This window comes from Melospiza melodia, chromosome 1 (assembly GCF_035770615.1).
Source record: "Melospiza melodia melodia isolate bMelMel2 chromosome 1, bMelMel2.pri, whole genome shotgun sequence".
Classification (NCBI taxonomy): Eukaryota; Metazoa; Chordata; class Aves; order Passeriformes; family Passerellidae; genus Melospiza; species Melospiza melodia.
The window spans coordinates 148,477,297-148,614,678 of NC_086194.1; the positions used below are offsets into that span (position 1 = coordinate 148,477,297).

General features: G+C 39.6%; 3 protein-coding genes across 3 annotated transcripts; 2 read left to right on the forward strand and 1 right to left on the reverse strand.

Annotated features, from left to right (window-relative positions):
- Positions 1-9,808: 9,808 nt before the first annotated feature.
- On the forward strand, positions 9,809-59,579 carry LRP12 (LDL receptor related protein 12). The gene is made up of 7 exons (XM_063171062.1): positions 9,809-9,950; positions 38,635-38,691; positions 45,500-45,635; positions 47,077-47,279; positions 51,985-53,086; positions 53,905-54,037; positions 56,365-59,579. Exons 1-7 carry the CDS (start codon positions 9,872-9,874, stop codon positions 57,217-57,219), a joined length of 2,565 nt encoding a protein of 854 aa, XP_063027132.1. The 5' UTR covers positions 9,809-9,871; the 3' UTR covers positions 57,220-59,579.
- A 7,388-nt stretch (positions 59,580-66,967) lies between these two features.
- On the forward strand, positions 66,968-97,979 carry DPYS (dihydropyrimidinase). Its single transcript, XM_063171077.1, has 10 exons — positions 66,968-67,381; positions 70,569-70,727; positions 72,850-73,029; positions 73,851-74,040; positions 80,688-80,844; positions 81,818-81,959; positions 83,788-83,930; positions 94,007-94,214; positions 95,716-95,821; positions 97,634-97,979. Exons 1-9 carry the CDS (start codon positions 67,112-67,114, stop codon positions 95,788-95,790), a joined length of 1,524 nt encoding a protein of 507 aa, XP_063027147.1. The 5' UTR covers positions 66,968-67,111; the 3' UTR covers positions 95,791-95,821; positions 97,634-97,979.
- Positions 97,980-107,458: 9,479 nt separating this feature from the next.
- Positions 107,459-121,456, reverse strand: DCSTAMP (dendrocyte expressed seven transmembrane protein). The gene is made up of 4 exons (XM_063178215.1): positions 121,362-121,456; positions 113,401-114,463; positions 110,020-110,340; positions 107,459-109,305 (listed from the first exon to the last, which is right to left on the reverse strand). Exons 2-4 carry the CDS (start codon positions 114,424-114,426, stop codon positions 109,234-109,236), a joined length of 1,419 nt encoding a protein of 472 aa, XP_063034285.1. The 5' UTR covers positions 114,427-114,463; positions 121,362-121,456; the 3' UTR covers positions 107,459-109,233.
- Between the last annotated feature and the right edge of the window lie 15,926 nt (positions 121,457-137,382).

Below are 137,382 nucleotides of genomic sequence, written 5' to 3' on the forward strand. Positions count from 1 at the left end.
CCAGAATGTTGCCTGCAAACAGCCCAACAGCAGCTGAATGGGAGGTTGTCTTCATAGGTTTCTTGATGCCTCAGATTGCTGGAAAGAAGTTTTAAAATTCTGTCCCTCTTTTAATCAGATTTTAATCTCCTCCTACAGGAAGAAATTGCCAGGATTTGTTCTTGCACTTCATGTCCACATTCAGGCTAGGAAGTTGAAGTCTTCCAAGGAAGCAACCAAGGGAGTTTTATTTTCTCCTTGGTGTCAACAGAAGCTTCTCTAGAAAGCTTTATCTGTTCAGGGCATGTAGAGATTAACAGCATGGCCAGAGTGCATACTGTCTCTGGACACACAGATTAAGTGTGAGGAAATACTGGCTTCCTCTCAATTTTTATCCTTTCAGCTCTAGATCTGTGATGAATAAGGAGGGCAAGGAGGGCACACAGGGGAGTCAAATGAGAGATGGGTGCAGCAGTGTCAGCTAGATGGCTTTTTGTGACACAGGCCAGTCATCAGACACAAGTGACAAAGGGTTTAGTGCTGACAGAGCCTGTGTCTTTACCCTTTGGACCTGGACAGTCATGAATAAACAAGTAACTGTGAAAAATAACAAAATGCCTTTCGGAATTTTAAGAGCCTCACATGCTAGTTCTCATGAAAACTATCCCTACTGCCAGTATTTCCAGGAGTCCCAGATATCCTCTCCAATGCAATTATGAAGGCTCAGTAGTAAACTATTCTGCACATTTGGAGCTAAAGGACAATGTAATAAATGACTGCAGTAAACTACATTGATATTGCCTCTGAATCCAACACTACCAGTGTTGAAAATCTGCCCTTCAGCCTCTCACTGTCCTCTTGTCTGCTTACATCCTCCTTGATACTGCAATACCAGTGTGAGTCCAAGGTAGATTAAGAGCAGCTGTTCTGTAGCAAACAAACAAAAGCCTTTGTCTATTAGCCCCTATCACTTTTTTCCAGTGGGGAAAAAAAGCCAGATGTCTGTTTGCAGAAAAGTGAAACTTCATCAAATGCTTGAATTTTTCACAAACAGAAAATCTGAAGCTTGATCCAAGAGTGATTTGAGGCAAATCTGGTATTAGTGGAGTTTCATTCACTTTGAGGAACAATGCTAATTCCTGCAGTTCATGATACAGCCTCTAACTCAAAAGTCTCTGAATATTGCCATGAAAATATTTCAGTGTTATTGTAGAAACCTAACAGGAATATATTTTAAAAAATCACGTCAATAGATGAGCAGCATAACATAGCAGGACTAAAGCTTAAAAGGGAAAAATGGAGTGCCAAATGGCCTGGCACAGTGAAGAACTAAAATGTGAAACAACTGAGTCTAGTCCTAAATGTATTTTTGGTATGTTGAAATGCTTCTCCAAATCATTCTAATTGTAACCCACTGATATCTGTAGCTACCAGGAAACAGAATATTAGGACATCCCTTCTGCTGTGAATCTCCCACTGTCACTCATGGGAGATGCATTGAAAGGAGCAAATGGGATTCAGACACTCGGGCTTTAATTTACTCCTGTAGCTCTAATGACTAGAAGTAAAATGTACAGTTGATATGTTCTCTGAAGAATAGGTGACAGAATGTGAATGTGATAATCTTGATCTTCCTTTCACATTTTCTTGTATATTAGTTAAAAGATGGGGAAATGTTAAGACAAAAATGTAATACATCTTTCTTCACCCTACCACAAGGTCTAATTAGAAGACTGAATTATTACATTGAGGACATTTTATTTTAATTTATATTACTTGAATATACTAAGGTACGTCTTCAGGGTCTTGAAATGCACTTGCTCTGTCTTATGAGTATTTTAATACGGGTTTGCTTTTATAAATAAGGAAAAGTTTGTGTATGGAGTTTCAAATAAAGATGGTTTTGTCAGAGTGAATTAGAATGGTCTATAAAATACCTTTGTAAATGGAAACAAACTACAAAATTAAATTTTCCTTGAGTTCTAATTTACATGCATATTTTGTACATACTTCAGAACTAAAAAGTTTGTATTCACCTTGGGGACATCCAATGCTTTTTAAATCCCTGGCACTCCTAACATAGTAGCACATGGTGTATGTTTTAGCTCTACTGAATCACCAAGTTTTATGGGTCAAGTCATAGGCAAAGTTTTATTGAGAACCTTATAATTTTTTAATAGCCATGTAATTTGGGGCAAGGGAAGGTGAGAACTAGAATGACTCCTAGGACTTTTTGAAGTAGGTACTACTAAGATTAAAGTACCTAAGCAAGAATGGAAGGTGGAACAGTGTATTTTAACGTAATACATATACACACACACACTCAGAGAGGTGTGTATGTGTCTGCTATAAATTTGGACTTTTGACAGAATAACTGTCATGCTCATTTGTTTAGGCAGAAAAGTGTGGTACTCCTTGCAATGCTTTTGCTCAAGCCAGTAGCTGATAGTTGCTCCATCTGTATTTAACAGATGACAGCTTCTCTTCAGAGAAGCTCTTAGAAGACCCTCTCACCTAACCCTGGGTGTCCTGTTGCTTATCTTAAGGTCTTACTACAGTTAGATTATCTGACTCAAAGTTCTCATGAATGTAAGAGATACCATTGCTTTTTGGATTTAAGACTGTAGTTCCTCTCACCAAATCCAGTTCAGTCATGCCTTAAGACCCAAATTTTGATTTTGAAGGATAGTTTCCACTGGTTGGAACAATGGAAAGGATGAGTAAGACTGAAGCAATGTAATCCCATTCTAAATATCTGGCTCCTCTAGGTGTTCCTCACTTTGAAGTTTGCAGTTATCCTACAGAGTGCTCATCACCACCTCTACATGTTTAGACCCTGTGGTTTTCTCCAAATCACAAATCACATCAATAAAAGGGCATTAGATGTGGCTAAGTCAAACAAAATTTGGTAAGAATTTTAAAACAGCATAATTTCAACTGCCATCATGTAAGAAAAACAAACCACTTCATTCTTGGTCCTGGACAATTGTAGACATCAGTTCTGGCATCTTCTAAGGAAGGAGACTGGATTAAGTTCCTGAATCATCATAGAATTGGGTTATTGGGTTGGGTTGGAAGGGACCTGAAAGATCATCAAGTTCCAAGGCCCCTTCCATGAGAAAGGACACCTTCCACCAGGTTGCTAAAAGCTCCATCCAATCGGGCCTTAAACATTTCCAGAGATGGGACAACTTCTCTGGGCAAATGGTTCCAGTGCCTCAGCATCCGCACAGTAAAGCATTTCCTCCTAATACCTAATACCTAATCTAAACCAACCCTCTTTCAGTTCAGATAAACTCTCCCTTGTCCTATCAATACCCACCTATGTAAAAAGGCCTCCCTCTTTTTTATAAGCCTCCTTTAGCTGCTGAAAGGTTGCTCAAGAGTTTCCTTGGATCCTTCTCTTTTCCAGGCTGAACATTCTTAGTTCTGTCAGCCTGTCTTCATAGGAGAGGTTCTCCAGTGCTTGGATCATTTTCATGGTCATGCTCTGGGCTCACTCGAAGAGCTTCACAGCTCTCTTGTGCTGAGGACTCCTATCTCTGGGATCCTTCCATCAGACTCAAAGTCTTCCACTTGGAGGTTATGGGTGCTCAGTAGAAACAGATGATCTGGAACCATGACCAAATACTAGCTGCACTCAACTCAAAAAGATTAAAAAATCTGTTTGGGCAAAATATGAACATATTACACTTACTGCCTTTTCTTTCAGGTCCATCAACATGCAGAACATGACTACCACTATAAAACTACAATTTATTGTGCTTCTTCAAACTTTAATAAATTCAGTAACTTTAAACTGCTGTACTTCAGAAGTAGTTCACTACTTCAGACTTTGTGCTGTTTCTGCTGTAATGACCAGTGGAGACATAATGAGCGTGTGCAGGCCAGATAAAGGTTCTAATTTAACCTAATTAAAAATCAAGAATATTACCAGTGTCAGTATGGAGCTTGAAAAGATAATTGCTTCAAAAATTGTATGTAAGAAAAAATAAATTTAATTTAGAAAATGAAAAAATCCACAAAAAAAACAACTTGTGAGCTTTTTAATAGTTCTTTTCACACTAACTAATTAGCCTCTTAGGTTTAGAAAACTGCTCATGAAATGTTCTGTTAGTATTGAAGAGAATTTTTTATTTTCTATGCAATCATGAAGTCTTTTGCTTTAGCTTTTTTTTTCTTTCTTTCTTTTTTTTTTTTTTTCTTTTTTGCATATTCAGGATTTTTTGCCTTTTTCTTCCCTTTGGTCTTTGGGCTTATTCTAAAATTAAAATAACAGTGTAGTTCTTAATTTTATCCATGAATCAGCAGAACAGTTGAACTCTTTCTGTGACTGCATAATTGTTAAAAGATATTCGACATCTTTATACAAATATCTTCAGCTATAAATACATTGTTTTTACTAGACTTTAAACTCAGGCCTTTGTAATGGGTTTATGTTTTATTCAGTAATGTGTAAAAATCAATCAGAGATTTCAGTGATAGAAGTTTCTCCAGGTATCAACAAGCAGATCTGGTTCCTTAATCCTGAGAAGATAAATTCAAAATATGAGAATGGCTGTGAAGAGCAGCCTAAGGTCTCTAACAACTGGAGTGAAAGACTAAATCTTCTTCTGGGATGCAATGTAACCATAGACTCTGATTATCTCCTATCTTCTGATACTGTTCAACCACTTGAGATAACCACTGCTGTTGGTCTAACGCACTGGAAATTTTGTAGTAAAACAATGCTAATATAATGGTTCTTAAAGCACTTCTGGGGCTGTTATTCAGGAAGCAGGCAGAAGAATGAAGATATCACCACCCTTGTTGATCTTTGCCTGTCATTTAGGTCCACATTGTCACAGTAAGACTTAAGCTGCTTTACTTAACTGTAAGGAATGCACTAAAGCAGTTTTAATACCAGTGGTGTTACCACGTTGTACTTATCTAAGCAATAGGTTATGTGGTGTAATTGCAGGCTGAATTAGGTCACACTTTGTCACATGGCTTATTCCAAATTGATGTTACCTCTGTTTGATTGTCCTTTCAGGAGCAGCAATGTACTTCAATAAATGAATAAGTTTGGGCAACATTTCCAGAACTGTTTAAAACTACAAAATTAGGCAATTGCAATTCATGCAGCATATGACAGAAGTTCTATAACTGTCAGAGAAACTACAGAATTTATAACCACAACTCATGATTCATTCTGCAGAGTTAGATAAACAAAAACCAGTAGTAAAAATATTTAAAGTATAATATCTGATACATGTAAGAGAGACAGTCCAGATTTGGATGATGGGCAAAGAAAACTCAACTACTGTTGTGTTAGGGAGATGAAGTACTTTTAACTGAAGTAAAAATTTTGTAGATAGTTCTTAAAACTTGTTTGTACAAAAATCCCTTTCTCCTGAGGGAGATGCAGCTACTTTGTTTAGCTTCTAGGCAAAGAGCTTACAAACTGTCTACAAATAGGTCCTCAGTCCAGAAAGCATGGAAAAGGAGCAGTGTCCTACTCCAAGTGCTCTGCAGTGGTTTGAAGAAACAAACGTGAATCCCAGAAGGAGCTAGTGGAGTATAAGTGCTTAAACTAATGTGCCCTACAGAATTAGTTTGGGTGGGTGCAAGCTACAAGGATGCAGCCACACTGTCACTGTCTCCAGGCACACTTCATTTGCTGTTAGCTGCACTATATTTGGACTACTTGCACTGCTAAATGTACAGCATGTCCTGTGTCTGTAGAGTCCTTAGCAAAATGGGACCCTGCTCTTGACTGACCTCTAGACTGCACAAGTGATACTAATAATAAATACCAGGGAAATAAATGATGACTTAACACATTTGATATATTTCCCCCAGTATGAAAGAGCAATATGAATATGTACACCAGCACACTGTAAGCAGATTCTGAAGTATGCTATATATTTTTAGCACAATGGCCTTGCTCCAGACATTTCTGACAACATCACTACTGTCTTTCATCATTTTGCAGTGGAGTTATGTAGGGTACTCTAGATTTGAGGTAGCTGTGGTCTAGTGTTAAAATTAAAGTTGTATAAAAATATAGTTTAGTAGCACCCTTTAGACAACTGCTTTGCAAACAATCATTTGTTAGAAAAAATAAATGACTGAATAGATGGCACAAATAACTTTTGTCCCAATGTTCATATGTTGTGCTGCAAAATAAACAAGTCTAGAGGAGAAATTCAGTTCCTCTGCTGCCTATTTTCTATGCTTTACTGTTTATAAATAATTGGTTTTATAAAAACTAATAAGAATATTTAGAATTCCATTGCTGTCCCTCTTATGATAAACTTCTGCAAAAAACCAGAAGTAAATTCAAGTAAATTCAGATGTGATACAGGGCTCACCAAAAATTTAAATACTGGTACTGATTACAGCAATATTTCTTTTGGCTTCATGTAAAGGGAAGTTATGGGACAGAAAATAATGAGATTGCTAAAAGAAGAACACTATTACTTTATTTAGCTGAGATCTAGTCAACATCTTAAATTTTCCTCATTCTCAGTGTGTATTAAAATGTTGCTGAGAGGTTCCAACCAGGAGTTGGCATTAGGGAAACACTGTAAGATCTTCTCCAATTTTACACACAGTCAGAGCAGGAATAGAGAGAAAGGAATTAAATGTGGAGTAGTTTTACAATGGGCCATAACAATGCTGTTACATCTGTGGGTGGCATTTGCTAACACCATAATCTGAACTGGGAGAATTGATGAGGAAAAGGAAAAAAGAGCAAGGATGGCAAAAAGGAAGTGCATTTAGCAGGAAGTAAAATGAAACTGAAGTGACTATACCTAACCGATCAGTAAAAACATAATAATGTTGCAAAGAAAAGTACAGGAGGAAAAAAAATCATATGCTGATATTGTCAGTGCCTGATAATTCTTGCTGAAGCTGCCTCAGTAACTTCATGTGCCAACCTAAAGCATCAGACAGAAGAATAACTGCCTGTAACAGCAATCTTGATTTGGTTCAAGGTGAAGCATGTGTGCTTTCTTTTATCTTCACCTGCCTTCAAATACAAAAGAAAGATGCTGTCAACATCTGTGCCAGCATTAAAAATTATTCCTAGTAATAAACTTCTATTAGTCATCTTCAGATAACAGTACAGAGAAAAATCCAAACAAAAATGCAGCCATGATTAGAATTTCATGTACATAAAGTTATGACTGTGATTTACAACATACTTTTCAGGCACAGGAGTAATGATATTCTCCCAAAACATCAAAGAGATTAAGAAAGCTCTCAGCAGAGACCAAAAAGAGTAGCAAAAAAATGCCAAAAATTAATAAGACTTTTTATTTGGCTAGGAAAGAAGTTTGTAGATGTGGTGGACCTTCTAAGGGCGTTGTGTGAGTAGATGTTGGTGACATCCTGAGTGTTTTATCAGGACTACTAACATATTTTCTTCCCTGGACTTGGAAGATACAGCTCATCTCATATGCAGGCAAACTGCTCCTGCAGTTCTGTTGGTTTTTTTCTTTAGATGATCATTTTGGTATCTCACCAATAATTTGCCAAGCTCATTTAGTACTGTACTGAGGCAAGGCTATTTTGCATATTAGTCTTCACTCTGCATCTTTAAGAAGGATGTTGGAATTAAGCCCCTGATGCCAGGGGTAGATGCTCTGCTCTCCGTCATGAATGATCGACCTGGGTACATGGTAAAGCGCAGCCACTTGTTTGTGGAGTAGGCTGAAAGAAGTTTTGCCAACAGAGATATTTGAGTTGTTTGGAATTGCATTTATTCTTAAAAGATAATTAGTGTTGTCTTCTTTTTTATGCAACTAAAATCTATGGAAAGAGAATCATATCACACCCCTGTTTCAGCTGTAATTACTGTGGAAGGGTTAGAAGTCCCTGCATGTTCATAGGTTTTGTGTGGTGTCTGTTCATAAAAGCAGTAATGCCTCTCTCAGAAGCTATAGACCAGACCTCCTGAGCATCCCTTCAGTGCACCCTTGTTAATAATTAAAAATAAATAAGAAATGGGATAGAGGGCATGAAATAAAGACTACCTGAGGTTTCACTGAAGTAGTTAGCCAGACTTGTGCGTAAAAAGAAACCTAAAAGATTGTTGACCAAGCCACTGTGAATGCTTTACATATTTTTATAAAACTATAGGCTGTGTATTCTTCTTCCATGAAATGCTAATTTTGTGTGCAAATTCACGGCTTTGGAGAGATGAACACTCATACGTTCAAACAGTGAGTAAAGGCCAATGTACTGAAGACCGATCCATTAAGAACTGTTAAATGCAATGATGCCACCTCAGGGTGTTTCTGGACCACAACTTCCCAGACTTGGAAAGAATTCATGCTTGGCTGGTTTCCCTTCCTTCTTTCATGACAATTATTGATGCTGAATTTTCATCCCAATGCTCACCCTTGAACAAACATCTCCTCCTTTTCAAATGAGACATCCCCCAACATATTTCTCTTCCTTCCCAAATAGATGGGGATTTGGAAACAAATGCAGGAGAAATCACAGAACAATAAATGAAGGAAAGTGACATCAAGTTGTGACAGAAAAAGTTACTGTGTACTAGGAAACATTTCTTCACAGAAAGGCTTGTCAGGCACTGTAACAGGCAAGTAATTGACTCTCCATTCCTGGAGATATTTAAAGGATTTGTAGATGTGGCATGTGGGCACGTGGTTTAGTAGTGGACTTGGCAATGCTATATTTACAGTTGAACTCAATGATTTTAAGGGTGTTTTCCAACCAAAATGATTTCATGATTCTATAAAAAATTGCGATGAATGAGAAGAATAGCATAGAGTGCTCTCCATAGCAATGACCACTTGTGGAGCAAGAACTCCGGTCTGACTCAACACGTCTGCTTTCAAGGTGTAGTTGTAAAGCCTTACCAAAGTAAGTTTTGCTTTCCTCAGGAATGGCAATACTTTGTTATTCCAAAAATATGGTTCTAGTGGAACAGGGTCAATAAACACTTCTCATGGTCTGCAACAGGCATGGCAAAATTAAAGCAAAAAATCAAAATTGCGCTGTGAATCCCACTTGCTTTTGACAACAGGTAACTATGCAGCAGGAAAACAGGAACTGTAATCGAACAGGAAGTGTCACAAGGAATTCATATGGGGTCCATAATTTTGCATGTACAGTTGTGCTTTTTGTGCTCCCACGGTAATTTTTCGGTCTCACTGTTGAAATGCAGATTTGGAGGTCAGAAGCACAGCAGCCGCCAGCTGCCAGAGTACCCCTGTGCTTTACAGACTGCGCTTGGATTCAGGCAGTTTTAGCCAGGGCGGAGAGCCAGGGCACTCAAACACGCACTGGGGTGTCCCGTGTGGGCCGGGGATCGGGGCTGCTCAGCCGCCGGCACATTCACCCTCCCTCCTCCGGATGCGGCCCCAACCCCCGCGGCTGGCGGCGGCTGCCTCGCTGGGACGGGGCGGGCCAAAACTCGGCGGCGGCTGTCCCGACGGGGTGGGAGGGGAGGGAGGAGGTGCCGAAGGAGGAGCCGGAGGAGCGGGCAGGGCGGCGCTAAGCCGAGCGCCGCTGCTCGGGCCCGCCCCGGCCGTCTGGGGGCGAGGCTCCGCCCCGCTCGCCCGCCCGGCCCGCGGCTGCCGCGAGCGGCTCCATGCGCTCGTGCCGGCAGTGCGCAGCCGCGGCGGAGCCCAGCCGGGAGGAGGAAGCGGCGCGCGGGGAGGGAGGCCGAGGCCGGCGGCGGTGGCGGCTCATGGCTCGGCGGACGGGCGGGCGGCCGAGGCGTGCGGGCCGCTAGCGCTCCCCGAGGCGGCGGCTCCGGCGGGCGAGGGGGCGAGGCGCCGCCGGCCCCTCCTGCGGCGGCGGCAGCTCCGGCTCCGTGTCGGGGGCGCGGCGGTGGCAGCTCCGGCTCCGCGCCGCCTCCCCGCGGGCGGGTGTTATGGCCCCTTGGGGGAGCGCGGAGGGCTCCCCGGCTTGGAGGTCAGCGCAACTCCTGCTCCTCGTCGTCTCCTGCTGCGGTAGGTACCGGGCAGTGACGCCGCCCGTCCGCCGCCGGCTCGCGGGCCGGGAGGCGGCCGCGGGGGAGGGGGAACAAAGCGGCCTTTCTCCCGGCCGGCCGCGGCGGGGTCCCTGGAGCCGCTCAGGACCGCCGGCACGGCCGGCTGCTGTCCCCGTACTTCCCTTCTCTGCCCCCAGCCCCGTCTCCTCCTTCGAACTCGACTGCTCCAAAATACGCTCCGGGGGTTTTTGTTTGTTTCGTTTGGGGGTTTTTGTGTGTTGTTAATTTATTTAATTATTTATTATTTGTGGGGATGGACGGAAATCTCCTCTGGGAAGTCCTTTAAACTGCGGCCGGGATTCTGGGATTTGGCCCAGCTGCCCTGGGCTTGCTCTCCCGCAGATGTGCGGTGCCGGGAACTCCGGAGTTGGCGCGGGGCCGCACAAACAAGCCAGCCCCAAATCCTCTGAGTCACGAGTAATCGCCGCCTGTGGATAATAGGGATGGATGCTTGGGAGATGTTCCACGTCCGGCCGGGGCGGACGAGGCCTGGTGTCGGGGGCAGGGCGGCCCCTCCGGGCCGCGGAGTCGGGGGCTGGCACTGGTGATGAGTTTGTGACACATCAGCACAGGCCTGCAAGACCTTCCAGGGACCTTTGCTTCTGCTCAGCCTATCCGCAGTTCATACCCGGAGAGGATTTCATTCCTGGATATAAACCCATCTTTAAAGCAGAACTGCTAATGAAAAATATTTGTGTAAATGTACTGAGGTTGGTTTTTACAGTGTAAAGGTGGCCCAGTAACACATGACGGATCAAAAACACAGATGCTTGACAAAGAGAGTCGTCTCATGTTTTCTCAGGGAGTTATGTTTGTTTTATGAAGTGGAGCATAGGTTGCGTCCATGGGCCTCCAGCAGGAGAAGCAGCCTTTGGCACAGAGCTGGGCATGTGCCTTGCCCTGAGGAGGACAGCAGCAAGGGCCCTGCTTCAGCAGTTCCTGAAGTAGATGCCTTTGCCCTAAACAAACGATTGAACATCAGAAATTGGAATCTCTTTCACTGTTAAAAAAGCAAGCTTGTATTTGGAACATCAAGATATTTCAGATTTGCCTTTGCAAAGTGTTATGTCCAGGACATGCCTGTGCTGTAACAATCAGTCCAAACTCTAAAAATGTAGATGTACTACATAATCTTGTAGGATTGTTTCCCTTTTCATATTTACATGAGCAGAAGAGTAAGGAAGGTTTCTTCAGACAGAGCTACAGCTATGCCAGTACCTGTAACCAAATAGATAAACTGGTAAAGTTTAATTTTTGAGTGGGTATATTTGCATGAACAAAGTGGGGTACTGACTAGTCTTAAATGCATATTAAGTAAAGCAAAAGAATTTCATGTCAAAAGGTAAATTACAAACACAACTGAAAGGGAGTTAGCTAATGGTGGAGCAGGAAGTGGTAGCAAAAATCTCAAGTTTCGATATATTAAGCTGTTCTTCTGTTTGCAGAGTTAATGTACTTAAAAAATTAATTCCTGTGAAAAGATTTTTTAACAAACTCAGTGTTCTGGTTTTATTATATTCATCACAGAATTGAAATTAAAAGTCAAAATTATAAGTGTGATATTCCTCATCAGCCTGACCTAAGTAAAAAGTTTCAAACTGTGATACTGTAACTTAGGTGTTACTGTCAGCGTTTCCCTTACAAAAACTTAAATCACAAGCATAATCTTTTGTTAGAGAAAAACCAACCAAATTAAATTTTTTTCTGGATAACGCTATTCACAGACCTTTAATCAAAACTTTTGAAAGTTCAGCCAAGAAGGCTTCATAAGTTTCTTCTGCCTTGCTAAGAAACACATCACCATCCATTAGTGCCACTGCCAGGAAGGAGAAGGTGCTTCTGATTTTGATCAGCATACTGTGTCACTTCATCCTCATGAGGAATTAGTTTCTCTTAACAGGTTTTGTTTAAAATGTCCTAAATTCTTCACTGCTCAAAGGAAAGGAGCTTTAACGTCCCTAGGCTATAGTATCTGAAACAAAAACAAGCATTTATTGTGTAGCTTTCTCTAGCTTTCAGTTTGATTTCAGCCATTTATTTATTTTGAGAGAAAAAAGTGAGACTGGGAGCTATGTCCTGTTAAAGCATTTTGACTTCCTGTACAACTGCTTTTTGCTCTTCCAAACTGATTTTAGTATTGACATGAATTTGATCAAGACTGCTGTCAGCATAGCTCTGGACTGTAATGTTGATGCTGGGCAGAGCCTTGCAGGTATCATTATGTTAAGGCTTTGAATGCAGTAGGCAGTACCCAAGGTAAATTCATGCCTGGGAAAGCAATGGTGCATCACTTCAGTTGCCTTCCATTATGTAGTTGCACAGCTAAAATGTCTAGAATTTTCTGCTAATTAAAATACTAAATTCACCAAGGTTGTTATGTGGGCATTGAGCTCTCCAGAGAATGTTTCTGTTTCCCTGTAGTTGGTGAATTTTTCAAACCTTCTTTCTGATGATGACTGTAATTATAAAAATTTGAGAAGGAGGAATACTGATGAGTGAAATATTGGAATAGCACTGACTAACAAGAATTACAGCTTGGTAGGGCATTGGGCAACAGTATTTTTTTTGGTTTATATTTCCAGCCTTCCTGTTGGCCTTGAGAGTTTTATATCCAAGAAGTAATTGATTTTATGTGTCTCTATATAATCCTGGCCTAGCTTTTACTGGGACAAATATTAAGGCATTTCTGCTTATCTCAAAGGCTATAACAGTTATCTGAGTTTAAAATAGAACCATATGTTGTGCAAGTAATTATTTTAGGGGAAAAAATACTGCTTTAGAAACCAGTCCTGTTCTTGAGGGAAGTATTTTTCAAACCAAAGTTCCATGATTGATCAGCTGTAAATTAAGTAAATCTTGGAATCATAGAATCGTGTAGGTTAGAATAGACCTTCAAGATCATAGAATCCAACTGCAAATCCAGCACTGCCAAGTCCATCACTAAACCACGTCCCTGAATGACACATCTACATGTGTTTGAAGTACCTCCAGGCATGCTCATCTTATTTCTTGTTTTTGCTGTAACACGAGCTTCAGTTAGAGAATTGAATTTGTAATGTTACCACTTTGTTTGATTTTTATTTAATTCTTGACAGGATGGTGGTTCATATCTGATTGTACTGTGATGGGGCACTTTCAGGACCAGTTTGTGAGGGATTGGTGTTCAGAGCAGAGGCTGAGTTATGAAAACTCTCTTAGCTGGTATAGTGCAGAAGTTAGGACATGCCTTCCTTTGGAATTGAGTCTGGAAACATGGATATTTGGCTTCTTCAGCTTTCTGGAAATTCAAACTTTATATAGTCTTGACTATATTTGTCACCCAGATATATTAATTTGAATTTCTGTCACGCTGAGCAGAAGACTACGGGCAATTTCTATAAAGTTTTGTACAGTTGGTAGCAGTCAGTGCAGCGGTACAATAGATGAATGTCCCTGCTTCTGACTTCCAGGTGTAAATGTTAATCAAAAAAATATTTACAGTAGTAGGACAGGGACACTAAAAGAGTTCCAAGGTAGAAATGGCATCAGAGAAGGTCAGTCTTAATTATCCTTATCTCTAGGTTGGTCTTTGGTTTGGTGGGTTCCTTTGGAAGCACTAATGACTGAACATTAGTAGAGATCATAAAGGAATTATTCCCCAAAATTGTGATTGAAACAATGTTTTATGTTAGACTACTAAGACTACAGTGTTACTGATATTATTTTACTCTGTTAAAGAAAAACACCTATATCAGCTTTAAAACATTTAATTTTGGATTAGAACCATTCCAGGTTTCTGTACTACAGATGTTGCTGAAAGGGATAACTATACTGTGTATATAACTCATACTTCATTTGGTTCTTAGGGAAGACCAAATTCTTCTTAGGAAGAAGTAGAATTGTCATAAAAGTTCACTTGTCAGGACCCAAACTTTACTTGCGTGTCAGTTTGCTAATGATGGTGTGAATGAGGAAGAATAAATAGGTTTTTGGGTTCATTCACCTTGTTTGAAATAACAGCCTGAATCATGTAAGCAATTAAAGTCTGCCAGCCAGTTTATTCAATTTTCTAAAGAAGTTGAACTCTAAAGCCAGAACAGACTGTCCTAAAGGAATCACTTGACTTAATAAATTATTATATCTTAAACTCTTGACTTTCAGTCTTTAGTGAAATTTTGTGATATACTGAACAGATATTTTGCTAAGCTGTAAATCTTATTATTGGCAAAACCACTGCATTTAATTTATTAGAACAGTTTTGTAGTCTTTTAAGAGAACATGTCCTAATTTTAACACTGTAGAAATTTATGTTGTCTAATAAGTTAATCATATGTCAACTTGTTCAAGTATGTACACATTCAACTGACTGTTCAGAGCCAATATTGCATCTATAGTCAAAATGTCTGTGAGGTCATGTGGATAATATTTAAAGCAACTTTCATTCAAGGGGAGAAAAAAACCCCATATCCTAAACAACTTCATAGCAAAAAGTTTGAAAATTGAATATAAGGTAGTCGGTGTAATTGTTATTATGCAGTAAATGAGAATACTGTCAGCCAGAGAAAGAGCAGAGGTGTACTTGTAACCAGAATCATGACAGAAGCCATCTGACTCCATTCCTGTCATCAGAGCAGAGCATGTAATGAGGATGGCTTTTTCATCTGTTCTGTCACTGCTAGGAGAGGAAGAGCTCTACTGCATTGGTGTTGGAAGGACCCTACAGGTGAACTTATTTGATTCATTTACTTCAGTCACTGCTGTTTTAATACCAAATAGATGTAAATTGTATCAGTATTATTTTCAACTAAGCACTAAATATTTATTGTTTTGTACTTGGTCTGGCTAAAACTTAAAATCATTGTTGTGATTTGTTAGCAGATCTCAAATTTTTAAAATTTGTGCCTTTGGTATATTAGGTACATTCCTTCACACAAAATATACCTTTGACCAAATTCCTCAAGTTTCCCAAGGTGTAGACATTATTTCCATACTGACTAAGTGTTATTCACTAATTTCCTTACAGGTTTTTGAAAAATTCATGGGTACTGTTTGTACTGTGTAAATAGTGTGGTTTTGTTAACTTAGATGTCTCTGCATTTTCTAGTTTTAGTGTTCCATTTATACTGTCCCAGATAGTTAATGATTATGTTAAAATACTGGAACAGCTGAGATATCTAGCTAGGCAGTAATTGAGAGAGTGTGATTTGTTGACACCCTGGGATGTTTTTAGCTTGTATGCATTTCAGAATTACTAGCTGTGGTGTTTTTGCAGTGCCAGTTATTACTTGAGGTGTTTATTGGTTGGCAAAATTGAGCCTCCATAGTTTACACGGTTTTAAGAAAACACTGAGTACCAGTGCATTGGGTACTAAAAAATTTGGTTGTAGATTTGAGTTCCTGTGTTTATCCCCTCAGTAGAAATAAATGCTCAGACCGGTTTATAGCAGGCTGTATGATACCATACTCTGAAGTATTGCGAAGTATTTGTGTTGTTCTGTGTTACTTTTTTGTTCCCTATGCTTGATTTTTTGATGCAGTTGTTACTTCACTGATGATTCATTATGCAGAGCTTTACAATTGCTTTGAAATATACACTATTGATTCTTGTGAGTATCTAAGTTAAAACTACTGAATTCAGCATAATTGGCAGATCAGTGCAAACGCTTCAAAAACGCCCTAATCTAAGTTGTGGTTTGGACTTGTTTCTCTGAACAGCTGCTTTAAATTAGGACATACTGTTAACTTTTGATACCTTGTCATCATGGTAGTGGTGTCTTCTTATCAAGGCTAGCATATTTAATAGCTATGTACTAGAATTTTTTTCCCTGCTATTCTATTTGACACTGAATTTTAGGTTATGAGGGAATTTCTGTATATCTTTCTCAGCTATTTAGTGAGGAGCAACTTTTTGTAACTAGTCAGGAAGTTAGCAAGCAAAATTAGAGCCTCCCCAAAATTAAGAAAGCTTACAAGTAGAGCATGTTTCAAAGGGGGGAAGGGAGTCACACAAACCAGTTTGGTTTAGTACCTTGAATCAAGGTGGTCTCTCACTTAAGCATCTTGTGAGTTTTGGTACTTACAGGACTTTCCCAGGTACATTTATTTGGTCACGGAATTTTTTGTTGTGCAAGAAAGCTCAATGTGGTTACACTCAGTAAATCATAAATTCCGCAAAGCAATGAAAGTGAACTAGTGAACTGTCCTGGACACTGTTTCTCTGTGAGGGGAAAGTACATTTGAACTATATACATTGAAACTGCATGTTTCACCCATGTGATCGTGTGTGATTCATGACTACCCTTTGCTTAACCTTGCAGGTGTTTCCTCTGCGAAGTGGAAGCCCCTGGGACTGGCTGTGGGTAACCAGAGCAGACATGCAAAGTCAGTTGTAGCCATATAACAGTAGAGTGATCCTCTAACAAGCAGTGTGAGTGCACTTTGGCACGTAGTAAAAGTGTCTGTAATGAAGTTCCTTGTATTTAAAAGTTTACAAAAAAATTAGTCTGCTAGAGAGTCCTGTATCTTGGTTTTATTACTCCAGCTTTGTATGCATGTATTGGGAGATAGAGATAAGTCCCTCTGTAAGTACAGGATTGTGAGAATAGTTACTTTGTGGAAAAAATAATATTTTCTTCTAATTTATATCTAGTGTTACTAGAAATAATTTTGTTCTAGTCAATAGTGTATCTTGAAAATTTAATGATCCTACTCATTTAAGGAGCTGCTTCTTTAGAAAGAACTTTTCAATAACTGAAGGCAAGCAGTGTACCACAGAAAAATGAAATCTTGTTTGATGTGCCTTGTAGTGAGAAGGCACACACATTCATATGCTCTGACTTCTAGATTTTAGCTGTATATGAATTTTAATAAGACTTTGCTTAATATCTTTTTTCCTATACTTCACAAAGTGTATTATCATTCAGTGAATTAGTATTCTCTGGTAGGGTGTTTTCCTTCTAGAAAATTGTATGGAATAGCTCAAATAAAAGCTTCCATTAGGGATATTGTAGTAACTAGAGCTGAGATAATGAATACATCACATGCAGTAAACAAATCCATATATATGTGCTTCTCTTATCACATAGATATAAGTGGAGAATTTAACCTTCCCTTTCTTTATTTCCTGCACATAGAGTTCAACAGAGTAATTTTCAAACAGAGATTCATTTTAGAGTCCTAATTAAGGTGGGTTTTTTGTTTGTAATATTGTTGTATTTACTTATAGTAAATACAACAATATTACAAACAAAAAAAGCACCTTCATTTTACCAAAGAATTGCATTTTTCCATTTGCTGTCTTCTAGAGAAGTGCTTAGGAAGAGTGCAGAGGGATTTAACTCAAAATGTGTGTTTAAACAACTTTGAAATATTTGTAGCTGGACTTGAGAGAATACATATTTCATTTTTTCCAATTTTTAGTCTTTTAAAGGTATGGAGGAAGAACATATGTCCTTTCCATGATCTAAACATCAGTTAAAGTTACCTGAGAGAGATGTCTACTCCTAAGTCAGGAAGATGAATGACATCAGACACATGACTCTTGATCACAGCAACTTGCAGCTGGAAGCACTGACGGGGATGGATTTGGGTGATTGTATAATTAGCAGAAATAGCTTCCTTGTCAGGGCGCCTCCCATTTGTCATGTTTCCTATCTAAAGGTACTGAACAACCAGTCAGTTCCATGGCTAAAGTTCAGCTGGTGTCTGTGGTTGGAGAGATTCATGATGACAGAAGAGCTGGCATGGCAAGGGAGGGAAAGATTGGGATATCTTGTTAAGGCACATTCACAGCTAAAGGTGGCAGAAATGTTTTTCAGAGTGGAATAGGAGGCCAAGATGTCTACAAGAACAGCTGTTTTGTAAGAGGTTGGGCAAATAGAGGGATGGAAAGGAACCATTCTTTTATTTTGAGGGTATTATGGTGCCTGAGTGAGCATCTAATCAGTCTAAAAGGTTACTCTTATGGGCAAGGAAAGAAAAGGTTTTGAATGCAGAAAGAGCTTGGAAATTGCTTGAGATCTTGATCTCTGGCTGTCCAAGTATTCTCAGGCAGAGGGGTATTACAGGAACATTAGATTCCTGCATTTGACCTGTACTTTAGCAAATAAGTGAATAAACAACTAGTAGAGATCTTTGAACATTTTGTAATTCAGCAAATGGTTTTTTGTCAATATTTTTAAGCTTCCATTTTTGTGATCCCTTTTCTGGCTGATACTGGCATTTGGCATTTCTGCACTCCAGCAGCTTTACTGGAGGATGTGCCTGGGAGCTGCATATTTATAGAGTCCAGCTACTAATAACCTACCTCCCTGTTGTTGCTCATCCAGCTAATGCTGTTTCCAGTGCCTGTTGCCTAGGTGTCGTGTAGTTTGTCTCACTTCAATTCCAGATTTTAAATTATCTGTTGTGTCTGTCATCTATGCATACAGTAACAAAGCCTCAGTGGATTCACAGTTCTCATGCACATGACAATCCAATATACCACAGTTGAGAGATAATGTTACTAACCTCTTTTTAGGTCCTCAATACTAGCTTTCCAGTTTTCCTCCTCTGTTGTGGAGATGTGGGATAGTACAGAGGCCGTTTGCCTTTACACTGTAGATGAGTAAGGCCTGAGGGAAAGAACTATACCTTTGTTGTCTTGCCATACTGAGGAGCAGAGTCCACTTTCCCCACTGTCAGTTGGAATTGCAAAGCTTGTGTGTAGAGCTGTAGTGGGCTGATTCTGACTGAATACCAGGCACCCACAAAAGCCACTCTTTAGCTCCCTTCTTCAACTGGACAGGGTAGAGAATGTATAACAAAGGGCTGATGGGTTGAGATAAGGTCCTTAAGAGAGCTCACTCACCAAATATGGTCATAGACCAAACAGACTCGAGTTAGAGATATTAACTGCATTTAACAAAATTAGAGCAGGAAAATGAGAAGTAAAAACAGACCTTAAAACACCATCCCCCACCCTTCCCTCTTATTAGCTCTACCTTGTCTCAACCAGTGGCACAGGGAGGCAGGGAATAGGGCTTAGGTCAGTTCATCCCAGTTCATGCCTGCTGCTGCTCAGGGAGAGGAGTCCTCCTGCTGCCTCAGGGTAGGGCTCCTTGCACGAGAGACAGTTCTCCATGAACTTCTCCACTGCTGCATCATGGGCCATTCTTCATTGGGGTGCAGTCCTTAAAGAGCTGCCTACTCCAGCCTGGATTCCCCACAGGGTCACAAGTCCTAGCAAGAAACCTTCTCCAGTGTGAGCTTCTCTCTTCATGGCGTTGCAGATCCCTGGCAGGAGCCTGCTCCAGCATGGGCCTCCCATGGTGTCACAGACTCCTCTGAACATCCACCTGCTGCAGTGTGGGTCTCCTCCACCAGTGCAGGTGGATCTCTGCATCCCTGTGCTCCTCCATGGGCTGCAGGGGCACAGCTGCCTCACCACGGGCTGGCTGCACCGTGATCTGCTGAGGAATCTCCCGGCTCTCCTGGACACAGTGGAAGCTTCCAGCAGATCTTGTGGAAAGCCAACTGCTGTAACCACCCCCCTGCTACCAAAACCTGGCCATGTAAACCCAATATAGGTGCTTTCAAGGTTCATGAAGAGTTTTCCTGGAATAAGCTATCCTAATCGTGCAGATTAGTAGGAGCAGCAGTGCACACAATGATGACATCCTTGAAGTCAAATCTGCCCAGAGAGTAAAGTCAAAGTCATTGCTGGGGAGTTGAGAGACATCCCTCACTCCTAGCGAACAGAAAGTTTTATTGGTGCTTGATAGTGACTTTTTTTGAATTAATATCTTGAAATATTCAGCTGTACATCAGTCTTAAAATGTTAAGTAACAGCATGGGAGCCAGGAATATGTATGTGAAAATTAATTAAATAGGTCTGTGTTTGACTTCCTTTCACTAGTTTTCTGAAACCATCTGTATTTTGAAGCTTTGCAGAGGAGGTCTATCTGAAGTCTGAGATAGCAGTTTAAAGTGTTGGTCATGAAGGAATTCGGCATAAAATATAAAAGCTTTCAGAAATGATTGATGATTAAAATAAAGCTAAGTTTAAGTTTTTAATCTGAAGTCTTACTGACCATACTGCACATTCGAGAGCCAATAAAGTGCTTTAAGTATCTAATTTGAAATAAACATGCAGTTTCTCAGGCATGTGTGTTGCTCAGCTAAAATGATCACATCAAACAATTTTTTTGAGGGAGATGAGTTACTGTGGTTGCAAGGAGGTCTGAACTAGCTTTAAACTTGTTTGAATGTGGTGTATAAATTACTGAACATAAGGATCATGGCGTTAGATTCTTACTAAGCAACTCCTTTATGCCTGTACAGAAATACATTGTACTTTGATGTATTTTTGAAGGGTCCTGATGATACTTAAATTTATTTAGACAGGTAATCAGAGTTTGATTTGCACTTTAGAGTTCCATTGTCCTGGGAGTGCTTTTCTCCCAGATCTGGAAATCTGCTCTTAAACAGGAATGATATGTACTTAAATTAGCAATATACTTCATTATATAAAGGCAGATAAATAGGAATTTGAACATGTAGGCATTATGTCTGACATTGATCTTGTACTTGTCACCATACTGTGTCACATTTTTTGCTATTTTAAAATACAGTGCCTCCCTTTAAAAAGGCTGTAGGAGCAAGTGCTGAATTTTGTTATCAGGTTGGCTTTTAATAGAGTGAAATGTATGTAAAACGAAAGTATTTTTTTACCCTTTATTTTACAGCTGAATTAATGCATTGAAACCTCCTCTCCCAGCTACATTTCCTAAAAAGGAAAGCCATAGCTGTTGGAACCTTAGAACTGTTCAGATGCAGAATAAAGCATCACCTGTTGTGGCATTCAAAAAACCCAAAGCATTTGTGACACCTGTACAGTGGTGAGGACAAAGGCCAACAGAAATGCCATCAGTGTGGCTGCCTTTAGGCACAGTAAGCCTAACCAGTTACCTTCTGGGGACTGAACCAGCTCAAGTACTTTGAATGAATACACAAATGTCTTGAGAAATCACATTGTCTTGGTGCCCTAACACTGATAATGGCAGATTCCATCTGAAAGTTACCATGTAATGTCAGTGCTGAGCCTCTGAGTACTTCTGTAGATGATCCAGAAAGAAAAGGGGATAAATAGTCAAGTCGATAACAATCAGAGTGAAGTATGAACAGTGTAAGAATTTGCAAGTATGCTGTCTTCACAACATCTGCTTTATCACAAATAAGCCTTACTCTTCAGTTTTGTAATCTCTATCAACTTGAAATTTCTCCCTAATTTTAGAAAGTTGTATATGTATCTACCATCAATAACAGATAAAGAATGAAAAACTCTGATACAATGAACTATTCCATGTTTTCTTTATACTTGTTTCCCAGAACTGAACCTCTTCTTGAGATACCCTTTTTGTTTCTCAAAGAGCCAACACACAGCAAAGCCAATGCCCTTAAACTGTGATTTACTATTGTTATTCATTAGACAAAGTTACCAGTAAGGAATTGTAAGGGATGTAATCTGCTTTCATCAATGCAAAAGTGTAACAATGCTTTTCATGTGCATTGAAAAGACTCTACATCCAAAAGAATACAACTGCCTGTCAAGTTTGGTAAATGGTATTAACATAAGAAAGTAATGTATTTTTCACTTAGCTCTTTTTCCAAAGCATTCTTCATCTCTTTCTACAAAAAAACACTCTTTTTTTTTTCTTTTTTTTTTTAGTCTTACACAGGTTGAATGAGTGTCCCAACAAATGGCTGTTGTTTCTTTCCCTAGCTGGCTGTTAACTTCTCATGTGATCTCTCTTTATAAAGGAGTATGTATGTACCTAGTGGTGACTTGCTGGTACTGAGCTTTCTTCTCAAAAACAGGCTTACTCCAAAAGCATGCTATAAACTTCACTTACATGTGAATTTACTGTGCTCCAAGATGTGACACAGTTGGTAGCAAACCTTCAGTAAATATTTTTGTTTTGATATATTCTTTGCATAATCTTCTAAAAGCCCTTTACTATCTAAATAAAGTTTAATAATTAAGATAGACTAATACTGACAGTATTCCTGTAAAGTATGTTGAGCAAGGTAGAAACTGAAGCACAGAAAATAAGTAGCTATTTCGTGGTTGTGCGTGCATAGAGTTTATTACTCCACATTTCTGATCCTGTACTGATTCTGTGCGAGTGAACCAGGGAATCTTGATTTGGTGTAATTTAAGGCAGAGTCGGTGTGGGAAAAGACAGGCTTATTAAAGGAATGCGAGGCAACGGGAGCATGACTTAATGATCTGAACTCCTCTGGAGAGAAGTCTCAATTCTCAGTGTAGGAAGATTAGTCTGGCCCTTAGACAGAAGATAGAGAATGAAGAGTTGTCCTAAATTATTTAAATGCCAACAGCATCCTTCTGGGAAATACCCAGTTGCTGAGTTTTGTTATGGAAGTGGAAATAGGTTACTTTCAGAGCAGTGCTGTTCTACTTTATTTAAAACTCCAGCTCTTATCCTTGTCTGGTTTTACAGTTGTTACTAACAACTGATTTCCTCTCATCTGCTTTAGAAACACAGTCTATTGTATAGTTCAGCTGTGTTTAAGTGAGTGGATGCAGAGTGCTTTAAGAGTTCTAGTGATTATCTGCTGCTGCCGCTTAAAGAGCTCCTTCAGACCACATACATTTTCTTGGAAGCGGAGGTAGAACTTTCTTTATCATGGATTAGTGTATTCTTTGTGGAATCTGTTACACTTAGTAACAAATCAACAATGAATCCCTATATGTTGTAATGCATATAGAAATGTTTTGCCAAACGTAGAAATAGTCCAAAGTGTTTGGAAGTTGTGGGGAGTGTGCAGATATGCACAGCTGAATGATCCACAGGAAGTGAAGCTTGAATTGATAGTTAAATTGTTGGGTAACAGTGAATATTCTCAAATTAAACAACTGAAGTGTCTCTTGGAGGATGAGGTGAACTGGATGGACAAAGGAGCAAGCAGTTATTACGTAACTTGACATTCAGTCGTCTGGTGTTTATCAGAATTCTGCTTGTCAGGGTTATCCACAGAGAGAGTTAATTTTTTTTAACATTATCCCATATATTTTAATAAGTTCTTTTTAGGAAGCTGGATTGCAGAAAGAAATAGTTGTTTTAAAGTACCCTTAGGAAGTTAATGACTTGTGTAAACAAGTAGTGAGAATGTTTTTTGATCAAGAAAAGCATAGATCTGAACAGCTTGTGTCAAAGAGGTGAGGTGTACTCGGTGTAGGGATAGCATACTGGAAGGTAATTATAAATATGAATGTAAGGGTATGTGGTGATAAGCATTTTGGAAATACCTGTTAGATGGCATTCTCTTCTCCAAGGTGTTCATTCCTCTTACTATGTTTAAACCTCACTTCCTATTTGTGCCTTTGTCGTTGGAAGCCTGCCCTAGAGCAAATGTGTGCGTGTTTGTTTGTGTGTGTGTGTGTGTGTGTGTTTGTTTGTTATTCCTGGCTGCCTGCTTCCCCCCCCACCCTTCCCCCCTAAAAGGAACTGATGGTTTGGTATGGTTTTTCAGAACACTGCAGAATGGTGCTCTTTGGTTTTCCCAGTGCTCGTCCCCAGTAGGCAAGTTTCTTTGAACCTCCTTTCCTAGTTCTGCTGGTGGGATAGGCATGTGGGTGAGCCTGAGAACAGGAGTATTAGAAATGGGCAGCCTCATGCTGGCCTTGTTGAAGCTGAGGGAGATGATATGGTTCCAAGTATGGCTGTGTTTCAGTGAAAGGAGGAAGCTTATTTCTTTATCATCCATCTCCATAGGCTTTTCCATGAAAAAGGGAGAGTGGGCCAATTCACACCTCTGTAAACCCATTTCAGCTATCTGACTCCTGAAAACCTCTTTGCTCTTTTGAATTGCAGTGAAATTGCCTCTAAAACATGATGGTTCAGTGTGCAATGTACCACCATATTTGAGTTAATTTGGCTCTGAGATAAACATGTAACATGAATTTTATAGATGTTTCCAATTCTTTGCAAAGCACTTTGATAGAAATTATGGTTCTGCTGCCCAGGACTACATGGATGTAGTTGACAGACAGATGGGAATATCTGTGCATATTTAAGAAGGAAATCTGGATGTAGTTCAAATTTCATGTTACAGAAAAGAATGAAAGATTCTTGAAGGCTTAGAGCTGCTGTAATATAATAAAATTTGAGGGTTTGTGGCCAATAAAATGTGAGACTTTCTCTTACCAACTACTGAGAGTAGGCACAGAAAGTGCCTTTAGGGTCATACAAACAAGCCTTCATTTGTAAGCGGTGGCATCTGTGAGTAATTGTGATCCTTAAGTTTCTATGACAAATACTTGCTATGTAAAAAGCCAAAACCAGGATCCATATAACAAATTACTTGTGTGTCTACTTTAACACAGTTAGAGATTTTCAGGGGTAATTTGTGAGTCTCAGGAATGTAGTTTGATAGTGGAAAATTACATACTTAAGTGTTTTGAAACAGTCTTTGTTGTGTTCTCTTCAACCAATGTTAGGTATACTATGGCTGTCTTGAGCGGTACTCTACTGAACTGCAGTAGAGTACAGCTCAAACTGTCTATCTAGTCAGATGCTTATCTAGCTCTACAGAAAGGATTTTATTTTTCTTTATTTCGCAGTTGTGGAGTCGTACTATGCAACACTGATGTTTGTAGTGACTAATAATAGAAGATTATATTTATCTTTTCTAACTACTGGGAACCCCCATGGCAAGAGGCTGCGGTACCCTACAGTCCTGTGCAATAAGAGAAACAGTATTCTGGCAGTCAGAAGTGCACTTGTTTCTAGTGCATGTAAAGGTGGTAACGTTAACTGTGCTTATCTTAGAATTACTGTATTAGAAGTGTTTTCACGTACTCTGTCTTGTCTCTGTTACTACCTCCAGGACAATCAATGTAATTCAGGATTTCCAAACGTTTCATGAAAGGGACAAGCCTTTCGCTTTGGTGCTCAGAATTTTGTACTTTTTTCTCAGTGACTTGGAAGAGAGCGGGAAGGTGAAGCGCAATGAGGGGATGGTTGTTAGTACAGGATAGCTGTGTGTCAGTTCTGTTTCACTTGGTTTTACTCTGCTGTTGTTCTGTATTTCTTTAGTCCCAATAGCTTTATCACTTATGAACATTACTCAAGGCTAGTCATTCTTTCCTTTGTGCTTCCCATCACCTGGGTAGTTCTGTCCATGGGAAACACAAAGTCATCATATGTGCTTCCTGTAAAGCACAGTGATTTGATTATGTTTTGGAACATGGTGGGCTGAGATTTCCAGTTTTTACAGAGCAATGAGGGCTGTGGAGCAAGAGTTGTTTTTCTTGTTTGTGCAGTTCCTGACACAATAAAGCTATAATAATGAGAAAAGCTTATTTGTACTGTTACAGGAAAAATAGCCATGCAGTGATATGTTACTGTATCATGAGCCAAGTAAAGAAGACTCCAAATTTATCACAAATTTATTTTGAAAATTTATTTCTAAGATACTCCGTGGTGTTTGAAATAAAACAAGTGTACTCATGCTCATGTGTGGGGTACAGCACCAGCATTATTCTTGCAGGACAAGAATCACAGGATTTATAGCAAATAGCATGGAAGGGAAGGAGGAAGAAAGGAAAAGATCTTTTCAAAGAGAGGGAGAGAATTTGGGTCTTAGTGATATGCATCTATTTGTCTATTGATTTAAAATTTTTTTGAATACATATAGACAGTTTCTAGACTTAAAAGATTATCCATGAGGCTCTCAGGACTTTCCTATTTGGAATCAATGACTTGAATTAATGCAGTAGCTGTAGTGGAGTTTTCTCAAACAAGAATATAGATCTTGCATAAAACACTGGAGACAAAATAATTTTTACTAAATCATAAATTTTATTGGCCATTTCCCTTATCATGTTTGCTTTGATGGATCAAATCTATTTGAACAAAAGAATCTAAAAATATCAATGGTGCCCTGCACAGAATACTTTCATGGGTGCTGAGTGTATCCATTTAAGTATGTGCACACATGTTAATGTTAGGAGTATGCTTTAGTAATTTCAAGATCTGATTCTTATTTAAAGAAGCTACTAATCTGGGTAAAATCACGTCTTGCAGGCCATCTATCTTCTATTAATGTCTTGTCTTCTTTTACTCGTTGCGATTCACAGTAGGTTTTGAGGAATGCAGTATGTTATGACCATCAAGTTGTAGCAAGTTCATCTCTAATTCTTCCTGAGTCCTGAGGATATTTAATAAGCAGCACTGTTTAGACAACTCTAGAAAGTTAATGTAGCTAATTAATAACCTTTCCTATCGTAGCAATTGAAATTTCCCAGCGGACATTGTTAGAGCAAGAACAGTGTCAATTCAATGGCGTTTCCGTAGCGAGAACAGAAGCTCCTGTGGTTACCTTTAACTCAGTGACATCTCCACTTCTGTCTGCTGTAACCAGAGTAGATCAAATAGCTTGTAATAAATAATGAAATTAATTTTGCACAAGGTTGTTTGCATGCGATTGACAAAAAGTATTGTTTCACACATGTTGAAGTGACAGGGAAAAAAGGTGCATTGCCTTAGATACAGTGCACCCCCTTTCCCCCTTTGGTTGTGCTTTTTCACACGGGGTGCACAATGGGTGCAGAGTTACACTGTGCAATGTTACTTCTACATTTTAATTAGTTCAGTGAAGCATTAACAAGGGACCAAGAGTATGTCTTGTGTTACTGGAAGGTAGCTGGGCAGACAGCGTGACACTTGGTTTAAGTTCCGTTTCAGTGTCAATAGGTGTGTGGGGTCTAAAAACTCCAGGTATCACACTATGCATAAACAAGTCTGCACAAGTCTTAGCAAGGTCTGTAATTTCAGTGAACTTTTTCATACATTAAAGGAAACGAGTTTTTTTAAGAACTTTACAGTGCTTTTTAATTCTATCAGTAAGAAAACAAAACACATTAAAAAGTATAAAAAGTTGTCAAAATCAAAGTTCTATTTCTAGTAATAATAGGAAGAAGGAAAGAAAACAGTTTTATCTTTCAAATGAGGATATTTTTCATAGATGCAATAAACATGCAGTGTTTTTTATGATTTTTATATTTGATATATGTGCAAAATGTGCTGTAAATATACTGTTGCTTCATTGCCCTTCCTAGTAAACTGCTTGCTTTCAAGTCACTTATGTCACTACATTCATCTGGGATGTGTTGCAGTTAATTCTAACTTATTGTTACTGTCATAAAGGTGGAGTTAAAGCTCAGAACTATACTACCGATTCCAATATTCCCTGGTTTGCTCAGGCCAATGTTCCAAAAAGAATATAGCAGATCTGGAAATTACGGTTTGATTTCTCAATCCCCTATTTTTGCCTCTATCAGAACTATGAAATTTTCTCCTTGATCTCTGGATTGTGATATCTTCGACTTTCTGCTGAATAAAGGCTTGAAATAAATTGATGTTGTAACTTTATTTTATTAATCCAGTTAGCATTCTGGATATTGAAACCATTATTCTCTAGAAGTATCTTAGGCCTTTTTTTTTTTTTTGGCACATGACATGTAGGCTCACTAGTAAATGTGCAGCAGTAGAGCAGTGTTTTCCTCCTTTTCAAAAACCCTTGTGATTCTCCCCCACCCTCCAATATCAAGTACTCCTACACTATTTCAGTCTTTTTTGGAAAAAAAAAATCAGTTGTAAATCTGAGTCATGCTGTAGTCTGGAACCAGAAGCTTGGATGTTTTGTGGGTTCCTGGTAGAGATTCATGGAGTAATAGGAGATTATATTTTCAACCTTATAAGTTTTTGATGGTTGCAGTTATTATTTATGAATAATGATTTAATTTCTTCTGTTAGCATTTTTTCAGGATGGCACAGGCCCAAATTGTGAGAGGAAAAGAGGATAACCAGCAGTATTTTATTTCAAGAATATAGGACCTGATGAAGTCCTGCTGTTAGCATCTAACTTGGGACAGAGTAGTGAAATCTTCTTTTTGTTTGTATATGGTTAAGGGGTTTTGATTTTAATTTTATAAAATACAATGCACCACCTTTACATAGCTTGTGTGCTAGCATTTGTTCCTGTACTTACGAAGAGTCAAGATGAGAAATAATTTAGCATGATGTAAAAACAAAACCAATTTTTTTCACTACAGCCGTAATTTAAAGAAACCAGTAGGGAAAAGTACGAAGCATGTGAAAAGTATGAATCAAATTTGCATTGCTCTTCTTTCTACTGTATAAGCACTGTGCAGCCCACACATCAAAATTTTCCCCTAGTCTGGCACTTCTCAAATGTGACGTAGTTTAAATTCTGAAATGGGGTTTTAGAAAAGGATAGCTATAGCCATTGAACACGTACAAGTGGGCTAAGCAGTTCTTTCATAACTGTGTTTTAATACTTTCAATAGCTGTTTAAAATAGCTAGAAACTTGGGGTTTTTCTATTTTTTTAAGTAATATAGCAGTGGAAGTTTCCAAATAGGAGGGCGAAGTGTTAGATTCAAATTAGTGATAGGGTCTAATCAGTTAAGAATAGGCTTCTAACCCTCATAATGGACATAGCTCATTTAAGGATGGGTAGGCAGTATGGTCTCTCTTGCTTCCCCTGCTAGTTTGGATCTATCCCTTCTCCTCTGATTTCCTCACTTTTTTCATTGAGATTTAGTTGTAATTTAGGTGACTGAATTCACCGTTTGAATTGTTTGATTTTGGTTTAGTAATCTGTTTTTTTTTCTACTCTGTCTGATGCAAAGTTAGATTACCACCTGAGAACACGTACAACCTTCAGGCAGTGGTCAGTCAGGTAACCTCCCTTATACCTGGCAGGGCAGAAGTAGGGTAGGGTGTGACATGAATAGAACTACTTATGTACTTTAAATCAGGAATCTTGTTGAAGCTGAGCCAGTGTCTCTGCTAGATTTTCAATTTCCACTGCTTGCTGCCAAGTATATTAGAGCTGCCTATAAATAGTTTGTGGAATTTTTGACTGAGAATAAAAAATAATGTCAGGTTCTTTTCTGTCCCTGCCTTTTAAAACAACAACTGAGCAGCTTTAACTATTTTGTTTTGTTTTTTTTTTTTTTTTTGTTCTGAAACTTTCACACAAAAATCCCTCAGTCAAATCAGTTTAGCTGCTACTTTAAAAGTATGTATTTTAATGGTAGCAGACTCAAAATACAAAGAAGAGTGGAAAGTGACTTAGACACAAAAATGTGAATCATTTGTAGACTGCAGTGTCTTCCAAACGTTTGCTTGATGTTTCCTGATGGTGCTTTGGGCTCTGTTTTGAGACTCAAGCATCATCTGGATGGCAGCATGTATGTGAAATTTGTATTATGCTAACATCACAGATGATAGGGAATTTTATACAATTTCTTATGTGTGTTGCAATGGCATTCACAACTGGTGTAATATTGGTGAATAATGTGTGCAGTGCCTAGTGAATCCAGAATGAGAACTTGTGTAGCTTACACTGAATGGCTGTAGAGGCTGAGCTTATTCCTGAAATTGAGGTGGAGCCTCCCTGCAGCTGTGGTGAGTAGAGGACATGCTTGGGGTTTGTCTTGGTGCATCCCACAGCCTGGCAAGAGGGGATTTGAGGAGCAAAACAAGTTATGCTGAAGACACAAGTTTGTGCTGTATATGTTTCTAAAGGGTTTTTCTTGGACTAGGTCTAGTGTGGCCCAGAAACCTCAGTATCCATTACAAATAGGAGCATATTCTCTAAAAGAAATCCAGTTTACTGATTCCAGGGCCCCAGTGTAATGTGCATGAAAGAACAGGAAGTGGAGCAGATCAGGACATTCAGAAACATGTCCCTTACCTGAAACAAAATACTAATGTAGACAAATCCCACGTTCATGCCATAAAACTATCAGAAATAAAGAACGTATTATGTTTTGGTAGAGAAGCTGATAGATTTGTAATTTGTAAATTCAAAGCATTTACTGATGTACAAACTTAGATTTTTAGAGTATGGATTGTAATAGTCAATTTTTGAAGAAAGAATGCAGACTTTTTTTAGATTTGGAGGTAATTACAATGCTAAAAAACATGAAAGTAGGAGGACATTTGTCTTTGTAGATTTTTAGTTCAGTGTTACAGATTATGAAATATCATCATAGAATGGCCTGTGCTATTAAAGGACCATCTATTTCACCTGCTGTAGGCAGGGACTTTCTGCTAGACCAGGTTGCTTTAGGCCCCATCCAACATGACCCTGAACACTTCCAGGGATGGGGCATTTTTATGGGGAGAATACATCTCTGTTCTTCACCAGCCTCACAACAAAGAATTTCCTCCTGGTATCCAAACTAAGCCTGCTCTCTTTTGGTGTAGTCATTCCCCTTGTCCTGTCACTGCAGGCCCTCTCCAGCTCTCCTATAGGCCAACTTTAGGCACTGAAGTAACCACAGCTTTCACTCAGCCTTTCCTCACAGGAGAGGTGCTCCAGCCCTCTGATCACCTTTGTGGCCCTATTTATGGCAATAAAAGTAGATGTGATGTTCATTCAAGTGCTGATTAACTTTGAGCTTAGGCTTTTTAGAGCAAATGTGGATTTGGAAGTTTCATGACTGTTTTATTCACCAAAAAATAAATTTAAGACCTGTTTTTCAAAAGTGTCATGCAACTACATGTTGTACAAAAAGTTCCTCGGAGAAAAGGAAAGGACAAGGTGAGAGAGTGATTAATAGAAGACAGTGTTAGACAAGTTTTGAATGTACAGTGCAAACTTTCAGCAGCACCATTCCTATTATTTTATACCCAAGAATAATTGTCTAAGCATGAAATGGTGGATACTGGTTGTTGCAAAAGGAAAAAAAAAAAAGTCTAAAACCTGCATAAAATTATTCCATTGCAGAATTGATCCTTTAGTTTTTGTCTTAGTTTACTGAATAAAGTTGCATCACAGATGGTCTAAAATGAAAATGGTGCCACGTAAAATAATAGCATTGAGTATTGTAAGAAAATTCTGTGCTTTATCTGCTTTTACACTGAAATTGTATGTGCTTATTTCTGGATTGTGTATTGTTAAACATTTAAATAAGCACTGTTTCAGTATCGTTTCATCTGTTTGTCATTTTTATTCTTAATTAGAGAAATTACCTATGTCACTGTAGTGTATGCATATACAACACTTTCTCATTTTTCTGAACATTGGCTTTCACTCTTAGAAATTTTAGATATATTAACTGTATCCTCTTTGTGGCAAGTGTTCTTCTGTTACTGGAACCTGCAATAAAGGTTGTCACTGTTGCTCTGCATGCCTTCAGTAGAAAATCCTGACTGATGCCTATATGGCAGTGTTTCTGTGTATTGCATATGTAATTTTATATTAAAATAAATGGTTGTTTAATCCATCTCTCACATAAAGGATACTTGGCATCTTGCTCCACATTTGAAATTGATTTACAAATCATCACCTGAAATTCCGATAGCTCCAGTACTTAACCCTAAGGAAATAAGGGAAAAAAAAGTAAACCTAACTAGTTAATGCCAAACGGTTGATTTAAAAACAAATAATATAAAATTTATCAGTAACTCTTCTAGAGATTCTTCAGCTACACTGGAGATTATTGATCAGTTAATTCCTGAAAGTACTATCCTTTCAGTATCATCCCTTCTCATGATACTTTTTAAATTGCTTTCTGTCATCAGTTGCATGTTGCCCTTTGTCAAGGAAATAAGCAGCAGCTGGATGTAGGACAAAAACTAATGGTCAAAGTGCAATACACAATGTAAAAAGTCAGTGAAGACAGGAAAATATGAGATTACTGTGATTTGTGAATCTTATTCCAAGTAGTTCATCCAAATACATATTGGTGCACAAGCTAATTTTATTTCATGCATATATCTAATGGAAGGGATGTAGTGATTGCAAACTAAACTGTCAGAAGGCAGAAAATAGTAAAATGGTGGTATCTGTAAAAGCTCGGACTGGTATTGTAGAAATTTGGGAATGATACTGCTAATTTGCATTTTTACTGGATCTGGAGATATTACAAATAGTAGCCTGACTTCAGTGGACTGTTATGTTCTGAACTGTGCTCCACCTTAGTTTGAAGCATTCCTGGTAGCAATAACTCCGTGTTTCACAGACTGTTCTGGGGGGGGTAAGTTTCAAACTGTTAGACTGATCTTTTTTTTTTTTTTTTCCCTTTTGCTCCACTGTTTTCTTCACTTTCAGTTCCTTCACTCATGTAAATTGAAGTGCACGTGTGCTCTTCCTGTCTTCTCAGGAAGAGAAAATTTGAATTTCTGTAGTTTGATTTAGCAGTGGTTGGAGAACACATGGTGCACAGATAGAAAAGAAACTACAGGAGAAACTTAATTTTATAGACTCTGAGTTATAAATGAGGGAAAAACACATCTAGTCCTTTTTGCATGCTCATGTCCATCTGAGATTACAGAAAGTATTTCTTTCATTTGGTACTTTCAGTATACTGAATACTGATCCTTCTGCAGTACAGGAGAGCTTGGCAGCAGTATGGACATATACCTATGCACGTGTAGCTTTTGGCTGTGGATACAGCTTTAAATTCCTTCAGCTGATGCATTTTATTCTAAATGCACATTAATTTAACAAATATAAGGAAAGTGTTCAAGAGATGAGGTTGTAAATGATGGGTCAGAAGACTGAGAAGGCTCCTAACTGGTTTTTTTTTGGTTCATTAAATGCAGGTGGCCCACGAGTAAGTAATTCAGTAAAGTATTTTGGGTTACATACTGAACTAAGACTTTTATCATAGAATGGTTTGTGTTGGAAGGAACCTTTGTAGATCATGTAGTTTATCTGAAGAGTAGTAGTACTTGTTTTTCTGTTGGTCTTCCACATGCCCTGCTCTGAGCTGTAACATCATAACCATGGATTAACCTTAGGCGTGGTAGGCAGGCAGTGGCCTTTGCCACTTCTCTCCCGCAGGCTTGGCAGAGGAGCCTGACTGAGGCTCAGCAGGACACATGGCATCTTCAGTGAAAGCTTGTTTCTGTTTCTGCTCAGCTGTGCTTAGGTGTTTGCAGGAAATGGGCCACTGGCTGGGACTGTCATAAAATGTGCTATCAAAACGGGTCATTCCAAGAAGGCATCGTAGATTTTCCAGCTTCAGTATCTGTAGATGAAGAAGGTTATTTTTATTTTTTGTACTCAGTAGTCAAAGTACCATTGCTAAGTGGTTTTTTAGGGAGGTGATATGGGAGGCAGCACCAGTTTGTTCTTGAAAGCATATAGTGACCTTATTTTGGTCAATAAGAAGCATAACTTAGTGAAGAATAATGCAGGGTAACTTCAGGACAAGGGACAGTTTTGTAAGGTACAGGGTGAGAAGAAATTTTGGGGTAGGATGAAGAAAGGATGTTTGGTCGTGAAATACATTGTCTAAAGTAAGGCAAGTTGAACACACATGATAAAGGGTGTTTAGAAACACATAATATACAGGAACTGTTGTTGATCTCTTGCCCTTGATAATTGTGATTCAAGAAAAATGTCCTGTCCAGGCTGCTTATGTAGCATTCATTAAGAGGTACCACTGTACCTTTTAACTCAAGGTAGTTTAGAAAAAGCTCTCTCTTCATAGCTGTTCAGTTACAGCACTTCTTCAATTTGTACAGCTCTATTTATAGGGGGTTGTAATTTGGCTGTTGAGGATAATGGCACAGGCTTAATCTTGATACAGAAGAATTTAGCTTCAACAGAGATAGGTGTATGTGATTTTTCTTGGTGAACAGTAACTACTTAGTGTAACAGCAGAAATAAAGGTGATTTAAATAGCCTTTGCTACTATGATTTTTTTTTCTTTTAATTTTTTCATTTCAACAATCAATTTTTCTGTAAAACGCCATCTGGATTTAATTCAGTCTCAAGATACATGATGTTATTTCAAACTGAAGTTACAGAGTTTGATTTTACAATCACAGTGGACAAAGTTACATGTACCAGATCTTTGTGTGTGCTTTTGCACTATTTATCATTTCAGTGTATTATATTAGTATTACTAATTTTAGCCAATCTGAAATCAAAACTGCTTCATTTAAGAGTCATTATTTACTGTCTCAAATACATCAGCATTTAGGTAAACTTGTTCTTTTTTCAAATCCTTCAAGTTCACCTATATATATGTATTTATATATCTGGAGAGCAGAAGGTTGCCTTGTTTAATCTGAATATTTTGACTAAGGAATACTTAACTATAGGAGGGTGGAGGTTAGTGGGGGTCTGTTTGGTTATGCTTTTTGTAAATGCATGAATTTGGATACAAATCAAAGGAGTAGCTCATATCAGGAGTGTTGGCTTAGTTTTATGTTCTGAAGAAATATCTACATAATCCTTTGAGTCTGATACTCATCCCATTTTGAGAGAGCTGTGCTGCATAGGCTGTGGGGAAAGATGGATGCAGGGGTGTAACACCCTAAAATGAAGGCTGCTGCGTTGTGGTTAACCTCCAGAGTGAGGCTCAGCATCACTGCTACTGTTTGGGTTTCAAATATACAGAACTTGGCAGGTGATTTTTCCAAACATGTCATGTTTTTCTAGTGTGAAAGCATTCTTTTCCTTTGCTCTTTAGTTGAAGTATTTGCGGCTGCCACATTTTCTTTGCTGCCAGCCCACTCCCCAGGCCTGTATTTAATCTCCTACCTGTGATGAAATTCAGAAGTAGTTAATGAGTCAAATACCTTCCAAGCCTATGGGTTATCTTCTGCATAGTTCTGTTCACCTCTCCAGATTACATGTAGGAGTCTTGGACCAGGATATTGGGAACTGATGTTTTGACAGTGCCAGGATTTTCTGGGTGGGGTATGAGGTGTTTGCCATAGTTTCATCTGGATTTGTAGGGGAGAAATTCCCCAACTGCTAGAAAACCTGAAGGCAGACCTAGTGTAATCTTACTTGCTTCTGTGGTCAGTCAACTGTGAGACATGAATCAAAAGGAATTAATTCAAGTGTCTGTGAAACTACTTGTCTGTCTCTGCCTGCTCCTTAGATGAGGTGACATTGCAGCCCAGAGGATTTGAGTGGAACAGAAAAAAGTGGTGGAGGTCAAAAGGTCTGGCTTTGTGCTGTGAAAGTAAAATAAAATTTTATGGATACATCTGTTAGAATGGGTGAACAACTTTGAACATAACCATTCTTCCTTTGAACATTTGGGAGATTTTTAAATTTGTTGAAGACAGAAAGGCACCTCAAATGTTGGAGGTTGTTCCATGCTGTAAAACATTCTATCAAGAGTCCAACTCATTTAGTGACAAGTTGGGTGTGGTTTTTTGTATTGCAGTTAAGCAGTCTTCAGAGATATTACCATGAATGGTGGCAACAAACTCATGGGCACCTCAGTAGAAAGCCATTAAAAGCACTTTCCATATTTTTGCTTAACCTATAGGCTACCAGTAGTTTAAAATTTCATATTCTGTTTATGAATTTATTTTGTTTTGTTTAGGAAAAGTATATTAAATGCTTGATTTTATCTTGATCCTTATCCACTTGAATGGTTTTAATTTACGTGCAGTTGCTGACCATATCTTAAGCTGCAGGGCTAAAGTTGACATATATTTCTGTTTTGTATTTGTACTGTGTTTATAAAAGGATGTGAAGAAAGTGGGTATAGTCCTGGTTACACAAGTGATGGAAGATGTTGATTTTAAAGAAAACAATCCTAGTTTTTCACAGGCAGCACAGAAGGCAGGATCTTTTTGGTGTGTAGCTTCCAGTGCTGTGCTGTCAAGACTCCTATAACTGATATGGACCAATCTAGTGCTGAGTTTTGTTAGGTAACAACTGCTTCAGTTTAAAACTTGAGGTTGAAATGGGCATAAATAGCAAATATTTCTTTAGGACATAAAGAAATATAAAAACTTACTGGTGACCTAAGAAATTTTATTTTATATTTTCATATTCTGCTGTGTTAAGTAGATTAACAGGAATTTCAAGGATAATTATGTTCCCATGTCTTAATGGAAGTTACTGATCGGTTACCTGATATATTGGTCTTCTAGAAGCCTAACTGTAAAAGGAACCATGTGATTATTTGTTGAGATCATACAAGGATCACCGCCTAAAAATTTCATGAAGTTGTCAGCAGTTAGTAACATTTAAATGGCATATGAACACACTGTTTCAATGATAGTTTTCAATAAAAGAGGAAGTAATAATCTGAGAGATTCCTCATCTTTAATGTAATGAAAATTTAGTGGTAGTTTATTTTTTTAAAAAGACCAAAGACTTTATTTTGATACTGTAGTACTTGGATCTGAGTTTAAGCTTTTCATCATCACACATTAGTGCCACTTCTGACTAATCATTGAAGTTAGTTTGACAATAAATATGACAACTTTTTATCTCAAGAGATTAATTGTTTGATTATAAAGCATATTTAGATGGAAAATATTCAAGTGTTCTCTCTAGGTATTCAAGATTAAATTCTTCCTTTGAACATTTGGGAGATTTAAGTTTTCTTAACCCATTAATTCTGAGTCAACACACAGGATTTCGATGCAAGTTCCCATTTTAGTATGCTTCTCATTATTACTGATTTATAGTTTTTGTCAGTCTTTGATACATATATACTTTGTCTTGTTTTCCATCACGTCAGTATTATGTCAGTCTTTTCATGTTTCATTGTATTTTTATCAGAACTGATTTCATTAGTATTCTGGGGTTTTTGTTTTACTGGTCTTTGCGTACAGGCAGCTTGTCAGGAATTCATATTCTGGGAGCATCAATGATGTGCTCAAATACTGACTGTCTTCAATGTAATTACTTCTGGGTTATTAATATTTCTAGATGTTTGTGAGTTCCTTCTTTTTTTGTCATGATGCTCATTTTCAGTGTTCAATAACAACTGCAGATATAACTGCATGTGCTAATGCCCCTTTTTAAAAGTAAAAAGGTGAATAATCCCTGGTGTACTTGAAAGATAAAATGTCAGCGAGTTATTTTTAGGCGAGACAAGAGGTTCTGAAATGTGTTAATGTTTTCTTTATGCTGATGGAAATAATGGAAAACAAAACAATCAGAAATATGCTTCTGTGGAATTAGTTCCAAGTAAAATCATTTTCCAGCAAAGATGTTTATTTTGTAAATTGAGAGCTAAGTGTTACTGTACACACAAAATTGGAGTGGCAACATCCTTTGGCATGTCAGTGATATGCAAAGCAGAGAAATTATTTGGAGAACAGTTTTTTAAAACTTAGATGTATATTTTACTTTGAAAATAGTTTATTGAAAAATAGTTGCTCACCAACACAGTATTTGAAATAGCATTTGTTTTAAAAATACTTCAGTGTTTTGAACATTGAGGAGAATTGTTGCAGTGTGGATTTTTTTTTAATAACTGAGGCAAAGCAATTTGGTATGTAAATATATGCAGTGAAATTAGTACTTTGAAAATGGAGTGGGAAACATGCCACTTTGAAGAACCAAGGAATTTAGTTTTTAAAAATAAAAAAATTAACTTACTATCGTTCTACAAATTATGATCATCAGGTTTCTAACTGTATTGTGTCTCTAAGAAGCTAAAAATTACGGCTGTCTGTATTTGGTGTCAACCCTGGGAGCAATTTCTTAAACATCCCATGTATAATCACTGGGGAGCACTGGGGTATACTCTTTCTTGGTCTGCTTGTAACAGTCTTTAAATTGGTATAAAAGGAATTTGTGTTTTCTTCATATATTTAAGGTTCTTGTTCCCAGACATAGTACCCTGGCATTGCAGTGCTGGTAGAACAACTGATATCACATACATGAAAATCTGTGTGACATGGCAAATCTTAAGGACTACAAAACTTTGAAGGATTAAGAGTTGTGGGTTTTTTGCTTAAGTGAAGTATTTTACATTTCAGATTCACTGCCTGTGTTCAAAGGAACTTATGTATCCAAGTAGCTGTCTCCTCCTGATATTTCTGAAAGATTTTACTAAAAATTTGTTGTAAAGGTTAAAAGAAAAGATAATGAATAAAGGAGGGGAGAAATGCACACAAATACAATTTGATGTGTCGCATCCTGTACCAGGACTGCCACCTGCCAGCAAATATGTTGACTTTACCAGGCTTTTTTTGCTTTGGAGAGTACAAAGTAGTATGGTGTTAGGAGGGATACCCTTTTTTGGGCTCTTACTCTTGATGACCATATTGGTCTTGTTCTTCTTTGCAAGTCTACTTTGTTTTAATGAACATTGCGGGGGAGTTACTCTCAAAGCTAGCTGGTGTCCTGCTGTATCTGAACTGTCTTTCTGGGCAAAGGGTGTAGGCTGCAATTTTTCTGAAATAGATGGGTATAGTCCCCTGGATGTCTTATTTGCATAGCATTTACTAGCAAATCTTGCTCTAGAAGGAGATGAGGAAGATGCATGGAAAGAGACCTTTCGTGAAAATATAATAGCACTTGATGCAAAATACAAAGTGTACCATGTGACATGCATAAGGTTTCTCAAAAATGACAGTATCAGTCTCTGCTTTTTCCTTAACTTTCTAGTACATCTAATTGTTCCTAGTAAACTAACAATGCTTGGGTGGGGGTATTTTTTATTGTATGGTAACTTTCTCTCTAGTTTTTCTCTTTAATTTGTGATAAAACTTATGTTGGACCTTTCATGTTTAATATTAATTAAAAGAACTTCAGGTTTGTTCATTCTGTTCTGTAAAAAGGTATCTGAAGAATTTTTACAAATTTTATCTTGGAAATTAGCTTATTCATTATGTTTAATTTTAGGAAATGGTGCTCTTGCAGAACATTCTGAAAATGTGCATATTTCAGAAATGTCAACGGGTAAGTCATTTTTTGTAATGTTTAAATTTCATGCATGACTTAAATAGTAAATATTGAAAGCCACCTGGTATCTTATGAAGAGATATTTGGCTATAAAAATTATTACTGCCTTTTGCAGCATGTAATAAGGAATGAAGCAACTGGAACATGGAAAAATTCTCATAAGATAAAACTGATACCTGCATGCTCATGAACAGATTATGCCTTTCTAAGTGGACTGCTTAATTATTTTTCCATACAAACATTGAACTAAGAGAAAAGTTGGTTTAAGTTGAATTGATATTTTCTTTCCACAGTGAAGTTTTTGTGAAATGAAATTTACTGAAATGTAATTTTGGACACTGCTACTATCAAATAACGTAAATCCAAGAGTTATGCATTTCACCTGATTAGATTTAACTGAAATGACTGTACACTTGGCTGCACAGTTTCTTTAATACAAGAAAAAAATTTAGAACTCATGAAACTGAGAAACTGATGAGATGCTGGGAGCGGAGGGGGTATAAAAGCAGCTCAAAGGTTTCTATGTTCCCTTCCAATAAGTGAGTTTTAGGCCTTTTCTGGGCAGCAGCCGCAGCCACGTCTGGTGTGTGTTAGTGATGGGACTGTGTGGTCATTGAGGCATTGGCGTGCACTCTTTGTTCTTCAGATGCTGTGCAGTGTCAGCAGCTGCTGGGCGTGGTTTATCATACAGATACCCAGAATATGTGCAAACAGGGAGATAAAGGCTCCTCAGCAGGTAGCAGAATACAAGCCTGATTCTTTCCCCAGGAAAGCTGCCTCTAATCCCTAGAATTCAAACTGATTTTCATACCTCCTTCTCCTAAAATAAGAGTCAAAATGCAAAGTTGTCCTTTTTGAGAACAACTTGTACATCTCACTGTAGTTATCCTTGCAGTGTTGCTTTAAACATTACGTTGCTACTTCTGCTTCTATGGTTGAGTTTTTGGATAAATTTATGGTCAGTGGGTGGTCTCTGTTGCACCTACTGCTTTCTGTTTGCCTTTTATTGTTCAGCACTCAAGGACTGTTAAAAGTCTGTTTATAGAAGATCTTTCTTACCCATTCTTGAGCTGCATCATGAAGAATGCTGTTGCCTTTTAGTAGTACTGGTTAACCAGGGATCATATGTACTTCATTTATGGCACACTGTAAATAATAAATGCCTACATAGCTAACTTGCCCCTCTTTGAGCAATTATTGCTGGAATTGGAATGGATGAGAGACGCTAAGTCAACTTAAAATCTCGCTATGCAGCGTTCAGAGTATGTTTTAACAACCCCTCACACCTTTGTTGACTGCAGTGGTTGTGTCAAAAGTCACAATACAGGCAGAAAAGCATCTGCTGGGCAAGAGGTGAATGGAATTTTTGACTCTGCTTCCAGTACTTTGGCCAGCATGCTTGAATAGGCAGTGCCAAGAAGAGCAGAACACAGCGTACTTTGTACGCAAGATAACAGCAGCTGGTAGATAGAACTTTAACTACTGAGAAGAAAGATCCATTTAGAAATAAATAATAATAATAACAACAACCAAAAAACCCAAAACAAAACACCAAAAAAACCCCAAACCAAAACAAAAAAGGTATCTGTGATATTCTTGTGTTTTTAAATACCTTTCCAGATGGGAAAAGTACTGTACTCATAAGTTTGTTTCTTAATACAAAGTGCAACTTCTTCACTGGGGAGTTTTGAGGTAATGGGGAAGGGGTGATCTGTTGAGAGCAACCTCAAGAAAGCATATAGACTGACCCAGTAGCATTTTCCTTACTGCTCTTTGTATGTACATCTTAAATTTTAAGTTCATAGCCCAAGTATAAAAGATGGTGATGAATAAAATTAATTTTTTAGTTCCTTTTAAATAAATTGGGTCTCCCAAATGTATTTTCTAACTTGCAGGTTATATGTTTCAGTAAGCATACCTGGACAACTTTATATTTAGCAGAACAATTTTAAGTTGAGTTTCTGTAAAATAGAACAAAAGACATCTGGCTTTTAATCTTTCTAAATCCAGCTTTCATCTGGTGTTGAAACCAAGCAAGCGATTGTCTTGGACAGTTGTACAAAGACTGGATTTAAAATGAAACTTTTGTCTTGATGGTAGATTTCCTGTCATGCTGCTGCTGTAAGACTATATGACCTACCTTACTAAATTACATTTTAATAGCACAGACCTTTGTGGCCTTCAGTATTTATGCTTCTGCTGGATATTACATTGCCAAGTTACAGGTACCTCTCTATATATGAGCATGCTTTTTCTGCCAGCAGCAATTAGTGGAATGTTGTCTCTTTGCATATAAGTGATCACTACAGAGCTCAGAAATATTTTCATGTCTGTCTTTGAGGTATGTTGAGCCATAATTGTCATGATTGCAAAACCAAGTCCCCATCTCCCCAACCCCTCACTCTACATTTTAAAGAGCTGCAGCACTGTCATATATAAATAAAATGATTTCTTTTTACTGCAAATGTCTCTGTATTGCAGAGCAAAGGGCATTTTAAATTAAAGCCTTTTGGCTTGACCTGGAGGCAAAGATTCCCATGCCTTCTTCCCCTGTAGTGCTTCACATAAGACTTTCAGTGGCTCCTGAGAGTTACAATGCAATAATTATCCTCTCTGTTCACGGTTTAGACTTTATCACAACATTATTCTCTTTTTACTCTAAGCTGTTTTAAACACCTTCAGATCATTTATCCAGCTGCATTCATGTCCTTACCATGTCCAATATAATGCATACCTTATCATCCTGTGGTTCACATTGAAAGCTAATTCTTTTATCTTTTCAACTAATCTCCTGGCATTACTGTGAAGATAAATCCCTAATCTCCCTCTCCCTGCTTTTCTGAAGTGACTTTTTTCCTTGACATGTTGTTCACTCTTAGTACAGGTACTTTACTTCTCAAGATCTTGCTACAGAATTTTTGCATAGGTTTCTTAATTATTTTCTTATAACTTGCTAGTTGAATTTGGTACAGTAAACTTTTAATTGGCTCTCTTCTGTTTACCAGTCAACATCCTGTAGTTTACAATAATGTTCTGTAATCTGGGATGGTAAAAAAATTTCAGGAAGAGGGAAATTAGAAGAATTGTTTTGTCTGTTTTTTAAAAGTCTGCAGGAAAATCCATATACACTGGAAAATTACGTGCAAGCTCTTTTCATCATTATTTTACACTGTAATATGTGAAACATCCTCAGTCCTAATTGCAGTATTGCAATTTACTGAAAAGTTATATCAGAGTAACAAGCAGAATTGCAAATAGATTTTTTAATAGAATAAAGGTTATCAAAGCAAAGAGTTTGAAACAGGTAGGAGATGAATGAACAGAATTGTGCCAAAGAATACTAGGGCATTGAAGGGAATGTAAGCAGACACAACACTCACGTAGAAATGGTTGTGCAGGAGGAATTTGTTCTTCCCTCCAGATATTACAGCCACCAGCATGAGATTTGAAAACATCTTGGGCTTGCATCACTGGGTGTCTTTGCTTCTTTGTGATGCAACCTTCTCAATTTCTTTTGTGCTTCTGCCTTGATTGCAGACTCATTTCCATTTATCCTGACTTGTCTAATTTTCATTCTGCTGTTCTCTTATATATTTTTAATACTTTAAATAAATTATTCTAAACCTAATCAGTTTACCTGTAGTTTTAAGTTGTCCTAGACACAACTAACCTGTATGACAAATGCTTGTAGGGCTGCTAGCAATTGAGATTAAAAGTCCAAGTTTTCCTCAGCTTAAAGTAAGGATGTTTGCCTCTATTGATGCATTTCTGTTTTACTGCCAGTTGGAATTTTTTTAATCCCATATCCTTCAGGATGTTGCTTGCATTCTGCATGTTTACAAATACATGAATAAAACGTATTTTACACTCTAGTCTACTATGGTGTAGGAGAAACATCCTTGTTAGGCAGAGAGTCAGGAACTGATTTTAAAGGCTTGCTATTATATTTACGAAATATATTCCCTTTAAAGCTGTTCTATTTCAAAAGGTTATCCTTGATTTAAAAAATTTATCTGAGAAATCATTCTCTCTCAAAAAGACTACACTTCTGAAGTGCAGTTTCTGCAGTTATCTTGACCTTTATACACTTTTTAAGCAAACAGATTTCTGTTGTCTCTGGAGTAATAAGTAAGAGATTTTTAATGCATGAATATATATCAAGTATGCAAATGTGTTTAGCTTGTCTAGCCAACTTGAAATTAAGAAAGCTGTAATTCGCTTTTCAAGTCCCTTCCCTTTTTTTGACTCCCCACTTTGTCACATGAATACTTTCTTCAGTGTTTTCTCCTCTACAGCACTTGTACAGTTTTGTTCACCCTGTGTTACTGTGCCTGTGGTCATTCTTGCTTCCTTGTGCCCTCCATAGTCTGCTTCTCTCTCCCCATGTTGGGTGCTGTTGCAAATGATCGTGTTTTGCTCTCAGCTCAGTAGTGTGAGCTTTACTGGAAACAGAGAAAAAGACATCTTAATAAAAGCATGTAGAAATTACAGGGATAAGGTTGTTTCTGCAAAGGATAAAAAAATCCTGAGTTTGAGTAAAACTAGAAGCTTTCATGTGCTCTGGAAATACTACCTTGGTTATACAGGATTTCCATGTGAAATTTCTTCCATTCACACTTGTGTAGAAATACTGTTTGTAGTGCTGTAGGGTTTAGCATGTAAATATTTTTGGAGGTGAACTCTGTAAAACTGAATAAGCTCATGTTGAATGGATTTTTTTAAATGTATTTTAGTGCAAAGTTTCCTTTGTCAGGTAAACGTAATAGCTTTTTTAGAAGTTCTCAGTTACAAAATTTTGTCCGTCAAGTTTGAAAATATCTGATAGCATGAGTATGTTGTAGTGTAAACTTTACTTCTAGGCAACTTCTTTGAAGTTGGGGACTATTTCAGTAGTAACCAAGTAGTATATGGATTTGTTGCCAGCATTTGCAAACTTCGTATAAAATGTCTTACGCATTCTTTTTTGCATGTTTTTGTTCTGTATTTTTTTGGTTTTGTTAAAACTGCTATTTTACTTTTAACAACTGAATAACCAGCTTTTCTTTCAAGTCCTTACATTTATTACCTGAAAAAATGTTAAGTATCAAAAGATCCTTACACAGGAACTGTGTTCCAAATTATCATGGTGTTAGAGCACCACCTATAGGGTTTGCTCAAAAATTAAAAAGAAAGAATGATGGCATATTCAAATTAAATAATATCTTTCTGTATTTTGTGACTTTCATCCCAAGATATTAGGGTAGCTCCTGTGTCCTACAGTTGAAGTATGTTAATACTTAACTGTGAAGCATGACTAAAGCTCTAAAAACATGTGAAAGCATGTGAAAAAATATTTAAAGCATTTTTCTCTTACAGATATACAGGAAAATAGAAAATTTCCTGAGTTTTTGCTGTGGTATTTAAATTAATTTAGAAAATTCAGACATAACTCAGCATTTTTGTCTTTTAGTCCTTCTAAAATATATTTTAAAGTGTATTTGTTATTCCATATAGAAATACTTTAAATATAATTTAATATTATAACTTACTATAATTTCAGGTCCCTATAGTACTGCAAAATTATTTTAAAAGCTTGATTCTGTATACAAATAAAAAAAGTAACCTGTCCACAAATTACATTATTGCAACTTTTCCACTGTTATAAATGCAGTTCATTCTTCATCATATTTGTTTATTCATCACTTCTGATTGAATATTTTAATCAGATAGGAATTCTAAAAGGTTTTGATGATCAGACAATAATGGAAGTGCTTCCTTATTGGTAATAGTTCTTATGTTCAAACTGCTGTGTGTAACTTACTGGGCTACCAGTAACTTTGACAGCTTGGCAGATTTTGGACTATCAGTGATAAAATTGAAAAAACACAGAGGGTAGTTATTTTTAATGTGTTTTCTCTCCATTGAGACTTCCTCATAATTTGAAGCTCTGCAGTGAGAGTATTCCAGCCTTTCTATTTATGTGAAGGTTGTGTATATGCTCTATGACAGGTGTTGGATATGAGGCTGTTAAGAGGGGGGCAAAACAGGAAAAAAAAATCCACAAAGTGTAAGTATGTACTTGAAATAAAATGAGAAGAATTAAGAACACTCCAGCTGTGGAAGGAGCAGCAGCTGAGTTAAGGCCAGTGCAGGAAGCTACACCTATAATAAAGTAAGAGTACAAATGACTGAGCTATTTCAGTTGCATATAATTAGACATATAAATGTAAGCTTTCTAGTCCATTATCAGAAATGTAGTTGTGCAGGTCTCTCTGCTACAGTAAGTGCTCTTTTCCTTTCAAGCATTTCGAATCGTGTATGGAGATCATTTCCATGCCAAGAGCTGGAAGGGGGAAGATATTTAATTGATGGTCAAACACTGGGTCTGCCTAAGAGAGGAAATCCCAGCTGCTTGATTATTTAGCTTTAATTTGTTTTTCACCTTCTAATACACTTGTCAGTAAAAGGTGTTAATGCATGGTTAAATTGAACTGAATCTTTATAAAGACTAAAAATAAATTTACAAATAAAAAAATCTTTAACCTAATAAAGTTATAAAAGTCCACATAGAATAATCTTTTTTAATCTGTAATGGTAATTGACATAAGTGCAAACTGCTGCACTGGCAGCATTGGAAAACATCTTTTGGCCGACGTGTTCCATTACACACTCCTTTAGAAGCTGTGGGTCTTTTAACTGGTATGTCATTTAACTCACTCTGTTCTCCCTGATTAGGTGATGATTGGTTGGACGGGGTTTTTTGTCCTACTGGCTTTTTAAAAAAAAGAGTTAATCAAGATGCTTTCAATATATATGTCTTTTTTAGCTTGCGGAGATATTCCAGAACAAATTCGATCACCAAGCGGGACAATCACAAGTCCAGGGTGGCCCTCTGAGTATCCTGCCCGAATTAACTGTAGCTGGTACATCCATGCCAACCCAGGGGAGATCATTACTATAAGGTAACAGTGCTTCCATTGTGGGTGGAAGAAGTACTAACCAGACATTTTTAGCTGCCACTTGTACACATACCAGTTTTGTCTTCCTTCCTGTAAGTGAAGGATTTCAGTTCTGTTGGGGTTTTGCCTTTCCTTTTATCTGATTTGCCTGCACACAGTCATGTAGCATTTGTTTTTAGCTGGACAATCACTGACTAGAAAAAATTTTGGTGTGCTCATTTAATTGCATTTTTTCTGTGTGTCTGAAACATAGGAATTTTTCATTAAAAAGTATGTAAGTAAATGTGACTAAATGCTGTAATGCTTCACTGCTCTGAGGTTTCTTGATGTGTTTAAAAATGTTAGAGGCAATTAGCAAGTCAATAGATAGCAGCTTAGGAAAGAAAGGCTGAGTTTTAATGCAGGGAGTTCCTCACAGTTTCACATATCTTGTAACTTTTCTAGAGTAGTAATGTAAAAAACTTGTGGATTCAAGTTCTCATCAGTTCATTTCTGACTACTGATTTCTTTTAGCATCAACATACAAATTAGTAGTGCTTCATAGACTTGATTATGAAACTGCATTACCTGCATATTTTTTTCAGTTTCCAGTTCAGACTTGCTGACCTAAGAAACTGCTCTTCATTATGAAGTATTTACTTTGACATCAGTTACTTGTTTAAATTCTGCCTCTTAATTTAAACAGTTTTTCTACTAAATATTTGACTGGCATAAATGCAATGTAAAGTAGGTAAAACTGTTCAGCTACTAGAATGCTTTCTAAACTTTTCATACTGTTTATTTTTAATAAAACTCTTTTTTTCTTTCATGTTGTTTTCTTCCACTCATACATCCCACATTTCAGTTCTGATAGTGCTCTGTTGTCTGTACAGACCTGTTTTGCAGTCTCCTCCTCACACATCATTACCATGGCAGCTTGTCTTGACCGAGTGCTGCCATACCATGGCAGTCCATGACATAATGCTGGGATAGCCAAGTAGTGCAGCTGGGAGAAAGGCTAATCTGAAAACATAAATTTGAACAATTTAGATGTATTTATAATGTCAAATCATGGTACTGCCATAAGTGTAGCATTAACTAAAATTCTGGTGAAAATTGAGTTAAAATCACTTAGTAGTGTATGGAAGTCATTACATGGGACACATAAGGACAATTTCATTATCAGAATTTTAGATTAAGAGAGTGTGTTTTTGTAGCAAAATTGCATTTCTTTAAGTGGTGGGTGCAATATTTCGTTAGACAGAATAGATCCTTGCTGGCCTCATAATATAAAAGTATCAGCACAAGGTTAAACTCTATCTCTACATGGGTGGAGAGAAGCTACTGTTTTTATTTCAAAAGAAGAAGTATTTATTTCAAAAAGAACTTCAAGCTAATTTTCATTTAGCATCTTGTTTCTGTTATATTCAGTTCAGTAGCAATTTTGACCTTTTCTCTTTTTCAGCTTTCAAGATTTTGATGTTCAGGGATCTCGACGATGCAGCTCAGATTGGTTAACAATTGGAAGCTACAAGAACGTTGAAGGCTATAGAGCATGTGGCTCTTCCATTCCCTCACCATACATCTCTTCACAGGATCATGTTTGGATAAGGTTTCATTCAGATGATAGCATCTCCAGAAAAGGCTTCAGATTAGCCTACTTTGCTGGTATGTTTCAAATGATACCTTGTATAATTTTATAGTTTCACTTTTTCTTTCCTGTTCCAAGAATTACTTTCTCCATTACTTCCTCCAGAATTAACAGAATGCAGTACTGACTGTGGGTCTTTCCTGTAGTCACCTCAAGGTCTATTGAAATCAGAGAAAATACAGATTAGGTAATGTATTTTGATCCCATGCACAATGTGAATATTCAAAATAGGAGTAACAATAAGCACATTGAATAATATTTGGGAAGAAAAGGTTAGCCAGTAGTAGTAGTAGTAGGCACCTGGAAGTTCTTTAAACATACTAAGATTTGAAATATTTTCACCAGACAAAAAATTATTTTATTGAAGTAGTTGGGTAAACTTCTGAGTATCATAAATACAGTGAGAGAGGAAATAAATGGCAGGATTTTTTTGTTTTGACATTTCTCACAGAATTTTTATCATTCTCCCATCTCCAGAAGGCATACTATCTTTTAAAAAATAAATCTAAAAAAACTCCTCCCCATTGATAGATTCCAACCAAGTGCAGACATGGTTCTGTACATGCAAAATTTTTATTGTGTAATTACAGGATGTGATAAGAACTAGTTATCAGTAGTAATAGTTTGAGACTGTTTTGTGAGCCATTCTTGTTCTATTAAAGATTGCCAAGAGAGAGGAGGAAGCCAGTCATGGATCAAGACTAGTTCCGAACTTTTCCTGGCTTTAAGAGATACTACAGTTTTATGTAATAGCATGGCTATGGTGTTCTACATCATGATAATCCCAAATACTGGATTAGATTGCTCTTGGTTTTCACAATGATTTCATGTTACCTTACTCCCTCCAAGTGTGCCTATATCCGCTCACTGGCCTGCTCCAGATTTCTGTGCACACCGACTTCTGACTCCTCCATAAAACAATTCATACTTGTAAACATATCCAGCGGTACCCACCATCAAAACTGTTTCAGCAACATTCAGTAAATCTACCCCTGATCTCCTCTAGTCTAAGCTCCTGGTTTTTACTCTCCACTCTTCTTACCTTGTAGCTTCTTCCACTGTGTCAGTCTCTCACAAACAAGTTTCCAAGCAAGCTTATCCCTCTCTATCACCTGTTCTCAAGTCTACAAAACAGCTCCTGCTGTGGTTCAGCTCCTTGCGCTTTAGCAGGTCTTGGGGCAGTAATGCAGCCTTGCATTTGATGCTGGCCCAGCTTTCAGGGCAGTGTTCTACCTGGGTTTTGTGCACTGTCTCACCAAAAACATGTCAGGGAGCAGGGAAGAAGCCACTGGCCAGTCAGACATCCTGTGCCACTGTTTCTGCCAGTGGCCCAGGGGAACACTGCTACCTATGTCAGGCATCAGCTTCTGCCCTTTTCACCTCCCTCTTGAAGCAGGTGCAGAGGAAAGGCAGCATTCCTTCCTGAGGGGTTTTGAGAAGGAAAGATACCTTGGATAAAAGTGTGGAATGGGTAGGGGAGGTAAGCCATGGGCTTTGTAGAATTTTTCCTCTTCCTCTTTCCAAATCTTTTCCTCTCTTTTTCTCTGATCTTGAGACAATTTCATTATGTAACCCCTCTTGGAAGAAGCTCTAACATTTTCAGTAACAAGCAGTTTTTTTCTATTAATTGATTTCTTTTATTTTGTAGACTAAAGTACTTAAGACTTTAATCCTATGTTTATAAATGTCTTTTTCTAAATAAATAAGTTTTATTTTGGGGACATTTGTTAATTTTTTTAGCAAACAAGCCTTGCTGAAGCTTTGGCTTGAGTTTGCTCCCTATGTTTGATACAATACTTAGGAAGTATTTCACAATTGAGGTGTAAGTATAGTGTCTCAGTGATCAGAGTGGTCTTTTGATGTTTTAAACTAACCTGTACATGGGTGAAGAGTTGACAGTTGCTTTAATAATCATCTGGTCATTTCTGCTTTTGAGTGTCAAAAAAGGCTCCTGAAATGCTAGTGCATTTGCTGTGCATTCAACTGTGCCATTATGTGTGGTTTTTTCTCATCAGCATCATGCAGTAGTGCTCAGATTAATACCTCAATAGATTATTTAATTCAGTATTTTTTAAGGCTACTCTCAAAGTTGGCAAGTAATCGTAGAAAAAGGGGGGAAAAAGTAATACATCAGTTACTTGGATGCAAGTTAGGCCTATCTGTGCTGGAATGATCAAAACACTACAGATTCCAAGTACAAAAGTGATCATAAGGGAGCCCCATGTTTAAAATCTGATGTGGAAGACAGGTTTTGTGAATTGTTTGAATTAATTCTTGTTTAAAGAAAATAATAGGTAAATATTCATATTTAAAACAAATCAGTAATAGGAAAGAAAAAAAACTTTGAAGGTAGGAAGGGTACTGGACTAGAAAGTAAATTTTGGACCACTTTTATTTGTCTTTCTGCCCTCTGTCTTCCTCCAATTACTTATTTATCAGCCTTTTAAATTATGGGAGTTGAAATGAGACAGTTTCCTAATGGTGATGTAGAGTGGAAAATAAAGTTAGTAAAAGTACAGAGGTTAACAGAGGCCACTGTAAATGCAGGGAAGAATTGTGTTAGTCCTTTGGCTACAACTGTATATGGATGCTGCTAATCATCTTGTGCTATCCTGAAGTCTTTTGTGGTACAGCTCCCACAGTTAGTCTTATTTAGTACGTCTCTTATCTTTTTAAAACTCTAATTTTTGATTCATAGGTAAATTTTCTTCATGTAATGATTGCAGGATTGGTGATTAAAAATGCTAAACCAAGATCAAGTATCCCTGCTCTTTTCTGGGATGTTCAAAAGCTTGTTGAAGGAAGAGCTTGGGTTGAAATTGTATCTGTTTTGTTACTGCAATATTCCCATCCCAATATTTATAACTCTGTGTTACAGCTTTCTTCTCAACCTCTTCCAGGTTCTGCAATGCATAAGGACTGAGCTAGATTATAATCAGTACTTGAAGGTTGAACATGAGGTTCAATGAACTTCTCCTAGATCTAGGCATCCTCTCCTAGACATCTTCTCCTACCTCTTATTCTGCTACCTCCTACCTACTATTCTATTACCTCCAGCTATGGAGCTTAGTCAATCAATTTAGGTAGGACTAGTCTGGCAGTTCAGTTCTACAGGTTCTGAATTCAAGGTCAAGGTTCCAACTTTAACATACTAATATTGTCAATCATATGTATGTCTGAATGTACTATAAATACTTACATATCTGTAACAGAACAAGAAGATGGTATCCTTTATACTGCATCTGTTCTTTGGATTTTTTTGGTGTGAACTGAACATATTCTGAAAATTAGTCACTGACAACACGTACATTTTGCTCTCCTTTCATTCTTCAGTCTCTGAAAGCAAATTTGTAGACTTAAACATTCTTCAGCAGTACATAAAACATTTATCACTCTTGATGATTTCATTTTACTGTGCATTCACTTTTTAAAAGCCTAAGCATTTGTGAAATTTTAAAACTGTGTTGTACTTCTCTAAAGAAAAATTATTTTAAGCTAGTGTATTTATTTTCAATGCTTTCTAAGTATTAAAGAAAGGAAAAAAAGAGAACAAAAGTGTGATATGACTTGACCTATCACAGCAGATTAGTTCCAGCAAGAAAAACTCAAGCTAGCTGTGAAAACTTTTATCATGTTGTATAGCAAAGCACTGGAACTTTAAAAATACTTGATTGGAGAAGGCCCTGAAGAGCCTAATCAAACACCAGTTGACCCTGTTTTGAGCAGATGATTTTATTAGATGGCCTCCTTCCAATCTGAATTGTTCTCTTGTAAAAAAAGATAAAACATGCTTCTCCTGGGGGCATTAGGATTTCAGTGAGTTTATCATACTGCCTTTCCTGTTTGCTTATTAAAACTTTAGGTAAAGTGTTCCTTAGAATGAATGTATCTTTGTCTAGTTTATTTTCTGAATTACTGTTGTGTAGGACCATCTGCATTGCAGACTTGTTTTAAATATTTTGACCATGACAGTTTGTTTTATAGCAAATTTTACAGTCTGTACTGTGGTTTGTAGAAATAACTGATTGAAAATTATGCAGCAGTGTTTGACTCAGCTGAATTGTTGCAGAGTTGAAATAACTTGGATTCCAGGTATGCTTCTGTATTCAACATGGCTGGAACTTTAATAAGTAAAGGCATGCCTGTGTTTTTGCATTTGCTGCACTCCCATCTTAGTTGCTGCAGGAGAGACAGGAACAAACAGTGGGAACAGGAGAGGGCAGAGGTTTCTTTTTGTGGTTGGTGATAATATGTAATCTTCAGCTGTCAGCTTCTCTCTTGCCTTAGATCCTTTGGTACAAAGTAGGAACCTCCAAAAGTAGGAGACAGTCTCTCTGCTTTTCTGGGAAAGAATTTGAGGTGATAACCAGTACTGCAGCACAAAATGTTTCTGTATTTTGAGTGATAGATGAGAGAGTGTTTTTCTAACTTATGTTTAGCATATTTGAAGTCAGATTTCTCAATAGCTATAAATGAGCATTGTTTTCTTGCTTGGGTTAAAGTTATTTGACTGAAATCAGCTAAGGATAAAGTCCATGCTGATGTGTTGATGGAATTTTGACTTGAAAAACCTGTTTTGTCTTGAAATTTGCTAAAAGTTGCCATGGTTTAAAGGCACTTCAGACATTTGCTTTGCCCTTCTGGAGTACCTGGTGCAGCAAATAAACACAACACAAACCATAAAGGGCTAAACTCTAAGGAAATACTTTTTTTAACTTACAGGGAAATCTGATGAACCAAGTTGTGATTGTGACCAGTTTCACTGTGCTAATGGGAAGTGTATTCCAGAAAGTTGGAAATGTAACAATATGGATGAATGTGGAGACAACTCGGACGAGGAAATCTGTGCCAAAGCTAATCCTCCGACAGCTGCTTCCTTTCAGCCTTGTGCACCCGATCAGTTCCAGTGTCTTTCCCGCTTCACCAAGCTTTACACTTGCCTTCCAGAATCTTTAAAATGTGATGGTAACATTGATTGTCTTGACCTGGGAGATGAAATAGACTGTGATGTGCCAACATGTGGACAGTGGTTAAAATACTTTTATGGTACTTTCAGTTCTCCCAACTATCCTGACTTCTACCCACCTGGCAGCAACTGCACCTGGCTGATAGACACTGGTGATCATCGCAAAGTAATTTTGCGATTCACCGATTTTAAACTTGATGGTACAGGTTACGGAGACTATGTCAAAATATATGATGGATTGGAGGAGAATCCACGGAGACTGTTGCGGGTACTGACAGCATTTGACTCTCATGCTCCCCTCACAGTTGTTTCATCCTCAGGACAGATAAGAGTGCATTTTTGTGCTGACAAAGTGAATGCTGCAAGAGGGTTCAATGCAACGTATCAAGTTGATGGCTTCTGTTTGCCCTGGGAAATCCCATGCGGAGGGAATTGGGGGTGCTACACAGAGCAGCAACGCTGCGACGGCTACTGGCACTGTCCAAATGGAAGGGATGAAACCAACTGCACCATGTGCCAAAGAGATGAGTTTCCCTGCTCTCGAAATGGTGTTTGCTACCCTCGTTCAGATCGCTGCAACTACCAGAATCATTGCCCTAATGGTTCGGATGAAAAGAATTGTTTCTTCTGTCAGCCAGGCAACTTCCACTGTAAAAACAACCGCTGTGTGTTTGAGAGCTGGGTTTGTGATTCTCAAGATGACTGTGGCGATGGCAGTGACGAAGAGAATTGCCCGGTCATTGTGCCCACTAGAGTGATAACTGCAGCTGTCATTGGGAGTCTTATTTGTGGATTGCTGCTTGTCATTGCACTGGGATGTACTTGTAAATTGTACTCACTCAGGATGTTTGAGCGAAGGTGAGTAGAATTCAACTTTATTAAATATTTTGGTGTTTTCTTCTGTTTGTACTTGAAGCAGTTTTGTTGCCATACGGATATTGTTGCACGTGATTTGTAAAGACATTGCTCCTTTTTCTTTGATAGTAAAAAGAGGTTTGTTAATCATAGACTTTATCAGATTGGAAGGGACCCATAAGGAATATCAAGTCCAACTCCATACTTCTTGCAGGACATCTGAAGCTAAACCCTGCTAAGACCAATGGCTGAGCATTGTTCAGATGCTCCTTGAACTCTGAAGGCTGGGGAGCCAATTTTCTGGGGAGCCTGTTCCAGGGACTGACTGCTCCCCCAGTGAAGAAAAGGGGATAGAAGTATCCTGATCACTTCGCTATAGAGGGTTAAAGCTCCAGATGGTGTTACCAGAAAGGAAGTTTGGGGAAACTGCAGTTAATTAATTTGCAATCACAGTTCTGTATATAACATCATGTTTCTTCTCTTGTAGGCTGGTTCATACCAGGATTACATATCCTTCAATCTTTTACAATAATACAAGTGTTACTTGTGGTGTTTTTTATATTTAGCTCATGGGTTTGGGCTGGTTTGTTTATTTTAAAGAAATTTATTGTTGGTTTGTGTTTTTGCTCTCATTTCAGCTGGACAGACTCACAGGAATGACTTTATATTCTTTGCCAATTAAATTTCAATTAAATTAGCAAAACTTCACCTTCTGAAGTTTTTATTTCAGATTATAATAGTCTGATGTACTTTCATTCATTCATATATATATATATAAATCAGTGTCTTATGTATTCGGAAATTTCTTTTCTCTTTGAAAGGTCATTTGAAACTCATTTGTCAAGGGTTGAGGCTGAGCTGTTAAGAAGAGAAGCTCCTCCATCCTATGGACAATTAATTGCCCAGGGTTTAATTCCACCAGTTGAAGATTTCCCTGTTTGTTCCCCAAATCAGGTAAGATTTTAAACTAGCAGGCAGACTCCTTAAATTTTAGGGAGACTGAAATAAAAATATTTTAACTTTCATCTGCTTCCTTTTCCTCTTTAGCATTTCCTTTTTCTCCTTTCAAGTCAATAGTGTTATACAAATGATTAGCCCTTGAACAAAATCAATGGTATAGTAACACCACAGTTTCTTCTGCAGGCTTTCTTTTGTTGGCAATGCCAGTAATGCACACTATAGAACCCCCTCTTTCATGAAAAGTAATAAATTGGTAGATCTAATTGTATGTTCTGTGTTACTGTTGTGAAAGTAAAGATTGCAAGATGGCACTTTGCAGTTTGGGAAAGAAGACCTAGACTTCTAATGTGGAATGGTAGTTCACATGCACAGTGTGTAGGTATGTTCATGCTTGCTGTGCATAACAAGATGATGGGTAAAGACAGGATGTCATATCATATAAAATTACCATGAATGAGTAATAAAGCAAAAGCTAGTAAATGGCAGTCAATAGTTTCTGGTCACCCAGATTCAGAGATGGATGATTAGTGAATTTCTTATTTGGTTGATAAATGAGTTTCTCTCAAAAAGCTTTTCAAGGAGTCAAAAAATGTCTTACAGTTATAAAGCTCTTGTGAGAAATAGAAGTCTTAGTCTGGGAATCCTGGTGTGTTCTGTTAGAGTTGACATTAATTATGTTGTGCTGCTGTTAATACAGCAAAGTTTATGGTAAGAAGAGATTGCATTACTATTACATGTTCTTTCATGCTCACATGTTCACAAGCAGCTGCAATCTGCCACAAAAGATTAGAGGAAAAGAGGAAAATAAATTGCAATTTGCATGAGAAGCTTTAAAGAAACATTGTAAAGATTTTTTGGATAGCTAAATTAGCACTGAACTTCATTAATGAATCTAATAATTGTCTGTAGTGAACACTGTAGAATCCCTCGTTCTTTTTCAGTAGATGACTGTGGTTATAATAAAGATCAGTATGTTCCTGTTTCAACCCAGTTCTGTACTTTTACAAAATTGTCTTGCTATCCTCTTTGCCAAAAAAATTAACCTTCACTGGTTTATGATGGATCTGTGTTCACAAGTCTTGAGGTAGGGTTAGTTTAGGAAAGTCTCTGGAGACAATGCAGTTGTCATGCCCAGATGTGTAAGTCCTCTAGTACAGATAACTTGGAACAAACCAGTGCTTCCTGAAGAAGCACTGTCTCAAGGATGGTGGAAGAGAGATGAAGGTGACAGCATGAGAACACTTAATTTCAGTTTTCATAAATTAAGGGAAGTACATGCATGTATGTTAAGGGTTTAATCAGGGAATGGCTCTTCTGAAGAATATTCTATTTTTTTTTGCCATAATCTTAATGTAAAATCATGAATATGGACTTTATCCTCTAATTAAATACATTTGTGAATATTTTTAGAATGATGGGCACATGGAAGATCTAATTAGCTGAGGCAGTGTTTTCTCTAAGTTTGAGTCTGGGATCTCCAAGATAAAGGAGTTTGTGTTCTTATGTTTATGTTACCTTACAGTTGAGTAGTTGTACAGGATTTTAAACAGGAAAATTCAGGTATGCATTCTTCTGTAGCTGGATAACTAGAAAATGTATACTGAATTTGGGAAATTTATAGTTTAGAACACAAAAGGTAATTTTATTTAAACAGAACCATTAAAGCATTTTGAAACTGGAATTAACTGATTACATCAGAAAGGGAGGAAAAAAATCAAACTATAAGCCTCTGCTGGAGAAGATACTTAATTTAGTCCCTTTGAGGAAGCCCTGTGGTAGTGGATAAAGAAGGTGGCCACCTTTGTTAAATCTTTCTGGAAGACTTTGTTTACAAATCCTAAAATGAGACACATTTCTCTGTGCTGTATTGTAAAATCCACAGTGACTATCTTTTTGGTAAGACTGTAACAGATTTTGTGTGCCTGCTCTACTGGCTCTGTGGTTGTATTTTTCTTTAATCTGTGTTCCATATCCAGACTATAGTGCCTTGTTTTCACATTGTCTTTATTTAGAGATCCTTTTTTAGGGCAGAAATATACCTTGTATTGAAGTCATTGCTCTTTTATTGCCTTTGCATATGTATTTCCACTTAATCTGCCTGTTTATGTTTTTCCTCTAGAGCATCTAGACTTTTGTCATGACTTTTTAAAATAGCCTTTTTAAATAGCCTTTTGCTACATATACCAGATCCTTATTAAGAAGGATGCAACATTTTGTAATATTTAAGATTCTGCATTTAACTTTGTTAAATGCTGTTTTGCATAATAATAGTTATACCAGCAGACTGTCAGTGCTTGATTGTTGCTTGTCTTCTTATTTAGGCTTCAGTTCTGGAAAACCTCAGGCTGGCAGTACGATCTCAGCTTGGATTTACCTCAATCAGACTTCCTATTGCTGGCAGATCAAGTAACATTTGGAATCGAATTTTTAATTTTGCGAGGTCACGTCATTCTGGATCGTTGGCATTGGTCTCGGCAGATGGAGATGATGTTGCCAGCCAAAGTACTAGTAGAGAAGGTGAAAGAAATAATACTCACAGAAGTTTGTTTTCAGTTGAATCTGATGATACAGACACAGAAAATGAAAGAAGAGACACAGCAGGAGCAGTTGGTGGTGTTGCTGCCACCTTGCCTCAAAAAGTCCCTCCTGCAACAGCAATAGAAGCACCAGTGGGAGCGTGTGGGAGTTCCTCTGCTCAGAGCAGCAGCACGGATGGTGGAAGAGAAGTGACAAGTGTAGAGCCCCCAAGCACAAGCCCCGCACGCCACCAGCTCTCGAGCGCACTAAGCCGTATGACTCAAGGCTTGCGCTGGGTACGCTTTACTTTAGGGAGATCAAGCTCAGTGAATCAGAACCAAAGTCCTTTGAGACAGCTTGATAATGGGGTAAGTGGAAGAGAAGAGGATGATGATGTTGAAATGTTAATTCCAGTCTCTGATGTAGCATCAGACTTTGACATGAATGACTGTTCAAGACCTCTACTTGATCTCAGCTCAGATCAAGGACCAGGGCTTAGACAGCCTTACAGTGCTGCACATCACAGTGTAAGGTCATGCAGTCGAGATGGCCCCTGTGAGAGCTGTGGCATCGTACACACTGCCCAGATACCCGACACTTGCTTAGAGGCAACAGTGAAAAACGAAACTAGTGACGATGAGGCATTATTACTCTGCTAGGTACGGATTGTTTAGGAAAGATTGTGTACAAGTTGGAGCAATATCTGTCATTGTTTTGTACTTCACAGTTAAAATTAGTTTTTAGTTTTAAAAAATCCAGGACAACATTATGTTAAAGCTGTTTTAGCCTGTGTGGTTGATTAAACTTTTCTTATACTGGATGACATTATGGAACTATAAGAGCGAACATTTTAATGGCTCTGAATACACAATGTGTGTATCCAGTATAATTGGATTACTCTTTAAACTGAAGTTTTCCCCATTAGTTTCAAATTTAGTTTATCCTGGTACTATAGTTCAAACCCAAAACACGGCTGCTCAAGACTTAGTGGCTGCCTGTTTAACCCCATATTAACAGGTGAATTTGTACAGAATTATTTTCCTTTAGGAACTGACTCTGTTGTATTATTGCCAACATACTTGTAACTTAATATACTAAATATGGTAAGGATTGTTACTGTAAAATATGTACTTTTCTTTGAGTTTATTCAACACTTTGTCTAAATATTCTTGAATTTCATCATAATGTGAACTTACTTAAAGGGAGGAGAAACTTTCTCCAGGAGTATTCTTTTTCTTTCAGAAGTACAAAATGCAATGATATATGAAATTTAGGCATAATAGATAAAGTGATCGCAAAAGCTTTTTTAGCACTGACTTTCCTAAACTGCAATCTAATATGGTACAAGCCAAATAGTATGTAAAATCCCCAGTCATTAGTCTTTTTGATTTGAAGTAAAAAAGGGCCGAAGATATTACAATATGTGTTAGTTCTTTAAATATCCAATATGTACAAATACACTACAGAATAAGTTCCAACTGGTAATAGATCTTTCCCTAATACTGTAGGTTATAAAGCTTGTTTGGTCTCAAGGGATTTGCACTAAAATCATATTAAGGTCTCTAATGAGCTTAGTGCACAAGCACTATCACTTTAAGTACTATTATTGTCTAATATTGCAATGGCTATATATTTCCATGGCTCTTTTCTTGGGGTGTTGCATTTTTGTTGCAATTGAATTTGCTTTACTAATTCCCTATTTATTCATTGTATTTAAAAACTGGTTTACTCGGTTGCAGACTGGTTGTTTAAAATAAACCAAAAGAAAACCCTTTTAGTGTATTTTTTATGATATTACATGTTGGAGCAAAACAGATCAGTGAGGAAAAAAGCTCGTAACTTCCAATTTTGTGATAAGCAGGTTAATACGTGGCTACTAGTGTGACAACAAGAAACTACACCTTTTAAAAACAAAACTGTCAACTACTGTTTTATTTATTCTTTGCCAGTCTGTTTTTAGTAGGCTTAAAGATCCAGTATGAAATGTATTTGTGTGTGATTGTATGCTATTTATTAAATTTTAAATACTTTGTTGAATGTCATTTTAAAGCATGTTTAAAGTCTTGTGCATTTCTGTCGTGTTATGCTGTCGGGCAGAACTGACTAAAATTTTAATATGTATCAAAATTAAATTGAATTTTTGTTATGTTTTTGAGGTACTTTTAAAGATAAATCCAAGGTCTGTCTGGCTTTTTATTTTTTTTAAATCCTCATCTCTGAAGTACAAATCACATGCAGAAGGAGCAAACAATTGAATGGATTCCAAAGTGTATATATCTTCTCCCTCTTCTCTTCATTCACAGACACTGGGATGAGAAAAATAAATAATTTTACCATCTGGTTGATTTTTTTCATGCGAGTTAGCAGGTAAATTCTGAGTTCAGGATGCAATGACGTCGATTTGTGCTTTTGAGGAACCTTATGTGCAATACAATTGTAAAAGATTTTATTATAACAACCCATGTGGTTTCAAGTTTCAGAACAGATCACATCACACTGGTACCAGATCAGGTACAAGTTGGCCCATAATTACACGTACTCAAGTAAAAGTCATCAATGGCCATTTTTATTCACATTGAATAATATCTAAATCTGTGGGTAATCTCTCGTCTGATTTCAGTAGCATTGCTTATAGAGCAGGCAGCTTTGCAATAGGAACATGGTAACATACCCTGAAGTATATGTGAACAGTATGTCCTGGTATAAAATACTGGGTTTTTAAACCTTCCTGATTAATTGTCATTAGAAAGTGGTTGTGGAAATGCTTGTCCCTGAGGCAGATAAATTTTAAAGAAAGAGTCTTCACAGAATACCTTCAGTGTTTAACACACATAGTGATCTAAATTTGTTCCATTAGATGCCCCAAATAGCATGTACCTATGGACTCCATATTGCAGATGTAAAAAGAACACAATGTTTAATTTGTTTTAAAGGAAAAATGCTACACATTTAACTGAGAAGTTGGATTTGATTGATAATTTGAAAATTGTAAATAAAATTCATATTTGTATGAGGTGAATTTGTTGCAGTGATTTTTTTTTCTTAGTGATATTAAAGGGAGTGATTGATTTTTCTTTTGAGTAATGCATGAGTGATTGGTTGCATTTGTTTTGTTTGGTTTTACTGAGGGTTTTGATAAGACATTATTACCCTGTTTCTTTTTATGCTGGAGAGCTTGAATTAGTATTTTGTTTAATTCATTCTTGATTTAGCTGTGCTACAATACTAGGGCAGTTTGAAAAAAATGTCAGAAATATTTACTGTAAATTTATCTTGTTTTCTGTAATAAATCACTTTCATCTGCCAGCTTTAAAGAATCTAGGTTATTGTGAGGCAAGTTTTCTCCTCGTGTAAAGTTATTTAAACATGGAAAGAGTTTGTCACCATTCTTTTTCACATACCACACTTTTTTGTCATTTGAAACATTAGGGAGGGCTGACTGAGCTTCAGATGGTGCAAGGGCTTGTTTTGTTTCCAGCGTTCATTTTCAGTACAAGTTCAGCAAGTGTTGCTGATAACTCTTCTTTCAAAACAGGTTCCTGGAGCGGATGCTGGAATTAGTTACTGTATTATGTGTTCACTTTCTGTCTGAATGTCAAAGCATGAACTCGTGCCAAAGCTTGGATTCAGTCCAGGGAAATCAAGTTCAGGTTGGGACACAAATACTGTTTCAGTGAAGTTTATATACTAAATACTCACTGCAGATCAAATCGTGGCTTTTTCTGTTGGGATGAGGTTTTACTTCCTTTCTGAAAAGTGAGTGTTTTATTCTCCTATATACATCTCCAGATATTCAGCTGTGTAGGTTGTCCTGAGGAAATGCTGCACATTTCCCATAAATCTTGGTTTAACTCAAAAGTTTTAATCCTCCTCCAGTTGTGATGAAGCTTTCTGTGAAGTCTTTTGTCAGTTTTTGGGTAAAGAAAAGAGACTGTATCTCTTTTCTTCCTCCCTTGTGAGTTTCTGAAAATAAGCAGTTGGTAACTGAATTCCTCCAGGACATCAGCTATAAGTCAATTGCCCAGAATGGGGTGTGTTCTGAAAGGACAAGGGAGAAGACTGTCTTGTCCCTTTGCCATGTCACCAAAAGTATATAGAGGTAAGCAGACTGATATTTAAAACTCTTTCCCTTCTATCCTCCACTGGAATTTCACTAGTTAGCTTTTGCTTCCAAGGGATGTCCATAGTTGCACTTGGACTTGATACAGAGAAGTTCTATAGCACAACATTCAGGTCAATATGTCTAGTTGAGGTTTCTGTTCATGTGCTGTACCCACTATCTGGTGAGTAGTAACCTGGGGGAAGAGAATGTGGGATTCACTAAACTGAAGTATTATCTAAGAATTCAGATGGACAAGACTTCCCAGTCATCAATGCAGAGAAAAAGAGACATCGCTCTGAGCAGTGCCAGTGATTCCTAATCACATTTTGAGAAAAGGCATTTACAGTAAACAAAATTTAGCTAATCTCTGTGAATATCTGAGCACAAATTAGTGTGATATTTTTACATGCAAACTGAAAAAATTTAGCAGATGAGTTTGATTTCTAGCATTAATTCTTCCTTGTGACCAAGTTACATCCTTTTATCAAAGAACTAAATAAAAGACTCAAATGCAAGTGAAGTTTTTGCAAGATTGAGGGTTTTTTTTCAGATCAGTTACCTTTTATGCTGTTTGTGCAGGAAAGAAATGGGTAGAAAGGCAGGAAGCAAAAACAAAAGATAATAAGTCGAGTAACTAGATTTTGAATTTGAATTTTAGAAAGGTTGTAATAAAACAGACAAGACACTCTAAAGGAATATATTACATTGCACAAAGGTTTGTTGGCTTTTTTTTTGAGACACACAATTGCAGGAGACCTTCCCAAAAATAAGTCATAGTGGGTAGGACATGTCAAATCAGGAGATAAGAGAAAGAAGGAAGGAGTTATGGTTTAGTGTGGACTTCCTTACAAATAATAAAGGTTTGTTATGCAAAATGTGAAGGACAAAGAAATAAACTTGCTTTAAGGAATAAGGACATGATCCCTGAAATAAGCATACATTGTACATGTTATCTAAGAGGCAGGTGTCTGAATTCAGAGCAGAAATCTCAATTTCAGCAGAATATGATGACTTGTGGTGTTACAGAGGTTTAGTAGTGCATTTCTACCTTTGCAATGAAATAATCGTGTCTGAGCGTGTACCAACAGAACTGAAGAAATAGATTTATCTGCTTCTCCAGGTTTATGAAATTAAGGAAAAACAACTGGTAAAATACATTGGTTTAATCTGTTGTCTTTCCTGTGGTTAGTTAAGAACCACCTTGAACAGTCACAGTTGGAGGAAGAAGTTTTGGTGCACCAAAGGAAAAAGAGGAGCAATATACAGGATAGTGAGGAGTGTCATAAACTGACAGCATATTTCTGCAGTGGCATGGCAAGGAACAGAGATGTTATGTTTTGCTTTCTCTCATCTACTCTGTTAGCCAGCAGTTTTAGTTCTGACTTTGTGTTCCTTCAACAGATGCTGAGTTTGAGAGTTGGAGAAAATACAACTAATATTTTGCAGTGTTTTTTTTTTTTTTTTTTTGACAATGCATGAGTAAAGATAACAGTTTCCAAAGATAGCTGTGCTTTTGTGGTTATGTTTCTTGGAGTTTGGAAAAATCCCACCTAAGAATTTAGTTTCTTTGACTGAGGTTGTGCACCAGGAAGTAACTGACAGGTATGATGAGTTTGTTTTATTATTCCCATAGTACTGTGAGACTTAGAACTTCAATGCCTGAGTTGAACTGTCTCACACATATTTAGAAAGTGGGCATTTCATTGGACCCTTATGAGCCAATGAATAGTGAAAAGAGCAAAGAGCACTTTGAGAGAGAGTATGAGGGTTTCTTAGTTGCTCTTCTGCTGGATTCCTGGTCATCCCTTTTTCTTTTTTGGTTGTACTCTCTGTGGTTCACCATTTGTGTTGATCAAAGGGGAGGAGGCACTTGGCCTTAGGAGAATGAGAGAACAGTCACTACTTACTGTCTCTCTAAAAAGTAGAATGGTCTTCAGCACACACACACCTTTGGCTGCCTTCCCTTGTGTCACATGTGTGGGACCCAAGGCTGGGTGCTAATGGGCTTCATCACTGCTGATGTATTTGGGGAAACACTGGCATTAGGATCTTGGATGTAGCCTGGTATTCAGGAGAGCATATTTCTAGTTCAGGTCATGTGGAACTAGAGGATTGGATTCCTTTCTTAATGTTTTTTAGCCTTGTTTGGTGATAGAAAACCATGGGGAATGCTTGCTAATTTTGGAAAGCTTTTACAACTGAAGAGGGCTTGGGAGCTTAGGTTTTGAAACCTCACCACTTGTTTGTGTCTGAAAATCCATCTCATGAAAATAGACTCACCAATTCTCCAAAACCTAGTGCTTTATCCATCATTACTGAAAGCTTTGGTACTGGTTTTGTTAATTTTCTCACATTGCAAATGTTCATGATCTGCTCGTTCTTCCTTGGAGGAAAGTTGTCAAAAATAAGTAATGCTATTAATCGCACATCTTCATTAGCTGAGCTGTCTTTCTGCTGCTCATTATCAACCCCTACCTTCCTTCACAAAATGTCTCTGTTTGTTCAAAAGCCTATTTGTCTGCTGCCCCTGCATTTTGAGATATATTTCAGCTTCACCAACTTTAATTTGAAGGTTAACGCCAATAAGAGTCCTGGAGTTAAGAAAAAGCTGAAGACTGTGTGGTGGTAGTAGAGCTTTACAGCACTAGGGTATTGGAAGAAGAATGTGAAAATGAAAGCAAATGGAAGATAAGAGTAAGGGGTGATAATTACAGGAGAAGTTAAAAATAAATAGTATTTTATGCAGGCAGGTAGCAGTTAAAGGTTCCAGGATGAAGTGGGTGAAAGTATGTGTCTCAGAGGACTTTAAACTGATGGTTTCTGCATTATAATGACTTTTAGATGTCCTCAAGGTTTGCTGGATGTTCCAAACTTCAGTCCTCTGTTTCTTGCAAAGATCCCTGAATTTGCTAAATTATTTTCATTTGGTAAATCATGGATGTGGATTCTGTTTCCTTCAGAGTTGTTTAAATGGAATCAGTTTATCATTAGGCTACTGAGAAACCTCTTATGATTGTATTTCTGTGATAGTTACACTATACACTCAATTTTTAGATTTCTAGGATTATTTGCTTTACTAGACACAACAAATGCATTAGCATATGGTTCAGCTTCAGATTTGTGAGCTTGGGAAGACATTCTGCAATGGCTCTCAAATTGTTGAGCTACTGTGCAACATTTTAGGATCCGTAAATGTTTCCTAACGGGAAACTTCTCTGCAGGGTTGTGGTTTTAGCCCAGCTGGTATTTGATCACTGCACAGCTACTCACTCAATCAGCTTGGAAGGGAGATAGTGTGAAAACTTGTGGGTTTGAGATAATGACAGTTTAACAGGTAAAGCAAAAGCTGCACTTGTGAGCAAAGCAAAACTAATCCATCCCTCACTTTGGAGGAGCAGGCAGATGTTTCTGGAGATGTTCCATCTCCAGAAAAGCAGATCTCCACCATCCACTAAGGGTGACTCGGGAAGACAAATGCTATATATGCCGAATGTCCCTCTCCTTCCTTCTTCTCTCTCTCCAGCTTTATATGCTGAGCATGACACCATATGGCTGGGGGTGTTCTTGTGGTCAGCTGGGGTCACCTGTCATGGCTTTGTCCCCTTCCAGCTTCTTGTGCACCCCCAGCCTCTTCACTGGGGGGGCACTGTGAGATGCAGAAAAGCCCTTGACATAGTGCAAGTGCTGCTCAGCAATAATGAGAACTTTCCTTTGTTACCAGCAGTGCGTTCAGCACAGATGCAAAACACAGAGCAATACCAGGTACTATGACAGAGTTGAACTCTCTTCCAGCCCACACCACTACAACAGAGCAGAGTCAAACATTGATTATGGGGCAAGGATTTGTTTGAATCTCTGCAAAGAGAAGGATAAAACAGTAAAATGTTTTGTGGGTAAGTAAATACTCCAAAGTCAATTAGGAGCCAGAAGCCGTGTTGGAGTGATTCAGTGATTCCTAAAAATGTAGGGCCAGTTGTCTTCTCTGAGTATTTCAAGTATTATTTCTGCTCCACCAGTGGTATTTCAGGCTATTTTTTCAAGGGACAGCTGAGCTGTGAAATATTTACCAAATATACACAAATGTAACTGATGTGACATTATCTTTTTGGTCCAAATGGTTTAAATAAAAGAGCTGCTTAGACAGAATCTTGTTATATACCAATATGTTATTTAATGTGTTCAAAACCACTTGTGGGATAAATTCAGTTTTCCTAGGCACAGCATTGCAAGATGTTATGTTCCTGGTTTGTGGGCAGTTCTGCAATTTTGAGCTGGGCATGAAATTACAGATAGGAAGGTTTGGGCATTTAAGAGTAGGATCCACAAAGTCTAAATTACCCAGGAGGAAATCAGAGGAGAGGAAACAGAGTTCAAGCCTGTTCTTGTTCAAAAGCAGATGTAAATACTCTTGAGCTGTGCTACTCTTCATGCATTTATGTATGAAAGTTGTATCAGTTTTTTCCTGTGCAACACACACAAAAAGGGAACTGGATAAGGGAACTGGATATCCCAGTGCACACTACAATCTGCTGTGATGTGGCTGATCTGCCTTCAGATCTCCCTCTGCCCAATTTGGCAGAAGGATTTGAGCAGAAAAGTTTACGACTGCCACTAGCCCAAAAGCATACTCAGAGATGACGGTCTAGGTCTGTCATGTCAAAACTCCTTTCATAGAAAATACTAAGTAATCATTGGCCAGGGAGAAATTAGAAGACAGTGACTATTTTAGGTTGGCAGTTTAGGCACTGAAGTGATGCTGAAAAGTCTCTTTGCCAATAAATACTGTAAAGTCTGTTGATGCTGTTCTACATTAAATCATTAAATAGCCTTTGGATAGGCATAGGAACTTAACTGCTGTATACCACATGATCAGATGAACCTCTGACTTTGCTACCCCCTCTCCTCACTTCACAAAGGTCACTTAATTTATGCAAAGTGAAGCTGCTTTTCCAAATGAGTTTTGACATGTTTTGTTGCTGTGTCAGGTCATAAATCCCATTAAGTCTGTTCCATTGCAGAAAGGTGAGATGTAAGACAAGATACTTTGGGATGAGCAGATAGAAAACTAAATGTATGGTAATTCTCTCTTACCCATCATAAGGGAAGGAACAAAGGTGACATGCTGATGGGAAGGTGAGATTTTCCATATCTTGTGTCCATTGTCTAAATGGCTTTTTGGTATCCTATGTGTGCACCCTCTCACAGCCTGCAGAGACAATGTTCTCTCTTGCTAAATCATCACCACTAAACTGGAAGAGGTGAGGGGATGAAGATGCAAGTGCTCAGCAGATTTAGGGACACATTTGAGCTGTGCCATGTCACTGCTGAGTTTGCCAATCCAGGGTTATGGGAGAAGTCGGAAAATGCCATAGAAACGAGTGCCTCTGAGATGGTACAGAGCAGGTCTTTAGCTCATTTTTCAGTTCTTACTTCCCCACCTCTTTTTACAGGTGTATATTCTGAACCACACAAGCCACCTCCTGCCAAGGTCACACCAGCCTTGTGTGAAACCCACCACAGAGGATCCTGACTTTCCCCTGCCCTCAGGAAGGGCTCCCCTGGGGCAGGGATGTTTGAGGGCCAGCACAGCCAGGCTGGCAGTGGTTGTGGGGGCAGCAGTGTGGGGTGTGGCAAGCACAGGCTGAGCCTGCTGGGTGGCACAGCAGGGCCGTGGGGCAGGTGGAGCATCAGGGGATTTTGAAATGGGATTTTGGATGCTGACACACACACCCCAGCTTCCCCCTCAGGCTGGAGCGCTGTCTATGTTGCATCATTGCAGTAGCAGCAGAGAGCCATGTTTGGATCCTGAGGGTGGTGTGTCCCAAATCCTTTGAGAAACAGCCTGGGAGAGTGTGGACCCCCCCATCTCCACTGAGAAGGATGCAACACCTGGGTCACCAGAGCACTGCACTCTGCCTTTCCCTCTGCACAGGCTGGACCCATGGGCTCCCCAGACATGGCTGCAGGAAGCTCAGGTCACCCCTGGGCTCTCTGGCTGCTTCTGTGGAGAGCTCAGGTCACCCTTGGTTTTCTCAAATGTGGCTGCAAAGAGCTTAGTTTGTTTTTGGGCATCACAAGATGATAAAATAGCCACATTTTCAAAGCAGCTCAGCTAGCTGCAAACCAGCAGGTGCACAGGGCACGCTGGAGGGTGTGCTTTGAGAACACCCAGACCCCCTGAAAGCCTGGCTCGCTTTGTCCAGGCGGAGTCCAGAGCAGGAGGGGCCCAAGGGCAGCCCGGCTCCCACCCGTGTCACTGGGCCGCACAGGAGGCGGGAGGAGCTTCCGGGGGCAGAGGGGGCAGTTCCATCGGTGCCCGTTTAACGGGCGTGGTGTGCGGGGCGTTTCGGCCCGTTTGGAGAGAGCTGCTGCTCTGGGAGGAGGGGGCAGTGAACTGCTCTGAGGCAAGAGCAGGTTTCTGAGCTGAGGCCTCGCTCTCACCTACTGGCATGCTACCCCAAACCGGGGCTCGGCAGAGACTTTTGATCAAAGGGGGAAAAGTTGTGAATGATGACGTCTCTGTGGTGGCTGACGTGTATGTGGAAGATGGAGTGGTGCAGCAGGTGGGCCCGAACATAAACCCGGAGCCCTCGACTGGACTTGTTGTGCTGGATGCGACCAACAAGCTGGTGATCCCTGGGGGCATCGATACTCACACACACATGGAGTTCCCTTTCATGGGTAGCAGGTCAAAAGATGACTTCTACACTGGAACCAAGGTGGGTGCACTTGTGCATGTCTGTGTGTGCATCTGGGCTTTCTCACAGAGGGGTGCCTGCTGGTCCTCCAGGATTATTTCTGAAAGAGAGAAGAGAATGTGAATCAAGCATGGCCAGTTGATCCTGTCCCTTTGGCTGGGACATTGTCATAAAGCAGGTGGGGTACTCAGAGGTCCACCCCCAGCCAGAATGTTATTTGGGCTCCTCCAGAAACTGTTGTGATTGCAGGGGTCAAGTGGGGCAGGCATTTACCCTGGCTGTCAGCATGCAGACTACAACCGGCTTTGGTGCATCAAGCTTCATACTTCTCTGAGCAAAGGTTAACTAAAGCAACAGTTTAATTCCCCCGTGCTGTTTAAGCATTTCTCTGGTAAACTGATCTTTCTCCTCTGTTAGCATGAGGGAATGCAGGCTTTTCTTCTGCCATTCACTTTGGTGCTTACTGTGTGTCTCAATGAAAGTCCGCTCCAAATACACTTTATGAAAGTACATTATTTCTCCCAGTCTTACACTTGGAGTGGGTTTTTTTTCAGCTTTTTAGCTGATCTTATTATATACCCTGAATATGAAGAGTGTATCAGTTACTCATAATAGCAGTATTACACATCATCTCCGTACAGTTTCCATAACCAAAACTTTCAAGGCACTTTTCTAAGAGCTTTGTTGTGCAGACTGAAAGCCTTGGTTCACAGAGAGGATCACATTGCCCCGCTTGGTTTGTCTGCTAGCCATCACCTTCACAGAGATTGCTATACCCAGCTCCTCTCACAGGAGAACTGGGATTTACTAAAAAGCAGAAAATAAGTTTTTAAGGTTTTCTCAGTAACTCTGAGGTACTTAAAGGACAGGGAAGCTTCAAGACAGAGGCTGCATATACAAAACAGGATGGTCAGATAGTTGCTTCAGTGCCTGCAAGAAAATTCTAGATCTACCTTAGCAGTCAGATGTCAAAAAGTTAGATATTGTGGCTATCCTTAACCCAGGTCAAAGTGTGGAAAGTGTTCAGACCTATTCACTGAAGGTCATCCTCTGACAAATATTTTGGCAAGAAATTCAAGGAGACAGAGTTGTATTCCAGGTATTACAAAATATGCTACAATGATTAGCTAAGATTTACCCATTCAGTTGAATAAGTAAAGGCGTCTCTCTTTACAGACAGAGGGGGAAAAAGATGTAGGGAATAAAAGGAGATTCAAGTGGAGTTGTGGAACCCATGACTTTTTTTTTTCTTGAAGTCTATAAATTTTCTTTAAATCCTGTTTAACAAATAAGTCAATCAATATTTTTAAAAAATATTTGACAGTTTGAACAACTTTTCTGGGAGAAAATGTTTGGCTCAATTCATTAGAGATTGCAAATACTTGTGTCACTCTCCAAACTTCTCTTTTTGCTGAATTCTAAATGAGCAGAAGGAAGAAAGAGACTAATTGTCATAGAAAAAGGAAGAGTAATACAGCATGAGGGACCTGGACAGGGTGGATAGATGAGCTGAGTCCAACATTACAAGGTTTAACAAGTTCAAGTGCAGTGTCCTGCATTTTGGCCACAACAACTCCCTGCAGCGTTACAGGCTGGGGACAGGGTGGCTGCACAGTGCCCAGGGGACCTGGGGGTGCTGGCTGACACCAGACTGAACACGAGTCAGTGTGTGCCCAATGGCCAAGAAGGCCAAGGGCATCCTGGCCTGCATCAGCAGCAGTGTGGCCAGCAGGCCCAGGGAGGTCGTTCTTCCTCTGTACTGGGCACTGGTGAGGCCACACCTCGAGTGCTGTGTCCAGTTCTGGGCCCCTCAATTCAGAGAGGGCATTGAGGTGCTCAGATGCATCCAGAGAAGAGCAGCAAGGCTGGTGAAGGGTCTGGAACACAAGCCCTGTGAGGAGCAGCTGCGGGAGCTGGAGCTGGTCAGCCTGGAGGAGGCTCAGGGCAGGCCTCGCCCTGAGAGGAGGATGCAGCCAGGGGGGCTTGGTGTCCCAGAAAACTGGTGAGAGGACAAGAGGACACAGTCTTAATCTGAGCCAGGGGAAGTTTGGGCTGGACATTAGGAAAAAATTCTTCACAGGAGGAGTGATTGGGCATTGGAAAGGGCTGCCTGGGGAAGTGGTGGAGTCACCATCCCTGGAGGTGTTCAAAGAAAGACTGGATGTGGCACTTAGTGCCATGGTTTAGTTGATAAGGCGGTGTTAGGCCATAGGTTGGACTTGATCTCAAAGGTCTTTTTGAATCTAGCTAATTCTTTGATTCTCTGATCCTGTGAATTTGGGCTGTGCACATTTTGATCTGAATTGGTTGTTGCCATTTTGCAAAGGGACGTTGTTCAGAGCAATAGAGAGGATTTCTTTTGCTAATCTGGAAGAAAGCAACAATTTCAACAAAGGAACTTTTGTATTAGATCAATTTCTTTTAGTCAAGAATCTGGCATCTGTGTAACTTTTTTTCCCTCCAAAGGCAAGAAAAATAATAATTCAGTTTTCCATTAATAAGAGTGGAAATTATTGGTTAAAAAGCAATTTTTGATCACAATTCATCTGTTAAGTAAAGTTGTAGTTTATTTTATTACTTTACAACATTTATGTAGAGAATGTAAATTCCTCATTCTATTTAAAACCCTCTATACAGTTTTACTAAATGATATTCTGTTTCTAATAAAAATACGTTTTTAAACACTGTAAAATATTTTAGTATTAGTCAAGAGTTTGGGGGTTTTCATATTGTATTTTCAAACTCAGTGGGGTTTTTTTGTTGTTGTGTATTTGCCCCTTAGTACTTGCCTGTCACTCAGGCTTGTTTTTTCCACTACACAGACTCTGAGGCAGCACATCTCAAGCTGACTGTGCTCTTCTAGTGCTCTTCTTCCTCAGTGATTCCACACACTTGAGGAAACTCGCTGATGCATAAACACTACAGACACATCTCCACTTCTTTCATAAGTTTTTGTACACAAAGAGAAGCTTCTCCTTCAGTGTGAGAATTTCACTTGGATTCTCCTGAACATGCTCTTGAGAACGTTTTTCTCAAAGCAAATGAAATTAATCTCCAAAATCATTTTTCGAGTCTGGACTTTACTCAGGGGAACTCCTCAGTGGCTTTTGGCTTTTCAGTCCAGATTAATTGATGTAAGGGAGTTGGACAGGATGGAAGGAAATCTGCATTATTTCTGATTGCTAAATATTAACTTTCTTCTTTTCAGGCAGCTATAGCAGGAGGAACCACTATGATCATCGACTTTGCCATCCCTCAGAAAGGTTGTTCTCTTATTGAAGCCTTTGATACATGGAAAAGCTGGGCAGACCCAAAAGTCTGCTGTGATTATTCATTGCATGTGGCAGTTACATGGTGGAGCAACAAGGTAGACACAAGAGCTTTATTTTAAATTCCATGAATTTGTACTATGCCTGTTTGGAATCAGTCTTCATGTGCTAAATAATGCTTGCTGGTTAGTGATTTTGTGATTAAAAACATTTGAAATAACCCGCACCCTTCTGAGAGTGTAGGTATTTGAAAGAAGTCTGCAGATAGGCTGTATCTCTGGATAATACTGCAAAAAGTTAAAGGTAGGGATTGTGCAAGACAAAGACCAGGCAGGTCAGAGGGGGAAAGAGGTGTTCACAATAATTTTGTCTTTTGTTGCTTGAACACTTGATATTTTATGCTTCTGATGAGTTTTAGCAGTTTTGGTTGGTTTGTTTTTGTTTTTTTTTTAAGTGCATACATAAAAAATATGGTACTAGACTTCATTTATAGAGGAAGATTTATTTTCCTGGGTGGCTGCAGTAAAACCCATGTAAAGTAAAGCAGGACTGTAGCCAATAGTACATTGAATGTGAAATAATCTAAAAAACCTTTTTTGAATTTACATATGGGAGAATCATCTTAGCTGAGTGAATGTTTGCTGATACCCTGAAAGCTTCACTGATAAATTAATTTTTCAGGTGCTTGATATTTATCAGAATGAGACCCATGTTTTACAAGATGACTTTGGATTCTTGGAGAAGTATGCATCAGTACACAGATATACTAAGTAAATTCCTATTTTATATATGAGTACTTCTTCTAATTTTTAAATTCTAGAATATATGCACCAAAGCATTCACTCTGCAAACAACACATCTTTGGTATTCTGTGTACTGAGTGCTAAAATAGCCTCACCACAACTTCTAACTTAAGGCAAAGGCATAAAATAAATTCTTCAATGAAATATGAGTAATGTGCATTTGAAACAGGCTCAGCAGACAATCGTGGAATTGTACTGACAAATCCAATAAAAATAGGGAGATGTAAATCAATGAAATGTTCTAGTTTCTATTAAGAATGTAGCTGTTTTTAAAGGCCAAGATTAAAAGAAATAGGTTGGGCATTTTGTAGATGCAAAAGGCCTGGGTGAAAAAGACTGATATGCCATACCCATCTGATCAGCTCTCATCTCATCAGAATTTGAACTATTAATTAAAAGCATACATTCTTTACAATGCCTTCTGTTAGCTGTAGTAAACAGTGAAGAGGATAAATGACATGCCTCTATATTTGTGCCATTTTGTCAGGTACTTATTTGATAACTGCCACTCAAAATGTGCTCCCATCCCTCCTCTGGATAACTAAAATATTTCCTTGAATTTTTTATATATCTTACCCTTCTTGGGCAGACTCAACCAGATTATTAGAGAGAAGATGAAAATAATATTTTACTTTTTGAAAGGAATTAATCCCATGGAAATTTTAATAGCATTACAGATGCATATCAATTACTGTAACCATCATTTTACTGGGAGGGGAGAACCAAAGTTATGTAATATATGTTTCTAGCTAACCAGTTGTGCAAGAAGCCTTGAGACTAAAATATGTGTCTTACTTTCTTTGTGATGCAATGTTTTGCTGGGCTTCATAGACTCTAGCAGAAGCAGGGAATCCTATCAGAAGTGAATAAAAAAAAAAAGAAAAAAAGGCAGGCCTTCATGTAGCATTTTGGAGCTGTTCTGTTTGACAACAAAATGTTTCAAAAGACTCTGTGTGTTGTTTAGAGTCAGGACAAAGCTCTGTAGGATGAAATCTTTTCTGTCACTGTGTTGTTTGCTAGAAGCTGCAGCCCACTGCAATCCAGTTTTGAAAATCGGTTTTGCATAAATGTCCATGTTGTGAGAGTTGGACGCATTGACTGTAATATTAGAATGGGTGTTTCCAACACCAGGAGGTTTATTTGAAATAAAATTCTGCCTCATTACCTTTTGTAAAAAGCATTCCCTCCTGCAATCAGTTTGTGCTTCCAATATTTGCACTGCAGTGCTACCCTTTTATATACTTTAAGAATCAATTTGATACAAGAAGAATAGTCTAAACCAGTCTTTAAATATGTGACTTGGGCTACTTGTATACTGAACATATGTTTGATGAGTGAGTAAAGGATCACCTTCCATACTTAAAATTTCTTTATACAAAATTATTAATATGTAAAATACAATTGCTGTATTTTTCAGGTGAAGCAAGAAATGCAAAGTCTTGTTCAAAACAAAGGTGTCAACTCCTTCAAGATGTTTATGGCCTATAAAGATGTATACATGGTCAATGATGAGGAGCTGTATGAAGCCTTTTCCTGCTGTAAGGAACTTGGGGCAGTTGCTCAAGTCCATGCGGAGAATGGGGAGCTAATTGCACAGGTGCACATTTGACATTTTTTCCATCCAAGTCAGTAATATAGATGGTCCTAGGCCTAGGTCTGTCCAGGCATAGTCAGCTCATGCAACAGAAGCAGATCCAGAAGTATGGAGAAAGCTCCACTGGCTGGGCACAGAAGTCTCAACATCCCTCTGTGCATAATTCATAAATGCTTCACTTCATACCTGCTTCTGCCACCCTAGTGCTGAGTGGAGGCGCTGAGAGCTCTGGGGCCCTGAGGTGTAACTCCACTGGTAATACTCGACATCAGTGGGAACTTGAGTGGCTCTATAGAATAGTTTCTATTCCAGTCAACAGCTTCCAAGTCCTGTAACAGAAATTAATTCGTTGCTAAATAAACTCAAATCAGCAAATCTTAAATTTAGTCCCAACATAGGGACAAAACCTTTTTGCCTTTTAAAACCTCTTTGCCTCTTGGAGTTTTCAGATGCTCTGGATATGCATCTTTGTATTTAGTAAGAATTTTTCCTTTTTTTCCTCCCCGGTGAAGGTTAGTAGCATCATTGGACATCATTGGCCATGATATTTCAGTGTACATATTGAGAGAGGGGTAGGATTTTCAAGAGCCAGTGAAATGTCTTCTCTGAATTTACTTAAGTATTCTGAGACCTGAATTTATTGAGAGATATGTTAGATTTCAGATAAAACTACAGTAACTTATTTTGGAAAAAAATCACAACTGCTTAGTTGTTTTTTTTCCTTAGCTGCAATGGCTGCTTCAGAATCCATTTGATGGGCAGCATGCTCATGACACCATAGATACACTTTAACTGACTCTTACATGCTTGTGTGGGGTCTGCAGGGTGCAAAGAAGATGCTGGCAATGGGAATAACTGGCCCTGAGGGTCACGAACTGTGTCGTCCTGAAGAAGTGGAAGCTGAAGCTACACAAAGAGCCGTTACCATAGCAAATGCTCTGAACTGCCCCCTTTATGTCGTCCATGTCATGAGTAAATCTGCAGCTAAGGTGATAAGTAATGCACGAAGAGAAGGTAAAAGTTGTAATTCTTTTATGCTTGGACAGTGGCATTGGGGGAAGGGTCATGGAAAACCAAACACAGCATTAGTGTCTTAATTTTCATGGGTGTTATAAGCCTCAGATCATGGGTGAATTTCTTGGAGCCGGATGTCTAAATTGTGTGTGTGTGTTCCTGTCTGTCTGTCTGTTTGTGTGTTGTTGGGCTCAAGGGGAGCAGTGTGTAAGAACAGCAACCACAATTCTCCCCAGAGCAAATTTTTTTCTCTTCTTATTGTACCTCCAAGGTCAAAGTGATGGCCAGAACAGCATTATTGCAAAAATGATGTGACCAGTTCAAGACAATACTCTACTGTTCTTCTCTCGAGTTTGTCTGCAAGGCTTTACCAAATATCTTGATGAGAAATTCTATAGCAGAGACCACACCATATTTTTACAGACAGTGCCATGATGACTCCTATTCACTGGGCATTTAAAAGTCATGGTGAAGATGACCGTGTCTGAAAGCCTTGATTCCCACCAGTGCAGAGCTGCTCCGGTTTGCACTTCAGTGTTCACAAATAACTCTGGTCAGCCAAGGGGGCCTGACTTTGCTGACCATCTGTTGGGCAGGCTAGAAGCAGCCTGAAGGCTGTAGATATTCAGGATGCTTCATCTCCTCATCTCTAAATTCATCCAGAGCAGCATGTGGAACAACAGCATTGTGAGGAGACATTATCAAGGTGGAAGGAGCAGGACAGGAGCCCAAGATTTGGTGGACTTAAAATTATCTGTCCTCATTATCTTTTTGAATAATTTTTACTATGATTTTACATCTTTTGCATTTACAGTTTGTTTTCACCTGACTTGATATGAATTTCATATAGACCTCAGTTTTGCTATTTCTTTTCTTTAGATAATGCCTATGCAGGAAGTATAGATTATTAATATTAAAACATAGAGTATGAGATCATGATAAATCAAAGCAGTGTGATGTCATTGTACTAATATAGATGTATATGTTTATGCACAATATGTATGACTATGACTTCTATAAGATTTAGCAGTAATTCAAGTTTGTGAAAGAATTTACCAGAATATATTTTATTGGCACATTTTTTACTGTGCTATACTGGATTCCTCCACTAGATGCCAGTGCTGCCAGGAATGTGGATTATATCCATGGGTTGGTTGTACATTCACAGGGTGCACATTAACTACAAGTTATGGCAAAAGTTGAAATACCCAGATTAAAGATGAAAAACATAGAAGAACTAAGATAGTGTTTTATAATACTGTTCAAGTAAAGAATTTTATGCTGACACTAAATACTGTAAAACATTGATGAGGCATGTGTTGTAAGAATAGTCTGCAATGCCAGTTTGATTACTGAGGACAGATGTATGCTTTTCTAATATGTATGCTTTCCCAATATTGCTAAGAAAAAATTGGGACAGTTGATGCAGATTGGGGAGCAAATTGTATTTTATGGCCTCCTGGGCTGCTGCAGTCAGATTCACCAATGCTTTCTTTTGTGCACAGCAAGATATAACATATCTTCATAATTCATATCATCTGCATAGAAGTATACTGTTTGGAAAAAAGAAATCTAAGATTGATTAAGAAATTTCAAAAGATAACTAGGGTACCACAAAGGTAGTTACAGGAATTGTTTTTAATGAGATTGATCTGTATGAATTTTGGTAATTGAAAATTCACTATTGTTGGTTTCAGTAGAAGTTATTTTTCATTTTTCAGTAAAGAATGGTAATAAAAAGCAAGGAATTCCAGACAAAAAAAATATTCTCAAAGTATTGTATGAATGACATAAATAAAACTCAAATATTTTGAAGAAAGACATTCAGTTTGGACAGGTTAAAAACCACTCTAAATGTGAAATTTGTGTAAACTCTTAAATACTGGAAGCCTCTCATACATTTGAAATATTCACTCTAAAACAGTTTATGCATCTTTTCAAGATCATTTCTCCATGTCTTGATGCTGGCTTCCTGCTATTTACAATTGTGAAATTCTTCATGTTCCTTTTCAAGCACTTAGCATGAAATACAAAGTGTGTGTACATATTCATCCCTGCGCATGTCAGAGGAAGATTGATATCCCTTCCAATTCCATCACTGACCTCAGAAGGGGAAAAACAGATCTTCAGTGAGTGAAATCTATTTTCTGGTTGACAGTGTGATACCAGAATTGAATTGCAATTGCATTGCTTCTCAAATTCTATGAGACAGTGATTTTCCTAATCAAAAATGTAACTCAGAGCCCAACTCTTCCTTGTCACTCATTTAGCTGCACAAGGTGAGAGCTAACATTAGAGGCTGAAGAGCTGATAGAGCTTGCTCTAGACACTAGGCGTAATTCTGTTGTCTTCAGTGAGTTATGGCTCAGACCTTGAAGGTTATAATCAGTCATACACTCTGTAAAGGACCAGCAGTTCTTATTCTAGATTAAGCAAATTTAAGAGAATGAGGTGAGCAAAAGTCTTTCCTTCTCTCTTCCATGCCAGAGTTCACCATCTATGTCTGCTCTGATCTCCAGCAACACCACTCAAGGAAGGAGAACTCCAGATTATAGCAGCATGTTTTTCATGTGCATCTGTAATGGCTGCTGAATATTCAGCAGGGAATCCAAAATTCCACACTGTGGCCATGTTGGAGAGGGACAAGCTAACTCATGCCCCTATCCTGTTATTTCTGTGGGGTCCTACCAGCCTGTTTGCCAAAAGCAAGGCTCAGCAGCTCTCCACTGAGAGGATCAAAGACAGCACCTCTGTGAGAGCAGCAGTGTGTGACGGGTGTGACAGCACCTCTGTCCTTGCTTGTCTCAGTGGGCTGTTTCTTCATGCCTGTGCAAAATATGGCCTTGAGTCTGGACCCAGTCAGTAGAGGAACTGTATTCTTCTACTTAAGGGCAGTTTGATACATTTGTGTGCATGACACTCTTATTCCCTTAAGTGGGAAGACAAAAGGGATTCTCTTCCTGCTATTGTGTAAAATCTTCCCTCCAGTGAGAATAAAAGGCTGTAGAGCTCTCATGTCAGGCAGTGCAGCTCCTTCTCCTTATTAGGATTACCTGATGTGAACTTACTGGGGAAAAATAATGTGACCTTGTCTCCCACTCCTGCCACCAGAAATGCTTGTGGAGAGAGCAAGGCTAATAAAATGGGGTTTAGGGGTACATGATTTATACTGTCTCCTCCTAAGAAATGCTTTAAATGTAAGCTAAATCTCAGCTAAAGGTGGAGACCATAGAATCATAGAGTGGTTTGGGTTGGAAGGGACCTTAAGGATCATGCAGTGTGATGATTAAAGTTCAGGTCCCTTTTCTCATTTAATGTGATGCTACAGCCAGGAATGGAACTTTCTAGTGGAAACCTGGAGAGCACAATCTTACTGAAAAAGTAATTTTTAATAAAAGTTTCTCCTTTTTAAAAAGGTGCATAGAAAAATATGTCCTTGGCCAGGTTCCAAGACACTTACTTAGGCTTACAAGATTGCTTCCTACCAACAGTCACGGGTTATGTTTCTTCTTGGTGAGGGGAAAGGCATATCCATTGCTGAGGGAATACAAACTCTCAAGCTGATTCTGAGCACAGGAATGCAACTAAAAATGTCAATTTTTAGCTGTTTCATGCGGGACAGCTCAGGTCCACGCTGTGTGTAGGCTAATGGATGCAATGCTATCTGTGATTCAGTAAACCCTGCCTTGCAGTTCTGCTCCTTTCAGAGCTTGTGAGTATCTTTGCCCCATATGACCTTATCCTAAGTGCTTCTGAAACTTCTACTAGAATAAGAACATATGGACCAGTTTTTCAAATCTGTCAATGTTAGTTGGTGTTTATCAGTATTTCAACTCTTTTTGAGTTCTGGTAGGTGGTACAAAAATAGCAATTGAATGCTCTTCTTTTTGATAAAGCAATCTATTAAAAATAGCCCTGGCTAGCCAGTTAGGGCATGTGATAAAAAGTCACCAAATACACAGATGTTTACCAGCTGCTCAGAGGTGTCAGGAAGACCAAGCAGCAGAACACTTAGTGGTTCCTTTTTTAATTGAATGCTGGAAAATATAACAATTTGAAAGACATGATTTATTACTGCATTACTTCACTTTTATGCCTATAGGCAGAAGTCAATCAAGCTAGAAGAACCTTAATGCAGAATTCCCTTGTTGCCAGTTCAGCTGAAAGAGCCTTAGTGCAGAATTTCCTTTTTACTTGGTTTAAAGCAGAATCTTGATATTATTGTATCCTTCAGGCTGGCTTGTCATGGCCCAAGTGAAATGCAGGAAGTTGCACATTCAGCAGAACTGTCCAGAGGTAGTCTGTTGAAACTGCAGTGTTCAGACTCAAAATCACTTGAGGGAATAACTTCTATTCCTCCCCACTCAGGGGAACAAAGGGAGCTGGTCAGCTCAAACTCTGACTGCAGAAATATGTCATCAGCTATGGTACATGAGCTAGAATCAGTTCAGCATATCCAACTGGGAGCTTGGAAACTTCTTTTCATTTTCATGTTGTGAAACTATGATGAGAAAATTATTTTTCTATTATTCTCTGAAGTATTTATTAAGCAAAAAATTTTTATTTTCCTGCAATTTTAATTTTAATAATTTTTAGCTATGTCCTAATGATTTATAGCTCAGGTTTACTTTGGATGAAAGCTTCTTTAGCTTGTTTAAATGCAGAAGAAGAGACACAAATCACATGTCCCCTCCCTCCCCTCTCTGGTGGCTTTGAAAATGAAAAATCTGCCAAAAGACTAATAGATAAATGTGACAGATTGGTTACATATACCAGACCTTCTCTATATACATCTAGTTTGGTACAGCCTACCCTCAAATACAGTGTTTGGAGTTGACCAGGGAAGGCCAAGGGTTCCTGTAAGAGTCAGGGAAGACCTTGAACTAAGGTGAACCAGGTTTCATCCTAATTTCATCCATTCTCCTGGGTTTATCCATGTCTCTTCTTAGGTTTCCTCATTCAGTTCTGAATTAAGAAAACACTGATCTGCTCACATCTCCTCATCAGTGAGTGATCATATCACTTCCATGCATGGCCTCATAGTCAGTGCTTTTGAGCTCCAAAAATAAGATGCAAAAAAAACAGTAAATATCTGCCTAAGTCATGTTTTCAAGTCTAAAAATGGTAGTCTCCCTCTGAGCCCAAGTATTAATCTATAACATATGTAGGTAAGTGGGACTGAGAACTTAGAATGCTCCAAGCCAAAGCATCAACATGAGACAAGGACATTGAGCATGTCAGAGTGCACTGACACCGAGGTGGTTGTAGCAAATTAGTAACGCTAGCAGGGAGGCTTTAAGCTGTGGACAAAGTTGTACTAGCTTGTACTTGGAATAAATGTACAGTTCAGTTGTACCAAAGCAGACCTTGAACCATGTAGAGATAAAGTTGTTTGAGGCCTTTTAGCAAATCTAGCAGAAAATATTTCAGGAATGGCACTAGTGCAATGAGAAGTGTATTTTGAAAACAATTGAGCTCCTCATTATCTACCTATGCCAGTGCAGGAGTTACAATCCAGTAGCTCACACAAGTAGCAGTCTAATGTACAGAGAGAGCTCTGCAAAGCTTTGCTTTTTGTTTCCCCACAGTACCATGACTGCATGACTTACACCCAGAAGTCAGAGAAAGGTCACAGGGTTGTAGCACCAAGCAATCACCAGCTGTGGCCTTGCTGGGGCAATGCAGTGGTGGTTCCAATAGAAACTGTGTCTGGAGTGAAATCTGGCATTCAGTGCAAAATATCCACTGTCTGTAGGGTTCAGAGGAGGGAGAAGGCTCTTGCTGGGACCCAGCAGAGGCTGCATTTTACTAGCCCCAAGTGGCCTCTGAATGGGTGTGGGAGGTCCCAGCTCATCCTGGTTCTTTAGTGACCATTGCAAATGGAGGCATTTCCACCTGTCCACTGCAGAACTGCAAAGTGTCTGGACCACTCGCTCAGGGAGTGAAACATCTTGTTCTGATGAGTTTCAAATCCATGTTTCCAGGAGAAAAAAGTAGCTGTGTCCAAAAGCTAACAGCCAGTCTGGGTTGGTGTCCTCTTCTGAGGAAAATAGGATACTGTGCAGCAAAGGATAAAAGATTAAAACTTGGGAGATAATTTTAAAAATTAAGTTATTTATAGTTTTTGATTTGGGAAATCTTTCGATACTTTCTGGTTTATGTCTCCTGCCATATTGTTCTTCCTGACAATTAAAAGTGCCACCTTGCAAGGTCTGTATGCTGTATATATTAACTGACACTGTTGTGTAGTCAGTAATTTCAGAGCACTAAATAGGTACTGCCAAGTATATGAAATCTTAAACATAATTAATGCAACTGAGGACTGCTTTCTTTTTGAAATCTCAATCACATTCCTAGTAAACAATGTGTAAAACCCATTATAGTATATCTATCAACAATTTAATTAAAAAACTTGCCCAAGCAATGTTCTTGGGAGAAAATATATTGGGAAATCACTAGCAGAAAATTCAGAACAAAGATGTTGTGTTATAGCTTAGTTTATTATGTCCTTCCATATGTAGGTGTTTAATTTGAAGCACTCATTTAAATTTAAATTCATTGCCACCCAAAAAATCCTTAGCAGAAAAAATACAAGTTATGCATTTCTATGTTGTTTGATAATGATACCTTTGCTTTATATTTTTCAGGAAAGGTGGTTTATGGGGAGCCTATTGCTGCAAGTCTTGGCACTGATGGCACCAACTACTGGAATAAAGACTGGGCTCATGCTGCAGCATATGTGATGGGACCCCCACTGAGACCAGATCCATCTACTCCTGGTTTCCTCATGAACTTACTGGCCAAGTAAGCAGATGAACAAACAGTGACCACTGATACCCAAACGCACAGCAAATTTTGTCAGGAGTACATAATAGCAGGCTGATGCTCTGGAGATTTTCTAAGTACAGAATGTTTCGTTATCAGAAAGGAGAAATGGAGGGTGAAATCACAGATCGAAAAAAATTTCTCTTTTCATATTTTATTTCTCTGAACTCTTACAGCTTTCTGTCCACATATGATTTTATCCAATAAACCTTGTCTTGCTGATACCACAGCAAAAATTGTAACATGACCAGGAAGACAGGCTGTAAGTTAGTGGGAAATGTGTAAAAGGTGAGGTCACAGCTAGATTTCTGGGGTTTGTTGTCTGATGTCTTTTTCACTTCAAATGCTGCGTAAAACTAAGCCTGCTAACTTCTGAAGGTACATATAAGATATTCACTTCATAACTACTTAAGAAGGATGTAGAAAAAGAAGTATCTTTAGGATATCTACACTTGACAAGATGTGTGGTTTGCTGGTATCTCATTACCAGTAAGGGTTAACTGCACAAAAGGGTTGAATTTGACAGAACAGCCTGTAAAGGTACGCCTGAACACAGAATAACTGGTGTGCAGATCCAGAGTAATTTCAGAGGTCATGTGGAGTGACACAGACTAAAATTGCCCAAAGTGAGGATGAAACCAGGCTGCTTGCTCTGGGCAAAGTGGACAATTCCTCCATTTGTGGGATGTCTTTGACATATCCAGAGTAAAAGAGTCAGTGTTGGTGCTTGTTTTCTTCTGAGGGGTTTCTGAAGAGGAAACTGCTTCATAGGGTAACTGGCTGTTACTGTGGAGCCAGTCTTGGAGGATGGGACTGAGGGCAGGCTGGCAGGGCATATCAGTTTTTGTCTTGAAGGATGGATATTTTGGTCCACCCAGCCTTACAACAGGTTTTCCACTGTGGTACTGTCTGGTACATGCACTGATTCATAATGAACTTTGTTTCTCTGCAGTGGTGACCTGTCTGTGACAGGGACTGACAATTGCACCTTTGACATATGCCAGAAAGCTCTGGGCAAAGATGACTTCACAAAAATCCCTAATGGAGTGAATGGTGTGGAGGATAGGATGTCAGTCATATGGGAAAAAGGCGTGGTAAGTAAATCAAAATGTCCAAACATAGAGGTAATTGATTTCTCCCACAAAACATGATCTCTCAGCAGGTATTAACTCTTCAGTTTTATCAAGTGTGTTTATCATAGGACAACTCATTCAACTGAAAACTATAATAGTTCTTATTAGCTCTCACTTATGCTCATGGAAGATGGAAGAAGATTCTTAGTGTCTAAAATATTTCACTGAAGAATCATTTTGATTGTTTAGCATTAAGGGATTGCTATTGTTTCAGTGGTATTGCAAGAACATTTCCTTGAAGCATTTTTTTCAGCTTGTGAAATGAAAATAAAAGAGGTACCCGCAGCTTCAACTCTATCAGCTGTGTATTTTTTCCTGTTTTGATCTCTCTCCAACTTAGCTATTGGAGGACTTTGCACAGTGGTGTGCCTGTCAACTTGTAATTTATGTTTTAATAAATGTTTCTCAAATGTGATAAGATGAAATGAGCAGCTTCAAGTCCGACTGACTTCAGATTCTCTTGCCAACACAAGAATGGTCAGTGCTTCTCAGGCAATGTCTGATGAGGGGGGAGGTAAGGAAATCTCTCAAGGAATCTGCTGCATACTAGGTGTTATGATTGCTCTGGCTAATGCAAAACTGTGACGTTCTGGAAGTTCTAGTTCTATTGAAGTTCTCTTGCAGTAGTGAAGTCACCTTGACAAGGCACTGTGAAACATATTCACTTGTCACGGTATAATTACCTACCTCACACACTTGGTAAGAATGTGGTTCATGATATCTCTTCTTATCTGGGATTCAGCTTCAGCTGATATGTTCAAAACACAAACTTGTGCCTATACTTCCCTGTGGCACAGCTCTAGTGATCTAGCTTGTGGTTCACATGAAACTGAGACGTGAATGTGCTCATCAGTGCTACTTTTGAACAGTGCATCCTGTTGGGGAAGTTCATTTTTTAAAAGTTCTTCCATTGATAATATCCTCCCTTGTCTCATTTGTAAAATATTACACAGTTGTGTGAGTTTGTTTGAACAGCTTCTCTCTCCTCCCACACACTATTACTTAGAAGAGCAGTGTTCACCATTTTCATTATACTTTTCTTCTCAGATGACTGCTCACAGACCACCATAAACATGTTTTTATGGTAGTCTGATTCCCAGACTCACCTGTGCACAATATTACTGCCAGGGTAGTTGGCTTTCCAAATAAAAAACAGTCATGGCAGCTGGATTAAATTAGTGACCCAGCAGTGGACAGTTTCAAGACATGTATATCCACTGTTATTTGCTATTTTGCTGAAATGTCACGTCAGCAATCTGTTTTTTATACTACTTGATTGCAGCATTTGCTGATCGCTGTATTTGCAAATCAGTTTTCCTGTATTACACATTGTACCTTGCCTTGCCTTATCACCTTCTAGGCTCCCCTTGATAGTGTCACCATTTTCAAAACCAAGATACTCCAGAGATGCTACATTTCCCGAGGAAATTGCTGAGCAGAACTACAGATTTAAAGCCACCTAAAACATTTAATTTCAGCTGACTTGAGGCTGGATCCACAGAATATTTGGTTCAAAGTTGTCTTTTTTTTTCTCTTTGCTGTGGGATAAAGTAAGATAAAGTTACTGTATGTAGTGAAACATACAGTATGCATTATGGGCATCTTAGACAAATAGTTTTTACTTCTAAACACTTTTACTTCTAAATTCTTCGGTATGACCTTTAAAAAATGATGGATGTCACTCATCCTAGTTTTTCAACAGAAAAAGTTTTTCAACAGAAAAACAAGAACATTTTTTCATTCCGTGTTTAAAAAAGTAACAAGTTTGCTTTTGTGTACTGTTTTGCAGCACAGTGGAAAAATGGATGAAAACAGATTTGTAGCTGTTACCAGCACAAATGCAGCAAAAATCTTTAACCTTTACCCAAAGAAGGGCAGAATTGCTGTGGGCTCTGATGCTGACATTGTAGTTTGGGATCCTGAAGCTACAAGGTATGCATGGGAAGTTGTTCTCCCTCCTCCCCCCCACCCCCAACCCTTCCAGCCTTTCTGCAGGAAAAAAGCAACACAAAGCCTTTGTACAACAAGAAGCCTTTAGTTGAGGTTATGGTAGTTTTAAATAGCACCTCGTGTGAATTAATTAAAGGGTTTTTTCTCCAACAATAGTGTAGGTAGGGAGAGATCTTTGATCTCTAGATGGATTAAAAGGCATTCTCTCTGATTGCTGACCAAGTACAAAAATTAAAAAGTCTGTACATTATGCAACCAGAGCTTGGTATCCTAAGAGTAAAAATAACTCCTTTGGGATTTTAGAGCAACTCTTTTTAGTGCAGGAGTATGTTTGAATTCCTCCACTGCAAAGGGCAGGGAGAAGAGTCTGCTGCACCATGACCTGTTACAAACTTGTGTTTTGAACTTAGAGCCACTTAAAGCATGATCAAAGGTAGATTGAACTTACTTCTGAAGCTCAATCTTTTCATGCTTATACTTTTATTTAAGGAGTTTTCTGATTGTGTGCACAGTAATTCTGCTAGAATAGAGCTGGTGGCACTGACAGATGCACAAACGGTGTCCTGGTGTGTCTTGGTTTGGAAAGACAGGAGTCTAATAAGGAAGGCAGGAGCCTCCCCTGAAATGGAGAATGTAAACCCCCCTTGCCCCTCGGAATTGCTATAAATTTTAAATTAAGGGGCTCTCAGGCAAAAAATATGGGACCAGGAAATAACAGTTCTTTAATAGGGAAGAAAAATAAAAGGATAAAACAAACAATGCAGTACACTAAAACAGCTCTGAGTCAGAACTCAACCTGTCACCCTGTTGGTCAGGGTGTTGGTAGCAGTCCAATTGGAAATGTGGCTTCAGTCCTCCCAGAGTGTCAGGGGTGGCTCTGTTGGAGCAAGGGGGTCCTGTAGAGAAGGATGTATTCTTCCTCCAAAGATCCAGTGGAAGAAGAGGCAGCTGCTGTTCCTCTGGGGAATCCAGTGGAGAAGCCATGCTACTATGTCAGAACTCTGGATTCTATCTGGGTAGCAATGCCTGGCTCCTCCCTCTGGGTGGAGCATCTCACAGTGGAATATAGTTCTTATCAGCCATGCACTGACATACTGATAACTGCCTGTTATCAGCAGATGTCCCCTCCCAAGGGAAGAGTGATTGTGAGCACTCAGAGAGAGAGATAAAGCAAACTGCCTTCTTTACAAAAGACAACTGCCCTACAGATGGTAATAGAATATGTCTTGCCTTGCAATCTGGAACATGGTGTCTCACCCTGCATGACTTGATCCCATGGTATACCATGGAAAGGGCATGAAGTGAGCTCACACAGCATAGTGTGCATTACAGCTGATTCCTGTCCTCCGGCGTATTCACACCATCAGCCAACTCCATAGTCAGGCCTCTGTAAATATTTCGGGAATTATATCTTGAGTCTTGCTCTGGCTCTTGTGCCCATCCTGGTCTTGTTTAAGCTGCCTGGAAATGGTCTGAGGGCTGTCTGTCAGAGCCAGATCTCCAGGGGAGTTGTATCTCAGCTGAGCTGCCTAAGAGCTCTGTGAGTGCATCTGCACTGTCGCAGTGCTGGGCGGGGTAACTCAAGTCTGCAGGAACTCTTAAAGCCAAGCCCTACCTCTGATCACCCATGCACACAGCAGCAGCAGCAGGTCAGGAAGGGCTCTGGGCTGGTGGTTTTCTTCATGGGCTCAGCTCTAGTGAGCAGTGTGACCACACAACTGTGCTTTCAGCCTTTGATTTTTGAGAAGGAAAAAGCTGAATAGTCTTTTCATGGTGTAGGAAAGTTCTGAATTGTAACTGGACATGTCTGATTTTGGTAGCCAAAAAGATAACATGCTGCACACCCTCTGCCCAGTCCTAGATTTACCTTACACAAGCAAAAGTCCTTTGACCAATCTTCTGGGTTTTTGATCTTTGATATGTAATGCTCACTCATTTCAGTATATTAATGAGTACCAAAAACATGTGTTTTAAGCTACAACATTTGAGCATATGGAGGTTGCTATTCAGAAGTCCCATTAAAAAATTGACAGTACCAGCAAAAGAAGTTTCAAGAGTGTCAACAACCCAAATAAATATAGAGGCTTGCCCAGTGCTGGGTCAGAGAGATTTTCATGTGCATTATGCCTTCTGGCATGTTGAGTAGGCATATTTTGAGATACCAGCACTGAGCTATTTCAGGAGAGTGGAGCTATGAACTCTGATTTAAAAAACCCCTGAAGGATTGTTTTCTGAACTCTCTTCTGCTCTGCCTGGGGACAAATGAATCTAAAGGGATAACAGAGTTCTGACAATGTTCTCAAAGTGCTTTGTCAGCTCCTGTAATTATTTTTTTTCCTCTCAAACATTTCTTCTGCTCCCCTTCCCTCTCTCCTGAGTGCCCTAATTGCCTTTTCACCCTCTTTAGCTGTGAAGGTGCAGTTTTTCTTTAAGCATTTTTTTAAACATTTGAACTGTATTTTCTTATTGAGCAAGCTTATTTAAAGTTCAGCCAATATTTTTCTTTGGGATCTGATATTGTTTCCATTGTTTATCCATTTGGGTTTGCTGGGAACAGTCTCTCTGCAGGTACAATTTTGTGAACTATATGAGACAGTATAAATAAATCTCACTGGAACTTGTCTATTAATTTCACTACAAATCCTGAAGAGGGCATAAACAGCCCAGCAGAAAAAAGGGATCGAGCTAATGGAATTCAGCCATTTAAGATGTTACACAAGGCACAGCCTCCTGTGCTTTGTTGATTTTGGGGAGTGATTTTTGGTTTCACAATAGGCTTGTTCCTCTTCCTTGCTAAGTTCTTCCTCTTTTGTGCATGATTTTTTTTCTTATTTGCAACCACGAGTCTTGCAATTTTCCCATTCTGGTTGGAGGTTGTTTTGCTGTAGTCTTAGAATTCTGATTGATACCAGCCTAATGAGTTAGACAATTGCTGAGGTATTGCTGTGAGGAATTGATCTTATCACTGTCTGTCAGAGGAAGTCTATACAGAAGATTCTAGAGTAATTTAGAAAGGTAGTGCAGCTCTTTCATACAAAAACTTGTATCCCCACAAAATCAGCGGCATTTCCCCACCCACATCATTGCCCAATAACGTCGGGTGCTATCTGAGCACTCAGGATTCTCTCTCTCTAGGTTACAAAACCCCAGTGAATTCAACGTGACGGCTCTGCAAACTGGGAGCAATTGCAATTTAACGTTCTGCTTCCAGCACTGCTGCTCTAGCTGAGGCTTTCAAGTGTCAGCTTCATTGACTGGCCTATTTCTGTAGCATTTTCTGGTAATCTCTGCAGAAAATACTATATCAACAATTATATAATTTGCTACTCTGTTTAAAAGCATCTGGATATTTGTTTTAGCAGGTCTGCATGACAGCAAGCATTATTGGGAAGAAACATTAAATGTACAAATTGGTTAGGAACTGCATTACAAAAGATGGGTTGTGAGTCATGCCCCAAAGTAGGTGTTCTTGTTAGCTTCCTTATACTTATTCCATTCATTAAAGGCCACAAAAATACAAAAGGGATCTGTTGGTTTATTGCAAGCCATGTGCTACCAAATATCATATTGCAGACCTCAACACCCTCAGCATCCCAAGTACAGTCTGTGCATACAGGATTGTTCTGTGAAAACTCCTTGGGAAAATGCATGTAGGCAGCAAATGTGTACTCACTGTACCATCATATTTTAATCTGTGCTTTGATCAAGACTATTCACTGACTTCTTTTGTGGCTGCACGCAAATAATATAAAAGCCTCAAGTCTGAGACAAAAGCAACTGTAATGACTTTTTTTAGGAGGAGAAAGCAGGATAGAAAGGGAATTTCACCTGTCAGCAAGTCAGTGTCCTCTATAGCTGATGCCTTTAGCTATTTGAAAGCAAGAGTATAAAATCTCTAGGGTTTGTTTCAGAAATGCTCAGCAAGGAATCTAAACACTGCAGTGCCCAATTCAGGCAGTGAAAAGAGCTGAGCATCCCTTGTAAAATAGGGGCAGAAGGTCCTAAAAATCTTGTAAAGAGACATCCAGCTCCCAGCAGATATTAGGGCTCAATTAATTCACTGTAGCCTGTCAGAGCCTTGCAAGTAAACTCTGGATCAGATCCCAAAGGCAAGATCAAACACCCATAAGGATAAAAAACCTGTCTCAAATAGAGTTTAACTTTCTAAGTCCAGCCACTTCTTTATAACAACATGCAAATTGGGAAGCCACACTCCCCAGGGTTTTTCCCTCATTAAATATAGCTGAGAAGTTAGATACTTCTGATTGCAAAGGCAGAGCTGGCTGTGCAGGTAGCACCATCCTCTTTGGGCTTTGCTGGAGTGGCCCATTTGGCAGGCCCAGGGTGTGCCCCACACGTGCTGGGGGAGGTGGGCTGGAGCCCTGAGCAGGGCAGTGGTGGCTGCAGCCCCGGTGCAGCTGCCACAGTGGGGCCCTGGCCCCAGGAGATGTGGGAAGCCTTTAGTGGGGATGGGAGGAGGAAAGGGACATGTCACTCTGTAACCTACCTGCCTGACAGAGAAAGATGTTTGTTTCTGGTTTGTTTCTAGTATTTTTGCATTTTAAGGGAAACAGTGACTGGATGTGAATCAGCAAAATGTCGGAGTTCCCCTGTCTCCTGGCATATGTTCCCTCAATGCCTTTGCTTCCATGCAGATATGTTCATGGCTAAATCCTTTGCATTTGTTAGAACCAAAATCTGTAGCCTATGTCTGTCTCATTTGTAGTCAAGTCTTCAGCCTCAAAGGCTTAAGTGGGGACTTCACAATGTTTAAGCACTCTGTCAAGTAACTGCCTGTAATTTTTAGTAACATAAGAGAGGAAGAAACCAGGATGTTAGCAGATTAGAATAAATAATGCTGTATCTATCTTACTCTTTTGATGAATGAGCATAATTTTGAATACTGAATATACAGATGACTGCATCTAATCACAATGAGACAAAATGAAATAATGTGGTGTACAAATATCTATGTACAGGACAAGTATGTTCTGGCATTTTCAATAGCCCCATGTTCTGCACAAATGAAAGCAGTGTGCATGCATAAATGTACACTAATTCACCAGAATCCTGCCAAAGACATCTTATCTCAAATTAAGAAAATGGGGAGAAGGAAACAATAGGCACAAATTAAAATATAGGAAATTCCATTTCAACATGATAAATAATATTTTCTGTGATATCACAGAAAATATAATAATATTTTCTGTGATGGTGATCAAACACTAGCACAGGTTGCCCATAGAGATTGTGGATGTCCCTCTTTGGAGGCACTTAAAACCCAATTTAACATGGCCCTGAGAAGCCTACTTTGACTGACCCTGATCAGAACAGAGGGCTTGAAATAGATGATATCCAGAGATGTTTTCCAGCCTCGGTGACACGGGTTCTGTGGCCTGTAACAAGATGAGCCTCTCTGAGAGTGCTTGATGTTTGTTTCCCTAGTAACTTGCTGTCTCCAAAACGTCACTTGGTATCTTCAGAGAAGCGAATCTCAGAAATGTTAGTCAAAAAATTAAATAATTCTTTATTTTCCCTTTACATAATTCTGACTTTTTCCCCTTGTAAACGCTTCAAGATCTTCTCTAGTCATTGTATAGAATAATTTGTGTTCTTCTCTTTTTGTATGCTTTTCTGCAAGCTATTTTCTGCAAGCTATTTTTTCATTACTGCTTCTCTTCTGCCCACAGTTTTTCACAAACGTTCACTTCCATTCTGTATCAGCTTGGAACAATTGGTTGGACCAGACTGGATAATATTGTTTACAAATGAGCTACTTACCATAATAAAAAAAATATTTTGTTGTCATTGTCTAATCCCCTTAAAATGATGAATTTTAGGAGATATGATTGCATGAAATAAATATTCCATTTCTTCAGATAAGTCACTTTGATCTGAAGCACCCAAACATTAACTTTCTCCCTCTTCTTGCATTTCTTTTTATCTACAAATCTTCTCAATTCATATGACTACTCAAAAGTAATGTTTATTGAAGATATTTTTTAAGAGGCTAGGAATTTTACAAATAGTTGCCTGCCTGTTTTTGCATATGCAGTTATTGCAATTCCTTAATATAAAGTAGGCCGTAAGGTTTTTAATCCACATTATAGGCTTATAAGTAGAATTTTTGCACACAGATTTGAATAGTTTCTTATATTTCCTATATTTTCTTTTTCCTGTTCTTTGCTTTTCTTTTTAATAAAACTCTTAATTCTCATTATAAATGAGTCGTGACTCAGAAAACACCAAAAGGTGAAAGATTTATTTTTTTCTAGATTTTAGAAAAGCAGGTTAACAATATGTAGAGTTCAAAGGCATCTGAAGGTGAAGAGGCAATTCACAAAGGCTGATAGTGTCCTCAGCCAAGTGGCATTTCTCACCTGCCCCCAGCTCTGAACAGCTCAGAGATACTGCACTATAAGCATTGAGAGAATTTACTTACAGCTCAAATACTCACTCCTGCATGAACTGGTTTTCTTTGGCAGCTGTCAACAAAGCAGCTGTTTTCAATTACAGGCTTTATTATTACATTTTAAATTAGGAAATTAATTGATTATAAAATAGGTGTCCTCCCTTTATTGAAATGTTGAACAGCTATTCTTGCCTGAGGGCTGTCATCTACAACATTCCTTCATATTCCTGTCTCTGAACTTTTTAAAGAAATCTGAGTGACGTATGTAGCCATTTCTATTGAATGTAATTAAATTCTTAATTTGCTTGCTTATGTGACCTTGAAAATTCAAAGGACAATCCTTATGACAGTCAAAGTTTAGGTTCTAGAGCTGATGTAGCTTCATGTCCTATGCATTAGGAAAGGTGTAAGATCACTCTAGTATCCAATGGTTCCCCTTCATCCATGTCCCCCTCCTGCCCAGCTGTAACTCACTGTTTGCTGTTTCCATCTCTGACTGAAGCGTAGACATGTTTGTTGAGATGAAAACTGGTCCCTCTAACTCCTTAACAAAGTTTTAGGTCATAACTTGAGCTGACTACCTGTGTAGTCTTGAATTTCATCCTATGTGTCGCTGCATTAGTCTAAGCTGCTGCTCTTTTTCAAGTTTCAAGCTGCAGTCTGTATTTAATTAGTTGCAATACTCTAGGAGTGGCTGTAAAGTCCTTTCCCACGTACAGCATGCATAAATACAGTACTGCTTGTCACTGCATCTTCATACAGAGCAAATCTGTCAGTTGTTTTTAGACTAAATTATTCTTTGACTCTAAATTAGTTGGACAGATGTATGATGGTGAAAAAAAGACAATTTCAGAAGCATGTCTTCCTCTTTGGTACTAGGGGAATGGCAGTGTATATATTAATAACTTCAAATTGCTTTGCAAGTCAGGTGTATCAAAAGTGGCTGAAGTGAACTGCATGGAAACGTTGATATAAGTAAGAGCAATATAGGACCTGATGTCTTTAGAGTATCCTCTTTGTAGAGGAGAATGTTCTTTGAAATGTTGAAGTAATTGTTCTGATCTCAGCCTCCATTTGAGAAAGGGTTGTTTGAAAAAAGAGCCACTGCAATTTATAACCAGAATTAGGTAATTTTACAAGTCTTCTTTTAAAAATACAATACAGAGTTTTGAAAGGAATCTGTTTTCATGCTGAGTAACCCCAGCATCACTTGGGATGCTGGAGACAGCTGTTAAGTTGTACTCTACCATGGTGGCAGCCTTGGTTTCTTGGATTATTAGTGGGTTACAACTGTTTTTGCCATTAGCTGAGAATAAACATCAGAACTTTGCTAAGCTGCCTGCTGCTGAAATGGGTGATAGATCTGTAAACAGTCTGTTGCATCAGGTTGCTGAATTGTAAGCTTCAGACCCACACATACCATCTAGTTCTATTTGGTTGCTTGCTTGCTATTGGAAACTTTTACTGACATTGATAATGTCAGAGGGTTAAATCACAGGCAAATTTTGGTCATTTCCATCAAGGAAAATGCACTTCACCTTCAGAAGGGGCAGCGTGATCAACAGCTTGTTTCAACATAAAAGCTGTAAATGAATTCTATTGAGGTTTGTTGCTGAAGCAAGCTCTGGAAATGTGTTTTGTCCTATTGCGAAGTTTAGCTGTACAAATGGATATTACTTTAAAATGTGCCAACTTCCATTCATTTTGTTTCTTTAAATGAAGGACGTACTTACCTTTGAGGCATGGTAACCTCTAGTGATCCTGTTCTAGCACATTTAAACAGCTCACATGTTGATGAAGAATCTTGCTTATTTTTCTGTGTTTCCTCAAATTACCCTCTTCATTTTTATTTTCATGTCCTGGTGCTATTGTGCAAGTAGATAGGATATATACACAGAGAATGCTGAAGATTATTATATTACATTTGTTCTTACTTACTGTTCTAGCAATTGCACCCATAAGGGCAATGCAATAAGCCTGAGGAATATGTTCAGAAACTCCTAATAGGGCTATTATAACAACCTTGGATAAATTTGTTTGATAGGACCAGTGAAAACAAGAGAGGTTTGATTTTTCCCAAAGTCAACCTACAAGGTGATGCTGATATTGGTGAGCAGGCATGCATAAGTTTTCTGTTCAAGGTATGTTGTATAAGGCAAAGTTTTTACTCCTATGGGTAGACTGGTCATAGACAGTATTTACATATGCATATATATAGCCTTTGAAATGTCAGTTACCACTAAGATTTAAATGTAGCCCTTAGCAGAACCAATTACTCTTAGTTCAACAGAATGACATGAAAGAAAATTAAGTGTCCCTCCATGAATACTTTTTTCCTCTTTATATGTAATAATTTTGAATATTTAGTATGATTGTTTTTGAAAATGGCTATATTTCAAGTAATATACAGATTTTTGCGTTTTTCATTTTCGTAAGGATATTGATAAAAGTTAAAAAAAATTCTTCTCCAAATGGATCAACATTTTAATCTATTATATTTCATATTCCTTTTGACTTTGATAATTCCTTTGCAGAAAGATGCAGTCTCTGGAACAATATGTATGCACGTATATGCATCATAATATATGCATGATTGATTTTTGATTGCATGAGCACCCATCCTGGAAAAAGCCTGATTAGTAGCCAAAAGCCTGATTAGTAGCAAAAGGAGGCATGAAGCCTCCTTCTTTTCAGAAACTATAAATGATGATAAAAATATAAACTCTCTAAATAATATATATAATCTGTAGCTTGGATACAAGAAGCTAATAATATAGTTAACTGAAACTCAGAGTCTGTTATTGCAGTATATAGTAAGTAGCTTAGTAGGGAAAATGGACAATAAAGGAGGTATAAACAGCCTGGAACTTCCAGACAGTAATGTCATCTCTAGCATTGGCTCTGCCTTTAAAGTAGCCAGCTGGGATTGGAAAAATGGTCTAGAAAAATGGAAATCATATACAATGAAGTCTATATATACAAAACCCAATAATACAATCAGTCAAATGAATCCTGCTGAAGTCTGAAGTTCTAATTTACTTAATACCCTTGGAGGAAAGATAAATAGAAGTGTGATGTCTTTATTATTTAGCAGCCTTAAGATATTTGGGCTGTCAGTCATTGAATCAATCGAGCTCACACCAAGCATTACCAAAAATCATTACCATCTACCGACTTTCCAATGAAATGGTCTTTGTGTTATTTGTGAGACTCAATCTCTGAAACATTGCAGCCATGCTTTTCAAACTTGAAATTGCAAGTCATTCCAGCTAAAAGGTCAGAGCTTTTTCTGATTGAATTGTGCATAGATATTTGCTTGACAAGGCAAAATAAAATCATGTTATCCAAAGAAAATATTATAACCTGGGTTTTTTTCCACTAATCTCTTTTGTAGTGGAAAATTTTGCATTTAAAGGCTGCTGAGTTCTGTCCTTTTGACTCCCTCTTCATTCTTTTGAAATGCAATTACTGTTCAATGAAATGTTATTGTGCTATCCTATTTTTACAGCTGCTCTCTGATGTACTGTACAGGGCTGTAGTTAAATAATGTTGCTAAATTTTCTTCCTGTATCAATTTATCAACATTTTATAATGAAGTCAAATACACGAATCGTAGTAATTTTTGTGTGTTGTTTTGCAAACACAGGACAATATCTGCAAAGACACATCACCAGGCAAATGACTGCAATATATTTGAAGGAATGGTCTGCCATGGAGTTCCAGTTGTGACAGTTTCTAGAGGCAAAGTGGTTTATGAAGGTGGAGTTTTCAATGTCACAGCAGGAGAAGGCAAATATGTCTCCCGTCCACCATTCCCTCCATATGTCTACCAACGAGTCAGACAGCGGGAACAGGTTAATTAAACTAATAAATCTCTGAAATGCCTTGTACAGCATGAGGATAACTAGCTCTTGAGAAAAGAAGTTTGGGGATTCAATTGTAATTTTCCTTACTAATCAAAATATGCCAAGGTGGGAGGAAAGGAAACGAAGGACCCAAATTTTATTGCTCTTTATATTACAGAAAAATATTGTAGACTAGTTCCTGCTCTTACAGTAGTCTGTCCAGCTCGTGAACTATGCCTCAGTACTTTTAAAAATAAACATGTCCTACTTGCAATCAAAGTGGACAAAGCTTTGCTTCTGGGTAATCTGCTACATTTCATCACTGATTTCACTGAAAATCAGAGAGCCCAAATTTCATATGGAGGAAGAAATATTGCACCAAGGAAGAAATAAAAAATTTTCTAATTATTTCATGGATCAGATATTTTGATATAAACCCTGCAGACCACTGAACATTTTGCTGTGTTCCAGCAAGAATGTGTTAAAACAGAACATCTGCAAAAGGCACTGCTGGGCCAAGCAAGTAGCTCTGTTTAGGCTTTTGTTTTCTTCTATTTTTAAAAGAGAAATATTTCAAATACATAAAGATTGGATTTTCAGTGCCTATTTACTGTGCAAGCATCCATGGTGCTTTTGCATCCTTAATGTACTGTGAATAGTAAAGCACACTGAGCAAGTACATTTTAAAATCACCACCTGAATCAGTGGGATTCATTGCAGGATCTAAAAGCTGAGTCCGTGTGAAATAAGGCCCAGTGAAATGCCTCCAAAATAATTTTGTATATTTCCTTTTTTCTGTTGTCTTGATGGACTGAGAAGGGCATGTGAAAGTGGCGGAAGGATGCTTTCCTCCAAAGAACACAATTTCACAGCATGTAGTGAGCTGCCGGCATGTTCATACATACAATACAATATCAAAAGCAAACTAAACTGAAATTTATAAGAAATTTGAAAATTACACAATTCTGAAAGCCTTCCATGAATATAGTGGTTACCATTTCCCATCAAAGCTAGAGAGAATTTTCCCTTAACCCAAATATCAATTGCAGCATGTCTTCAGAAGTGATTTTTTCAACCAGCTCAGCCTCCTGCAGCCAGCAACTGGAATAGTGAGTGATAGATGTCTACACAAGGCAGAATTTGCTTTGTTTCATTGATATTTATTTACCTCTCTTACCTGATATATTAAAAACATCACTGGAAAATGTGAATACTCTTAACAAATAGAAGAATCCATAAAATGAGGTGGCACATGTTGTTTCTTAAAAATGGATTTAGAATTGGATTGCTGCAGTGTTGAGCAGATTTAGCCATCATCTCCTGATGAAAGCTGAGAACTGAACAGTTTAATCCCAGTGCAAGAGATCTTTCCCAGAGAGAAGTTAGATGAAAGTATTGGGATGCATTTCATAAAAAGACAGATTATCATAGGACTTCTATTTCAGTTTTGTCTGATTAGTAATTGCAAGAGAAGACAAAATAGTGAAAGATTTAAAACATTTTATTGCAGGTATGTCAGCCTGTTCCTGTCAAGAGGGCACCATATACAGGCACGGTCGCAGGAACACCTGTCACACAAAAGTAACAGGCTCATTCCTCAGTTTTGGCTGTTACAGGTAACCATCTCTTTTTCTTAGTAAAGACTACTTATTGCTTCTCTGAAACTTCAAGAAAACAAAAGGGTAGCAGGCTGTTTATCTGGTGAAAGGCTTGTCTGAAATAAGCCCTCTCAGAAGCTAAGTTGTCTTGGTATCTGTAAATTCGACAAGAAGGTCTGGCATCCCAGGCATGGAGAACCTCATTTTGATTGGAGCCTTATTTAAAAAGTTCAGCTGAAAGAAACTGATAAGTTTAGCTGCTAGACTGAAACATGGGTATGAAGGCCCCTACAAAACCTGGGTTCAGTTAGCAACAAGAGTACAAAATGAAGCATGACTGTTTGACTTGCAAATTTACAAACAGCTTGATGTGAAAAATTAAATTTGTTATTGTCCCTGTGTTACAGACAATAACCCCCCAACAAATGTGCTGTTTGGGTTAAGCTGACAGATTTGTTTTGCAAAAACAAAAGCTGTCTTCACAGAAAGAGAAGGCTCCAGGGAGACCTTAGAGCAGCCTTTCAGTGCCTAAAGAAAGCCTATAAGGGAGCTGGAGTGGGATTTTTTTTACAAGGACATGGAGTAGTTGGACAAGGTAGAATGGCATTACACTGAAAGAGAGAGTAGATTTAGATTAGGTATTAGGAAGAAATTCTTTACCGAGAAGTTGGTAAGGAACTGGAACTGGTTATCCAGAAAATTTGTGGATGCCCCATCTGTGGAAGTGTTCAAGGCCAAGCTGGATGGGGATCTGAGCAGCCTGGTTTAATGGAAGGCATCCCTGCCCATGGCAGAGGGGCTGGAACTAGATGATCTTTAAGCTTCCTTCCAACCTACACCATTCTGTGATTCCACAAATAAAGGTGCTGCAGGCAGTGCCAGCAGTGTTTGAACTAGTGTGAGCTCATCACTGCTAACAGGAGTAACACCCAGCATCTCCCCTTCCCTCCTCTGCAGTGTTCACAGTGTGTAACTTGGTATTGACAGTCCTTGTATATGCCCTGGTGCTTGGCAGACATTTCTGTGAGCAGAAATCAATTAGCTCTGTTTTCTGGGTTAGTTTTCTGTTGCCTTGGTGAGTTGAAGTGTCTCTTAGAAAAGCCAAGCAAAGACCTGTGCAGTGCAGCATATGAGTGGGGTGAGGCACTGGGAACAAGGACTAGTGACAGCACCACACTCTCCAGCTGTTCAGTAGGCAGAGGAAATGCTTCAGGAAAAGGTGAACACCAGGCAAGTCCTTCAGGAGGCACAGTCGGGCCATGCTGCTGCTCTGTGCCAGCTGTAGCTGAAATGGTGCCTGCTACAGCAGGGGAGTGGATTCCTACGGGCAGGGGGAACAGTGAGTGACAGGAAGCATGCCAAAATCCAAGCTGAAGTTTTGGGTGCATATGTGTTTCAACAATGAGATGAGCTAGTTTGAGAAAAGATTTCCCAATAGGTGAACAGAAAGCCCCAGTTTGTACCTCAGATAAAATGAGTCTGTTCTTAGTGCTAATTAATATGGGACAGGAACAGACCTGCTATGGTAGGAGGGTGAAATTAACTTTTCCATATTTCATGATGTCATTCTTTAAAGCTACCTTACAGTGAACCCCATCCAGGGCATCAGTAGCAGCAATAGAGTGCAGTATCCTATTTGTTTTTCTCTGTCCTAGGGGAAAAGCTGTTCTAATAGAGAGGACTAAAGGCTAAAGCTTCAGCAGAGTGAGGGAGCAATAATCATGCTTTCTAGCTCCTAGCACTCCTCCATTATTACCTCTGAGTGACAAATTGCAAAGAAGAGATTTTCTTTTGAAAGATGATATTGTATTGTCTTTTTCTCCTCTGTAGATAAAAGCAAATGAAAATGACCTTGCTGCCCCCACCAGCAGTTCCTTCTGGGTCCCGCAATCCATCCACAATCAACTTCTCAAGAGCTAACATGAAACAATAGTAACCAATAAGCATTATACTTGGTTTCCTTTATAAAATTGTCATTGAAATTTATCTTTAAAAATACTTTTGCTGTAAGAATTGGAAAATTCTTGTTAGAAAACGGAGTAATAATTTAAAAACCTTACAGTTATAATGTGGCAACAGTGCTGTACAGTCTTAAAATCTTGTAAGTTTTGGGATGGTATTTCTTAATGTTTATCTTTAGAAGGTATCAGCTACCCAATAAAGTAAAAGCAATGAACAGTGGTGTTGAAGAACATTTTTTAAACTCCTGCTCTGTTGGGTCCCAGAAGATGAATCCTAATCCATTAATTTTATATGTTAGGAAGATCTCTGTTGTGCTTGGCAATGCAGAGAATTTTGAGAGCAAATGATGGATTTTATTTTTTTAATTTTCCCTGTCTGGAAGGGGTCAGTACAGAAAAATGCTGATTCAGAACACTCAGTGTTTTGGAGCTGCTGCCCCATCTCTATGTTACTATCTTTAAAGAACTTTATATACTTTGTCCTTGCCAACTGCACAAGCTTTTTTTTGGTGGGTTCAGCTATTTCTTTTGTTGAGAAACAAGGGAAAATGCAAACCTATGCCAACCATACTTGTGAACTCACCCACAGTAATAGCTGGTGTTCTGGCTTTATGGAGAGACACACACCCATCACCTGAAGGTTTATGAAGTGAGATCACCAGAGCAAAACCATAATGCATTAACATCAAAAAACCCTATTAACTGAAAATTAGGTTTTTCCCAATGTAACTAATACTTGGGGTTTTTTTGTAGGATAGGATTCCTAATTTTAAAAAATCTCTTTTGTTCAATTTATCTAATTCCCATTTTCAGAGGTTGTAGTACTTTCAGAAGCACTATTCTGCTACCATGTCTAGACAAACTTTGATTTGGAGAAATTGAATGTTGTTTAAAGTTGCACTTTCTTATGTAATAGCTCTTTTTAAGCAGCTGCCACTGGGAAAAATTTGAGTGTGTCATGGTTTAATCTCAGCTGGCAGCTAAGTACCACACAGACATTTGCTTAATTCCCCCCCTGCCATGTAGGTGGGGAAGAGATCAGAAGAGTAAAAGTTAGAAAACTCTTAGGTTGGGATAAAGACAATTTAAATGGTAAAGAAAAAGCCATGCCTACAAGCAAAGCAAAACAAGAAATTCACTCTCCATTATCAGGCAGGAGCTCAGGCATCCCCAGGAAAGCACTCTGAATGTTCCCCCTGCTTCTTCCCTCAGTTTTACCTGCTGAGCTTGAGCATATGGCCTGGAGTATTCCTGGGGTCAGTTGAGGTCAGCTCTCCTGGCTGTGTCCCATCCCATCTCCCTGTGCATGCCAACCCAATGCTGATGGAATGGGTGAGAAACAGAAAAGGCCTTGATGCTGTGTGAGCATTGCTCATTGATAATGAAAATATCCTTGAATTACCAATTCTGTTTCCAGCACAAATCCAAAACATAACCCCACACTAGCCACTGTGAAGAAAATTAACTCTACCCCAGCCAAAAACACCACAGAGAGAAATGAGCCAACACAAAATCACCTGCACAGTGAGTTGGCTGTCCTATGTGTAGAAACAACGTAACTTGTACTCTGTGCAACCCACAGGCCAAACAGGCACAGGAAGTGCTGCTTATTATAAGATACATTAAACACATTAAGTACACATAAACATATGATAATTAATATTATTTTTGACTGTGGAAAGCAGACTTGCAGTTTCTGCTATATTCATAGGCATACAGTGATGTATGAGCTTTTATAAAAAATAAACTCCTATTAGGGCAGTAGTTCTTGTGTCTCTAAACAGAAAAAGAGGGTTTTCTTTGTAGGATGATTAAGGATAGTCATGGATATGGTTGAGAAATTCCCGTTTCTCAGGTTTATCTTTGGGGTGGCAGAGCAGCAGAACCAACAATCCAGCACTGTTATAAGGAAACAGAGTTCACAGTACAGACTTCTGTACTGTCACACTCTGCATCTCAGTTTGTTGTCCAGTCTCCCTTTACAATCAACAGAGAAAGAGATACTTCTGCAACTGTTTTTTTGTGTCTGCATCAAGATCTCACATAAGTTAGATAAACCTGTCTGGAGCTGTTCTTTGGTTTTGGGGGGGGGGCAGTTTTCTTGCAATGCTGGTTTGTCTCCATTATCTCCAAAGTCTGTGTAACTATGGTGCAGACTTCTACTCTGCAGCTGCCTTCCACTCAGCCCATCTTTGCCTCTCAGAACTGGAACGTCCTTGTATGAAAGATCCCTGTCTTTTCTTATGTTTTGGCTCATCAACAGTGCAGGTCAACCACAAACCCATTCTTCCTAATTAATCTTTTGCTACATTGGAAGAAGAGCAGAAATTTGATAACAGTAATCTCCAAACTATGAACATGTATTTTCTATGGAAAAATGTATAATTCCCTATGTTTGTACTTACTGGTCTGTGTCATGGACTATTCTTCCTATAGGGCTATACTATTTTTTGTTTAAGAAATACCTACTTTTTAATTCCAGTGAGTCTTAACTATTGTGCAGATGAAAGAAATTACTTGCATATTGTGAACTGAGTTTTACACCAAATAATCTGCTGTATTTTTGCATCCTTGGGAACAACAAGGTATTGAGGCTGTCAGGTTTGTTGTATTAATGAATATTTGTTTTGCCATGACACGTGCTGGCCCTAGTACCTGAATCCTGCCCCAAGCCACAAGGTTCCAAGCAATAGCCTTTGAGGAGCTGTGTGACATCAAAAGAATTTCAACTGTGCTGTTCAGGCACTCCTACTAATGTTGAAACTGTCAGATTGTAAACCTCTGTCATCCTTGTTCTTTTCCCCCTTACATGGGCTAGGCTATGATGGTGGGATCTTCATAGGGATGTAATTTTGGGACTGCACAGGTCTCCATTCTGAAACACCCGCAAGGAGTGATAGCAGAGCCAAAACAGTAGCATGGGATATTTTTAGTGGTGTGGTGGTTTGACCAGGAAGAAGTGGGAATTCTGGGATGCTGTGGTCAAACCAATGGGTGCTTGGATTTTGATATTGGCACCTGGTGTGGCCAGTGGGGTTTGGACACACCTCTGAGAACACCCAGGGGTTAAAAGCAGAGCTTTGGCCCTGGGACGCTCTCTTGGGACTTCGAGGGATGGAGGTCGGATCTCCCTTCCCCCGTCCAGCCACTGCTGCTGGGCGGGGGAGGGGCAGCCCTGTGGTAGGCCTGGGCCTGGACAGAGATGGGAGTGAGGAGGCCTTGGAGGATGGAAGGGTGGAGGAGCCCCAAGAGACATCGGGCAGCCATTCCCCCCCCCCCCCCCTTGGAGACAGAGAGAGAGAGAGAGAGTGCAGCCTGTGTTTATGTGCCGTTACCTTGAAATTCAGTAAACATGTGCTGGCAGCAGGCAGCCCGGCTGAGGAGATGGGGGGAGGTGCAGCCAGGAGTCCAGCCACTTGGAGGAGTTTTTAACCCTTTTTGGACAATGAAAACTTAACAGAACATTAACCCTTCCTAGACGAGAGATAAGAGTAGTGGAGGAGGACGAAGGAAATGAGCGAGTGATGGAGGTCTGGACCAAAGAGAGAGTGAGAGATGTTAGAAGAATGGGGAAGATGGAGTGGCATTTTATGCTGGACTCTTTTGTGTAGCCATGGACAGAGCCATGTTTCTGTGTGATACAGAGACTGAGTCCAGGGGGAGAAATGTCCCAGAGCCAAAGAAGATTCAGTGTGGGTACCCCTCGGCCCCAGGGGGTATATAAAATATGGGGGGGACAGATGTCCCAAAGGTGAGATACTGTGCTTTTCTGGAACTGGACAAAGCATCCTTAAAAAGACAACCCTGGAAGCAGCCCTGATTCTTGTTCGGTGGTGAGAGCACCGGAACAAGGACGGAAAAGGCCACCACGACACACGGAAGGACTCCCTCTCCTCTTGAGGAACTGAAAGTTGAGCATTCTAAAGGGGTGGTGCTGGACCCAGAATTGGTGATTTTGGAAGACGTATTGTATTGGGAATTTAGGGGGGAGGAGGAGGAGAGTGTTTTTGTGAGGTTTTCATTTTCCTTGTGTTTTCTTTTTTTTCTTTTGTGTGTAGTTTAGTAATTGTTTGTGTAGTTTAGTTAATAAACTTTTCTTTATGTTTAAGCTGGAGCCTGCTTTGCTTATTCCTGGTCACATCTCACAGCAGACACTAGAGAGAAGGTATACTCATGGGGGCTCTGGCTTTGCCAGGCCCAAACCATGACAAGTGGGCATATAGTTTGGGATTCAATGGAAGTACAGTTATGTCAGCACAGGTCCTGAACTGGAGCACTGGAAGAAGCACTGAGTGGACTCTCAGTTGTATCTCAGTCTCTAGACCCTGACAAGACTTCTGAATTCATTCTATAATCCATCCTTGAGCTATCACTTCCTCATTACATTCTCAAGTTGCTGCTCTGTCTGTTCTATAAATGTCGTGCTAAGACAACAGATGCCACACACCAGGTTGGAAAGGCGGTTTAGAGATAACTTCTGCAGCCCACAGTTGTCCTGAACCTTTCATGGGAAAGGAAGACAAAAATTGCTTTCCCAGATGTTTGAATCCTATCTTATTTAGCCATAATCCTCAGGCTTCTCCACCACCTACTGAGAAAAAGGTTTGCTTGCTTTGACTCTTCCTTCAGTTGGTTGGTCAGTCTGATTGCTTTGAGAGCTGATACTGCTGCATTAAAACCCTTTTTCTCTGGAGCAGTGTCTGTGCAGAGGAGCCAAGGAACTGTTTTGTCTAGGCTAAAACACTGAACATCCTTTTGTTGCTTAGCACTCCTTGGAACACTACTGGTTTCCATCTCTTTAATATATGGAAAACTTTATCATCACAGGTCCCCAGCCAGGTAATAATTAGCATTGAGTCCATGATTCCAGAAAGCTGATCAAATATTCTATTCTATTCTATTCTATTCTATTCTATTCTATTCTATTCTATTCTATTCTATTCTATTCTATTCTATTCTATTCTATTCTATTCTATTTATTAAGAAACTCATCCCCTTACAGACAGTCCAATACAGCTTTTACCTAATTGGTCAATCAATCCAAACACCATCCAATTAAGAAATCACCCTTTGGTAAACAAATCTTCATAACACATTTCACATGTGCACAACAACAGGTGCAGCAAGTGGAGATAAGAATTGTTTATAATTTTGTTTTCTGACCTTCTCACAGTCTTCCCCAGGAAAACACCTGGGGAAATCATGCCTGCTACTTTCTATGGAGAGAGCTGCAGCTACAAAGCTAAAGATTCAAACACTTTGTTAAAGTAAGGAAAATATTCTGTTAACCATATTTTCACCTCTCTCCCCACCCAGACAGAAATTTGGGCTCTTTAGTATTCTATTGTCCCCAGTGATATGGATTCCAGAGGCAGGAACAGAAAAGCAATTTGGGAGATCAGATCCCTGATTGCACAAAGTGCTTTCATCACCATCATTTGCCAGAGCAAGCCTCATATGGACGGTGTGTGCTTATTGCTGGCACTGAGCTCGCCACCCGTGACACCCACGGCTGCGGTGCAAGCACCCACACCTGCAGCACTTCTCTCCTCAGCTGGAGCATCCCGGCTGGGGCTCTGCAGAGCAGCAGTCCCCGGCCCTGTGGCTGCGCTGGGCCACTGGAGGGCAGGGCAGGTACGAGGCATCAGCCGAGAAAGGAGGAGGAGGAGGAAGGCACTGCCATGCACAGCAGCGCCCGTGAAACGCGCTCACGGCTGGAAATCCGTGCCCCTAGAGCCGACAGAAACATCCCTGTTTCCAGGCTTTGTTTTATCAGCAGCAGAGAGTGATCCTTTGATCCTTACTCTCCACTTTTGCGAGGTAAAACAGAATTAGAGGAAAAGCTTTGATTATCCATTTATTTTTTAACTGCATCTCTGGGCTATTTAAACTGGGATGAAAGCAGCGAGTCAGTGTGATAATATTGACAGAGCAGAGATCACGGTGACAGCAGTTGTAACCCAGCACCCTCTGCACACCCAGCTGCTCACATGAAATGCTGCAATGAAAGCAGCACAGAGGAAAAGAAGCCTTTAGCTTGGCTTGGCTTTACAAGTCAGCCAGGTTTGGGGTCTGGGGTGCTGATAAAGAGAGGTCCATAAATGCAGCTGCTGAAAGGAAATGTCCTTGTTTGTCAGGAGGGTCATGTCTCTCTGAATTACCTTCACAAGACAATCAGGTCAGCCTTTCATTAATTTTACAAACCAGATTTGATCCAATTGAGGACTTTTTTACAGTAAATCAAACAGTTCCTCCACCAGTGAAGGATGTTTAAAAAGGAAGTTGAGTTCTGCTGTGAGCTGAGAGGACAAGGATGACTGAGTCAAAAGTCAAATCCAGATTTCTCACACTCTTGTTCTTAGTGCTGAATGTGTTTCTGACAAGTCCTAGAGAATCATTTAGAGACACAACCCAGTGACATGATATTAATAGGCATAAAAAATTTATATTACACCAACAAATGAATAAAACTTCTTCCTTTCAACTGCACCTATAGCTCCCTTGTGCTCAGCAGAAAGAGAAGCATTGTATGCTCTTATGTATGAGAAAGAATGATCTGTTGGAGGTGAAGAAAACATACTAAAAGAGGAAAGAAGACTATCAAGGCAAAAAGAGGAACAGAAATAATTGTGGGTGGAACACTGTTGTTATATTGTAATTCATCGACTTTGTTTTTTAAGAAATAGGAACAACTGAATCCTGTGGTTGAGGGTTATGGTTAGCAGAGAAGCCAAGGAAATAGCTGAACAACTTGCAGAGGAGACAGCTGAAGATAAACAAACCCTAGACTTCCCCTGCTCATATGACATAAAGAAATGGAAGAAACTAAAAAGAAAATAAGATCTAGCGAGAAAGAGAAGTGTGTCTCTGTGTAATTTCAGGGGAGTGACAGACCTGCCTTTTCATCTGTACAGCTAAAGAAAGACACTGGGCAACTGAAGGAATAGGTCTAGTACTGTAGGTCAGGGTAAGAACTGTCCTGTTGCTGAGATAAAATTCCATATCTTTGAGGCATAGAAGGTAGATTTGATTTATTAAAAAATTATTTTAAAAAAAGGTGCAGAATGTGCCATTTTCCCTGATAAACCAGGTTTAGGGAGATGGGGGGAGAGCAAACTTATCTCTTTTTTACCTGCCATTTGGGTCATGTTCAGCATACAAGTATGCATGTGTGTGATCACAAACAAAGTGTGCATTAGTCCACTCAAATATGTGACTCTTTTCTGAGTGTAATTGTAACAATATTTGTCAGGTGGCACCCTTGATGCTGGCACAGCATATTCACAATTAAAACAAGATTTTGCTGTGCATATCTAGTATTTTTCCTGAAATGTGCCATGTTAAAATCAATACTCACAACATGGCTGAGTCTGTTGGGCAGCTCTAGAGATATCTGCTCCAGCTTTGCTGCTCTGAGGTGCTCAGAGCTATGTCTAGTGGCTTTCAAGTATCCTCAAGGCTGAGGATTCCATAACCTCTCTGGGCCTCCCATGCCAGTGTTTGACCACCCTCACAGTAAAAAAGTTTTCTTGTGTTTCGGTGTTATACCAGTCAGCTTCCTGGCCTTTATGTTTGGAAGCAGCTACCAGGGGAAAATTTTCTATCACCTTCCCACAGATTGAGATGAGTCTGATAAATCTGTAGTTTCTCAGATTTTCCTTCTTGTCCTGCTTGAAAATGGGAGTGACATGTCCTTCCTTCCAGTTGTCAGTAATGCCTCCTGATCACCAAGATGTTTTACAAAAAATCAAGATACCTTTCAGTGACATCAACCAGCACCCTCAATAGCCATGGATACCTCTCCTCATGTCTCATAGTGTTTGAGTGCTCCTGTGTGTTTGAGTCCTCTAACTACAAGGGGTAAGTCTTCCTTGCTCCAGCCTTTCCTTCAGGTCTGAGAGGTCTATGGCTAAAGACCAGTCTTACATGCAAAGACCAAGACAAAGAAATACATTGGGCTTTTCCATGTCTTCTGTCACTGGCAGTGAGGTCAAGCATCTAGGTAAAATATTTACCAGAACTGAATGTGTTTTACAGAATTACAGTTAGTTGCCCAAGAAGGGTTGGTTTTTATCAGTTTGAAGGACAAACTAAGCAATGTTTAATTGTCCTGACAGTGGGGTGAGCATCCACATTCAACATTGGCTGAATTTCCTTAAGTAAATGAAAAATGCAGAAATGGCACAGTCCTGAGAGTGTACTATGGAACTCAAAATCCTAACAGATTTAGGCATCTCTCCCAAAGATTCACCAGCATCTGAGTAGTTTTGATGAACCATTCCCATGGGCTGCAAAGCTTTTATGTGCTTCTCATAGAACAACAGAGTGAAAAGGTATTCTGAGTGGCAGAATCATCAAACAGGACATGCAAGAAACTCCAAACCAAAGTTTTCCTCCTGATGATAAGTGCATGGTGTTCTGTGATAGTGCTGTCAATCAGATTTGCCCCTATATTGGGGCTTCTCACCAGCTTGTCCTTTGGGATTGAAAGGAGCACATCCAACTCCTGCCTGCAATTAGTCAGAACTCAGCCAAAAATATTTAGCCCTTATTGACTTGCAACTCTTCCCCTTTCATCTGCAATGATAACAAGAGTGTGATCCTCTTATCGATAGTACCTGGATAGCTATTCTGTTTTGGGTCCAAATTTAGAGCAACCTTCTAAATGCTTCTCTCACCAGAATGCTTCTTGCTACTGGTGCTTGACAGTAGCACCTAAAATACAAGCTGACATTCTGCTACTATTCAGGGCTGTCCCACTTTAGCAAAAAGGACATAGTCAGGCTTCTCAGAGACATTCAGCACAACCCTCAATAATGCATGGCTTTAGTCCAGCACTGTTTCCAGAGACAAATTGTTGTTACACCAGCAACCTGAACCACCTGCGTGCATGAGACTTTGGAAGGCCCACAGAAAAGCAGTCTTTGTGTTTTTCAGTGGCTTAAGTGCAAAATAACTTCTGACACTTGCTACTGGAGAGTTTTAAGCCTTAATTCATTCAGATAACAGAGACATTGATCAATGGCTGTCCTGAAACCATGCATGTATTATAGAGGAAGAGAGCAGAATTTCCTATTAATCAGACTAAAAAAGGAAGTTGGCTGTGGGTGCAAATCAGAAATACACTGCCTGTTGGGTACATTTTTTAGCTCTACATTAAATCTCTAAAGCTACATAAGTCATTCCTACATCTTTGGGTGTTTTGCATTTGCTCTTGTATCATATGAAGGTCACATTAGCAATGTTGGTTGAATAGGTGAAGCACTTCAGTATTGGCTCCGTTTAATTGAAGTAATTGGAGCTTATGCAACATGATTAAGCCCATTATTATCCCTTCTGCAAATTTTCTCAGTCTGCAAGATCTGAAATGTTGTTCACCTCTACTTAAATGCCTCATCCTTTAACAATACCTTTTTTGCCCCCACAGAACCTGATTCCTCTCCATCCTAGCTCTTGTGACCATTCTCACTTCTACCTGTTACCTGACCTTTGGTGTCATGGTTTAGGCCTGGCACAGAGCCAGTGCCCCCATGAGAATACCCTCTCCCTGGTGTCTGCTGTGAGATGAGACCAGGAATAAGCAAAGCAGGCTCCAGCTTAGAAATAAAGTAAACTTTATTAACTAAACGACAAGAAAAGAAGAAAAAACTATAAGGGAAAAGAAAAAAAAAAAATGAAAACCTTACAAAAGCGCCTTCCTCCCCCCCCACCAAAATTTCCCAATGCAATACATTCCCCCAAATCACCAACTCTCAGTCCAGCACCACCCTTTAGAATACTCAATCCTCAGTTCATGAAGAGGAAAGTAGTCCTTGCACCATAGGCTACCCCTGGAAACGCGCTGAAACCTCGTGTGCTTCCATGTCACTCAGCACCACCTGGAAAGTCCTTTGCCATCATGACATCTTCCTTCCATGCCCAGTGCTCTCACCACTGTGCATGGACCAGAGCTGCTTTTAGGCTTGTCTTTTAAGGATGCCTTTTCTCACTCCAAAAAGGCACAGTCTCTCCTTCGGGACATCTGTCCCCCCCATTTTTTTCACCCCCTGGAGCCGAGGGGTACCCACAATGAACCCTCCCAGTTCTGAGGCACTGCCTCCCCCTAAATGCAGTCTCTGTGTCACAGGAATAAAAATGGTTCAGTCTATGGCCACACAAGAAAAGTCCAGCCAAAAGGCCACTCCATCATCTGTCCCCCCACTCAGCCAGTCTTCTCCACTTCCCTCGGGCCTAGTCCTTGTTATGTCATCTCTTATCTCTCTTCTTATCCAGCTCCAGGAGGATCAACATTTTGCAAGGTCTCAATCATGTAAGGAAAGGGTTAAAAATTTCAGTCTCTGCCTGTCCCAGAGCTCCAGCACTCCCATGCTGCCCTGCCGGGCACCTTCTCGCCGCACTCCCCCCTTCTCCTCCTTGGCCGGCCGCTATCACATTCCGTCGCCGGCCCTCCCTCTCTCTCTCCTGGGGAGAGGGGGGTGGCTGCCTGATGTCTCTTGGGGCTCCTCCACCCTTCCATCCTCAAGGGCCTCCTCACCCCCCATCTCTGTCCAGGTCCAGGCCTACCGCAGGGCTGCCCCTCCCCTGCCCAGCAGCAGCAGCTGGACGGGGGAAAAAGATCCAACCTCCTTGCCTCGAAGTCCCAAGAGAGCTTCTGAGGGCTGCAGGTTTGGTTTTTAACCCCTGTGTGTTCTCAGAGGTGTGTCCAAACCCCACTGGCCACATCAGGTGCCAATATCAAAATCTGAGCACCCATTGGTTTGACCACAGCATCCCAGAATTCCCACTTCTTCCTGGTCAAATCAACACATTTGGTAATCACCTCTCATGATTACCAAAGGCATTGAACAATCTGCACTAATGATGCAGTCTGTAGATATGTGGAACTGGGGACTAAGACCAAGTAAGGAATTCTGGGTGGGAGACTAGATAGGAGACTAGAAACTAGGGATGGCGAAGATCCAGGCCGAAGGGCTTGAGGCTTGAGAAATGGATAAAAATGTCTAGAAACATCTAAGTCCCAGTTCTTGGCCATTCCAGAAGGCAATGGATGCACAGCCTCTGCTGTGTCTTCTATCTTCAGTGTCTGGCAAACCTGAAGAAGACAAACCTGCTGCTGTCACTACATTCTCTGTTAGCTCAGTCCAAAGAGGTTTCTGGTGTAGATCTAAAAGGTCCAAACTATTTTATTGCTTTAGACAGAATTACAGATCATCCATGATTTTCTCAAGTACCAGATAATGCAAACCCCAAGCTGAAAAACAACTGTTAATGCAGTGCAGAGCAATCTGTGATGAACTGCACACTATCCACAATGGCCTCTTTTCCAAAATACTGCTACACAGCCTTTGAGTGTGAAATTTTTACATTTTACAATTGACATTCTATAGGAAAAATGATGCAAAACACAGGTGGAGCTAAAGCATCTCAGCCATATCCAAAGATTCACTTGGTCTCTTTCACATCATCCTGTCATTCTGCTACACTCCTTTCTTTCTTCCTCACTGCCTCTCTTGCCTTGAGTATTGGAAACCAAAAGTTGACCTGAAAAGACAGAAATATGATCTGTATGATAGTATTACTGAGTTAAGATCACCCAGACATTGATACCCTGTATATTCAGTATTGAAGGCTGTTAAAAAATGAACTTAAACAAACTATATGTCTGCAGCTTTCTCTCTGGATATGCCATAGGTATATACATGTGTGCTAGTTATTTCCATTAGTGTGTCTGTGTGTGTGTGCATGTGTATATATGCATATATATACACACAGGATAAATGTTTTTGCAGGCAAAAGTTCTGTTTCCTAATAGTATATGCAGTCATACTGTGTTTTGAAATAGAAATATACCACATTCCATATTGCTAAGCAATATCAGAATATCTTTCTCTACATTTAGGGCTACTCTTACTGCCTGGCACTTGCTATCTAGATTCAGGAATACTCTAAGTGCTTTTCATATGTTCATGAAAACAAAGTTTCTTCTCTGGAGGACTCTGAATCTGAGAAATATTTTCTTGCCAGCACATAGTCATTTGAGCATGCCAATGTCATGTCTGAGGCATGTGTGCTGAAGTACATAATAAAACTATTAGATGATCTAATCTTACCATTAGGCAACATGTGTCTGGCTCCTGAGCATTGGGGAAAGTCTATTAGCACATAATTGAAGTTAACAAGTGTTCAAGTATTTCCTGGATCTGGCTACCACCCAATTGGAAGGTTTATTTTTTTTCCCCAGAACTCATGGCTTACCGTTCTTGCAAACATGTTCTTCTCAGTTTTCTCTTGTAGCTTTTTTCTTTTTTTGAGTAATTTTGCATGTAAATAATGTATCCGTTTCATCTCAGTATCAGGATAAAAGGAAGTTGACACAAATATTTTAAGTTGGGTCAGGAGGCCAGAGAATAACCCAAAAATTACTAAGAAGAAGATGATGACTCCAAGCTGAATCCATGTTGTAGAGAGAGCAAGCTCGGGATGAGGGATGCAGTTTTGCTTAACCAAAGGGATCTTGAAAGAATCAGTCTTGGCAATATGCTCTTTCATAGAAATTATATAGCTTTTCTCATTCTTCTGCACAAGAAAAGTGGAAAAAGGTGTTGATTATAAGACAGATTCCCTCCTTTCTTAATATTTCTTGCACTCTACATTCAGATTTACAAAGGACTCTAAATCATCTAGACCATCCAGTGTCTGTATACAGTATGCTCAAAACAATATATATATTGGCTATTTATAAATGTTTTGGACTCTATTTTCACAATTTCTCTTGGTGGACAATGTCCAGCACTTTGGACTGTTAAAAACCTTCAGAGCCTTCTCAGTGGCTCTGACAGGGAAGTATTTAGCTAATGTGGATATGATAGTTTATTATTTTTCCACTCCTATGACTCTGCTCAGATGCCCTGTTGGAGGGTCCTTCGTTGAGAGTAAAACTTTAGAGCAGAGTGTCAGTCCCTTTGGTTTTGTCTCAGCACATGATCAGCAGTGCTTCCACACCATGGTGGCTCCACACCAGCCAGAAATCAAACTCCAAATAAGCCTCTCCCCTTCCAGTGAGAGAGGGACAAAGGCAGAGACTATGGGTGGAGATAGCAAGTTACTGAAAGCAGCAAGCAATGGAATAAGACATGCACAATAACAGCAGCAATATTATTAATGAAAGTACATAAAAAGAGAAGGTGGTTTACCTACAAAAGGTATTCACCATCTCAACTTATTTCCACCTGGCCCTGGGACAAAGCCCAGGATGGTGGCTCTTCCTATGCCTGGCACCACATGGCTGTCCCCAAACAAAGACAAGGTGGCAATCACTCACCACAGCACTCTCTCTGTGCCTGAGCCTGAGACAGCAGAAAACAAGGACAGACAAACCCCTGAAAGTATGAAAGTATGATTGTCCTCGCCACACTGCGCCACCGCTTCGGACACTGGACTCAACTCTGTGCAGCAGTTTCCAGTACTGGTGCTACTGACTGCTCCTCCCAGCTCCAGTCAGCTCCTCCCAGCTCCTTTCAGCTCCTTTCAGCTCCTTTCAGCTCAGCTCAGATTTGGCTGGGCTCAGGCTCACTTCTGCCGCTCTGTTCCCCACAGCAGCCGCCCACATCATCGCTGCTTTCAGCACCGTGTGCCTGAGTCAAGTCTTGCATGAACAGGAGGGCAATGGGCAGCAGAGGGGCAGGGCTGATCCTGACAACCTTCCCAATGGAGAGAGGGAGGCAAAAACATTGCATGATCAGGGATGCTCACCTTTTCTTCCCCCTGAAATCACACCTGCCGTGATGTTGTAGGTGGCCTAGAACAGCAACCCAGCCATGCCCATATGGCACTAAGCTCTGTCCCCTCTCTGCAGCCACACACTGGCCCAGGCAGTGCTCTGACCAAAGGCTGTCACACAAATGAGGCTGCCTGACCTCCTCTTGTAGCTGCCTCTGCTTAGCTGATGTCTTTCACTCCTTGTGGACTGAAATGCTCAATAAGAAGGGTAAATTAGACATGCTGCTGGGACCATACTATCAGACAACTTTCTGTTCTGTGAATTAGAACACTGTAGAGTCACTGAATAACCCAGCCTCTTTTCTGATCATATCAAAGGAATAATAAGGCCTTCTAATCATCCTACAGAGGCCAAGCACTTCTGTTAGATGTTCATTGGACAAATGAAGTTCCCAAAGCATATTACCCATCTTCAGCCTGTTAGCCCTTCCTTGACATTATCCTGTTCCAAACTATCTCAGGCCATTTTATCCCTAAACTGAACTGATTTATAGGCAAGAAAAATCTTCATTAGGAGCTCAGTATGAAACAGGAGTACTAGTGCATGAAAAACTTTACTGTTCATGCTAATTAATAAACATCTCAAGTGTCTGAGTCTGTCCTGCTCACCCAGCTTCCTGGACTCCCTGGGATCAGCAGCCCTGAGGCATGATATAACAAATATGTTGAGATTAAATTTTACATTTTAATGTAATTAGCTTTCCTTGGGGAACTAGAAACAATCTGATGATGGCATTAGTTTTCTGTTTTGAAGGAGTCAAGCAGCTTTCCACATGAGTGAATGATGCACACAGAGAGAGAAAATTCGTAGCGCAGGAGCCACGAATCAGCCAGACATGGTGCTCAGGACTTCTGTCCATGGGTAGTGGGACTAAGATACTTTGTCCTGACTCGGGTCACACCCAAGGCAGGTCATGATAAGAGGCTGCCTTCAAGGTACAAAGCATAGAAACACAGGCAAAACCACACGCAACACCACACAGCAAATAGTGAGTACACAGCAAAGTGCACAACAGGTTGATTAAGGTTGTGATCAATTGGCTCCTTATTATCTTCAGGAATGGACATCCCACAACCTATCTCAGAATCTTGTTCTATTATTTGATCAACTGAAGAGTAAACAAAAAAATGTATTTCCTTCACTTAGTCCTCATTTTCTCTTCTCCCTGAATGGTGCACCACTGAAAGGTCACAGAATCATAGAACAATTAATGTTGGAAAAGACCTCCAAGATCATTGAGTCCAATCTTTGACCAAACAACACCATTAAAACGTGGTGCTATTAGTACCATTCTCTAACCAGTTATCCTTGGTTTGAGCATGAGGTTGGTCTTGATGGCCTCCAGGCTTATCTTCCAGCCTAGCTAATCCATGGTTCTCTATGCTGCTGCTCCTGCTAGAGGAACCTGGAGATTTTGGCAACAAGTCATTTTTTTGTGTGTATGCGCCCATCCATACAAGCAATGATGCATCCTCACAATACTCAGTTAAAGAAAGGTAGGCATCTCTTACATCAGTGTCACAGTGACTTCTGACTATAAAAAGTAGTGCTTCACAAATTTCAGTTCTGTGAGTTTCCAATTGCAAGCCTCTGGTTTTCTTCATATATATAAACGGAGGAATGAAAATTCGTTTTCTTAAATTTACCATTCTCTAGAAATATGACAATGCTCTGGAAAGAACTGTCTGGTTCCATCCAACCAATGTATGTTGAGGCAATGACTCTTTTTGAAATGAATTATATTCCAGGAAAAAATTGATGGCTCATTGCTATATGTTTGCTCTTGCAGCTGCTGAAGATGAAGAGAAATTTTTCAGCAGTAAACTAAGAAATATATGGTACTGAGAAGTACTTACATTCTGAGAGAGTCTGAGTTGAATGTCTAGATCCGGTACTTCTTGGAGATATTTGTTCACAGAAATAATTAACAAATAAAACAAAGAGTCTACTGCAGCAAACAGAAGCCAGATGCAAAGATGAATAATTATAGGGAGAAAATAACGCAGCATTTTTTTCCTGTCCTTTCTTGTGAAGAAGAAGGATGGGATCATCACATAATCTTTCCTCTCTTTTCTGTTAAGTGGCAGAAGACAGGGTCTTTGCTGTTGCTTTTGCTGCTCATCAAATGCAATGAACTGTTTTGTGATATAAGCATTCTTAAATTTGGTACTATGAGAACCCACAAATTTTTTGATAAAGAGTCCAGTTCCAAAAGAAACTAGAAAAACCCCAAATACAGGCAATATTTTCTGACCTATATAGGGCAGTATAGTCAACATAAAAGATATCTGGTTAGCAATTCTCTGGATTTCTTGCTCTGTGTCATTTAGCTCTTGTTTTAATGCATCATCTAAAATTGAATAGGATGGTGTGAATTCATGCTTTAGGATCACTATATCTTTAAGTTCCTCAGCAGGAAGGTTGGCCACCTCATAAATCCATTTTATTGCCTCAATATAATATTTTATCAAGGCGAATTGCTCCTGCTTTAAATGACAGGTTATACTGTCTGCCAGAACCTTTAGATTGTGAAAAATATTTTGAATGTTGCTGGCCACAACAACACCTGTGCCAGCAGTAATAAGAGCATCCCTGCCATTTTTCAGTCCACAAGAAAGGAGGAACAGAACACTGAAACAGCGCAGGTGCTTGAAACAAAAGAGCATGATAGAAAACAAAACCCAGATGAATCCAGAAATCAGTAAGGGCCCCAAGGAATGGTGTGCCAAGGAGAAGTGCATGCTAAGGAAGAGCAGAAAGCTGGAGAGGAAGCCAACTGCAGAGCAAACTGCAAAAAGCTGCATCTGATACTTCCAGCCAGGCTTCCTTTCAGATATAAAAATTTCCCATGCATTCTGAGCTATTGAGATGAATTTTTGCATTTTCTTCTGATTGTTGCTGACACTGCAATGGCTCAAACTAAAAGGAAAGGAAAAGAGAAACACTGTTATTTACAGGGTCACACTAATGACAATGATGTGCTTTTAACTGACTGTCTGATACTTCTTCACACTGCAAAATCTGCAGGTCTGACTGACATGAGGGTGAACCACTGCACATGAGACCAAAATCTTTGTCTCCAATGTCACAGATATAAATATTGAGGAGGTGACTCTAAAAGGATTTCTATCTTTTACCCTTTTATATTTTGCACACTTTGGTTTCTCATTAGCTGTGTAGAGACAATGGTTCACATGCACATGTGTGTGTGGGTGTGAGTGCATGTGTAAGAAAGAGACCAGCCTCCTGTAGCACCCACTGCTCCCCACAGATGCTAGCTTTGCCTTGGTAAGCACCAAGAAGGGAAAGAGAGGAGCACAGACACTTCCTGTTGGTAGTCCCATGAAGGGGAGCATGGCTCAATCTGCGGGGAGCAGCCAGAGCAGCTGCCGGGGAGGAAGGAGCTGGCAAAGCAGCATGAGCACGCTGCCCAGGGATGGGAATGAAGCACAGCTTCTTCTGGTGGAGGTGGGTTAGTACAGAGCAAAGGAAGTGTGCCTCAGAGGCACCATTCCTTCTTTGGGTCTCCCCTGGGGTAGCACCCCTGTCCATATCCAGCAAGCTGTCCATGAGCCAGCAGGGTACCTCATGGCCAAGAAGGCCAATCCTGCGGTGCATTAAGAAGAACATTCACAGCAGGTTGAGGGGGGTGATCCTGCCCCTCTGCTCTGCCCTGGTGAAGCACATCTGGAGTGCTGTGTCCAGTTCTGGGCTCCTCAGTAAAAGAGAGACTCGGAGCTCCTGAAACAGGCTCAGTGAAAGACTGTGAAGATGGTGAGGGAACTGGAGCATCTCTCGTAGCAGGACAGGCTGAGGGAGCTGAGCTTGTTCAGCCTTCAGAAGAGATCACTGAGAGGGGAATCTCATCAATGTATACAAGGAGCTGAAGGGAATGCCTCAAGGCTCTTCTCAGTGATGCCAAGCAACAGGACAAGAGCCAATGGGCAGAAACTGATGCACAGAAAGTTCCACCAGAACTTGAGGAAAAACTTCTTTACCTTGTAAGGTCCCCAAAACCCTTGCTCAACATGGCTCTTAGAAGGGCTTACAGTTGTTCATGTAAGCTCTGAGTTAGATGCACAGGGCAAATATGGACAAGATATTCTCAAGAGGTCAAAACAACTAAAAAATTTTGCTGGCAACTTTAGAAAATCAGAGAACTTTGGCAAAATATTTAGTGCAACCTTCAATCAATATAGAACACTTCTCAAAGCATTAACTTAGGAAACTGTTTGATGTTAAGTTACACAAAAATTCTGAGAAGAATTAGAAACGGAAAGACAGAAAATACATAGATACATAGAAGAGGAGCCACAAAACTTCCACTCCTGGATTCCAGTGGTGTGCAGCTGATAGAAATTCCAAGAGGCTGTAGAGTCAAGACATGCTTGCCTCATGTTCCCCTTTAAGCACCCCTTGGCCCTTCCCCCAGGGGGACTCCCAGTCATTTGGCCACTCAGGAGGTGGGAAGGGGCTCCAGGGGTGGGGGGTGCAGCTCTGCCTCCGGTGTGCCAGGGACTGGAGCCCCTGCCAGGCTGTGATACCGGCTCTGGGGTGGGGCTGTAGGGCAGGGCACTGCCGCACCTGGGCAAGGCTCCACATGCCCCTTCCCCCACACACGTGCACCCCAAAACATCTGGAGACATCAATCATTCCAGCCTCTCATAACTGTGAGGGTGACCAGGCACTGGGAAAGGCTCCCAGAGAGGTTGTGGGGTCTCCATCACTGGAGATACTCAAGAACCAGCAGGATTCAGTCCTGGGCTACGCGCTCTGGGATGACCCTGCCTGAGCAGAGGGTTGGAGCAGATGACTCGCTGTGCTCCCTTCCAGCCTTACCATTTTGTGTTTAACCTTTATTAAGCCTAATAGCTTGTGCTTGTCACCATCTGTCCTGCTTACCAGTAAGCCCGTTGTGTAAATTACAGAGTATTTCTGTGATTCAATTCTGTTAGATGGGAGATGTTATAATATAATATTTATAGTGCAATTTGTCCAAAGATGCAAGGTCAATTCATATGCATATTAGAATTTTAACATTCTAGAGTAAATGAGATATTAATTAAATAAAATAAACAGTGGTAAATTTATCTTAAATAGGAAACAGTTGTCTTTGTAAAATACATCCTGAAGATATTACTTTGTCTTTTGCTTTGCTTGAGCACAGCAGGTAGCCAGGAACTAAACTATAATTTTGTACACATACTGTATTTTATTAACATTAGCCTTTATGAACCCTGCTAGCATTCACTGCACCATTTCTCCCTCCTTCTCATTGTAATTAGTTATTAGTTGTGTCATTATCTCCTTTGGGTGCAGCAGGAGCTGAATATTATGGGAGCAAGCATCCATCACCAGCTGGGACCTTCTTGTACTGATGTGCTGCTTTTCCTTGGCCTTACTTGGGCTTGATCCTTTATAGTGCTGAGGACTATTCTGAAAAATGCTGTGTGTTTTTTGTGTTTAACCACTTCAGCACAGGCAAACAGTGGGCAGCAGGCCCTTGGGGGGTTTAATTCCTAGCACTATCACAGGGCCTAGGAAGGCTGAGAAAATTGCTCCCCTCCAGGGCCTAAATTAACTCAGCTGTGAATGAAGTACAAGAACAATTAACAGCTCCTTCACAGAAGCTAAATTAGTCAATGCCCTAGAAGTAAGTAGAAGTCACCACGTTTGGGAAGGTGCTGCAAGTGAAATGGGGAGGAGAGTTAGCACACTCCAGCTCCGCCATGAGCAGAGCCACCCTTCTGCTTATGTGGATGGTCTGCTTTGTCCTTTTTCTACTGAAAGATGTTTTTAGGAAACAATCAAAAAGGAGAGGTTTATGGTCCTGAAATCAAGCAGAACCAGACCTAACAGTCAGCAAACCTTGTCAGCAAATCCTGCACCTCCGAGATCAGATCATTAGGCAGTATGTGCTGCCACAACTTCTTTGTAGATCTAAGAAAAATTGCCTTGCACAGTGAATACATTTGGCATTCTGTTCTTGATTTAAGAAACTTAACAAAATAAAGAGCAAAAGGGCTAGCATTTATCTAATACTGTCCAAAATATCTGTATAAGAAAATAACACATTTTCAGTTTTCTCTAGCAGCACCAATTTCACAGCTGTTCTCAGGCACAGTTTTTACATGGTTTGGAGCATTTGTATGTACGGGTATGGCGAATTTGGGTTAATGCTTATAAGCATTCAGTAAACAGCTGCAATATGTGACTGGGATTTTTGCATGACTGCATCCTTAGATTTAATAAAGTACTTCTGGACTGGGAGGCTGGAGACTTGCAAAATATGGACAGAACTCTAAAAGAATCAAAAAAATCTCCTTTTCTGAACAGATTCAGTCCTGTTCCATGAGATCCCTGCAGTATTCAGAACATACATGATAGGTTTGTCCTTAACCTGCGTGAGCCCAGAGCTTTAAGGCAGGAAAGTCATTGTAAATACACAGTGAGTTTTGGAGCCTGTGGCGTGGGTGCTCAGGTGTCTCTCCATGGTCACTGAAGGTCACAAAGGGAGCATTCTCATCCCCTCAAGAGCCCATCTCTAAGCTTAAACCTTTCCAGGGTAAGAGTCAGGCTCACAGTATGCATTTCTCTGGCTTGTCTGACACCTCAGTTTTCCCCACATAAGGCATCAGCAACAGGTATAGATATTCAGCACTGAGTACAGGAGAATCACTCAAAGGATGAAAACTCCAAACCTGAAAAAAAAATATTTGGAGGCTGAGCATTCTTCTGTCACTAGGCACTTGTACAGCTGTGAATGCTTGGGAAAGGAAAATAATACTCTGGCTTAGAGGAAGAAATAAATTCTTGGCATCACTAAAGAGGCTAATTCAGAAGTTCAAGAAATAGGAAACTTTGAGAGCTTTCTGGAATGATTCTTCTTAAAAGCATAAATCACAAAAGTTTCCTGAAGCTGTTTGGTGCAGTTAGAAATTATAGCAGGAGGCTGACAAGAACAAAACCTTCATTTCAATTGCAGTCTGAAGCAAAGTACTTTTTCTCCTGTCCTGTAACATGAAATAAGGTGAGGGCTGCTGCCACTATTTATGTAGCATAAGGAAAGAATGATTCTTGGAAAGCTGTTTCTTGCTCTGAACTGCCAATTTCTTTCCACCATAGTTTCTAGTGATGAAAAGCTCCCCTCCCACAGAGGGGAGCTGGAAATTCTTGTGCTCTAGTTCTGCTTCTGTAACTGATTTTTTAGTTGAGTCCAAGGGGAACTTCTCTATGCTTTAGTTTGCCCCTCTAGGAAATATTTACTCAACTCTGAAAGCATGATATTCTTCTACCATATGGCGTGCTGGCAGGAGTAATTATAAAAACAAATTCTTCAAAGGACCTTCTCTGGCAAGGAGGTTGGGCCACAGTTCTTAAGACTTGTAATGTACTGAATTTATTGCAACATATTTAAAAGGCATTTTTCTAGTTTCATTTCAAAATAAACAAGAAAAATTAAAAAGCATTTTAAGTTCCTGTTTGTGTTTTTTCAAATATGGCTACAGATTTGAGGAAGCAGAAGATAAGTACAAAGCATCAAGAGTCCCTTGTAAATGTCCTTCCAGTTCAGCCATGACCCCTGTGCTAGAGCTATGTAATTTTTTAATAGCATGTATTGATGTTATGTATGATTTCTTCCCTGCCTTCTGTGGAGACTCCTCCATATTCATCCTCAAGGCAGTTGTGGCTGCCTCTGCTACCAGCTTTGTCCTGTCCTATCCCTTGCTCACCCTGCAGCTGATGATGGCCTTGCTACAGATAGAATGGAATAGAACAGGGCACTTGAGTTGGAAGGGGCCAACAACAACCATCTAGTCCAACTGCTATAGATTGAAACTCTAAATATTTTCGGAGAGTATTTGTGAAATCTTTTCTACATAGGCTATTGCTTGCTTAGAGATGAACAGCAAGTCTACATGTCTAGTATGTGCCAATTTTTAATACAAAGGAAGAAGCAGGTATCTCCTAAAATATATAGTGAGTAAAAGAATGGAATTTACTAAATAATTAGGGGTTTTTGACAGAGACACAGCTGACTTGTATGACAAGCATGACAAAAGGAGTCAGATCTCTAAGTCTACTTTCTATGTTGATCCAGACCTAAGTCAGGCAAAGCCTGGGGATTACAACTGCCATTGATTTAGGACTGAACAATACCAGCCAGTTTTTGTACCTTCACACCAAGTCTGATATAACTTTCTTTGCACAGCACTGTTGTTTGGGCTGATCTCAGGAGCGGTGTGGAAGTTTGGCAGGCCCTTTGCCCAGAACAGTGTGCAGGATCCTTATACATAAAAACAAAATCTTATTAAGAGAAACATTAGATCCCATTGATACTCAGCTTCACAGTGATCTTTGCCTTGCTTCAGCTACACAGTGATCTTTGACTCATAAATCCTGTTGGGATTTTATACAGGAATTAAAGAATAGAAAGCACACAATAAGATTTTAAAAACAAATATTTCCTTTTTGGCAGTTTCAGGAGCCTTCGTTTCTAGCCTGAATCAGTTACATTGAAATGCAAGAAAATTACTTCCCTTTTTTGGATGCCGTCAAAAATCCAGAGCTGAACTATGGCATAGTAAAAGCAAAAATACAGGAGGGAGTCCCACACATTGACTGGTCAATGCAGGGCATTCAACAGAGAAATAACAGCCCCATCAAAAATCCAGTAACCTTACTGCTTCCCCAGGGCTTCATTGACACCCTCACAATTTCTCAAGTTCATATTATTTGCTTTTAACTGCATGAGGAAAGAAAGTAAATGGAACTAAACACATTACACAGAAGGGATGACTAAAATATCTAATCATGTATGTGCACATAGGAACTTGAAAGACTAAAAAACACAGCAGCGCAAATATAACAATTTATACACAAGGAAAAACAAACAAGCAAAAATAGCAACTGATTGAGATCTCTTTTTCTTCATGTATTGAAAATAGCTTGGGATAATTCTGAGTACTGCACGAGTGTTCAAGTTCTCTAGGATACCACAAATTGATTAAATGTCATATATATGAGATGTCTATAGCTGGAGGTTGGACTTGATGATCTTCAAAAAGGGTTCTAAGCCAAGTCTTCTGTGATTCTGTGATGCCCACATCTGAGCTGTCTGTATGGCAATGAAGAGAAGAGGGCAGTCACCCAGAACCTTTACTTCAGACCTGTTTTAGAGGTCCACCCTCGCAGAAGATGGATTGCATTCTATGAGAACTTTACTGTGAAAAGTGTCTGAGTTACTCAGACAGAGCTATCCAAAGCCTGGCAAGATGAACCTCTCCCTATGTTCCCTAATTGCCAGCACAGGCAGTATTTCACTGAGCTGGGCACTCAGAGAAGGACACAGAAAAGGTGTTTTGGGCACCCACAGAAGATGGTCACTTATGGAAGGGACATAGAACAAGAAATCAAATTTTCTCACAACCCTATGGGCTGTGTTGGGAAGCTGTGATGCAATAAACCTTCAGACATATTCTGCCCTTAAAACACAGGAAGGAATGTAGGCCCAGTTTGGGAAACCCAAATGGCAATTTGCCTATTCCCAAAAACAACTCTACAAAACACAGAAAATTCTAGTGTGAGGGAAGGAAGGGAACATATGAGATTACACAGTCCCTCTCCTACACAGAATGGCTCTACACATACTTTTGGGAGAGTTTAGGAGTAAATAGTTTCACAAACTTTAGGAATAGACTCTCCAAGCAGTAAGATGACAACAGTTAACTTAAAGCAAGTCCTTTTACCTTAGAACAGCTAGCTCAGTCCATGATCACTGACCAAAGTTCCTTATTAACCTTAAAGTGTTACTTACAGGTGCCACTTGAAGGTTCTTCCTAGTGCTGTGTGTTCTCTTGACTTTGGTGGGGATCCGAGACAGACAGTAGTAAAAAATCTCTCATGAGTAATTTTTTTCCTATACCCTCCCCCAATGACTCAGACACACTACAATTTTGAAATTGTTCTGGTTTTGACAAAGATTCATGAGGAAGTAACTTATGCACAAGACTAGAATAGCATATAATTTGCAAGTTCCACTTTCTACCTTTTTTTCTGGCAGGGTAATAGATATCAGCAAATGAGTTCAGGGCCCAAATTTCAACGATTTAATATCATGTTGAGTAATGCCTTAGGTCTAGAACATTGTAGCTATTTTGGTACTTCCTTTGAAACTTGCAGAAATTCAGTACCCAAATAAATTTAAAGCTCTAATAATTTTCACCCCAAAAATGTTCCTACTGAGATCTGTGCAAATACTTTCGTAGACAGTCTGTCAGAATATGGTCCTTAGAATAATACACATCTTAAATATACAATGAAGACACAAGTTATATAAAGATAATTTACATACAGGAGGGTAGAACTGTTATGCAGAGGAACTTCAATTTTTATTTTAAATCTGCTATTGGCTTTTGCAGACACAGTTTTCATATGCATTTGTGTGTACAGAGGAGAAAGATAATTCTGGACACCCAGACTCCCCACTTGAAATGTGTCACACACATCCTACCAATTATTAGATTGATCTATTGAACCAGTCAGTCATTTTATTCAGTTGTCATCAGGACCATTTGATAAAGAAGACCACAGATTTAAAGCAAACCAAAGGCTTATACACAGGTTCACAAGGGCAACAGCAATGAAAAGAGTAAGAGGATTGTTACATACCTATGATACCTTTTCAATAACATCCTTCATACACTGCCTTTTCCAGCCATTTTCAGAACTAACTTGCAATTATGGTTTTACTGTTTATGTTTAACCTTTCAGATTCATTTTTCTCAAAAATGTCGTAGGTGGTTTGGTCCATTGCAGAGATGTTACCTGCTACACGAAAGGAATTCTAAATTGGAAACTGACTCCCGTTTAGACTCTAATTTCAAAGATCCAGAGCTGTACACTAGTCTCAGTTCTGTCCTTGGACTCTTTGCAGAATCCAATCAGTAGCTACTGTAGTGCTGGCATGCATATTATCTATTTGCCCTTGGTTGAAATGTCCCTGCATGTAATTTTCCAGACAGCTGGTTTTGCAGCAGACACTGATAGTACGCTGAAGTAGCAGGTTGAGCCCAGGTTTCCCCTCCACAGAGCAGCCATACACCTGCTCTTCCAAAAGCAGCCACTGAACAAGTTCAGAAAGCTGGCAGACAGAATGGTGAACATAGCACAGTGTTCATAGCATCTAAATTATGCATAATGTAGGGCTATAATTAGATACAGTGGACCATCTATAACTGGAGAAAGTCTCTGATTATTATAGGTTGAATAGATGAAATGATCTTTCAGCAGAACATATTGTTCATATTATGAAATAAGGGAATATTCTGTTAAGGGATGCAGGTAGGTGCATATTAAATCAGACCAAGTTTCCATTGAACCCAGCATCTCAGCCTTAATAGCAGCATATAGCAGATGTTTACAGAACCCCACATGGGCAATATGGACCATTTGGACATGGTCAAGGTGACCCTGCATGGGGGGGGAGGGAGGGGTGGAGGTGACCTCCAGAGGTCCCTTCCAGCCTCAACTATTCTTTGATTCCATGATCATTGACATTCCTCTTCTCGTTTTTCTATCCTCTGAGGCCAATCCAAATGGCAGCACAACCATCTGGGGTATCAGGCACCCCTCTTAGGTTATTGTCATCTGCAAAGCTTCTGAGGGTGCACCCCTTCCAGGTCAGGAATGAAGATGTTATTATTACTGTATTGGCCCCAGTATCAGCCCATGGCACACACCACTAGTGAACTTTGTGTGACTGAACTGTGCCTGGCCCCTGGGCTCATCCAGTTTCCAATCCAACTCACTGTCCATTACCTACCCAATACTTTCTCAGCTTGTCTATGAGAATATTATAGGAGACACCGTGGAAAGCCTTTTGGAGGGTGAGGTAAACAGCATCCACTGCTCTCCTCTCCCCCCTTAGTTAGTCACCTCGCTGCAGTCTGTCACACTGAGTAAGCACGAATTCCCCTTTGTGAATGCATGCTGAATACTCACTGCAAATGATTCACAAGATTAGTTGCTTTTCATCCTTCCCAGGGATCAAAATGAGGCTGACCAGTTCCTTGGATCATCCTCCTTCCATTCTTGAAGATGGGAGTAACATCTGCTTTTTTCCACTCTCCAGGAATGTCTCCCAAGCCCCATGGTGCTTCAGAGCCAGTCAAAAGTGGCCTCACAGTGACATCTGCCAGCACCCTTAGCACCCATGTGTGCCTCCCATCAGGTTCTGTTGTTGCACTCTTGCTTAAATGTGCCCCAACATGGTTCTCCTATACCAAGGTTAAGTCCTCCTTGCTCCATCCTTGGCCTTGTCTCAAAGGCCTGGGGCTTCTAAAGGCTGGTCCTCCTAGTTAAGGCACAGTTGAAGAAAGGCATTTTTGCATTCCCTTGGGCTGTATATGAGAAAGAAAGTAGTTTATGGTCACGTGGATGGACTATTTTCACCCCTTGCATTTTCAAGATAAAAGGAGTTCTATGGGCAGGCTTTACCAATACCCACCAATTTGAATCAAGTGCTGGCAGTGACTGGCAGCATTTCTAGTGTCTTCTAGAGAATCAAATATTCTGTAAAGTACATACAGACAATGTAGAAATCAACCCCACAATCCAAAAGCTAACTAAGGCTAGAGCTCCCTTCAGAGATACAGCATTTTGATAAAGAGCTTCAGCTGGTCTTTCTCAACCCATATGCTGCAACCAGATGTGCTGGTGTCGCTGCATTTTTTTGCAGGTTTTTTAACAGAGAATGTTTTAGTGACCCACTCACAGCACGCCCTCACAAACTCTTGTTAGTACTACAATTTCTGGGATCAAGGTGGATGCCTGCTGGCTGGTGGTGGCTGAGGGGGGATAATATTCCCTCTGCTGGGGGAATATTATCTCTAGCAAATATCAGCTGCTGAGGCTGTCTGGTTCCTGGACTTCCCTGCTGACATTGTTGACTATTGGTCACGGTAAAATGGGAGGAACTGACAGTTCACAAATTTGAACAACAGTACAGTAATGGTGTCGCAGACATCTTTTTATGAAAATCCTTCCCTTAGGATTTTTTCCTCCTGAGAAGCTGAGAGGCCTCAGGGACAAAATGTAAACAGTGGTTATCTGCTGCTGTGGAATGCATCAGGTATATCTGTGATTGGTCTCATGTGCTTGTTTGTAATTAATGGCCAATCACAGCACAGCTGGCTCTCTCTCTGTCCGAGCCACAAACCTTTGTTATTCATTCTTTTCTATTCTTAGCCTAGCCTTCTGATGAGAACTTTTTCTTCTATTCTTCTAGTAGAGTTTTAATGTAATATATATCATAAAATAATAAATCAAGCCTTCTGAAATATGGAGTCAACATTCTCATCTCTTCTCTCATCTGAAAACCCCTGTGAATACCATCACATAATGGCTCCTGGTTTTCTTCTGCTCTGTCTGCCAGTGCAGTGTAGATGCTTCTGCACTCAAAAAAAAGTGACAATCATTTCAAAATTGGTGTATTTATGACCATTTCTCCAATTTTCTTCTTAATCACCACAGAATGACTAGCAAAACTTGCTTGCACATAAAAGGTATTAAAAATGTCACAGCTTGAGATCCTACTGTTCTGGCAATTGCTCAATGCATTTCAACAGATAATGATGTGAGTAACACAGTATGTGTATTAATTTTAACTGTGATTAGCATAGTTTGGATAACACTGTGCTTCAACCATTGTAACATGCAGGCTGGATGAGTGGTTTTAGGGCTTTTCTTTAAGATACTAAGATTGCTTCCTTTTGTGGCAGCTGTGTGTGACAAAAACAAAGCAAGCTCAGAGCTCTGAACACCACATCTCATTGAAAGCACTCCCTATTCTGCTTTGCTTCCTCCTACCTAAGGAAGATTAGCTAGCATCTAATAGTCCTTCCTTGTGTGGCTGGCTTCCAGAGAGCAAGGAAAGAAACAAACATCAGCATTTGTAAATATTTGCACCCTTGTTTTTGAGCCATGGCTCTAATTATTGTTTCTGTTTTACTGCTACAGCAGGAATACAGATTAAAAAAAGATAATTGCATTTTATTTTCTAAATATCTGAGGAAATGAAATAATGACAGTGGGTTGTTATTCCCAATGAGCTGCACCGGATGAGCAGCGTGTCTGGAGCCAGCAACAAAGCAGCTCTGAGTAAATGGTTCTGGGATTGAATCAGGAGTGTAGAAACTCAGTTCTGAGGGGCCCCAGTGAAAAACCCAATCCAAATACCACTGAGCTTGGGTAAAGATTGTATTTAATGCTGGTAGCTGAATCTAATCTTTATATGATATACAGGTATTGTTTTAATCTTTGAAAACACTGACTGTTTCTTTGCTGTAAAGAATTATTCCTGTAGGCAGAGCTGAGGAAGGTTCCTAAAAGCCTCCAGGAAAGCAGTTAAGCCGGGATTTTTCAGCTGACTAATTGTCATTGATAGCCACATAAATGCTTCTGACTTGGTCCCAGGAAAATGAGATATTGATATCTCTCTATGGAGTCCTGATTGAGTGTCCAAGAGGTATCATGAAGTGACTGCCCAAGGTGCAGATTTATCACATCCTTCTTTTCATGAAAGCTGGAAATGTCTCTCTTTGCTTCTATAAGTTAGTTTACTTTGTTTATATTTCATAACCTCCTCTGTGTAGGAGATGCCACTTCCAACAAATTATAGAGCCAGCTACAGCTGCTACCTCCAAATGCAGAGAGAATAGGCATTTCAAATGGAACATAAAATCAAAGATTAAAAAAGCACTTTTAGCAGTTTCACAGTTATAATTAGGAGCTGCACCTGCCGAACTAGCTCTTCCAAAAAACAGGATACAGCATCTGTGAGAGCCTGGATTAAGGGGTCTATAACAACAACCTTATTTGGAAATAAATGCTGGTTGGTTCATGGCTGCCTGTGGGATTCCTGCCTTCGCTCCACAGACTGAACTGTTGAGCAGATTCATGGGCACATACTTTTGGGCTGGAGTTTTGCCTGGTGTAGTCATGTACCTTGTTTGGGACTCATGTGAGTCCCTGGCCTGAGCATCCCCACCCTCCTTAGCACTATGTACCCAGCTGCTCACCCATTCCTGCTTTAACTCATTACAAAATCACATTACTTAAAAAAAAAATTTTATTAAAACCCCGTAAAATAAGTGGTATCACTTTAACACTGTTAGACTGGCTAGAGACTGAACAAGAGATTATTCCAGAAAATTTGAGAGGGGAAGTATTCTCAGCTGAGCCACAATAATGGGAATGGAGTGGGAAGAGCACAGAAAGTTCTCAGCCTGAAGATGCTGTGTGCACTCCTGCTTGATGGGGGTACACCTGGGGGTACTCACAAGACATTTCCAAGAAGCAGCTTCTAGATTTTTTTCAGCTTGAAGTGACCCTCAAACTACTCATAAATTGATAACTGACTGTTCATTCCTTTTTTCTCCTTTGTGTTCTCATCCAAATATTTACTTAATATCATATTAGCTTTTATAGCAAAACAAAAATACAACAGACATCAGACCTGAATTCTTTAAAAGACCTAAAGGAAGTGCAAAAACAATAGGACATGCCACAAAAAGTTTTTACACCAGACAGTTACACTGTAATGAAATACCAAACAATTCCAATCTCATTTTTCTATAATATATGCTATTCCAGATAACTGAAGCCAGCATTGCTCCAGTGAAGATGCCCAAACAGCAAAGACTGATAAAATGATAAAGGAAAAAGGTTATATAGAAAAAAAAGAGTAAAATATAATAACAGCATTTGTTGGACCATATCTTACCAGGAAGTCTGATACATTACTAATAAATTTCTTACTGTATACTATGAAAAGAGTCAGTGAGATAAGAAAAAAAATAATATATCCAAGGAACAGCAACTAGATAGCAATCTTAGCTTAGAATAATGTAAGCTGAATTTATAATGGATCTATCAAAGCATCTGGCAATGTTGCTATAAAATAGGTCTGGCATTTCCATTTTTACCCCTCAGTTACTTTGAAGGCATTTATAACTTTGCTAACCTGCTTGAAACTTGCAGTAAAGTATTATTTTCCAGTCTTGCTTGGAAGTTTGGGTACTGTTAGTGACTAATAAAAGAGTGCCTTCTGACAAAAGAAAAAAAAAAAAAAGAAGAAGAAATAAGGCAGACTGAGTGCTACAAGGCAATACTTGCACAGTTTTTCCAAAGCCTTTCCTTGAGTTGCCTGCTTTTGACCAAAGACTGAAATTTCTGCCTTCTCTTCTCTGCCTTTCACATGGTTGTGCTAAAGAATGGCTTATTTATATTAAAAAGAAATTACAAGGCAGGAAGTGGTTGATGCAATGAAGTTAGTTCTTGTCCACAACCAATATATGATACTAAAATCGGCATAGAAATAGAGTGTTATGAGAAAGAAGAAGTGGCAAAACAAAGAGGAAGACAGAGAATGAAACCCACAGAGTATTATAAAACCAAACTTCAACACATGTGAGTTTGCAGAGTTATGGAAATAGTTACACTTCCATGAGATACTAATTTACAGGATCCCATCTGCCCTGTAACTTGTTATATTCTTGTTGTATTCATATTTCTCAAGTCCCATACTGTACCAAGCTGTTCTTCTCTACAGCACAGTCCTTCAAATCTTCTCAAAGGCTCCTCCTGGGCTTTCGACCCACCCCTATTTATTCCAGTTACCTTCATGAGCTACAGCTGCTGCCCAACTAAGGACTTTGCAGCTGTAGCTCGTTTGGAGCAACTCGGACCCACTTATCTAATACATAGATCTTACAATACGTAGATCTTAACAGGGACTCTCTCCATAGACATGCTGTCTCCCAGGACTATTATTGCTTTGGATTAAAAGGGACCACAAAGACCATTTAGTACCACCTTCCCTGCTGTGGGCTGGGACACCTCCCCCTGGACCAGGTTGCTGAAAGCCCCATCCAGCCTGGCCCTGAGCGCTTCCAAGGAGGAGGCATCCACAGCCCCTCTGGGCACCCTGTGCCTCACCACGCTCAGAAAATCCTCAGGGAGGATTTTCTTCTTCATGTCTGATCTAAATCTACTCCCTGTCAGTTTAAAATATATTATTCCTTATGGAAGCAAGCAAAGAGAGATGGCACACAGCCTTCTCACTGGAAGTTACGGCTCATGACAGTTCTGGTCAGGAGAAGGAAAACTCAAACATGGAGAAGTAAATGTGTATTTATAAATAATATTGTAACTCCAGTAAAAGTGAGCTCCCAGTGTGAAAAACTGAAAGGTGGGATCCTGCCTCTCTTCTGATCTGTACAGAAAGTTTTTGACCCCAATATTTACTAATAAAATCAGAGGATTAGCTGTATGACACCTTAAAAGAAATTTGGTGTAGTGAAAAAATAAAAGAAAAGCATTTTCTTATTGGTGATATAAATACTGCTAGTTGTCTGCAAAGAGTGGAAAATGAAAGAAATTTCCTGTGGTTATACACTTTTTTTTTAAAATCTTAAACTGATTCATTATAAGTTTTGAAGTAAGTCTCATACAGTGATTGCAGCAATTAATTATTTAGGTTGTTACAGGTAAACAGCATACATCAAATGAAGCAAAACATAAAACCCAACATTAAATGGTAAAGTATGTGATTTATAAGAAAAGGGGGTTTCTATTCTTGCAGATGTACTTCCTTCTGCATTTTGATGAAAAGCAACATTCAGGCTTCCCATATATTATCCTTTCTTCAGTAATCAAAACTTCAATTAGCATTTGTCAACATTTGTACTTTGTTAGGAAGAAAACAGCTCATGAGCCATTTCCTTTCCTGCAATCAGCAAAGATTGTGTTCAGGGTGGGACAAGCCCATTCGGAACTACAAAATTTTCTGTAAATATGGGGAAAATTAGGGGGAAACAGGCTGCAGCATGAAAGATTTCTCAGGTAATAGGGTATTTGACAGAAAATAGTAAGGAGGAGTAAGGAGGCTTTTAGGAAAACAACTTTCCAGCTGAATTTAGGCAGTCAGGGCCTGAGCTTTCTACAAGCACTCAAACAACACAGATCATACTGCAATATCAGGCAAACATGGTTAAAAACTGATTTTAACAAAAAGATTTATAGGGCAGGTAGCTGTTTTGAGGGCACTTTTGTGTTGAACTGTAATGGCTAATGGGATGAATTACACTTTGCTGAAAGAGCTCAAGAATAGCCATGACACTGTTAAGGATTGTTTAGACGCCAGCCAGACTGCCTGGAAGCAGGACAGGGAGCGAGCCTGAGGTTCCTCCCTCCCCTTTGGGAACCCGAGGCAGCACAGAAGAGAGCTTGCAAAGAGAGTTAGCCTGGGATGTGCTCAAAATCTAAAATATAGACTATACTACATTTTAAAACCTCTATAATTAAAGCAAATAATTCTTGCTGAAAAACTTGCTCCTAGCTGGTAAATGCCCTATTTCGTACTTTTCAGTGTTCCCAAAGAAAATATCAGTGCTATGACATAATTATTTATTTTCTTTGCTTTTGGCATGCTGCAAATGTTTTACTCGGTTGGATGAGAATAAAGAAGATGCTCAATACACTGTAATTACTTTCCCTATTTCTTTTACCAGTTCTCAATGGATCTTCCCTCTTCATCACCATTATACTGAAAGCTCTTTATCTCTTTTCCATAGAGATTGTTTAAATATGAATGAGATGAAATGACTGTAAAAGGAAGTGCAACCAAGCCTTTTCAGTAATAGTCAGTGAATTTCACCATTGTTTCACTTAAGTATCATAACAAGATTTAGATCTCAGTTACTGGAAAGAAAAAATCTTTGTAATTTCTTTAGTCAAACTGATTTGCTGCCATTTATTCAGAACACCAATGCCATGAAGAATTTAATCTTGCTCTAGCATAATAAGTAACTATTGAAGTTTGTTATTTATGAACCCTACATTTCCTGTAGTTTGCTAAATATTCATTAAAATACAATTAGCTTGTTTCATTTTTTTAATAGAAAAACTTTTTTTTCCTAAGTGCCACTGCTCCAGTGTCCCTAGAAGGGAAAGACCTAATCCACATTAGTGGAATTTATGTAGATGGTAGTCAATTCTTTTGCTTTCTTCTTTGGCAAAAAACCCCACCTTGGACTTTTTTCTACAGCTCTAGTCCTCTATTCAAGCAGAACATCCAGGTTTTGATTTAGACACATGATGTCACATAGCCACACAGATTATGATAACATTTCTAATACACAAATGATTCCTTTCTTCATGCTACCCAAACAAACCATAATGCAAACAAATTATATAATGCACCTTTCCATGCCTCCATGCTTCCCCACTCCTGGTTGTTCTTTGGGCTTTTATCTTTCTCCCTGGGAAGCAAACCCTAGGTTCCACACCAGGCATTTTCTTCAAATCATGGAGCATCTCATATCCTCTCATATCCTTCTCCCTTTCTAAAACATCCAAACTTCCTTTCTGTATAGTTTATAATCCATATCAAGATGAAAAAACCCTTTTCAGATTGTTGTTACTGACCCCACCAGACCTTTGGCCCCACCAGCCAAGCCAGGCGCCTTCTTGGTCTGGCCATGCCCTTGTCCAGAGATTCAAGCAGAAGTGTTTTGGAGCTTCACAGAATTCTGGCTTGAGTCCTGTGTCACCACTTCCAAAAATTTCAAAGGTGAAGGCAAAAAATTTGCAGATTTGGCTACTTCAGTAATTACATAGCAGTGGCAGTTCATTTCTTCAGCTGGAAATATCACCATAAATGGGCTAGAGATCACAAAATTGCAATGCAGAGCTGGTGGTTGTATTCTTCAGTCCGGATACATTAGAAACTGGCTGAAAATGGGCTTGTCTCCAGTGCCCGTGTGGAATGACCCAGGCCAGACCTGCCATGGTGGGCAGATTTCCTGATACCCTGCTGCAGGGTCAGAGCTGTGTCTGCATCACAGGAGCGCCCAGTGCTTCAGCTGGATCACAGAGGCTGCCAGCCCCCAGCCCAGTCAGTGGCACTGCTGCAGCACTCAGCCCTAGCAGCTCCCACACAGTGGGAGAGGAGATATCTGTGGGAAAGGTAGCAGGAAAAACTAAATTAGATGGTTTTAAGAACTTTCTAGGGGCAGGGAAGGAAGGAGAAATTTAATCTTGGCTGCTAGTCTTGGTCCACTCTCATATCATAGTCAATCGCCTACATAGTTCCCTCCTTAAACAGAACTGGAGGATCTCCCAACACCACAGCTGGGCATCAGTTTGTCTGGGGAATTTTTGTGTTGATTTTTTGTTGTTGTTTTTGTTTGGTTAATCTGGGTTTTGTTCTCTTGGTTTTTTTTTTTCTTTTTTGCTTTATTTTTCCCCAGTCCAGGATACATATATCCTTTTTCATTTAATATAAAGAAAACTCTCGAGCTGCCTGGACTATCAACAGCTGGGCTTGTGGTGGGAGTGTGGAGCTGGCTTCCCGAGGATCATTTAAAGGATTTTGCCCCACACATGTGTAAAGCTGTGTAGCAATTCTATGCATATTTCAAGTTTACTTGACCTTGTGTCAATAAAACACTTGCCCAGCCTCTAGGGCTATTCTTTGATGGCCCTTTCTTATATGTCTTTGCATCTCATAGGTTGCTTTTCTGTTTTAGAGTGGCAGGGTGTGCCTGTGTGAGGGTGTGTGTCAGAAGAAACATAAGACTCTTTTAGAGCCCAACTAAAATGTCTTGTTTTCATTTGTATAAGAGTTGTAAGGAATAATAAGATCAAAACGCAGCTGACCGTACCTGGTGGATGCCAGTGGGATACACAGGTATGTGTGTCCCATTCACATGTACATTTGAGTGGGCACACAGGGTCCTCCTGGGACATCCAGTGACAGAAGAGTCCACGGCACTTCCTATCCAAAATCAGAATGTACCACAGAGCTTGCTGCTGATCCTTCACCCCAATGTGATTGAGAAACACATTCTTGAACTACACTAAACTGATTTAAAACCTCTGTGCAGGCACAACTCCATGCAGCTGGTCAGGATGTGTTCTCTCCGGAGCCCATGGTTAAATAGTCAGTAATTTTCAGTATAACTGTGAAGTTGTATTTTTTTGCAGAATATTGTGATTTTATTTATGAAGTAAATGAAATTATGACATAAAATACTTAGATTATATATTTTTCTCCCTTCTAACTATAAAGCAATACTTGAAAGACCATGTAAATGGCCTGTGGATGTTTTTTCCTCAAAATTAAAGTTCTTTACTTAAAACAGGTTAGGATAAATGGCTTTGGTGGCACAAATGCAGCATATTAAAACCAGTAATTAGCCCATGTGGCAAAGAAGAATGGAACTTGTTTCTGTTTCCCAACTCAGAATGATTGTGTGTATTTTATTTTGTTTTTGTTTTTAATTAAAACTCCAGTACAGCATCTTTTGTGTTTGTGGTAATTATGCTGAACTTTGTATCCCAAAGGAGAAATGTGTAAATGGTTCACTCTTTTGTGGCTATTTGTTTGTGCCATTAGCTCAGGAAATATATTTTCCAAACACTGCATTAGTTTAGCCAACTGGTGACAAAAGCAGTCATTTGTGTAAACACAAGCAAGCAGAGTTGAACAACAGAACAGACTACATTTTGAAGTAATATAATATGACCATCTGAGGAAGCAGTAATTGTACAGAATTACTTAAGTTTATTCTTTAGTATTCATATGCTAGTTGTCAATGTGGATGGAGAATGGCTCATAAATCATTTACAGCTGTCTCTGGATATGTGTATGTTTTGAGAATTTTTCAAGCTGCCCTACTGTCCTTGAAACCAGCATGGATACTACTCTTAACTTGCATTGTAACAGGGAATTTAGGCTTTATCAGTCATACATAATACTGTCTTGGATTTGAAGCATCCACTAAAGATGCACCTGGACAGGTGGCTGAGGCTCTGAGCCAGCAATGCTGCAGCACACAAGCAGTGATACTGAGGGCCACTTACCAGCTTCAGGGGGGAAATAACTGAGTGAGCCTTCACCAGCACAAATATAACTGGTAGGGCAGCATGGCACAGGCATCCATGAGCTACCAAACCAAAGATTTTGGAGAAAAAGAGGTGTGGATTCCAAGACAAAAGTATTGAAGTTGGTGCAAGTCCATCAACATACAGTGAGGTCCTATGGAGGTAAATGTTACAGTACAGTTTGCACTCTTAAGTTCCATGGGGAATACAGGACAGATCTGGATTCCCGTGGTACAATGGAATTCAGGAGAGTGATACCTGCCCACTGGTGGTGAGCCACATCCAGAGCTGCACATGGTTGCTGGAGGGCCCCACGGTGCTCCTTGATCCCCACAAACTCACTGGGACACAGAGAGGGACCTTAGACTGTTTTTACAAAATCCCACAGGGCTCTGGAATTGCAGACACCTGCCAAGCTCACCTACTGGCCGCCCTCCAGCTCCACACCCTGAAAGTTCCTGCACCCTTCCTCAGGTCCTTTCCATATCCCAGTTTCTCCTTTGGGGATCCCAGGGCTGTCCCTTCTGCCCCCTCCACAGCCAGCCTTCAGTCTTGGCTGATCCTGCTGAAAATCCAGCCTGAGTTTGGGCTGGCAGCACCCACGTCCCTGCAGACAGCCTGCCACCACCCTGAGCTCCCTGAGCTCCCTGCCCCGTGCTGTGCCTGCCCACCCTGCCACAGACTGTGCCTTATGCCAGGCAGCTGCCTGCTTCTGCAGAAACGCTCTGGAAATACCTTTCCAAAGAGCTTCTCCACTTAATATCAAGACTTGACATGGAATAGTGCCAACAGATTATTTAGACTAAGAGTGGCAAGCACTCTCCCTGAAAAACACCACCACTAAACCCCTTCTGTTCCACAGTGTTGCAAATACTCCTGTTTCATGCTAAAACCAGAATGTATTCCTGTAGCAAACTATTCCATGTAATAAATCCTGAAAAACATACTTTTGCAGTAATCCAGTAAGTTTAAATTTCACAACAGTTTGCCCTTCAGAACTTGAATCTCAAAAATGGTGCATGTTTTCTCAAACATGTGCCATGTCAAACTGAGGAACCTCCCATCCCAGCCAGCTCCCCCAGGTCACATCACCTGTACAATCATGTCCATATCCCCTCAAGTCTCCTCTCCAACAGGAGGCTGGACTAAAGTCCAGCTGAGGTCCCCTCCAGCCTGAATTACCCTACTGTGATTCTACTATTCCTTCCCAGGTACAGGACTTTGCATTTGTCTTTGTTGAATTTGTGCTTTTGGCCCAATGGCACAGAGCTCTCGAGCATGTTGTCTGATTCCTGCCCCCCAGTTGGGTGTTGAATGCAAACTTGCTAAGAGCAAACTCCACTATGTCATCAGTAAAGATGTTTTTGTTGACAGGTCCCAGGACAGACCCCTGAACTCTACTCCTGCAGCATCCAGAATTCAAAGGATTATTTCCCATTAACCACTGCTCTTTAATCCTGACTGCACAATCAATTTTTTACCCATCTAGCTGTTTACCCATTTAGATGGTCACATCCTAACTCTGATACTTGATGGATTTCATGTTTGCAAAACAGAGCACATGCTCTGTCAGCTCTTCTTGAGCTTTCTAAGAACTGCCATGAGAATCTATTGATCCATTTTTCATGTCAGCTCTACAGTCTTTAAGAGCTTCATTGAGTGTCCTTTCCTTGTCTTGGATCTGTCTCAAATGAGTCTGAATTGCTGATTATCCAAACTTTAACTGGAGTTTAAAGTCAGAGTAATCTTATGTGTCAACTAGGTTTAGAAAACCATTACATTGTAAACACTCTAGACAATAGCTGCTTCAATGATTATTTTATGTGAGCTCTAGTTGACAGCTGAGAGCTTTCTCCTGTCTGACTGCTACCACTGACCTGCAATGCTTGTGTTTTCTGTAATGGCTCAAGGACAGGTGAACAAGAGGCTATTCTGTCCCTCACAAAATACCGGTCTTTGTAACACAGTGCTAAGGAAATCAGACATTTGAAAACTAGAGACAAGTAATGCTTGGCTGGTTGTCTGCTACTCTGACAATGCAAGCATGGTTTTGCTGGCCAGTGAACTCTGCCTGCTATGGACTGTTCTGAATATTTCCTTAAAAGTTGAAAAAATTTGAATGATTTTGCCATCAGACTCCATAACAGAAAACATTAAAAATAGCAAGGGATGTTGTTCAGTGTTTATTTATAGACTCAATGCTAATTGTTAAAGCCCAGAGACATTTCTAGACAAGAATGGAGATAAAGCTGCTCATCAGCAAGATAGGGGTAACAAACACACACTCCAAATTACGTACTCTGAACCCAAACAATTCAAAGTCAAGCCAACAGAACTATGCTGACTACGAGTGACACATCACTGGGACATCCACAAAAGCTTAATGCTTCCCAGCAGTGATAATGTGAAAGGAAGATTTTTTAAAGACAAGTCTTTTAAAAAAAGAAATCACAAAATCAAAGAGTACTTGAGGCTGACAGTCATCTCTGGAAACCATCTAGTCCAGTCTCTTATTCAGAGCAGGTTTGGCAACAGCAGGTTTTTGGGGCCATGTCCAGTCAGGATCTGAGTATCTACAAGGACTGTCAGTCTACCACCTCTCTGGGTAATCTGCTCAGTTTGACCAACTGAGCAGTAAGCATATTATTATCCTTATGTGGGAGTGGAATTTCCCATTTCAATGTACCCCTACTGCCTCTTGTCCCCACACTGGGCACCACAAAGAAGAGTTGAGCTTCAAGAAGAGGTTGGACTAAGTAGGTTGGACTCAAATGATCTCAGAGGTATTTTTCAACCAAAGTGATTCTTTGATCCTGTAATTCTAACTTTGAATCCTCTTATTTACACCCACTCATCATCAGATATCTACAAACACTGATGAGATCTTTCCGAGCCATTTCTTTTCAGCCTCTCATCGTATCACAGAGGCTCCTGCTCTTTCATCAACTTTGTGAACCTTCACTGGGCTTGTTCCATTATGTCCTTGTCTCTCTTGTGCTGGGAAGCTCAGCAGGGGTACAGCTTTCCAGATGGGCCTCACCAGTGCTGAGCAGAGGGGAAGGGTCCCCTGCCTCGACCTGCTGGCAATACTTGACCTAATACAGCCTGGGCTACATTGGCTTCCTTGCCACAGTGCTGGCTCATGATTAATCTCTTGTCCCCACTCATGAGGTTTTCTCTGCAAAGCTGCTTCCTAGGAAGCAAGCCCCCAGCAGCTGTGAGGGTCCATGAAAATCCTTTCAATCTGTCAAGAAAAAAATAAGGGTAACATTCACCAGATGACCAAAGTCATGTCAGAGGCCTCCTTTTAGGGTGCACTGAGTGTCTCAGACATGCTGACAACACATGGTACAAAAGCACAACCAAAGAAGTGTGATGCTGCCTCTTACTGCTGTGGCTGTAGTGTTCAGGGCACGAGAATGTGTTACTTTCCCTTCACTCTTCAGCCCTTGCCCACGTTGTCTTGTGCTGAAGGCATGTTATGGGGAAGAAAAATTATTTTTAATCACCTTAGGCAGTGCAAGGACCTGACACAAAGCCTCCTTCCACTGAGGCACTGGAGAAAAGGTACACACAATGGCTTCTTTCTAGTTCACTTTTTAGGGAAAGAAATGTAAGCCAGTCATTCCCATTCAAAGAATATGATGGTGCAAAATCCAGTCCCACAAAAGCACCTCAAGGTTGCAGGTAAGCACTTCTGCCCAAGAAAGAAAGAGAGAAAGAGGGAAAAAGTCAGTTGCTTCTTCAGAATCATAATTCCTTTTTTCTCCCTCTCTTTGCTTTTCCTCCCTCTCTTGTACCATTGTCATCTCCCTCTCAAGACAAATAGGATGGCTATGGGATTTCATCTTTGCAGAGCAGAGCCAAAGATGCTTGGATGTTCTAAGGAT

Excerpts from the sequence above, each read along its gene's own strand:
- LRP12 (XM_063171062.1), top strand. The coding sequence starts at position 9,872 with ATGGCCCCTTGGGGGAGCGCGGAGGGCTCCCCGGCTTGGAGGTCAGCG. Across the intron at positions 45,636-47,076 it reads GGGGAGATCATTACTATAAG|CTTTCAAGATTTTGATGTTC; the intron begins GTAACAGTGCTT and ends TCTCTTTTTCAG. Across the intron at positions 53,087-53,904 it reads CTCAGGATGTTTGAGCGAAG|GTCATTTGAAACTCATTTGT; the intron begins GTGAGTAGAATT and ends TCTCTTTGAAAG.
- DPYS (XM_063171077.1), top strand. The coding sequence starts at position 67,112 with ATGCTACCCCAAACCGGGGCTCGGCAGAGACTTTTGATCAAAGGGGGA. Across the intron at positions 74,041-80,687 it reads AAGTAATGCACGAAGAGAAG|GAAAGGTGGTTTATGGGGAG; the intron begins GTAAAAGTTGTA and ends TATATTTTTCAG. Across the intron at positions 94,215-95,715 it reads GAGTCAGACAGCGGGAACAG|GTATGTCAGCCTGTTCCTGT; the intron begins GTTAATTAAACT and ends ATTTTATTGCAG.
- DCSTAMP (XM_063178215.1), bottom strand. The coding sequence starts at position 114,426 with ATGCAAAAATTCATCTCAATAGCTCAGAATGCATGGGAAATTTTTATA. Across the intron at positions 110,341-113,400 it reads AACTCAGACTCTCTCAGAAT|AAGAATGAGAAAAGCTATAT; the intron begins GTAAGTACTTCT and ends TTTCTTGTGCAG. Across the intron at positions 109,306-110,019 it reads AGAACATGTTTGCAAGAACG|GTCAACTTTTGGTTTCCAAT; the intron begins GTAAGCCATGAG and ends CTGTCTTTTCAG.